Genomic DNA, 144,179 nt, shown 5'->3' on the forward strand with positions numbered 1-144,179 from the left:
CCGATGAGTGTACAGTCACTAAATGTGCACATAAATGAATTTATTTTATACCCCCCCCAAGGATGAAATTCTACGAAACTTAGCAGAGGATACCCCCAGAGGATGTCAAGTTAATCATACACATGAAATATGGTGCAGTTCTGAACATCTCAACTGAAGATAGGGGCGATTAAAGCAGAATAATATTGCATTTTCATTTTTTATGGGAAGGGGCGCAAATCACAAATGAGTGATTATGGGCTAGGTTGATGTGGGCCCTTAAGACCAACATACCATAAACATTTCTTCATCCTCGGTGCCACGGTTCAGGTAGTTATTTATGAAAAACGCTATGCTAGCGGCGGTCATAATAAGCGGTAGGCTATCGGTATTGTTAAAATTGTACCAAAAAATATCGATATCGTATCGAATTTAAAAAGTCTGGTATCGCCCATCCCTCTATGGTCTAGACTCCACAGTGGCAAAACTCCGCCCAGTGCCGCTGGCAACGCTGTAACGCCTCCGCTTTTGGGTGTGTGTGTTTAATCTATGTTTTTTTCAACACACACACAGTATTATCATCAGAGATGCACACGATTACATTCAGAAATAGACAAGCTTCGTTTCCAAATGCCCCAAGCAAAGATATCCTGTCAATTTTACAAAGTATAAGCCAGTATAATCCCAATGAACACATCAAAAACAAAATATTTAACAGAACAACTGCAAAGCGTCTAATTTGTAAACAGAATGATTTACGCACTAAATCCAGCATAAACTCCGGCATAATTTGCATAAATTGAAACTGCAGTGAACCAAAGACAGTCTCAAACTACCTTGTAACCAATCAGGGGTGCGTTTCCCGAAAGCATCGTTGGCCAACTATGGTCGCAAGTTCATCGCAATGTCCATTGAACTCTATTGGTAACGACGGAACTTGCGACCATAGTTGGCCAACGATGCTTTCAGGAAACGCACCCCAGATTAACGTGTGATTGTCAACCAGTGGATCTCTGAGCTGAGTGAGTGAGTGAGTGGAGGCGGGGCTCATTTGCATATTCATAGAACCGCGCATACTAAATGAGGCAAGGGTGTCGAGTTACATTCAAGATATTTTAAGGCATGAAGAATTTTTATTATGACCGCCGCTAGCATAGCTAGCGAAAGCGGTCATATAGGGATTGTCAAAGTGTTTTTTTTTTTTTTTGTCATCTACTGAATTTTTCGTCAACGATACCAGGGACACCGAAACACCGGGGAACATGAAATTTGGTGGGCATGTAGCCCCACTAGACTTTTACACAAACACACACGCGCACACACATGTACGCACGCATACATACACGCACAGACACACACACAGACACACAAACACACACACATACACACACACACACACACACACACACACACACAGACAGACATGCACATACTACTACCTTTTTTAGGTATCAGCCATATATCCGATTTACCAATACCCAATGTGTTATGCTTGGGCAGTATACTAATGAGGTGGGTGGGACATGTTTCATGCCATGTTAGATCACATCCTGAGAGTCTACGCTATCAGAAAATATATAGTTTATATAGTTGAATCAGTTTTCTCTTCATGGTACAGACCAAAATGTATTATGTGTACACTTTCTTCACCTAAATCCATAAAATCACATTAATTTCAATGGGACATTTACTTAAGTGTTCTACTAGGTACAGTGAGAATGAGTTTAATTTTGTTAACATTGTTTTTTTTAAAACTCTGGGACCAGGGCTACAAGATAAAACCACTTTTTTGGGGAATTTTTTTTTTATTTCAGTAAAACACAACAAAGCCATGCCAAAGTCAGATGACATTTTCACATTATGGATGTTAAGTGTCTAAACTTATGACTTTTGATATAAAACTTAAATAGTAATGGCAAATAATTACAAAACTCTAAATTATCCATGATCCACAGGAATACTCCAGACAGTCTTTTAAAATATACAACTTATATACATAAACACGCAATACAGCCAAATTGCTCCACGTCATTTATTTTTGTGGAAAGCCAGTGCAGGCCTGAGCGGCGGTCATATTTTGTACCGCCATGTGGTACATCTAGTTTTTTAAACGTTTAAATATGCAATTTTGGTGATTATTGATACAAATTATTGATACAAGGGAACTTTAATAGAGTCAGACCCTTTGCTATGATGTTTGAAATATATCTCAGTTGTATCCCATTTCTCTTGATCATCTTTCAAATGTTTCTACGATTCTCAGGAACAGGACTGGACACCTGTAAAACACACCTGAACCAGCTAGTCAAGGTCTTCAGAGGCCTGTTCCATACAGTGCACGTCACAAAGAAAATTGGGGATTACAGTCCAAAACCTGACTTGAATTAAGCTAACACATCAGTTGGGGCTAAAGCGGCTCCATAAAGGACCGTTCAAGTTCACGCAATCCCTCTAATCTGACCAGCGGGTTCAGTGAGTCAAGACAATGGCTGCGTCCGAAATCACACACTCTCTTGAGTAGGCACTTATTTTGATTAAGTAATTACCTCACGACCACTACAAAAGTAAGTTCTATATACAGTAGTCAACATTTGAAGTGGATCAAAACCTTTCATCACAGTTATACATGAATTCTGAAAAATACCCGTTCTTGTCTTGTGACAACTTTGATGAAGGTTTTTGATCCACTTCTAATGTTGACTACTGTAGTATGAGTGTAATCTGGACGTTTTACATTCGCCATGTTGTCATTATCATGTGATCTACCAGTGTCAGTCATTCGTAAATCCTGTGGCCTCATGGGATATTAAATGTACTCACGGGTACATTCAGCCTACAGTTTTATGAGTACTGTGAACTCAGACATACTTCTTTTGTCACATACTGTTTTTCACCTACTAGATAGTAGGGAAGTGTGTGATTTCAGACGCAGCCCAAGTCCCTTTCAGGCAAACTTCACTTGACGGCCATCTTTGAAATGCCTCTCCATGTTTCAGCCATGCAAGCTCGTATCTCTTTGAATGGGGAAACTCCAAAGCTGTTCACCAAGCTTACGATTAAATTTCATATTTGAAATCCACAATGACATCTGACAACAACTGTATCATAAATGTGAGCTTCTCAACCAGAACTTATAAGGGCAGCTGCAGTGACGCAGTGACTTCACAAATCTGCGATTGGCTCTTTTATTTATCTTATTCCGGCATTTTGCGCATTGCACTTTCTCCCATTGATATAGTAATATAAGTGCACTGTACAGCCTATAAAGTCTTTGGTCAAGTCTTTTGGTCATTTCCCTGCTGACAAAACCAGCTAAAACCAGCATGCGTGCCAAATGGAGCACAATAATTGACTAATATATACATTTTGCTAAAATATTTGTTGTTGGACATTAAATGTGCCTTATGTAGAATTTTAAACCTTTTTTTTTTGGATAGCAGTACCTGTAAAGGGACTATTGTAAGTGGGGTAAATCAAATCTAGTAGGCCATAGACATTATGCACCAGGGAAACAAGCATGCAGCCGTCTCTAGAATTTTGTCTTTGAACATTTTGTTTTAGCTCTGTATATTTCTATGGTATCGCATCGAAGAGTAATTTGATGGGGAAGTGGATTAACTTACTGTGGAGTTTACGAAAGTTATCATGAGCATTGTAATGTTTGAAGTGGATGTCATAAATGTAAGAAGATTCTAAAACAAGTGGTTCATTAATAAATCTGTAAGATCTTGCCTTCATGCAGATGGGAATACAATCAGATTACTGCAGCACTGAAAAGGGGCGGAGCTACAGATCATATATAGACCTTATTACTAATCCCAGGTTAGTTAATGTGTGTTCCTCTTACTAGTTAACATATAGTCTGTGCTTTCGTTATTTATTTTCTTTTTTTATTTGAGTGATTTTAACTTTAAACTTTAAAAAATGTTACGGTCCCTGGTCTAGGTAAGGGTGTAACATAAATGACAAAACAGTACCTCTTAATTACCCCTTTTCTTTTTCTTGTTTGTTTTCATAGTGTGATTCTTTTTGTTTTTAACAAAATAATTTCTTTAATAAAAAAAAAAAAAGTTTGGAATATCTTCAGAGGTGAGCTAATGTCAAAACAATGAACACACGAAACTAACTTCCCACGTTGAACTACCTTCCATACGAATCAAACAAAAGAAACCAAACATACAGTGACATATAGCCTACCCTATCTCCTTATCTAGCCAATAAACAGGAGAAAAGTGATGGCCTTTTGGCCTTAAAAACAACAACAACATATAGTAGGAGTAGGAGATCAAGACATTTAAACGACTGTATTTAGAAATAAATATACATATACAAAATATAGTGAAACATTTATTAATTTAAACTATGGCTGGGACGATACACACATCTTCCGATTCGATATTATCACGATACTTGGGTGCCGATACGATATGTATTGCAAATTTTTTTAAGAATTGTGATTCTACAAGTATTGCGATATATTGCAATTTTTTTGTAACACTAGACGATCGGGAAAAGCTAAATCATACACTTATACAGACTGTGCATGATGTACAAGATGAGTCATATTTACAAAATCAATTGATCATCTTTCTGAGTTTTATTCAGAAGCATTATACAATATTACATACTCTTTAATAAATGATTCAGTAACAAATAAATTTTTTAACAGTCACTTGTCGCCACCAAGTTTCTATCAAAAGCTGATTTTGATCGTTATCGTAGACATCAGTGTTCATATTTGAACTTTAAACTTGTATCCCAGTACATCTAGGATAATTTTAACTATTGCGTCACACTAATAATGATGCTATGAGGTTGAATAGGCTGTTTGTGAAGCTCAGGGGCGTAGCAAGCTTTTCAAAGGTGCGGGGGATGGATGTGGTTTATTAACAATAAAAACGATGAATACAATGACAGAAGGGTACAAAAGGTTTAACATACAAGATGTAAAAAGCTTCCCATTTAAATGAGTGATACTAGAAAAGTATTAAAAAAAACACAGAAAATAAGTCAAAACTCTGTTGTGAAAATGCACAACAGTAGACTTGCTAAAGAATCAGAATCAGAAATACTTTAATAATCCCAGGGGGGAATTATTTTTGTTACAAACTCCAGATATACAAACAGCATATATTAAGAACAAAATATATATATATATATATAAATAAATAAATAAATGCAACCAACAACAAAGTGACCAATGAACATATGACCAACCTCTCATTTAAAAGAACCAAAAAGTGCTCTTTCTGCCCTCCTTATAGAGGCCCTGTCCCAAATGGCACACTCCGGACTTGTGGACTTCCTCAGAGTCCACACTTTGGTGACGTCATGTAGTGCAGACCTATAGGGCCCTTGGCGCGAGTCCACGAGGGCGCATTGAGAGGTATTTTTGGGACAGACTCGATCGTCACGCCGGAAATAACGGCCTGGCTGTTGTTGGACAGGAGAAATCACATTTTTGTGCTCCGACGTCTCCATATCTCCATGTCCACTACACAGCCTAATTTTACAGTTCTATATTCTGATATTGTGCATATCACCTGGGCATTAGACAATAGATACGTCATGCTTATTTAAATGATGTATACAGTTGTACATAATAATACATAATGTTCCATTTGAACTAAGATTACAATTTTAACACATAATGAAAATGTGCATGAGTTTCAGATGAATTTACAGGTTTCAATATTCATACTATGTTTACATATGACTCAGTAAAGCCCTGACATTCGGTTTTATTTATTTAATGAATCATAATGCGATCGTATTATTCAACGCGCTATTATTATGTTTGAGACATCAACCACTGGTCGATGACCATAATGTTTGTAAACTGTAGGTTACAACTGGTAAAATGTACATCTAGGTCATAAAAACCGTAATATTTTCTTGAGCGAAATCTCCTCCCATCCGTTGTCTGATTGGCCTTTCGCAAGGATTCCTGGGTAGTTAAAGTGCAGATGAAGCCTGCTTCTATGCGGGCTTCGCGGAAGACCGCTTCAAGGGCACAAAGGGGGCGCTGCTGAGCACACTTCAGAGCTGTAAAATGCTGAATGGGACAGCCTACGGACTCGTAGACTCGGCGAGCACGCGCAATTCAAGTCCACGAGACCGAAAGTCCGCATGAAGTGAGCTATTTGGGACAGGGCCAGAGACAAACTGTTCAGCAATCTTGTTTCCGCCTCAGCACGAGCTGACCGATAAATCCATAGATATTATATAGAGACTATGGATAAATCTAACACACCAGGGTCTTTTCATTGCATTCAGTCTCACATCTCTTCCACACGTCCACTTAATAGGGATATTACGTCACTCAACACTCATAGATGACGACACATTTCATCCTCTGTTGGAACAAAAGTGGCTAACTTCTGTCAACCTCGTCTATAAGCAAGGACAAAAATTAAGCAATTGAATCTGAATTAATATCGATTCTGGAATAATAATAATAAAAAACGATTTTATAATCGTGAAAAAAATACTTTAAAAAATACTGTTTGTAAACAAATGATTATGACATTTTGAAAAATGTAGCATTGGTCCATGTTGATTCAGAGTTGAATCATCTGAAGTCTTCATCATAGACAGAATAAGAAAGGTCTTCACAGGAGTTGGCGTTCTCTCTTCATTGGTGTTGGGCAAAGGAGAGATGCAACTATTTCTGCGAGTGGGGGAATAGTCTGCATTTGTTCGTAAGTATGTGCAATGGCATGGCACCGGTCCTGATGTGGAGACAGTTCTGATTAGTCTGGAAACCGTAGCTTTACGGGTTGTTCCAATCCGAACTGATCAGTATTTTTCCGGTCATGAACAGCTGAAAACACAGTGAATGAAAGCATTATTTTCCAACTTGCACAGGCACAAATAATATTCTGCATTGCTTTCTCACAGTCAAACCACAGAAGACCAACATATTGTTAAATAAATCACAATTAAAATCTAATATTATGTTTCTGAAGTTTCTCATCATGTACATGAGCTGATTAACTGTGTTGTATGTCAATATGAATTACTACTCTTACCCATTCTGGCTTTTTCATTGAGATTTCCCATTTCCTTTTAACAGAAAACAGATAAACATACATTTTGTTATTCAAAACAAATTAAAAGTAATTTGTTTTCTTTTTTTTCTCTTTAATGTGAAAAAAGAAATAAACTTTAAATACCTGTATTCCAGTATGAACAGAAGGGAGACAAAATTATAATTTAATCAATTATTTTACTCACTGCGTCACCCTCTTTTCTAATTGTAGCAAATATAGTGTATATGGATGATTGTCAAAAAGTATTCCAGCTCCATGAGTGTATTTATTTATTTATTTAATTTGGCTGAATTTGCATAGAAATTATATGAAAAACAACTCTATATTTCAAAGCATTCTACAAAAATGTTCTGAACAAATTTGATTAAAGCTTACCTGACTGATGAGATTGTCTCTTCTTTCGCATGTGTTTGATTGTAAGAACACTTATTACTGTAATTATTATTATTATTACAGTAACTGTAACACTAACAGCAATGGCTGTAACATCAGGGAGATTCCCACATTCACTGTCAGACGACTGTGTTCCTGGATTTATTTCAGTACGTCCCAATGCTTCACACCTGTGAATAATATCCAGAATCAGATGTATAATGATGAGCAACAGCACACACCAACAGTGTATAAGAGAACACTTACTTTGTGTGTGGTTTACAGGATGAAAAAGTGCCATCTGAATATGTGTCAGCTTTACAGTCGGCACACACTGTATCTGTGGAGCCAGTGCCTGGAAAGACGATGGACATTTCATAAAGATGTTGTTTAAAATAAAATAAATAAATGCTCTTGTTTCCTTAACTGCCACTAATGCAGCACAGATAACAATAAACAGCATTTCATGTCCATGCATCTTTATATAATGTGATCATTTACCTGCTTGTTTGATGTATTGTCCAGGTCTGCATTCAGAGTGTTGCACAGCGAGTCTACAGGTGTGTTTATATGGATCAATGCAGAAGAATCTTTCCAGTGGCTCACACACAGTATCTGACGACCGAGTGCAGGCTTTACTCACTCTTAACCCTCGCTCTAAGATAGAGATGTGTCAGCAGAAACCATATTACATTAGTTACTGTAGGAACCCATGAACCCAAATAGCTTGCATCTCTTTAGATGCTAGATCACCTCCATTAAATTCTAACAACTTTTTAATTTACAGATGAACAAATTTAAAGGGGTAAACACTCACTTAAATCACACTCTGTACATTTAAGGCAATCTGAGAAGTCGTTGGGTTCATCAGTGAATTTAGGGCATGGAGCACAGGTTGTGCTGATATCATCTGTGCAAAGCCAAAAAACACTCCTCCCTTAAAAGCACATAACATTTGTTATTCAATTTCAACAGAAATCACTTAATAATGTGATGGTAAATGCATTGCCATGGTATACTGACTTTCTAATTTAGTTTTAGTTAACCAAACAAATGCTTTTATGCAGAAGAATATATATTCATTAATGCAGAATAAAGCAGATTATGATCACTGAAGTAATAAGTTCACAAACTTGTAGTAAAAAAACATTGATAAAGAATAAAAATTAAAAAAAAACATCAAAAGTTAAAAACTTTGAAATTATACAAATTGTGTAAAATATGTAAACTATATGGTATAACTTTTTATTATCAGTCTTACCAGGAGCACACTTTGGACAGCATCGCTCATCTATCTCAAATTCAGCATGAGAACATCGACAAAAGCACAGTTCATAGTAGAGTGGAAGAATAACAGTAATGAGAAGAGTAATCCTTAAAGTGGTCATGCCACATGAACGTCCTCAGCCTTCACAGTAGCGGTGTCGTTTGCTGCATGGTCAGATGCCTTAAGAGTAGCTGATGGTATAGGATTCAAGACAGCAGTTCAAAACTCAGATCTTGTGCAGGTTGTGTTTCCCACAAGCATCTTGCAGACATATCCATTCTTTGTCAACAAACTAAAAAATGAAAGAAAAACAAGAACAAGAAATTACAGTTTTTCTCGATTGCTTAAACACATTTCTTGAAACTATGCCTCGTATTCTCAAAACTATAAACACAAATCCATAACGTCTCACCCAATTCCCCAAACATCCTATTTTCAGGTCAAAATGAAGCTCTACACTCAAAACCATTCACTCTCGCTGAAAAACCAAACTTTGCCCTCAGACAGGACACACAAGCCATCAAAATCACACACACTACAACATAGTCTAACACACTGAAGCAATAAATTCAAAACAACATTTCCAAAACTGCTAAGTTATGTTGCTTGTGGTTCCCCCCTCACAAACCTTTTCACATGATGAACACAAAAGACACAACCAGTGGATACATTGGCACCTTTTTATTCATACACAGAAAACACACACACAAAAATATTTTTTTTTTTCTGTTTTGCTCTTTTTTTTTTACTCTCTCCTCAAAAAATGTTTTTTTTTTATATATTTACTTACAGTAAGATGTGTGTGACCAACATATGACAGTAAAAGAGCACACACAAACCATATTCTAATATGGAATTCGAATTGTATTGGAATGGTAAAGAGTGTTGGGACGTGACAGGAGGGTCTCCACTCAAGGATACAATATGATGGACACGTCTAAGAATGTTCCACATATGGTTGAAATACCATCATTTGCCTAGAAAGATAACATTCTGGGAGTCCAGACTATAAAGGAGAAAGGATACCCTCCCTTCACTGTCACACTCTGTGTTACTCTGTGTGACTGTACGACTGCTGGCCTTTTCTTGCAAGAAAATAAACCTCATCAAAGACTATTGGAAATGTTTGTCTCTTATTCAGTGATAGAATTTTGTTTGCCACCACTCCTCCCTGAAGGCTCTCAAGGCGACGGTAAAGCGACTCAAATTTGGCCTTACTCGTAGCCTAGCCTTCCTCATAATCACACCATTGACTAACACATGGGCAACTAGAGTGGCTTGAATTTCATCTGAGACTGCTTGTCTTCTTATCCTTGCCCTTCCTCCTCCTCATTCTTATCCCTCCTCGATCTCTTCCTTCATGTCTTTCTGGATCCATTGTTCCAAAACGCAATAAACTGATTTGGGCCCTTTTATATATCTATTGAAGGTTCTGATTGATGTGTGTTAAATTTTGACTCTTAGTGTTTCCACCTGGATAATTGTGTGCTAACTGAGCTGAAGCTGCGCTGATTGAGTGAACAATTTTGAATGCTAGTGCTTTCTAAATGACAACATGGTCTAAGCAATGAGAAATGAAGGGATTTGTGTGTAGAGTTTTGCAGTGACAGTTCAACCAATCTGACTCATGTGTCAAAACAGGGAATAGAGTTTATAGTTTAGTGAAATGGGTGTGCTTTTTGATAAATGGCATTATGGTTTTGAAATTTTAGTTCAAAAGCCTGGTTATAGTGTTTAAGCAATTGAGAAAAACTGTAATAAGATCACTGTGAACTTTATTGCCTATATACTTGGATATGGATATGCCCTATATGGATTAGTTATAAAGAAAGATAGATTAGTTAGAAAGAAAGAAAGATGGATTAGTTAGAAAGAAAGAAAGATGAATTAGTTAGAAAGAAAGATGGATTAGTTAGAAAGAAAGAAAGATGGATCAGTTAGAAAGAAAGAAAGATGGATTAGTTAGAAAGAAAGAAAGAGATTAGTTAGACAGAATGAAAGATAGAAAGAAAGAAAGATGGATTAATTATAAATAAATAAATATAGATTAGTTAAAAAGAAAGAAAGATGGATTAGTTAGAAAGACAGATTAGTTAGAAAGAAATAAAGATTAGTTAGAAAGAAAGATGGATTAGTTAGAAAGAAAGAAAGAAATATGGATTTGTTAGAAAGAAAGAAAAGATTAGTTAGAAAGAAAGATTGATCAGTTAGAAAAAGAAAGAAAGATGGATTAGTTAGAAAGAAAGATGGATTAGTTAGAAATAAAGAGATTAGTTAGAAAGAAAGATTAGTTAGAAAGAAAGATGGATTAGTTAGAAAGAAAGATAGATTCGTTAGAAAGAAAGATGGATTAATTAGAAAGAAAGAAAGATGGATTAGTTAGAAAGAAAGATTCGTTAGAAAGAAAGAAAGATGGATTAGTTAGAAAGAAAGATCAGTTAGAAAGAAAGAACGATGGATTAGTTAGAAAGAGATTAGTTAGAAAGAAAGATGGATTAGTTAGAAAGAAAGAAAGATGGATTAGTTAGAAAGATAGATTCGTTAGAAAGAAAGATGGATTAATTAGAAAGAAAGAAAGATGGATTAGTTAGAAAGAAAGATTCGTTAGAAAGAAAGAAAGATGGATTAGTTAGAAAGAAAGATCAGTTAGAAAGAAAGAACGATGGATTAGTTAGAAAGAAAGAGATTAGTTAGAAAGAAAGATGGATTAGTTAGAAAGAAAGAAAGATATATTCGTTAAAAAGAAAAAGATGGATTAGTTAGATAGAAAGAAAGATGGATTAGTTAGAAAGAAAGAAAGATGGATTAGTTAGAAAGAAAGAAAGATGGATTAGTTAGAAAGAAAGATAGATTAGTTTGAAAGAAAGATTGATCAGTTAGAAAGAAAGATAGAAAGATTGATTAGTTAGAAAGAAAGAAAGATTAGTTAGAAAGAAATAAAGATGGATTAGTTAGAAAGAAAGAAAGAAAGAAAGAAGGAAAGAAAGATGGATTAGTTAGAAAGAAAGAAAGAAAGATGGATTAGTTAGAAAGAAAGATTAGTTAGACAGAAAGATTGATCAGTTAGAAAGAAAGAAAGATTAGTTAGAAAGAAAGAAAGATGGATTAGTTAGATAGAAAGAAAGATGGATTAGTTAGATAGAAAGAAAGATGAATTAGTTAGAAAGAAAGAAAGATGGATTAGTTAGAAAGAAAGAAAGATTAGTTAGAAAGAAAAAAGATGGATTAGTTAGAAAGAAAGAAAGATTAGTTAGAAAGAAATAAAGATGGATTAGTTAGAAAGAAAGTAAGAAAGAAAGATGGATTAGTTAGATAGAAAGAAAGATGGATTAGTTAGAAAGAAAGATAGATTCGTTAGAAAGAAAGAAAGAAAGATGGATTAGTTAGAAAGAAAGAAAGATTAGTTAGAAAGAAAGAAAGATGGATTAGTTAGAAAGAAAGATGGATTAGTTAGATAGAGAGAAAGATGGATTAGTTAGAAAGAAAGATAGATTAGTTAGAAAGAAAGAAAGAAAGATGGATTAGTTAAAAAGAAAGAAAGATTAGTTAGAAAGAAAGAAAGATGGATTAGTTAGAAAGAAAGAAAGATTAGTTAGAAAGAAAGAAAGATGGATTAGTTAGAAAGAAAGAGATTAGTTAGAAAGAAATATTGATCAGTTAGAAAGAAAGAAAGAAAAATGGATTAGTTAGAACGATTGATAGATTAGTTCGAAATAAAGATGGATTAGTTAGAAAGAAAGATGGATTAGTTAGAAAGAAAGAAAGATGGATTAGTTAAAAGAAAGATAGATTAGTTAGAAAGAAAGAAAGAAAGATGGATTAGTTAGAAAGAAAGAAAGATGGATTAGTTAAAAGAAAGATAGATTAGTTAGAAAAAGAAAGAAAGATGGATTAGTTAGAAAGAAAGATTAGTTAGAAAGAAAGAAAGATGGATTAGTTAGAAAGAAAGAAAGATTAGTTAGAAAGAAATAAAGATGGATTAGTTAGAAAGAAGGTAAGAAAGAAAGATGGATTAGTTAGATAGAAAGAAAGATAGATTAGTTAGATAGAAAGAAAGATGGACTAGTTAGATAGAAAGAAAGATGGATTAGTTAGAAAGAAAGAAAGATGGATTAGTTAGATAGAAAGAAAGATGGATTAGTTAGAAAGAAAGATGGATTAGTTAGAAAGAAAGATAGATTAGTTAGATAGAAAGAAAGATGGATTAGTTAGAAAGAAAGAAAGATGGATTAGTTAGAAAGAAAGATAGATTAGTTAGAAAGAAAGAAAGAAAGATGGATTAGTTAGAAAGAAAGAAAGATTAGTTAGAAAGAAAGAAAGATGGATTAGTTAGATAGAAAGAAAGATGGATTAGTTAGAAAGAAAGATAGATTAGTTAGAAAGAAAGAAAGAAAGATGGATTAGTTAGAAAGAAAGAAAGATGGATTAGTTAGAAAGAAAGAAAGAAAGAAAGATGGATTAGTTAGAAAGAAAGAGATTAGTTATAAAGAAAGAAAGATGGATTAGTTAGAAAGAAAGAAATATGGATTAGTTAGAAAGAAAGAGATTAGTTAGAAAGAAATATTGATCAGTTAGAAAGAAAGAAAGAAAAATGGATTAGTTAGAAAGATTGATAGATTAGTTAGAAATAAAGATGGATTAGTTAGAAAGAAGGTAAGAAAGAAAGATGGATTAGTTAGATAGAAAGAAAGATAGATTAGTTAGATAGAAAGAAAGATGGATTAGTTAGATAGAAAGAAAGATGGATTAGTTAGAAAGAAAGAAAGATGGATTAGTTAGATAGAAAGAAAGATGGATTAGTTAGAAAGAAAGATGGATTAGTTAGAAAGAAAGATAGATTAGTTAGAAAGAAAGATAGATTAGTTAGATAGAAAGAAAGATGGATTAGTTAGATAGAAAGAAAGATGGATTAGTTAGAAAGAAAGATAGATTAGTTAGAAAGAAAGATAGATTAGTTAGAAAGAAAGAAAGAAAGAAAGATGGATTAGTTAGAAAGAAAGAAAGATTAGTTAGAAAGAAAGAAAGATGGATTAGTTAGAAAGATTGATAGATTAGTTAGAAATAAAGATGGATTAGTTAGAAAGAAAGAAAGATGGATTAGTTAGACAGAAAGAAAGAAAGAAATAATGAATGGTGGATTAGTTAGAAAGAAAGAAAGATGGATTAGTTAAAAGAAAGAAAGATGGATTAGTTAGAAAGAAAGAAAGAAAGATGGATTAGTTAGAAAGAAAGAAAGATTAGTTAGAAAGAAAGAAAGATGGATTAGTTAGAAAGAAAGTAAGAAAGAAAGATGGATTAGTTAGATAGAAAGAAAGATGGATTAGTTAGAAAGAAAGATAGATTAGTTAGTTAGAAAGAAAGATGGATTAGTTAGATAGAAAGATGGATTAGTTAGATAGAAAGAAAGATGGATTAGTTAGAAAGAAAGATAGATTAGTTAGTTAGAAAGAAAGATGGATTAGTTAGATAGAAAGAAAGATGGATTAGTTAGATAGAAAGAAAGATGGATTAGTTAGAAAGAAAGATTAGTTAGAAAGAAAGAAAGAAAGATGGATTAGTTAGAAAGAAAGAAAGATTAGTTAGAAAGAAAGAAAGAAAGAAAGAAAGAAAGAAAGATGGATTAGTTAGAAAGAAAGATAGATTAGTTAGAAATAAAAGAAAGATGGATTAGTTAGAAAGAAAGATAGATTAAGAAAAAAGAAAGAAAAATGGATTAGTTAGAAAGAAAGAAAGATAGATTAGTAAGAAAAAAGAAAGAAAGATGGATTAGTTAGAAAGAAAGATGGATTAGTTAGAAAGAAAGAAAGAAAGAAAGAAAGAAAGAAAGAAAGAAAGAAAGAAAGAAAGAAAGAAAGAAAGAAAGAAAGAAAGAAAGAAAGATTAGTTAGAAAGAAAGAAAGATAGATAAGAAAGAAAGAAAGATAGATTGATTAGTTATAAAGGTATAGATTAGTAAAAAAGAAAGATTGATAGATTAGTAAAAAAGAAAAAAGATGGATTAGTAAGAAAAAAGAAAGAAAAATGGATTAGTTAGAAAGAAAGAAAGATAGATTAGTAAGAAAAAAGAAAGAAAGATGGATTAGTTAGAAAGAAAGATGGATTAGTAAGAAAGAAAGAAAGAAAGAAAGAAAGAAAGAAAGAAAGAAAGAAAGAAAGAAAGAAAGAAAGAAAGAAAGAAAGAAAGAAGGATTAGTTAGAAAGAAAGAAAGATAGATAAGAAAGAAAGATAGATTGATTAGTTATAAAGATATAGATTAGTAAAAAAGAAAGATTGATAGATTAGTAAAAAAGAAAAAAGATGGATTAGTAAGAAAAAAGAAAGATAGAATAGTTAGAAAGAAAGAAAGATAGATTAGTTAGAAAGAAAGAAAGAAAGATAGATAGATTAGTAGAAAGAAAGAAAGATAGATTAGTTAGAAATAAAGAAAGATAGATAGATTAGTTAGAAAGAAAGATGGATTAGTTAGAAAAAAGAAAGAAAGATGGATTAGTTAGAAAGAAAGATAGATTAGTAAGAAATAAAGATAGATTAGTTAGATAGAAAGAAAGATGGATTAGTTAGAAAAAAGAAAGAAAGATGGATTAGTTAGAAAGAAAGATAGATTAGTAAGAAAAAAGAAAGAAAGATGGATTAGTTAGAAAGAAAGAAGGATTAGTTAGAAAGAAAGATAGATTAGTAAGAAAGAAAGAAAGATAGATAGATTGATTAGTTAGAAAGATAGATAGATTAGTAAAAAAGAAAGAAAGATAGATTAGTAAAATAGAAAGAAAGGATTAGTAAGAAAAAAGAAAAATAGAATAGTTAGAAAGAAAGAAAGATAGATTAGTTAGAAAGAAAGAAAGATAGATAGATTAGTAAAAAAGAATGGAAGATGGATTAGTTAGAAAGAAAGAAAGAAAGAAAGAAAGAAAGAAAGAAAGAAAGAAAGAGATAGATTAGTTAGAAAGAAAGAAAGAAAGAAAGAAAGAAAGAAAGAAAGAAAGAAAGAAAGAAAGAAAGAAAGAAAGAAAGAAAGAAAGAAAGAAAGATGGATTAGTAGAAAGAAAGAAAGATAGATTAGTTAGAAAGACAGATAGATTAGTTAGAAAGATGAATTAGTTAAAAAGAAAGAAAGAAAGATGGATTAGTTAGAAAGAAAGAAAGAAAGAAAGAAAGAAAGAAAGAAAGAAAGAAAGAAAGAAAGAAAGAAAGAAAGAAAGAAAGAAAGAAAGAAAGAGATGGATTAGTAGAATGAAAGAAAGATAGATTAGTAAGAAATAAAGAAATATGGATTAGTTAGAAAGAAAGAAAGAAAGAAAGAAAGAAAGAAAGAAAGAAAGAAAGAAAGAAAGAAAGAAAGAAAGAAAGAGAAAGGATTAGTTAGAAAGAAAAATTGATTAGTTAGAAAGAAAGAAAGAAAGATGGATTAGTTAGAAAGAAAGATAGATTAGTTAAAAAAGAAAGATTAGTTAGAAAGAAAGACAGATTAGTTAGAAAGAGATAGATAGATAGATAGATAGATAGATAGATAGATAGATAGATAGATAGATAGATAGATAGATAGATAGATAGATAGATAGATAGATAGATAGATAGATAGATAGATAGATAGATAGATAGATAGGTTTATTAGGTCATAGAATGGTAGTTTAATTGAGTATAGGGCTTCAGGGAGTTTAGATTTGAGTTTTTGGCTTGTGCACTCATGGGCCACCGTAGTCTTGGCTCAATTTGAGCAATGTAAGCCTATGGGATTTTTATGTTTTTTAATATTAATTTTTAAGAAAACTGAAAGTCAAATCAGTCTGAAAAGATATAGCAACTCGAGTCAGAACGGTCTGAAGGTCTGAGCCGAGTTTGGATTATGTAGAGTTAAAGCTCTAGGAGGAGTTAGAGTCAGAAAATTTTAGGTCAGAAGAATAATAATAAGTTTAAGTACAATATCAGTAAGTTGGCTTTACCAAGAAACCCTGGAATTCAATTCAATTCAAGCTTTATTTGTCATTGCATAAATACAGTGTATTAACACAACGAAATTTCAGGTGCTACTCCAGATCAGTGCTTTTAAAAAATAAATAATTGATAAAATATGTACTAATCAATAAATATGTATCAAAAACACCCCCCATCCCTTACATACATTTCACTCTCTCTTTTTCTCCCTCCCTCCCACACCCACTCATCCATCCACCCACACATACGGCTGAGCTCATTGTATGGGATACAGACCCAAAAACAAGAAAACAAGTGGGAGGAGCAAAAGGCAAAAATACTTCCACTTATAAGTTAGAACTTTAGTCAAATGTAGAAATAACACGTACAGGACTGTAGGATCAAAGCGACTCATAAAAGATAAAGGCACACATTTATATAATTTGGTCAGTTTTCGACTGCCTTTAAAATACGGACAACAAAGGCATGCCTATTGTGCCGTGATTATTTAGGCTCCAGGTCAGCTGCAGGTTTTCCTTTTTAATAAAAATAAAACTAGGCCACTTACCTTCTGATAGGCTATATATATATATTCTCGTCTGTTTCTTTCACAAAACACTGGTCAGAGAGGGTTTGTCGAAAAATCGGCCGCTGGAAGTTGTTGCCACTTGCCAGTACCTGACAGGTGTGGTCATCTATGCTGTTGTTGACAAACCGGATTTCGTCGGCTGTGTTTTACAACCGGAAGTAGGTCGTAAGAATAATACTTATAACTGTGATTTTAAATGATAAATTCACATTATAATATGCCTATATATACTTTTATATACTAAATATATGTGTATTGTTTTTTTATTCATAACCAGGTTTAGAAGATAGAAATAATATAAAGCAAGTCATAAAAAACATCTATGTAGCCTATCAAGAGCAAAACCTGAAATAACAGTTAAAGTAGAGATAAAAACAAACGACATTCTCTTGACATTAGAATCACCTCTTTATTATTTATCTTTCTCAATTAGTGGACAGAAATTGATAGTATTAGTAGTATTAGTAGTTAATTTGTATTTTTTATTATACTCTGAGATACTCTGTTGTACAATTCCCTAATACTCCCATATTTTGGATACTGCACAGAAGTCTGGGGTAATACATACCCTAGTAACACAAGATCTCTGTTTTTGTTACAGAAAAAAGCATTAAGGATTATCAACAAGACAGGCTACAGAGAACCCACTAATAGTTTATTTGTAAAGTCTCGACTTCTAAAATTCAAAGATTTGGTTGACTTGAAGATTTTGATTTTTATGTGGAAAGCTAAGCAGAGAGTTTTGCCTATGGTCTTACAAAATTTATTTACTTTTGTATCAGAGGAAGATGGCCATAGAAGGCAATATCATTTTAAAACTCTTTTTGCACGTACTACACAAAAACAGATGTGTGTGTCTATTTATGGAGTTAAACTATGGAACACCTTGGACAATGAACTGAAGTGCTGCAAAAGTGTTTGTAAATTTGTATAAGAAAAAAATACAGGAATGTTACAAGAAAAATGATGACTAAACACGCTTAAAATGATGATAATTAAGTGTAAAGATAGGTATTACTGAAAATACTTGGTGTTTGGGGTGAGGATTGGGGTTGATTCATTTATAAAGTAGCTGTTTTTTATTTTATTTTTGATGTGCACAAATAAGCGACAGGTACCATAAGATTTTCTTCTTCCTGTTCCTTTTCTTTTTTTCTTTTATTCGTTCATGCATGTAATGAATGAATGAATGAATGAATGAAGTTATGTATGACTTGTGCAATAAATAAATAAATAAAGATATCGATGCACTTAAACAATCAGCAAACTTGTACATAATGCAATACTTATTTAGACTATAAATATAATTTAAGATCTGTCCGAATGATAAAAGAATACATTTTGTGTACTATTAAGACAGAATATAATAAAATCACTTCTCCAGCAACAAAGACGTCCTAGCGTGTGTTTACATTGAAAATCAATAGAAAAGCAGCACGGTGGAATGGAAAAACGTAAAAAACATGGATATTTTCACGAATATTTTCAGAATACACTGTATTTTTTAATTGTACATTTCATGATGTAGCTATTCCGTTATTTCATGCATGATATGTTAAATTATTTTATGTTGTCTGCTGCATTTTATTTCAAAGTGTATTTCTTGAGATTTATTTTAAGGCGTGTTTCATATGGTTTTTCATTTTTCATGAAGAAATTAAGTATTTCGCGACTTATTCTTACATTTTATTGTACTTTTGTTTATTGCAACGAATCATGACGTATTTAATCATGTAAATTGTATATGAATGAATTTATTGAGTTTATTCTTTGCTTGTAAGTTGTCAGTGATTGTCTTTCTTTTACTGTCTATGGTGATTGTTCGTTCTAGGCCGCGCGTGTATCTGACGTCATCAATAAGCGCGAGGCAGGAGCAGCATGAGCTGATGTGTGGGATCACGTCTTTGGATCATCAGTGTTGCTCAAATAAATCTTATAATCATGCCGATGAAGGGAAGATTCCCCATACGGAGGACGCTGGAGTATCTGCAGAAAGGAGAAGTTGTGTTTAAGAAATCGGTGAAGATTATGACTGTTAATTATAACACGCATGGAGATCTGAGTGAAGGAGCAAGGTCAGAATAACAACACCAACAACAGCTGACTTTATTAGGCAGAAAGGTCTTACTGGAAGAGTGTTAATCGCTGTCACTGTCAATATATCGGATAAAATACTGTTTGTGTTGTGTGATGTCAGAAGAAGATTAAATATATGAGAATTGAAGATTAAAAACATGAGAGATGTTTCAAAGTCACTCATGTATGTTAAGTATAATGTTAATGTATTTGACAGGAAGTTTGTGTTCTTCAACATTCCTCAAATCCAGTACAAAAACCCCTGGGTTCAGATAATGATGTTCAAAAACACGACTCCATCCCCGTTCCTGCGGTTTTACCTCGGTGAGTGTCTGACTCTCAGGGCTGTGTTCTGATGGGCTTTATCCTCTAACCTCTGACCCTGTGTTCTGATGGGCTCTATCCTCTAACCTCTGACCCTGTGTTCTGATGGGCTTTATCCTCTAACCTCTGACCCTGTGTTCTGATGGGCTCTATCCTCTAACCTCTGACCCTGTGTTCTGATGGGCTCTATCCTCTAACCTCTGACCCTGTGTTCTGATGGGCTCTATCCTCTAACCTCTGACCCTGTGTTCTGATCATGGGCTTTATCCTCTAACCTCTGACCCTGTGTTCTGATGGGCTCTATCCTCTAACCTCTGACCCTGTGTTCTGATCATGGGCTCTATCCTCTAACCTCTGACCCTGTGTTCTGATGGGCTCTATCCTCTAACCTCTGACCCTGTGTTCTGATGGGCTCTATCCTCTAACCTCTGACCCTGTGTTCTGATGGGCTCTATCCTCTAACCTCTGACCCTGTGTTCTGATGGGCTCTATCCTCTAACCTCTGACCCTGTGTTCTGATGGGCTCTATCCTCTAACCTCTGACCCTGTGTTCTGATCATGGGCTTTATCCTCTAACCTCTGACCCTGTGTTCTGATGGGCTCTATCCTCTAACCTCTGACCCTGTGTTCTGATGGGCTTTATCCTCTAACCTCTGACCCTGTGTTCTGATGGGCTCTATCCTCTAACCTCTGACCCTGTGTTCTGATCATGGGCTTTATCCTCTAACCTCTGACCCTGTGTTCTGATGGGCTCTATCCTCTAACCTCTGACCCTGTGTTCTGATCATGGGCTTTATCCTCTAACCTCTGACCCTGTGTTCTGATGGGCTCTATCCTCTAACCTCTGACCCTGTGTTCTGATGGGCTCTATCCTCTAACCTCTGACCCTGTGTTCTGATCATGGGCTTTATCCTCTAACCTCTGACCCTGTGTTCTGATCATGGGCTTTATCCTCTAACCTCTGACCCTGTGTTCTGATGGGCTCTATCCTCTAACCTCTGACCCTGTGTTCTGATGGGCTTTATCCTCTAACCTCTGACCCTGTGTTCTGATGGGCTCTATCCTCTAACCTCTGACCCTGTGTTCTGATGGGCTTTATCCTCTAACCTCTGACCCTGTGTTCTGATGGGCTTTATCCTCTAACCTCTGACCCTGTGTTCTGATGGGCTTTATCCTCTAACCTCTGACCCTGTGTTCTGATGGGCTCTATCCTCTAACCTCTGACCCTGTGTTCTGATGGGCTCTATCCTCTAACCTCTGACCCTGTGTTCTGATGGGCTTTATCCTCTAACCTCTGACCCTGTGTTCTGATCATGGGCTTTATCCTCTAACCTCTGACCCTGTGTTCAGATGATGGGCTCTATCCTCTAACCTCTGACCCTGTGTTCAGATGATGGGCTCTATCCTCTAACCTCTGACCCTGTGTTCTGATGGGCTCTATCCTCTAACCTCTGACCCTGTGTTCTGATGGGCTTTATCCTCTAACCTCTGACCCTGTGTTCTGATCATGGGCTCTATCCTCTAACCTCTGACCCTGTGTTCTGATGGGCTCTATCCTCTAACCTCTGACCCTGTGTTCTGATGGGCTTTATCCTCTAACCTCTGACCCTGTGTTCTGATGGGCTTTATCCTCTAACCTCTGACCCTGTGTTCTGATGGGCTCTATCCTCTAACCTCTGACCCTGTGTTCTGATGGGCTTTATCCTCTAACCTCTGACCCTGTGTTCTGATGGGCTTTATCCTCTAACCTCTGACCCTGTGTTCTGATGGGCTTTATCCTCTAACCTCTGACCCTGTGTTCTGATCATGGGCTCTATCCTCTAACCTCTGACCCTGTGTTCTGATGGGCTCTATCCTCTAACCTCTGACCCTGTGTTCTGATGGGCTTTATCCTCTAACCTCTGACCCTGTGTTCTGATGGGCTTTATCCTCTAACCTCTGACCCTGTGTTCTGATGGGCTTTATCCTCTAACCTCTGACCCTGTGTTCTGATCATGGGCTCTATCCTCTAACCTCTGACCCTGTGTTCTGATGGGCTTTATCCTCTAACCTCTGACCCTGTGTTCTGATCATGGGCTTTATCCTCTAACCTCTGACCCTGTGTTCAGATGATGGGCTCTATCCTCTAACCTCTGACCCTGTGTTCTGATGGGCTCTATCCTCTAACCTCTGACCCTGTGTTCTGATCATGGGCTCTATCCTCTAACCTCTGACCCTGTGTTCAGATGATGGGCTTTATCCTCTAACCTCTGACCCTGTGTTCAGATGATGGGCTTTATCCTCTAACCTCTGACCCTGTGTTCTGATCATGGGCTTTATCCTCTAACCTCTGACCCTGTGTTCTGATGGGCTTTATCCTCTAACCTCTGACCCTGTGTTCTGATCATGGGCTTTATCCTCTAACCTCTGACCCTGTGTTCTGATGGGCTTTATCCTCTAACCTCTGACCCTGTGTTCTGATGGGCTTTATCCTCTAACCTCTGACCCTGTGTTCTGATGGGCTCTATCCTCTAACCTCTGACCCTGTGTTCTGATGGGCTTTATCCTCTAACCTCTGACCCTGTGTTCTGATGGGCTTTATCCTCTAACCTCTGACCCTGTGTTCTGATGGGCTTTATCCTCTAACCTCTGACCCTGTGTTCTGATGGGCTCTATCCTCTAACCTCTGACCCTGTGTTCTGATGGGCTCTATCCTCTAACCTCTGACCCTGTGTTCTGATGGGCTTTATCCTCTAACCTCTGACCCTGTGTTCTGATGGGCTCTATCCTCTAACCTCTGACCCTGTGTTCTGATGGGCTTTATCCTCTAACCTCTGACCCTGTGTTCTGATGGGCTTTATCCTCTAACCTCTGACCCTGTGTTCTGATGGGCTCTATCCTCTAACCTCTGACCCTGTGTTCTGATGGGCTTTATCCTCTAACCTCTGACCCTGTGTTCTGATCATGGGCTTTATCCTCTAACCTCTGACCCTGTGTTCAGATGATGGGCTCTATCCTCTAACCTCTGACCCTGTGTTCAGATGATGGGCTCTATCCTCTAACCTCTGACCCTGTGTTCTGATGGGCTCTATCCTCTAACCTCTGACCCTGTGTTCTGATGGGCTTTATCCTCTAACCTCTGACCCTGTGTTCTGATCATGGGCTCTATCCTCTAACCTCTGACCCTGTGTTCTGATGGGCTCTATCCTCTAACCTCTGACCCTGTGTTCTGATGGGCTTTATCCTCTAACCTCTGACCCTGTGTTCTGATGGGCTTTATCCTCTAACCTCTGACCCTGTGTTCTGATGGGCTCTATCCTCTAACCTCTGACCCTGTGTTCTGATGGGCTTTATCCTCTAACCTCTGACCCTGTGTTCTGATGGGCTTTATCCTCTAACCTCTGACCCTGTGTTCTGATGGGCTTTATCCTCTAACCTCTGACCCTGTGTTCTGATGGGCTCTATCCTCTAACCTCTGACCCTGTGTTCTGATGGGCTTTATCCTCTAACCTCTGACCCTGTGTTCTGATGGGCTTTATCCTCTAACCTCTGACCCTGTGTTCTGATGGGCTCTATCCTCTAACCTCTGACCCTGTGTTCTGATGGGCTTTATCCTCTAACCTCTGACCCTGTGTTCTGATCATGGGCTTTATCCTCTAACCTCTGACCCTGTGTTCAGATGATGGGCTCTATCCTCTAACCTCTGACCCTGTGTTCAGATGATGGGCTCTATCCTCTAACCTCTGACCCTGTGTTCTGATGGGCTCTATCCTCTAACCTCTGACCCTGTGTTCTGATGGGCTTTATCCTCTAACCTCTGACCCTGTGTTCTGATCATGGGCTCTATCCTCTAACCTCTGACCCTGTGTTCTGATGGGCTCTATCCTCTAACCTCTGACCCTGTGTTCTGATCATGGGCTCTATCCTCTAACCTCTGACCCTGTGTTCTGATGGGCTCTATCCTCTAACCTCTGACCCTGTGTTCTGATGGGCTTTATCCTCTAACCTCTGACCCTGTGTTCTGATGGGCTTTATCCTCTAACCTCTGACCCTGTGTTCTGATGGGCTCTATCCTCTAACCTCTGACCCTGTGTTCTGATGGGCTTTATCCTCTAACCTCTGACCCTGTGTTCTGATGGGCTTTATCCTCTAACCTCTGACCCTGTGTTCTGATGGGCTTTATCCTCTAACCTCTGACCCTGTGTTCTGATCATGGGCTCTATCCTCTAACCTCTGACCCTGTGTTCTGATGGGCTCTATCCTCTAACCTCTGACCCTGTGTTCTGATGGGCTTTATCCTCTAACCTCTGACCCTGTGTTCTGATGGGCTTTATCCTCTAACCTCTGACCCTGTGTTCTGATGGGCTTTATCCTCTAACCTCTGACCCTGTGTTCTGATCATGGGCTTTATCCTCTAACCTCTGACCCTGTGTTCAGATGATGGGCTCTATCCTCTAACCTCTGACCCTGTGTTCTGATGGGCTCTATCCTCTAACCTCTGACCCTGTGTTCTGATCATGGGCTCTATCCTCTAACCTCTGACCCTGTGTTCAGATGATGGGCTTTATCCTCTAACCTCTGACCCTGTGTTCAGATGATGGGCTTTATCCTCTAACCTCTGACCCTGTGTTCTGATCATGGGCTTTATCCTCTAACCTCTGACCCTGTGTTCTGATGGGCTTTATCCTCTAACCTCTGACCCTGTGTTCTGATCATGGGCTTTATCCTCTAACCTCTGACCCTGTGTTCTGATGGGCTTTATCCTCTAACCTCTGACCCTGTGTTCTGATGGGCTTTATCCTCTAACCTCTGACCCTGTGTTCTGATGGGCTCTATCCTCTAACCTCTGACCCTGTGTTCTGATGGGCTTTATCCTCTAACCTCTGACCCTGTGTTTTGATGGGCTTTATCCTCTAACCTCTGACCCTGTGTTCTGATGGGCTTTATCCTCTAACCTCTGACCCTGTGTTCTGATGGGCTCTATCCTCTAACCTCTGACCCTGTGTTCTGATGGGCTCTATCCTCTAACCTCTGACCCTGTGTTCTGATGGGCTTTATCCTCTAACCTCTGACCCTGTGTTCTGATGGGCTCTATCCTCTAACCTCTGACCCTGTGTTCTGATGGGCTTTATCCTCTAACCTCTGACCCTGTGTTCTGATGGGCTTTATCCTCTAACCTCTGACCCTGTGTTCTGATGGGCTTCATCCTCTAACCTCTGACCCTGTGTTCTGATGGGCTCTATCCTCTAACCTCTGACCCTGTGTTCTGATGGGCTTTATCCTCTAACCTCTGACCCTGTGTTCTGATGGGCTTTATCCTCTAACCTCTGACCCTGTGTTCTGATGGGCTTTATCCTCTAACCTCTGACCCTGTGTTCTGATGGGCTCTATCCTCTAACCTCTGACCCTGTGTTCTGATGGGCTTTATCCTCTAACCTCTGACCCTGTGTTCTGATGGGCTTTATCCTCTAACCTCTGACCCTGTGTTCTGATGGGCTCTATCCTCTAACCTCTGGCTCTGTGTTCTGATGGGCTCTATCCTCTAACCTCTGACCCTGTGTTCTGATGGGCTTTATCCTCTAACCTCTGACCCTGTGTTCTGATCATGGGCTTTATCCTCTAACCTCTGACCCTGTGTTCTGATGGGCTCTATCCTCTAACCTCTGGCTCTGTGTTCTGATCATGGGCTCTATCCTCTAACCTCTGACCCTGTGTTCTGATGGGCTCTATCCTCTAACCTCTGACCCTGTGTTCTGATCATGGGCTCTATCCTCTAACCTCTGACCCTGTGTTCTGATGGGCTCTATCCTCTAACCTCTGACCCTGTGTTCTGATGGGCTTTATCCTCTAACCTCTGACCCTGTGTTCTGATGGGCTCTATCCTCTAACCTCTGACCCTGTGTTCTGATGGGCTTTATCCTCTAACCTCTGACCCTGTGTTCTGATGGGCTTTATCCTCTAACCTCTGACCCTGTGTTCTGATGGGCTTTATCCTCTAACCTCTGGCTCTGTGTTCTGATCATGGGCTTTATCCTCTAACCTCTGACCCTGTGTTCTGATGGGCTTTATCCTCTAACCTCTGACCCTGTGTTCTGATGGGCTTTATCCTCTAACCTCTGACCCTGTGTTCTGATGGGCTCTATCCTCTAACCTCTGACCCTGTGTTCTGATGGGCTTTATCCTCTAACCTCTGACCCTGTGTTCTGATGGGCTCTATCCTCTAACCTCTGACCCTGTGTTCTGATGGGCTTTATCCTCTAACCTCTGACCCTGTGTTCTGATGGGCTTTATCCTCTAACCTCTGACCCTGTGTTCTGATGGGCTTTATCCTCTAACCTCTGGCTCTGTGTTCTGATCATGGGCTTTATCCTCTAACCTCTGACCCTGTGTTCTGATGGGCTTTATCCTCTAACCTCTGACCCTGTGTTCTGATGGGCTTTATCCTCTAACCTCTGACCCTGTGTTCTGATGGGCTCTATCCTCTAACCTCTGACCCTGTGTTCTGATGGGCTTTATCCTCTAACCTCTGACCCTGTGTTCTGATGGGCTCTATCCTCTAACCTCTGACCCTGTGTTCTGATGGGCTTTATCCTCTAACCTCTGACCCTGTGTTCTGATGGGCTTTATCCTCTAACCTCTGACCCTGTGTTCTGATGGGCTCTATCCTCTAACCTCTGGCTCTGTGTTCTGATGGGCTCTATCCTCTAACCTCTGACCCTGTGTTCTGATGGGCTCTATCCTCTAACCTCTGGCTCTGTGTTCTGATGGGCTTTATCCTCTAACCTCTGGCTCTGTGTTCAGATGATGGAGAGCAGGTGCTGGTGGATGTAGAAGGAAAGCATCATAAAGAAATCACACACCATGTGAAGAAGATCCTTGGCAAGCCGGAGTAAGTAGCGGAGCATGATTGTTCCTTTCAGACTGGGGTGGAATGGGAGGGAATTATTTCAAAATAATAATTCGTTACACCGAACTTTATTATATTAAATATTAATCAAAATTACTTCACACCTTCACAAAATCCACACACCCAACCCAAAATACATGCATTTAACACCCTAAAAATGACATAACATTATTTATAAGTTTATTTGATTCATAGCTTATATAGTGTTTTGACCTCGACAACCCAACTGCATTTTACCGCACACTTGCGACTAACGTTAGTTAACTTACTAAAGAAGGCGCAATCGATTGTTTGCTAAGGGTCGGGACTCCAGAGAGAGAGAGAGAGAGAGAGACAGAGAGACACGCGTGAGAGACAGAGAGACGGAGGGAGAGCAGGGAAAGGAAATGCAGCTGAACGCATACGCTGCGTGTTTTAAATGGTGTAAAAAAAAAAGAATACATAATGTAACGCAATATGTGGCGCACGGTGCGCCACATATTGCGTTACATTATGTATTCTTTTTTTAAAAAAAAAAGATTTTTTTTTTTTAAAAAAAATACATTATGTATTATGTATTCTTTTTTTTTCTATTAGTCTATGTGTGGGAAACACTGGAGTGTCTATTTACACTTGGGGTGTAATTGTTCTTGGTAAAAACTAACCGTACCGTTCTCCATCCACGGTTTGGCATGCATTTGCACCGCGGTTCCTCTTAAATCTGACGACGCATCTATAATATGGTTTATTGAAAAGAACACAGACAGACAGAGTTCGGCTACTGCATGTTTCTGTCGATGGTCACATTTTGGGTTCCCAATACATTACAACAGCGATGATGATCCCCCAAAAAAACGTGGACAAAACAGTCACTCTTTGTAAACTTTGTTCGATGTGAGTGCCGTATGCTCGAACACGACCATCATTCACTGTCTTCACCCAGGTGTTGATAGTGCACAAACGCAGGAGACTGAACTGCACACGCTGCTATCTGCGTTTGAACTAAACTCATTTAAACCTTGCTAAGATATAGGGTTAGTTCAGCCAAAAATGAAAGTTCTGTCAGTAATTACTCTCCCTCATGTTGTTCAACCCCGTCAGACTTTTGTTCGTCTTCGGAACACAAATGAAGATATTTCTGATGAAATCTGAGAGCTGTCTCACTCCTCCATAGGCTTCTCTGTATTTGAAACTTGCCGGCCCAGAAAGTGAGTAAAGACATCGTTAAAATAGTCCAAGTGACTACAGTGGCTCAACCGTAAGTTTATCAAGCGACGAGAATACTTTCTGTGCGCAAAAACAAACAAAAATACCGACTTTATTCAACTCTTCATTTTCTTCTGTGTGTCTCTGAGTGAGTTCATGTAATGTAACAGCGCAGCGCTTCTGGGTTGTACTTCAGAACGGAGGCTCACTATTGGCCGACGCTGGTCATGTATGTGATGCGTGTGATGCTGGCCAATAGTGAGCCTCCGTTCTGACGTACAACCCAGAAGCGCTGCGCTGTTACATTACGTGAACTCACTCAGAGAACATGAGGGAGAGTAATTACTGACAGAACTTTCATTTTTGGGTAAACTAACCCTTTAAACATTCAAGAGCAAATCAGAAGGCACAAATGAGAACTGGCGTGCGCTGTGAGATTTCTCATCTGAAGTGTGTGAATATTGAGTTCTCTTTCAAGTCCTGTACTTCAACAGACTAATTCACACACAAATGATGTCAACACGCCAGTCTTGCTGAGTATCCTAGCAGAGTCGGTTACGTCTTAAGGCGAGGCACGGCAGGCAAAAACATAGTTTATTTTTTTTTTTTTACTGGTCAATTTGGAGATTTTGGGCTATTTGTCTTCAATAACATGTCTCCTTTCAGACTTGTGGTGAAAAAAAGTCAGAAATACACATTTAGGTCTTTATTTTACTACACTGTGTCTGTTTGCGTCGGTAGATTTCTCATAAATTCAACAAAAGTTGACGTTCTTAATCAACATGCTGCGATCGCTGTCTGCTCCCTGTCATCACACACACCGTTAGAAAGCGCTCTCTCTCCTGTACAATGCTGTCAGATCCAAATATGGTAATTTCCTTTTTATCAGCAACCAATCGTGAAAGTAAAAGGGCTGAATGCGCAATCTCATTGGCTGATGATAAATCTTTAAAGCCTGTTTTCTCAAAATGATTTTTCTCTCATTCTCCAAGTCCGACATCTCCACTTCAGTAGCACCGATATACACCAAACCTTCCAGTGTTGTACCTAGTTATATTATGAAGACATTTACAGAGGGATTTGTAAATATATTATTCCTAGCCTGATTTATATAACATTTTACTCCAAAAAACATGGCAAAAATCATTTTTCTAAGGCTATTGACAGTATATTCTGATTTACAGAATAACAAAAGTAGCTATCCATAAATCCCTCTGTAATTTTTTTCCTGTCTAATATGTGAACACCATGAAAAAATAATTTTTAACTTGGCTTTATCCAATACTCAGATTTCGTTTTTTAAAATATATGCAAATTAGTGCATATTTAATTAGATATTGCCTAATTTGCATATTTAAACATTACAGAAAACTTGTAATACATTTTTTTCTCATCTTAATGTAGGTAATCAACTGTGAAAGTTTCATGGTGATATCCGCTAGTTAAAAAATTTACTCTATTCACCTGTAGTGTCTCGCCTTAAGTGAACGAAACAGTTGAGGCGTGTGTCAGTATCAATACGTTGGATCCGTGCATTATATCTTAAAGAGACAGCAGCCTAATTTTCCTGCTACTGTCTGTATTTTTAATGTAAATCAAACAACAAAAGACAAGAAAATCACTCACTGCTCTTGATTTAATAGCTTCTGTAACTTTAATAAGGATTAATCTTTAATTTATACAGTCAAATATGCAGTGTTATTTTACATTTGATTACTTTATTCAATTTCTGTACCTGAAAATATTAGACCTTATTTTTTTTGGATCTTTGCTCTATTGTATGTATTTTGTGCTGTTGCTTGTATTTAGATTATTTGTTCTTATTTTCTTTATATTTATTTGACAGTAGTTATTTTTTCCCTGAACATAGCACATACCGAACAGTACCGTGACCCTAAAACTATCTGAACCCCTAATTTACACTAAGTGCAAGTAGCCCACCTTGTTAGCAGAGGCTGTTTACTCTAACTCCGCCCACTGACGCCTGGTTGGGCCAAACAGACTTACGGAAAACGCTGGATTGTCAACAGTAGCAAATTTGAGTTCAAATCCATCTTTGCCTTTTTCTCATTTTTCTCAGTTATTTTGCTTTATTTCCAGATTCAATCGTACACTCGCTCTTTTGCACTAGATCACGTTCGCACCAAGCGGCAACATTCTGATCTGAAAAATGAAGCCTACCCAGAAGTGCAAAAAACTGCAATACATCGAAAATCCGCTAGGGACAGGTCCCAAAAGGGAGCAAATGTCCATAAGACCCCATGTTAAAATATCCGTTTTCACAGCATAAATTCATGTTTTTACAGGTTGGTCCCATGGACTTTTATTGTATTTTTCGATAGGTTCTGAGTGCCTGACAACTGTGAGGGGGGTGAATTTTTTTTTAACTCGTTAGTTTAGATCGTATTTAGATATAAAATGTATGACAAATAAGGGCGTGGTTAACTTAGATTGACAGCTGATAACGAGCATAGGCTGCGCCGAGTGGAATTCCTGAAATTTGACGCCTCGGCCATGATCTGACACAACACATCATACCACCTCTGTATCCTTTCTGAACACAAGATGGCGCCGCCCATACCCCCCATAAACGGCCTCAAAACCGTTCTTCAGAAAGTCTATGGGTGACGTCACAGATGCTTTGTCCATATTTTTTACAGTCTATGGTTCACACATGCGCACTCTTCAAAAACGACGCTTTAAATCTCTCGACAAACTAAAATACTTAAATGACATTTGTATATATTCTTAATTAAAGATACATATTGTATTGAATGTCAGCTTGCTTATTTTGCTCAGGATAAGGATGTATTTAGTCCACATGTCATGCAAACAAGAAACTCTGCTTCTAAACACAGCTCGAGATCTGTCGCTCCAAACACACACTCTGCGATGCTGTTTTTGAATGTTCGTTAGAATTATAGTTTCGGGAAACACACCCCGATCACACTGACCACAATATAACATGATATATAATGAGATGTAATGTGCCTGTGCTTCTGTCTCTCTGCCCACAGTCACGTTCTTGAAGCTGAAGCTCTGGCTAAAATGGAGTTGTCAAACCCCGCTAACTTCGGGCACAAGAAGTATTTCCTGCGGGAGTGTATGAGTGAAGTGGAGGGTCAAGTTCCTCATCCCGGCCTCGTCCCGCTTCCCAAAGAGATGACGGGCAAATACAGGGCCAAACTGGCTGCGACATCTGACGATTAAAAATGTAACAGTCAATGTGACAAACGCTTTGGAGAAAATCTTAATTAAACTAATGTTTTATCGGTGAGTGGACGTGATTTTGTAAGTTTGACCCATTAGCTAAACTGTGATGGACTATGGAGAGCAGACTTCATTTATAAACGTGCAAATAATGTGTTAAAATAAATACTTTCTGACCACATTTTCTGGCCATAGTTTGTTTACACTCTTGTTTCCGGAAGTCAGTCGCTAGTTCTGGCTTTAAGGACATCATCACACACATTGTTAACGACGGCAAGTGATCATTGGATGATTTTAGAAGTTAAAATCGCATAGAAATATCATGTAGTCTAAAAATATACATATTACACACAAAGTGTTTGTTACAACTGCATCTGTCTTAGAAAAAAATCAGCAGTGATTGATTTGATGTAAGAGTTACACTTTACTTTAATGTTTTATTGGTGAGTGGATGTGATTTTGTAAGTTTAACTCGTTAGGTAAACTGTGAACTTGCAAAAAAAATACTTTCTGAGCACATTTTCATTGTCAGTTTTATTAATTATTAGTGTTACATTTATGATACCTGATATTGCTTGGTGTAAACGCACAACATTATCCAAAAGCTAATGGACAGGTTGTTAATATTAATATTGACAAAAAAACATGAGTAATCAAAAAGCATTTCATTCAGCAACTATACGCTAGTGTGTTCTCGTACTGTCTTCTAATGGGAAATAAATGTGTTAACTTCAGCTCTTCAAATACAGTGTGTATTCTGTACAGGAAAGCCTTGACGAGTTCGTGTAAGTTAATACACGACTGTGTTTGATGTGTGTGTGATGGGTACAGTGAACAGTTCAATGGAGGATTAATAAAACATGCAAAGCAAAACAGGAGATTTAAGCATATCAGTGGAGGAGCAGGAGTTTCTGACTTTAAACAAGTGTTGAGACTTGCACTGGGTGTTTTTGTAGAAGCGGGAAATCAGTATATAAATAGAAAAAAAAGTTGTATATACAGATCTAAATTACATACATCCAGGATATCTGACATTGATTAGACGAATCAAATTTTGTGCTCCAAACAACAAGAAAAACAAAGGTTTGGTAAACTGAATTATCCTCGATCACTGATGTTTCCGAGATAAAACACAGGATTTCTATTTAGTGCTTATCCATTAGATCAATAACATAAGAAAATGATTCAAAGCTGCAGGTGTTCAAGAAAAACTGAAATAACTCAGTAAAAGTTGCTTTGTGCACGAAATACTGACTTTGTTGAACAGAAAAAGCTTTACTTTAGACACTTCAAGCAACTCTGCATAAAAACCTACTCATTTATATGAATGGAAACTATTAAATGGAAAATAACACTAAGGTTTTGTTCGCATAAAACATTTGAATATTTACCGATGCTTTTTTTTAGAATTGATTAAATTGCAAATTTAAGTTGATGCAATTTGTTTACAATTCTACGCTTTTGTTTCTCTTGCACAGAAAATTCTCATTTGTTTTACATTTTTGTCTAGTGCATCAGTGGCATGTTTGTATGGAAGCTTGTTTCCGCCACAGGATAAAACATTTTAAAAGATAAATGCAAGTTTACATCTCACAATTCTGAATTTTTTTCTCGCAATTGCGAGTTTATATCACACAATTCAGACTTTTTAACACGCAAATGTGCCTATGATCACACAATTCTGACTTTATAACACAATTGCGAGGTTATATCTCGCAATTCTGATTTTATATCACGAAATTGCGATGTTAAAGTCAGAATTGTGTGATATAAAGTCAGAATTGCGAGATATAAACTCAAAATTCTGACTTTTTTTTCACAACTGCGAGTTTATATCATGCAATTCTGACTTTATAACACAAATGTGCTTATATCACACAATTCGGACTTTTTAACACACAATTGCGAGTTTATATCTTGCAATTCTGACTATAACACGCAAATGTGCCTATAATCACACAATTCTGACTTTATAACACACAATTGCGAGTTTATATCTCGCAATTCTGACTTTATATCACGAAATTGCGATGTTATAAAGTCAGAATTGTGTGATATAGTCTCAATTGTGTAATATAAAGTCAGAATTGCATGTTATAAAGTCAGAATTGTGAGATTAAAAGGTTGCAATTACCTTTGTTATTTGTTATTCTGTGTGGGAAACAAGCTTCCATATGTTTGTAACTGAAAACAAAAACGTTCCTTTTTGTCCAGTTATTTCCCAACGAGTTTGCGTCGTCCGCTATTTTTTCCTCTTCTGCTCTTGTAGTGTGCGTTGCAGCTCCTTCAGGTTCTCCGACAGAAGCTCCACCTCATCAGAACGTCCGCTCAGCTTGGCGTCGAAGATATACGCTCGGATATTGTCAATCTGTTGCAGCAGCAGCTCCTCCTCGATCGTGTCATCTTCATCATCATCATCTTCATCAAACGGGTTGTTTGACGCGGCAGGAATCTCGCCGGAAACCTCTTTAAAAGGGTTCCCGTCTTCACAATCTTCATCTTCAAAGGGATTTCTAGGCGACTTTGCTTTCCCAGGATCCTCCTCTTCGTCATCCTCATCCTCAAACGGGTTGTACTGTTTCTTCCCATTGGCCGTCTGAGAGTTTGCAGGTTTCTCCTCGACCTCTTCGAACGGGTTTCTGGCTGGTGGAGTCGGTGTGTGTTTTTCTGTGTGTGTGTCCAGCGGAGGAGAGTCTCCTAGCAGATTTGGGCTTCCAATGGAGCGCTGGTCTTCCTCGTCCTCTCTCCTCTGATTGGCCTCTCTGACGTCCGAGGAGGGTTTAGTGTGTGTCCTGTGCTCCAGCTCTCTCTGCTGTAGATGCTGGATCTGGCTCTGCTGAAGGTCGGTCTCCTCGGCCAGTCTCTGTGAGAGTCTGATGGCTCGACTGGTCTGCTGAGCGTCGAACTCGTCCTGAAGTTGCCTGAGGTTCTCCTCCAGCATGGCCACCTCATCGCTGCGGTTCGCGGAGCGAGCCTGGCGTAAGAACGACTCGATGTTGTTGATCTGCTGCAGAAGCGGGTCGTCCAGCTCCGAGCGGGTGTGAAGCGTGTCCGACTGCGGGAGCCAGCCGGCAGCTTTGGTCATGCGTGGAGCGGGAACATCACCGTTTGTGTCGGTTCGGGCCGGTCGGTTCTTCTCGTTATCCAAACGACGCTTCTGTGCCTCCAGGCCGGCCTATGTTACGCAAGACAAGAACAGAGTTACAATGCGCTTTATGCCAAACGTCACATGAACAGAAGAGCATTCAATTTTAACATCCGAATGTTAGTGTGAAGAAAAATTAAACATTTTTAGATGTCAATCTAGAGAAGATATTTTGGGGAATGTGGGTAACCAGACAGTTGGTGCTAGCCTGGGAAAACCCAGACTACTTCCGGCGAATTTTAATTTTCTCTCCAGGATAGTCTGGAGAAGAGCCCATTCAAACTTATTTCTATGCCGCTGAAATCGCGGCACCAATCAGAAACGTTGGGGGAGGGATTTACATGATGACGACAGCGCAGCGACGCTGAAGGAGTTCTCACGCAGTGAAAAATACATTGCGGAGCAGAGAGGAGACTGACAACACGCTGGCAGACAGGACAGAGCAGGCTACTTTTCGGTTACGTTTGATATTAAACATATTAAACAAAGTTTCAGCTTTCAAATTTGAAAATTTTTTAAAAGAAATTTAAACAATAAATACCGTTTTGTTGCTCTTTAATGTGCCGTGACAGATCGCTGTAGAGCATCAGTTAAAGCTGTTCTTGTGAACCGATCATCTCTTCCTTCTAGTTAATTTATAGCCTCAAATAAACATGAACAAACATAAGAAGGAATGTTGTTTTAACCACGGAAAGGCGTCGGTACACTCCGTTTTTCAAGTTCAAATCCTCATATGTTAATCTACTCTCCTGACTGCTTTGTCGGACAAAATGGCGGATGGTGAAGTATGATTGGTCAGATCACCTGTCAATCAAGCTGTGTTGCATAGTTAATTAGTCTAATAATCTGATGTTTAGTTAAAATAATATGTTTGTTACATTAATAAGATAGAATGAGCGCGGTTACTTTAAGGGTTGGGGGAACAGGAAGTGATGAAATTGTTATGAAGGTTTTTTGGAACTGTTCGGGAGATGTGAGACGTTCGAGAGCTCAATAAAAGATAATTAAAGAAAACTCCAGTACGAGTCGTATTTACAGACGTAACAAGCTGAGCTACGTCGGTTGGTGACGCCCCTTTGGAAATGATTTGTCTACATAGCTTCTCCAGACCCTACACTCAGTTTCAACTGAGAAGGGTCTGGTTTTAACCAGACAGTTGGTGCACCCATTCACTTCCATACTAGGAAAAAAAATACTATGGAAATCAATGGGGTCCAACAACTGTTTGGTTGCCGACGTTCTCCAAAATATCTTCTTTTGTGTTCAAAGAAACTCATACAGGTTTGAAACAACTTGAGGATGAGTAAATGATGACAGAATTTTCATTTTGAAGTGAACTATTTCTCTGGTTCTCTTCTGTCATTTTTGACTTTAGAATTTTTTTGCACTGTTTGTTTTGTTTTGGCTCTTGCAGTGTGAAGACAAAAAAAGAAATCATGGACATGACTAAAAAATAGTCTCACTTGTGCATTCTATCGAAATGGAAATTTCTTGTTTTTATGGAATATTACAGTATTTATTAGAAATTATTTATCCATTTACATCCTTTTATTTTATTTTATTAATGTTCCTGGTAATGTTGAATCAGAATATCTTCCTCTCGCAGCATCTCTTCTCTTCACGAGGGCGGGGCAATAACCTGTCACTCACATGAGATCAGCCAATAGCAAACCACAACCATCCAATCAAAATCAAGCCCCGCCCACATTTGTCCTTGTTCCAGAAGCGTTTCACTCGAATATACAGCACAATAGAGAAGCTCAAACAATTTTTAAGTTACATAAAGAAAACCTGATCGGCAAACATTATGATTATGATTATGCGATTATGATGCTGTTGCTGTTGTCTCACCTGTCTCTCCTGCTGAGCTCTTCTCTCCAGCTCCTCTCTTCTCTTCTCTTTAAGCTCCTCGTGTTTCTCCTTGGTGGGGAGGGACGTCAGACCCAACAGTTTCTCCTATTGGGATGCAAGAAAGCAAGTGTTGAATGTGAGCTTCTACCTTTACCTACGGTTGCACCCATTCGTTCCTAAACCTGCAAGATGTTTAACTTTAAAAAATATAGGAGGGACCATGAAAATTTATTTAGGTTTTTTTCAGTACTGCCATAGCTAAGCTATTTACAGAAGCTAAGCTAAGTGTTTACAGAAGACAAAATAATTGAATTTATACACATTAGCCATTTCACAAGTTTGCACCCGATGAAGCCTTGATTCCTGCATTATAACATTCATAGTGTTTGTGTGTCTCGACACTGATGACCTCTAGACAGGGAGATCCAGAGAGAGCGTGTTTGAATTTGCTGCAGTATTACTGTAATATGAATGTAGTATATAATTTAACAGCGGGAATGACGGCTACATTCGTATAGTGTTTGCATGTGTCTCAACAGTTAAAAATAAAGCCACAATAATGGAGTGAACCTGTCAGTCATCTTGATGGATGACCTAGAGGAAACTCTGACCAATAAGAGGACAGTATATCAAAGGGTTTCCACACCCTGGTTAACCTCAAATTCAAGGACCTTTCCAGGACTTTCCAGGTCCAATACCCTCAAATTCCTTCCCTCTTCATTTAGGGGTCACACTTGGCTCCGTCGCAGTCAAAAGTGATCGAAGCCTTGAAATGTAACTTTTTTTTTTTTCAGGAAAACCAATGTAATATGTTTGTGTTTGATAATATTTTATTATTATTTAGAATTTGAAGGGATTTTAGAATACTATGCAATATTTTTACAATTTTTATTAGCTATTTTTTTCCATTAGAACTAATATATATTTTATAATTTTTTTCAATAAATGCAATATTTCACATTAAAATAGAGTAGAGGCCTTTAAAATCCATCTTTTGAAGTGAGAAAAGTGCCATCTGGAGGCGTAAAAAAAATAATAATAAGTAATATCCTGTAAGCAACTGTAGAGCTCCCTGTATAAAGGCTAGGACGGTGTGAGGGGGAATAAACATGGGCTAATGTTCATTTTAAAATGAACTACTCCTTTAATGTAATGCGTAAATGCATTGTTTTACACTGTTAATAATGGATGAACTTCACAAGTGTAAAATCTACTGACAAATGCGCACAAGAAACTCAAAGGTCTTCCCAACAAAACGCCAAAATAAAAGTTTGGTTTAACTTGAAGAAATGAAGACAGAAATATATTGGCCAACTTAAACTTGTCAATCATCTTGATGGATGATGCAGAGGAAACCGACCAATAAGAGGACAGTTCCTGAACACATTTTGGTACGTTTTGAAGGGTTGCCTTGTGAAAGCGAACCGAACCAAGAAGAAAATGCAACGTTGTAACAAATTAAGTCCCTGTTTCTGAACAAAACAAACGATCTATAGTGTTAAAACACTAGGATCAACATTTAAACAGGATGATAGTGTAAACTCTTATTATTTTGTCTTCTGGGAAATAAGCCACTCCCCTTCGGATGTTGTCTGCCTCACCTGAATGAAGAGCGTGGCTGTGTACCGCACCATCCTCTGCAGCTGCAGGGCTTTCGGGTGAGGCTGGACCTCGTCTTTCAGGCCCAGCGTGAGAATCTTCTTACTAAAGCCAACAGAAACCCACAGAAATGAGAACCCTGATCTAGATACAGCCATCACAGCGTACAGTGTGTGTCTTCAGTCTACCTCAGAACGTCAATGAGCTCGTAGTATTTCTGAATCTCCATCCTCAGACCGGCAGCGTTCTCGAGGCTAAAGGCCGTCTCGCCAGCGCTGCACAGGAACAGAAAATATACATAAATATACACTGTATATGTAGGGGAGAGCGGGGCACAACCTAACACTTTATGACTTTCTCAGTTTGTGTAAATTCACTTGGGGTTCAGAGTATCTATTTATTCCCACATTAATTTCCCGCGTCTAGTACAATTATGTGGTTTTGTTTTACCCTGAACGAATGGAAGTGAAGTGTGACAACATGCCCCATAGGTGGGGTTCATTATAACATGACCATATGACAGAATAATATGTTATCTGATCTAATCAAACAAAAAAAATATACAGTGAGGAAAAAGTATTTGAACACCCTGCTATTTTGCAAGTTCATCGTAGGTGCATGTCCACTGTGAGAGACATAATCTAAAAAAAAAAAAAATCCAGAAATCACAATATATGATTTTTTAACTATTTTTTTGTATGATACAGCTGCAAATAAGTATTTGAACACCTGTCTATCAGCTAGAATTCTGACCCTCAAAGACCTGTTAATCTGCCTTTAAAATGTCCACCTCCACTCCCTTTATTATCCTAAATTAGATGCACCTGCTTGAGGTTGTTAGCTGCATAAAGACACCTGTCCACCCCATACAATCAGTAAGAATCCAACTACTAACATGGCCAAGACCAAAGAGCTGTCCAAAGACACTAGAGACAAAATTGTACACCTCCACAAGGCTGGAAAGGGCTACGAGGAAATTGCCAAGCAGCTTGGTGAAAAAAGGTCCACTGTTGGAGCAATCATTAGAAAATGGAAGAAGCTAAACATGACTGTCAATCTCCCTCGGACTGGGGCTCCATGCAAGATCTCACCTCGTGGGGTCTCAATGATCCTAAGAAAGGTGAGAAATCAGCCCAGAACTACACGGGAGGAGCTGGTCAATGACATGAAAAGAGCTGGGACCACCGTTTCCAAGGTTACTGTTGGTAATACACTGAGACGTCATGGTTTGAAATCATGCATGGCACGGAAGGTTCCCCTGCTTAAACCAGCACATGTCAAGGCCCGTCTTAAGTTTGCCAGTGACCATTTGGTCATGGGAGAAAGTCATGTGGTCAGATGAGACCAAAATATAACTTTTTGGTCATAATTCCACTAAACGTGTTTGGAGGAAGAAGAATGATGAGTACCATCCCAAGAACACCATCCCTACTGTGAAGCATGGGGGTGGTAGCATCATGCTTTGGGGGTGTTTTTCTGCACATGGGACAGGGCGACTGCACTGTATTAAGGAGAGGATGACCGGGGCCATGTATTGCGAGATTTTGGGGAACAACCTCCTTCCCTCAGTTAGAGCATTGAAGATGGGTCGAGGCTGGGTCTTCCAGCATGACAATGACCCGAAGCACACAGCCAGGATAACCAAGGAGTGGCTCTGTAAGAAGCATATCAAGGTTCTGGCGTGGCCTAGCCAGTCTCCAGACCTAAACCCAATAGAGAATCTTTGGAGGGAGCTCAAGCTCCGTGTTTCTCAGTGACAGCCCAGAAACCTGACTGATCTAGAGAAGATCTGTGTGGAGGAGTGGGCCAAAATCCCTCCTGCAGTGTGTGCAAACCTGGTGAAAAACTACAGGAAACGTTTGACCTCTGTAATTGCAAACAAAGGCTACTGTACCAAATATTAACATTGATTTTCTCAGGTGTTCAAATACATATTTGCAGCTGTATCATACAAATAAATAGTTAAAAAATCATACATTGTGATTTCTGGATTTTTTTTTTGGATTATGTCTCTCACAGAGGACATGCACCTACGATGACAATTTCAGACCCCTCCATGATTTCTAAGTGGGAGAACTTGCAAAATAGCAGGGTGTTCAAATACTTATTTTCCTCACTGTATATATATATATATATATATATATACACACAAGACAAACTCAAATATTTTGTCAATAAAATACAATTAGTAACTTTTTCATATGAAATAATGGCATTTTTTAATAATGAAAATAAAATAATTTTTGAGTTTGACAACGAACGCACAGCAAAACACAGCTATACAGCATAGTTCAAAACATATAATAATTAATAATTCCTGAACATTGACTCCCAGTCTTTATTCACCTTTTTCTCATGTTTTCTCAATAGAATTGATAAAAGTATAGAATAGAATATCATAGTTCTAATAGGGGCTCATTGTAACGCAGTGTGACAACATGCCCCGCCTGTGCAACTGGGGTTTAAACCCCGTGAGTGTCTTCTGCTGTTAGATCAGCATTAAACAACTATCTCAACTGTTAAATAACAGATATAAGATTAAAATAATATCAGATTTGACTAATGTTAAATAAACACAAAAAAACAGATGAACAGAGATGGTTAAATAAATATTCAGTAATATCTTCCAAAGATTTATGAATTTTGGCAGTTTTTTCCCTTTATAGTTTTGATATGACAACTAGTAAATACACTAAGTTTCGTCATGCTAGCATGTGTGGAAGTATTTAAAACAAGTGTGTTACAACTAGCCCTGCGTTAGTTTGTGCCCCGCTCACTCCTACATTCTCTGTAAGATTATAAGATTATTAGATAAGTGAACTAATGCACAAGTAGTGCTTTGCTCGTAGCTGAAGTTGAGGGCTTACTTGAGCGACTCGGCCATGCGTGTGTACTCTGGAGCCTTAGCTTCAACTTTCTCCATGCACGTCCTTAACCTCTGCACAGCAAACACACACAGTACTGAGGGAAAGTCTACGCTGTATATTAACATATACAATCACAACAATACACATATAACTGCATGCGGAAATCATCAGAGTCCAAACACCCATGTGGATGATTAGATTAATTATATATATATATAAATAATATAAACCTAAGAAGGACTTAAAGCAAGGATTCAGAAGAAACTAGAAATCTGATTCTATCATGCACAGTTGCAGTTATTAGCAAAAAATGTAAAGTTACATATTACAGCGCCATCTTACTGGACGATTTTCATCAAATTTGGTACACAAACTCATTTTTACACAATGTATGAATATGTGCATTTTCATAAAATTATTAGCTGATTAAATTTGATTGGCTGCTGACAGTCATGATATGATATGACATCCACCAAAGAAGATTTATACAAAAGAAAAGAAATTCAGTTTTTGACGCTGCTTTGTGTCCTTTGTGGATGTATGTTTTGTTAAGTTTGGACATTGCTTTCAGAAGTTACAGCCTAATAAGTGAAAAACGAGTGCCAGGCCATTTAATACACTTATGTCTTCATAACACTTTGATATAAACAACCCTCTACATACACACTGGCAAAAGAATCATAATTAGCTGTATAGTCAATGTCAATTCTATTACCAGTGTGTGTGTAGACTGAGGGTTGTTTGAGCGATAGATGCTATACACTGAATGACCTTGCACTACTGGTATATTCAATGTTTATATGTGAATAAATGTCTAAATTAAATCTGTTCATCATAAAGCGATCATGTCTCTTCAGAAATTTTGGACAAAACCACTCAATTCATGTGGATTAGTTTCACGATCTCTTTATGAACATTTTTGAGCTTCAAAGTGGTAGTTGCGTAGGCTGTCAATGGAAATTACAGAACTGGCTCAGATTTTCTTAAAAATATCTTCATTTTGTTTCAAAGATGAACAAAAGTCTCTCGTGTTTGGAACAACATTAGACTGAGTAAATGATGACAGAATTTGCATTTTTGGGTGAATTAACCCTTTAAACCTGCAACATTTGAGTGCATGAAGCGTCAACCATTTTACACTTCATTTTTTTCAGTTAGTCAAGTGCATCATCAGGGTATTTAAAGTGCACTTTTTCTATAAGTAGGCGAATTGGGACACACCTAAGGATCATTCAGATGAAAAAAGAAGAACATGATGTTTTCAAAGTCTCATGGATAGTTGAGCTGAAAACGCCATGATTTGTTTTTTTTTCCATGGAGAACATCAAGAAGATGCGTCTCCAAAACCATATTAACTTCTAATTAACACAATTGTTACATTTTACAAATTTAAGTTTACTCTGCGTTTAATGTAATTCAATTATATTTACTTGATCCAATGTTCAACAAAAAAAAGTTTAAAGGGGTGTTTGATTATGATTTCACTTTTCTAACTTTAGTTAGTGTGTAATGTTGCTGTTTGAGCATAAACAACATCTGCAAAGTTACAACGCTCAAAGTTCAAAGCAAAGGGAGATATTTTGCTTTTACAGAAATTAGTTTTTAAGGACTACAACAAATGACTGATAGGGACTACACAAGCTTCTTCACGGTTTACTGACATCACAAACGCTAAAATTTACATAAACCCCGCCCCCGGGAACGCAATTTATAGATTATCATGACAGAATATGCTAATCAATGACTAGAAGATAACTACACATAAGATACATAAATTCATCAACTAACCATTCAGAAATGTCCTGTTGCTTCTACATGTTGTCACTTCTTGAGTCTTTCCATCTTTCTGACTCCGCTTTGAACATAAAAGGCTAAATGTTTTTGAAATTTTCAGTGCATGTCTGTGTGAGGTAATCGGAGCTGCTAACACACAAGCTTTTGAAGCTCCGCCCTCTGCACCGGGAGCAGCAGCTCATTTGCATTTAAAGGGACACACACAAAAACGGCTTGTTTTTGCTCATTCTCAAAAAGTGACAATTTTAACATGTTATGGGGAAACTAGATTTTCATTGATTTTAGTACACGTTGCAAAGCAAAATGCCATATGTTTTTCTGTTTACCTATAGTCTGTCTGGGAAAAGGGAACTTTTGTCTTCTGTATGTTTTTACATCTGGAGGGGGTGAGCAAGGAAATGGAGAAGCAGCTGGACAGAGGACTGATCAGTTTAAAATCTGATCCTTAAGGTCACGGTCTGAGGATTCTAGAAGCTCCATGGCATAGATAAGATTTATAGCCAAGGGGTATTCCTGTCTGTGAAATTGCCCGAAGGCAGGAGACCTTGAAGTAGGGTATGATAAAACAGTATAAAACCACTCTGCTCCCTTGTCGCACTTGCTCCACAGATTGTACTTTGTAACTTCTGTACGGCAACTGGGCCTTCTTGCAAGAATAAATACTTTTGAATGATCATTTGATTCAGAGTGTCTCTTACGCAGTGATTCTGTTTAATGAGAATATTTTTGCCACAACACATGCTATTTAAAAATATCTGTGGGGTATTTTGAGCTAAAACTTCACATACACACTCTGGGGACATCAGAGACTTATTATACATCTTGTGAAAAGGACATTATTGGACCCCATTAACTCTGAAGTTTGTACCTCGTAGAGTTTGACGATATCAGGCACGTGGTCTTTTTCCTCCAGTTTCCGCTGGTACCGGAGCAGCGCGTCCATGCAGTGATGGCAGCAGCGCACGCGGTCCTCATCTTTCTCCTCCAACACAGAGGTGACGGACGAGATGCTGTTGATGGACCCGCGGCGAAGGGTTTGCTGGGTCACCGGGCCTGGAGAGCCAGTCTGGCCAGGAGCCCACAGCGCCTCCCTGGATCCACTGGTTAATTTATCTGAAAACACATTACAGTACGTTCTGAAAATCTGATCTACTAGCAGTTAAAACATACTAAATCACACTGAATCACTTCACGTCCCGAATCATTCAATTAAAGGATTAGTTTACTTCAGAATAAAAATGTCCTGATAATTTACTCCCCCACGTCACCCAAGATGTTCATGTCTTTCTTTCTTAAGTCGAAAACAAATGAAGGTTTTTGAGAAAACGTTCCAGGATGTTTCTCCATATAGTGTCTTCAATGGGGTCCAACGGGTTGAAGGTCCAGATGTGAGTTTCAGTGTAAGTCTCGACACGATCCAGCCGAGGAATAAGAGTCTTATCTAGACAAACCAGCGGACATTTTATAACAAAAATAAACATTTATATACTTTTTAAACACAAATGCTCATCTTGCACTAGCTGTGATGCGACACACATTATGTAATCATGTTGAAAGGTCACACGTGACATAGGCGAAAGTAACGACCTAATGTTTACAAAGAGAAACGCCATTTACATAAATAAATAAATAAATAAATAAAAGGCTTAAAAAAAAAAAAAAAAAAAAAGTTTTTCGCCCTACCCTACCTTTTCCGCCTACGTCAGGTTATCGCCTGACCTTCCAACGTGATTACGTAACTGTGCGGTAGAAAGATTTGTGGACGCTCTGACGTAGATCGAATGCTTGGTCTTTTTTTAAACTATTTAAAGGGGCTGCAAAGCAAACAAAGATGCTGATCATTATTTGTTCAGACAGACCACAAGTAAGACCACAAATAAGTGAACCTCATGAAATCTTTTAAATGTGAAAGTAAGAAATTGATCGATGGAAAGAACTTAATTATAGTGACAAGTTTGCTAACTAAATAATCCAATTAAAAGCCATTTGTGTGGTGTGGCTTTTGTATTCATGGTTAAGTGCTAGGCTAATTTGCATTCCCGCTGAAAAACAAGCGTTCTAGCGTGAACATGTTGCCTACAGATAGTGTTGTGCGCCTTCTTTTCAAATTCACATGATCAACCTCTCCTCCATTTTGCTTGAGAACTAATGTTGTCGGAACCAAAGTTTACAGGACTGCGTTCGGATCGCGTCATACCTCATTACCATAAAGCTGACCTGACTTCAACTCTCCTCGCCGCCGGCTCACACTGAAAATGAATGACTTCGCGTGCAAGATGAGCATTTGTGGTTAAAAAGTAAATAAATGTTTATTTTTGTTATAAAATGTCCACTGGTTTGTCTAGATAAGACTCTTATTCCTCGGCAGGGATCATGTCGAGACTTTGAAGCTGCACTGAAACTGACATTTAATTCTGGTCTCTAAAATGTGTCCGACACATTAGAGTAATTTCTTCTAAAGACTAGTAATGTCTGCTTTTGCCAACTTCCAGCCAGTCTGTCAATTGGATATAGGCAATTCAATAGTCAAAAAACACTGCAGCAGTTTCACAATAAATCAAAAATAATTTTACGCACAATAACATATTTATTATATATATTATAATAAAGATCTTGTTGTGTTTTGTGCATTGCTTTGGCAAAGCATCTGTCAATTGAAATATAGCTTAGTGCGCCAACGGTTGCAAATTAAAGTATATAGTCTATTGTAATTCACTGGGTTCACAACACTCATTATAAATGTGGTTTAATCCAGAGTTTATGAGTAACTCTGCAAAAGACGGACAATTTGGTCTCTAAAATGCTTTCACGATGAACTGCTTAAAGTTGGAGCGAGAGATACAGGGCCAGTGACTTTATTGCGTCAGATGTGTCACTTTACTTACATGCGAAACAATGTATATAATTTCCTTTTAACTCTCTGGTGCTCTTTGGTCACTTTGGAACGAAAAAAATGTACGTTTTGATTTTTAAAAATGTTTTACTTCATCGGAATGGTGTGGCATGTAGTGACTTTTGTGGCACTTGCTATGTGAACGGGAAAAACTAAATCGTGGGCAAGATTCAAAAGGTTACATGGTCCTAAAAATAGTCACACTTGCACTCTCCTCGCGGTCAAAAATGAGCAGCAAAGAATTAATAAAAAAAAAAAATGAATACAGAGAATGTTTGTGGGTACAATCTACAAATCACCCACAATGCAGCAATGAAGGGGTTAATTGATTTTTTTTTATTATTATTGTGACGCAAAACTGTGGAAACAAATGGATCATAATTATTGCATACATTTACTCAGTAAAATAAAATTTCCTCATAATGTTTTAGCATTTGTTAAACAATATTGCATTGAATTTAATGGGGAAAACACTCATACTCCTCCTTTGACCAGGAGGAGTATGAGTGTGACCCCTAAATGAGGAGCACCGGAGGGTTAAATCTAACATTTCTAAACGCGTGTAACTCACATGCCATGGGCAGAGGCAGAAACTCTGTGCACTTTCTGCACATGATGGACCCACAGAGCCGGCAATGGTGGCGGCGGTTGCGGATGTTGAATTTGCCTCCACAATCAGGACAAAACGGCACATCCTGGTCATTCACCCACGACACCACCGATTTCTCAAGTGCTGGAAAAACAAAGAAGCACAGTAGTCACCTTTTAAGTTATTACTAAAATGGTACACAGCATATTTTTTGTTCACATACATCTTATTTGCGCTCCATCCATGCTGGTTCTGTCAAAGGAGGTTAGCTGGAAAAGAAAAGCAAAAGTAGTCATGTGAAACTATTTAATTAAATGCAGTTCTGTTAAAGATTTCATAAAAATCTGCTTATGAATGTGAATCCAGACACTTCTAGCATTGCAAGTTGCATGTTCCAAAACGTGAGCACAAGTTTCTTTTGCTTTGCCTGCTGAAGTTGCATTAAAGTGCCCATATTATGCTTTTTCGAATATCACCGGTCATGCAGTCTAATAAAGCGGCTTGTGAATGTAAAAGATCAAAGTGAACGACGAATAAAGTTATTGTTTACTAAAAGACAGAATACAATCTGAACTGCTGAAACGAGTCGTCAGCAATTTCAGTCTCACTTCCTGTTACATACATGTAATAATGTTGCATACAGTGGGGAGAACAAGTATTTGATACACTACTGATTTTGCAGGTTTTCCTACTTACAAAGCATGTAGAAGTAATTTTTATCATAGGTACTCTTCAACTGTGAGAACCGGAATCAAAAAAAAAATCCAGAAAATCACACTGTATGATTTTTAAATAATTAATTTGCATTTTATTGCAACCGTCTCTCACAGTTGAGGAGTACCTATGATACAAATTACAGACCTCTACATGCTTTGTAAGTGGGAAAACCTGCAAAATCGGCAGTGTATCAAATACTTGTTCTCCCCACTGTAATTCCAGCCTCTGGTGTTGATTGGCTGAACAGCGTCTCTTTGCTCCGCCCTCAAACACTGTAGTTTGAGACTGGAAGAGTTTGGTTCGTGTTGTTCATGTTGAGAAGACACTGTTTTCTTCCTGCGAATACACTTGATGCAAGTCAAAAAGATGAGGACTCGCGCTGGGATTAATACAGTTAAACCGACGCCATCGTTACTGTCCGTATCACTGAGTGTCAAGAGCTGAGATTCAGATTTGCTAATGGTTGTTTGGTTTCTGACATACGCTGAAAGCAGTCGACCAATCACAACAAACTGAGCCATCTGACCAATCAGAGCAGAGCAGCTCTCAGAGAGGCGGGGGTTTAGAGAGACTGACGCTGCGTCTCAATTCGCCTACTTATACTACGGCCTAAAAGTATGTACTCTTTTTGTGAAGAAAAAGTAGATGCTTTGAGAGTGTAGCAGAAGAGTAGACAAGCTTCGGGAAAAACTATCACGTCATACACTTGCGTCTTTAACGCTTGCTCTCTGTCGCAGTAAACTGGCCTGTCAATCATCTTGTTACTGTTAAAATCCTCCACGTTTAATGTCATCCTTCTGTATCGGAGAGAAATGCAGAAGCACGTTGATCTGCAGTCGCGGGTCTTTCACTCTCCTCATATTAATACATGATGCATTTAAAAGTTAATGGCCAAACGGATCTTTATGTAAGTCCACATTGTTATTGTTGCAGATGTAATATAACAAGGATAACATTAAATAAATATTTTTCTATCAGGTTAAACTTTGATTAGTCACTCAAACCTCTTACCGTCGGTCACACACATCCGCCATGTTTTGTAGTTTTTTAACACTTTTTACTGGTGTTTGTAGTTCCTCCTCCAAAGCGCAGTGGGTTGTGGGTAATATTAGCCGTTACAGTGAGCACGGATCCACACTTCGAAAATCCACTGGAAATAGTAGACCATCCAGAGACTTCTGACACACTCTTTTAAACATACTGTGCTTTGGGACACACTTACTCTAATCTCACACACTGTTTAGGATGGATATTATGGGATGCAGGGTGAATCTTCGAATAAACCGTTTCCAGACTCTTTGAGAAATGAGGTGATGTGCAATATATGTTATGAAAAAAAAAACAATTTGACCTTGGATGCATGTAAACGTATTGTAGGAGACTCTAAAACAAAATTAGGAACTTTTAAAATAACAAAACAAGGGCACTTTAAGCATGTCCAACAGAGCCATGCATATGCAATGTGTTTGTGTCTAATACTTGCCTAGAGTGAATCAACAATCACGCAAGCTGAAATAGGAGCGTAATGCTCAAACATTCACCTTTTCCAGTCGTATGATGCATTTATTGACTTCAATAACGTAATGGTCGATTCTTGCAGCTCTCTGCTTCTTGAAGGAATCCAAGTGACTGCGAGTGGCTCCTATTTCAACAGAAGACACATTACAGTCTGACAATGACAACGGACTGTAGTCAACACCCACTGATCCAGGAACAGCTTGAATGCATGTACAATAACAACCAGCCTTTAACTGCACAGCACTGAAAGCAATGTGAATGAGTTCTTGCTGAAGAATGTGTGTGTAAGAGTCTCACCGAGCTCCTGCGGCTCCCACATGTACGGGTCCACTCCTCCGTAATAAAACGACTCATAGCCGCTGTCGGTCCGCTCATCTCCGTCCCGCTTTAACAGCTTGTCTTTGGCTTTCTTTGCCTTTTGCACCAGGCCTGAGAAACAATGAACAATACAACTGATTACAGGAAGGAATCAGTTCCTTCACTTGCTAGGAAACTAGGATGTGAACTAACATGGTGTGTTAGAAGTATCAGCGTAGGAGAGAGCGGGGCACAAACTAACGCACGGCTAGTTGTAACACACTTGTTTTAAATACTTCCACACATGCAAGGATGACTAAACTTATTGTATTACTATTTACCAGTTGCCATATTAACAATAGGCCTATATAAAGAAAAAAATACGCCAAAATTCTGAAATCTTTGAAAGATATCACTGAACATATCACAAAACTTTCTGTTTTTTGTGATTTTATTTAACATTAGTCAAATCTGATATTACTTTAATCGTATATCTGTTATTTAACAGTTGAGATAGTTCTTTAATGCTGATCTAACAGCAGAAGACACTCGCCGGGTTTAAACCCCAGTTGCACAGGCGGGGCATGTTGTCACACTGCGTTACAATGAGCCCCTATTAGAACTATGATATTCTATTTATACTTTTATCAATTCTATTGAGAGACCATGAGAAAAAGGTGAATAAAGACTGAGAGTCAATGTTCAGCTCAATATTTTTTTTAATATTTTTTATTATTAAAAAATGCCATTATTTTATATGAAAAAGTAACATTGTTTTTTATTGAGAAAATATTTTAATTTGTCTTGTACATATTTTTTGATTATTGATCAGCTTTGTTTGATGCGTTGACGTAATCTCCACTGAAACAAGAAGTGAAGGCGGGACATATTGAATGGCTCCTCCCTCTTTTCAAATAGCCAATTGCGTTTAGTTTACAGACTGTGAGTCGTACTTGAGAGCACCAGTTCTATAGTGGATTCAATAGTAGAAGTGTGAATAAATTCTAGCCATTTCATTCCTAACCAACGTATAGTTGGAAAACTTAATAAAACTGGAGCGTTTGAGCAACTGAACACACACTCAAACCCATATCGCTCCGAGATGAGTCAGCGGTCGCTTTGGTCAGGTGGTGTTTATAGCAGAGGGGGCGGAGCTTTAGATTCTAGAGAGCATGTGATTGGACAGAAGATGTGATGAGAAGCGGTGATGTCATAAAAATCCCGGATCCATTTTACTGAAAGTGAGAGACTGAGTTTTGAATGCTTATATCTCCTATTTGCAAATTTTGTCATTGTTTTGGAACACACCAGCTTTTATTTATAACCTTAAGGCTAACATATTCACACTAAAAGCTAAAAAACTTCAATTTTAATTTCAGGGAGCCTTTAACTCAGACTTACTCTTCAGCTGACCACTGACGTGCCGGTTGTCTCCGGAGTGTTCCTCTTCATAATGGCCTTGCAGCTGGTAGAAGGACTGAAGGTCTTTCAGACAGAGCGGGCACAAGAAGCCCTCCTTCACCTCAGCCGAGTCCTCTAATGACGGCGCATAGATGGAGGCCATGAGGTGGAGGTGGAGGTGGGTGTGAGAGTCTGTGTCAGATCCAACACTTCTGAGATCACGCTGCTCCTGTCTGACAGCGCCGGCCACCCCACACCCTTTCCATCACTCAAACAATAAAAACATATATATTAATATTGCATAACCAATTATGTGACATCTCAAGATAAAACACCTGTTTAAATACAATATTGTCTGCACAATAAATGCTTTAGTACCTGTAGGCGGTGTGATGGCATAATAAACTTCCATTAAAAAATATAATATAAATTACCATACTTTTATTTGATATACACGTACATAATGCATTCACGTGTTTCTATATATGTTTTCATTAATTTAATTTATATAAATAGTCATATTTAGAACAGCTAAACTGAGTGATAAATGTCTGTTGTGATGTTTAATATGAAAATAAACATAATTTGTTTTTATTATATGAATATTAATTTTTGAAGATCTGGTGTCATTCCTATTATCGTTAACGTTACATGTTAACTATAAGAGACTTCGCTCATTAGGAGAGCCATTGTGTATTTGACAGCTTTCACTTAGCTTAGCATCTCTCTTTTATGGATTTTTACACTAAACCTTTTTTTTCGTTATTGTGTTTTAACTTAATAAATGTGGGATTTGTCCTCTATTGTAAGCCTCCTTGCCTGTTTGTAAACAGGCCTAACATAAACACACTGACAGATGAGAAAAGAACTCGTTCATCTACCTTATTCCTTAGAGACAAGCTTTCGGTGTTTTTAACATCCTCTTAAGAGTGAATGTTTAAAGATATCAAGAGTAAAAGCGCTTTAAATGGAGAGTAAAGCGGTGATCATACAGATGATCGTGTGACTCTCGGTTCACTAGGCGTGATCACAGGATCTCTGAGCTGCGCATGCGCATCACATCGGCGTGTCAAAATAAAAGTCCCCTCTGAAATCCCCTCTGAAAGTCCCCCTTGTGATGAAAATCACGTTTTTAACGTTGTTTGTATATCTATGTGTTTTTTGTACAAACCATATGCAAATTCATAAGTCAACATCATTGCCGAGCTGCTGCGAGTGAGTGGAGGCGGAGGCTGCATATTCATAGAACCAAATTAATAATAAATTAGTTATTTTAAAGCATGAAGACATTTTTTTTAAAGGAAAAAACGTTTAAATGTGTAATTTTGGTGATCAAAGATGAGTTTTAAGGAATATTATTGACTACAGGGGGACTTTAAACAGCAGAACATGCAGGCACTCAGGCCTACTGACCCTAACATCCAACTGAATATTCTGTTAATCTGCTTGTTACACTTTTATATGCAAGTATGTTCTGCTATTGAAGTATTAATTATAAAAAACAGCCACAAACAAACATTCTTGACAAATAAGTTTTTTTATTTTTTTTTATTGAACCAAATGTCATATAGCCTAACCGGTTTCAGCATACAGCCAAGAAAGGATGCTTAGATATTATAGCTGCAAAAGATTATGAAGGATAAAACAAACAAACAAATAAACAAATATTTATTCCTTTTTCATAGGGACACATTCAATATAGCACTTTTAACAATATAAATTGTCAAAGCAGCTTTACAGTGATAATAGGAACTTAATGTAACAGAGATTGTAAAGAATTCCCCTATAAAGTTTGACAAAATGTAATTTTTTTTTTATTAATTAAGGACTTTCAACAAATCCATCTCTATTAATAATAAAATACATTTAAGTATGAATTTTGCAAATTTTTGTTTATGCGTAATATTTACCATCCAAAATATAGAAGTTCACAACATATACAAACATTTAGCTTCTATGTGTGTAAGAACATATAACATCTTTTAGAGATAACGTTTCTTGGGCAAATATAAAGAACTAACATCAGACCAAAAGTTTTAAGATAAATCACAGTTGTAAAACAAATGATCGAGTCTTCCGTCCATGAATTTTGATGAGGAAACTTTACATGGGTAGATTTTGTGAAATATTTTAAAGCGTATCTCTTTAACATTATTTAACATACAAACTGTATATGGATTTAACCATGCCTCTTTCCAATGAATTCTATTCTCTCTGTGCATAAAAAAACAAAAACAACAAAAAAAAAAACCTAGGAGCTTTTACAAAATGAGACAGATTTAATAAACAGGGCAAATTATGCGAATGATCTACGCACACATTAAAGAACACATGGATCATTTCCATAATGACATGAGTTAATTATAATTCATAAATTCATGTATTTTCAGATTCCTTCTTCTTAAAAATATTTAATCACATTATTCAGTGACCTACATTCAGTCCTTAATGCCTAGTATTAGCTATTATTCCAAAGACATCTAAAAATTATATTTTTGGAATATTTAAAATGGAACACTGCACTTCATAGCCTAATCTGATCTCATCTCATTTGTAGTGATCAGCCTTAATAATAGTCTCAATATGTTCACTGGCTTTTGTAATGGAAATTTTACATTTAGACCCAGCCAACATTTGTATGTGGGGCCCATATGGGTATGAAATGGGCTGAAAAATGGGCCCCATGTAGGATTGTCCGCGGGTTCCATAATGGCCCCATGTTAATTGCCCAGATGGATTTCATGTAGGATTGCACTTGGTACTAGGCGGGACCAAAGTGGGCAACATGCACAAGACCCATCTCGGTCCCATCTTTAACCCAGTAGACATTTGTATATGGGGCCCATGTGGGTTTGAAATGGGCTGAAAAATGGGCTCTGTATGGGATTGTCCGCGGGTTCCATACTGCCCCCATGTGAATTGCCCAGATGGATTTCATGTGGGATTGCACTTGGTACTAGGCGGGACCCAAGTGGGCAAAATGCACAAGACCCACCTCGGTCCCAGCTTAACCCCGCCGACATTTGTATGTGGGGCCCATGTGGGTTCGAAATGGGCTGAAAAATGGGCTCTGTATGGGATTGTCCGCGGGTTCCATAATGGCCCCATATGAATTGCCCAGATGGATTTCATGTAGGATTGCACTTGGTACTAGGTGGGAACCAAGTGGGCAAAATGCACAAGACCCACCTCGGTCCCAGCTTTATCGATGTTCTTTTACTTTTAGATGTGTCTTTACTTCTAGGTGTGTACAACTTGTATTAACGTTGAACATTTATTTTTACTCATAAGCATTTAAAGAAATATAATCATATAAGCTAAAGCACATTATTAAAGATATGTAACCAAGGGAATTTTGCAGGAACAAAATGTTCTGGGTTATAGAAGACTAAGTAGCAAAGAGACTACCGGTATGTGTACTCCAAGTGACCTTTTGTGTACTTCAAGTGTGAAAAATATGTGCGCAGCTTTGATCGAACGAGAGATAGGCAAAATGTGTGAATTCGAGCAGCTGCTAAGAACAGGAAACTTTTGCAGACATGGTATTGTTCTGTCTAGATAGAATTTATGTTAGACAAGAGATCTTGAACAAAGACGTTTCCTTTTAAGGTAACCAAGGCGATCTTTTGAGACAGATGCAGACCTTGGCAAAGGGAACTAACCCCTTGCCTTCTCATATCAGATGCTCTCTGTATGTGAATGCCAATTTCTTGCAATTTCTTGATACTTTGACTTTACAAAGGTTCTACTTGTCTCCTTCCTCCTCACTTTTCGAATAGAATTATTTCCACAACACTTTGCATTTCCAGAGTGTTTTGACCTGTAAAAAAAATGCTTGAATTACCTCTCGAGCAACAGCCTCTTCAGAGACATCATCTTCTTGGTTTGAACCGGTGGTGTGGTTTTTGTAGTTTGTGATCTGTATGTTTGAATGTGACATGATTCAGGAGGAGGGACCTAACTGGGTCATTAAAGAACATTTTTATACTTAATCTTTTCCCACTAGTATTACAGCAGCAACACAATGGTAGATGATGTCTGGAGCAATTTTGGTGTTGGGATTTTAAGTGGTTCACTGTAAAAGTGTGATCTTTGGCTTCTCTCTTATAGTTCAACGCTCCTCTGCAATCACATCATTGCTTGATGGCTTCCGAGGTTAAAAGACGTTAATCCCTTTAGAGATGTGTACATTATGATTGATTTCTGCTTGCCTGAGATTTTTTTTTTTATAAGTATATGGATGATCATTTTTCTACATGACAGACCTTTGTGATGCTGTTTGGAGATGAAATACATCCCTCTGCCTTGTCACTAGAATATCTTTTTAGATTTCTGTTGTGGCAAACAAAATGATATCACTGAATAAGAGACAAACATGTCCAATTGTCTTTAAAGATTATTTATTTCCTTGCAAGAAAATATCAGCGGTCATACAGAGTGACAGTGAAGGAAGGGCATCCTTTCTCTTTTATAGTCTTGAAAAATGTAGTTTGAAAATGACACCTTCTGGTAAAAAAGAAAAATTGTAAAAAAAAAAAAAATTAATTAAAAATGAAAAATTTTAAGCCTTGCCAACAGAATGAAAGCCTATTAACAAAGATTGCATCATTTTATAGTTAAATGGCCCTGGGATTAAAAATTGCAGTTTCAATGGGGACATTTTTGTCCAAAAGATCCTATTTTGAGGAACTATTTTGTGTTACTAGTCTAAAATAGATTTTTAAAGGAAATGGGTGTGAAATAGTAAAATTCCAATAAAAATACACACCTGTGCCAAAATGTATGCACTTGGCATTAACACAGGCAAAATGATAAAAAAAATGTAAGTAAAAACTGACAAAAATATCCATAATGTCACACAAGGGTTACAAAAGGCCCTAACTCAGTTCATGACTGATGTGAAGCCTGTGGTGGCAAACAATTTTCTATTACTGAATAAGAGACAAACATGCAACAATTGTCTTTAAAGATTATTTATTCCCTTGCAAGAAAGGCCAGCGGTCATACAGTCATACAGAGTGTGACCACTAGAGGAGGGCATCCGTCCTTCTTCACAGTCCTGACTCCCCCAAGGGTATTCCTCAAGGCTAAATGAAGATATGTCTCAGCCATAACTAACACTTGTTTATGATATACTACCTACTACTCTGTCTCTGTCATATATAGTCACACATTTCTTTTTATCAAGTCATACAAGGTCATACACATACAGTACATACATTCATAAGGGTTAATAACAGTTTTTTGTTCTATCAATGTAGCAGAGAATCATGGGACATGCAATCCTCGTGCATTTTATTACCTTATTCTAATAACCATCATGTTTCTAAGATTATGAATACAAGAAAATGCAAACATATAGAACATATTAAATTTCTTCCACAATTCCCCTCGTTTTATCATTCATTGATTACTAAAATAATAATACAGCAAATTGAAGTCATTACATCACACTTATACTCTTCATCTCTGATTTTCATAAAAATGATCACTCTCTTAAACTTGTGAAATAAGGTTTTAAAGGAAAAAGCTTAGGCTGTTTTTATGGGGATAGTCCCTTAAGTGTATAGCAAGCAAGTAAAGACTTTATCTGAAGCCGGGTTAAATGAATAAACACAGTTATCGCACAGTCACTTCAATATAAACAAGAAATACATATGTTCAGAATAGGAAAAACATATCTTAACTCAATTAATACATTTCACTCTAACTTCTGCTGGTTGTGTCATCATCAGATTTCACTGGTTTTGGACATACATCATTAAATTGGTCCTCATCATTAGCTAAAGATAAATGCGGTTTGGATCCAGCCACCAGATATAAACAACACTGATGCTTTGTCAAGCTTACAGACAGAGAAAACATGTGATCATTCCAACACATATAGTTAAAACACTAGGTATCACTGGTTGGTTTTGCCACCCATTCATCTTCATAGACTTTTGCCTCTGTCATCCACGACATGTGATGTGCGGTGTAAAGCTCTGTGGTTTAACCCTGTCCTTCGCTCTTTGACACATAAATGAAGCCCATTTTATGTCTTTAACACGCCATTCATAAGCCCATTGTGGAGTTTCTAACAAGCAACAGGGCTGGCTATCAATGTCAGGCCCAAAGTACACATTAAATCTCGGCCCATTAAGGGAGTAGGACATGCTGGGACGTAATGAGTTCATGAGTTAAAGTGTGCCCTGACTGTGTCGCACAATTTAGAGGTTCAGTAACCGATAAGTAATTTGATGTCCTGAAGCAGAAATGGACAGGTAGATATTACAGTATTAGACAGTAAACAGTAAACACTGCAAATCACATGGTCGTATATCACTATACCACTCTCTACGGTAAACGATACCCATGAACCCTCCAGTAAAAGAACCCTTCTGTAATTTAAGTTATACAATAGCCAGATATAAGAGAAACATAGCAAGCATTTTCTTCATTGCAGTGTAATCAGTGTATGTGTGTGTGTGTGTGTGTGTGTATAGCTATGGTGTTTTCACTTCCCTTATCTGCGCGCCCAGACCTCCTCCCTCCTGCTTTCCGTCTCTCGCTCTCGGTTTGCTTATGCACTGTAAGGACAGTCAGCCGCCCAGTGCCCGTCTTCTTTGCACAGTCGACACTTGGTGCAGTCTCTGAGGTTATGGTCTTGTGCTTTGCAAATAAAGCATCCTTTGCTGGTAAAGTTTCCCCCTCGTCTTCCTCTGCCCCTTCTTCTTCCAGATAGTTGCATCGAGGCTAGATACAGGACTTTGTCTCGTTTCATCTTGCTTTTCTCCTCTTCTTCCAGCTGTTGTTCTTCAGCGTGCAATGCATGAGCTAGAACAGAACCAATTGGTCCGTTCCTCCAGTCAATGTACTTTGCTTTTACTGCTTGTGTGATCTCTTGTCTCAGTCCATCCATGAAATATTTTAGCAGAAAATATTCCCAGAGGCCTCTGTTTCGAGTCTCTTCAATCCCGCTATGTTTGTTGAAAACATCACACAGTCGGGCGTAATAGTCCTGGACAGATTCCTCTCTGCCCTGGCAGCAGTTGCTTATCTTTGACAGGTCTACTCTGGTTGGGAACGCAGCTTTAAAAGCATCCGCCAAGTCACTGATAGCTACTCGATAGCCATCATTCGCTGGATTCTCCCACTCCGGGTGTTTTCGCCGGATGTCCGCGATGGACACTTTACCACTCACTTTAAGCCAGACAGCCGCTCCCAGTTTCACAAGCAACAGTCTCCTCAGGTCCGGCAAGCTGGGGCTGAATACTTGACAGAAAGTAGTCAGCCACTCAGAAAATCTTTTCCCGGAGTCACTGGGCCTGGGCAGATCGGCCATTGCTTCTTTCATATCAGTTATAGTCCATAGTCGAAAGTCCATTATTGAGTCCTCTTGTTCAGCCACGTCAATCTTTGCCGGTTCAAGGGCTTTCAGGTTTGGAGGAGAGCAGTCGAGGTCTGGGTTCATTTTCCACGCTTGCAGCTTCGCTACAGGATAAACATAGGGTAGTGGTAATGAAACAGATAAAGTTCCTTCTCTAGGGAAATCATGGTGCTTAATTAACCCTCGATTCATCTTGCTTTTCTCTTTTTCCAGCTGTTGTTCTTCAGCGTGCAATGCATGAGCTAGCACAGAACCAATTGGTCCGTTCCTCCAATCAATGTACTTTGCTTTTACTGCTTGTGTGATCTCTTGTCTCAGTCCATCCATGAAATAGCTTCGCAGGTAACTTTCCCAGAGGTCTCTGTTTTGAGCCTCTTCAATCCCGCTATGTTTATCGAAAACATCACATAGTCGGTCGTAATAGTCCTGGACAGATTCCTCTCTGCCCTGGTAGCAACTGTTTATCTTTGACATGTCTACTCTGGTTGGGAACGCCACTTTAAAAGCATTCAACAAGTCACTGACAGCTACTCGATAGCCATCGTTCGCTGGATTCTTCCACTCCGGGTGTTTTCGCCGGATGTCCGCGATGGACACTTTACCACTCACTTCATGCCAGACAGCCACTCCCAGTTTCACAGGCAACAGTCTCCTCAGTTCCGGCAAGCTGGGGCTGAATTCTTGACAGAAAATAGTCAGCCACTCAGAAAATCTTTTCCCGGAGTCACTGGGCCTGGGCATATCGGCCATTGCTTCTTTCATATCAGTTATAGTCCATGGTTGAAAGTACATTATTGAGTCCTCTTGTCCAGCCACGTCAATCTTTGCCGGTTCAAGGGCTTTCAGGTTTGGAGAGCAGTCGAGGTCTGGGTTAATTTTCCACGCTTGCAGCTTCGCTACAGGATAAACATAGGGTAGTGGTAATGAAAGTGAAACAGATAAAGTTCCTTCTCTAGGGAAATCATGGTGCTTAATTAACCCTCGTTTCATCTTGCTTTTCTCCTCTTCCAGCTGTTGTTCTTCAGCGTGCAATGCATGAGCTAGAACAGAACCAATTGGCCCGTTCCTCCAATCAATGTACTTTGCTTTTACTGCTTGTGTGATCTCTTGTCTCAGTCCATTCAGGAAATAGCTTCGCAGGTAACATTCCCAGAGGCCTCTGTTTTGAGCCTCTTCAATCCCGCTATGTTTGTTGAAAACATCACATAGTCGGTCGTAATAGTCCTGGACAGATTCCTCTCTGTCCTGGCAGCAGTTGCTTATCTTTGACATGTCTACTCTGGTTGGGAACGCAGCTTTAAAAGCATCTGCCAAGTCACTGATAGCTACTCGATAGCCATCGTTCGCTGGATTCTCCCAATCCGGGTGTTTTCTCCGGATGTCCGCGATGGACACTTTACCACTCACTTTAAGCCAGACAGCCACTCCCAGTTTCACAAACAACAGTCTCCTCAGGTCCGGCAAGCTGGGGCTGAATACTTGACAGAAAGTAGTCAGCCACTCAGAAAATCTTTTCCCGGAGTCACTGGGCCTGGGCATATCGGCCATTGCTTCTTTCATATCAGTTATAGTCCATAGTCGAAAGTCCATTATTGAGTCCTCTTGTCCAACCACGTCAATCTTTGCCGGTTCAAGGGCTTTCAGGTTTGGAGAGCAGTCGAGGTCTGGGTTAATTTTCCACGCTTGCAGCTTCACCACAGGATTAGGATAGGGTAGTGGTAATGAAACAGACAGAACAGGAGAAGGGTTATTAGGTTTTGCCTCATTTTTATTTATTTCCCCTACTTTCCTACATTGGAGTTTCTTCTGCTTCGACTTTCTTTCTCTGCGTTCTGCCTCTTCTAACCAGCACAATATTGTTGGCTTACAATCCACACACACATGTTTAGCATAACAACCGCCCTTCTGTTTTCCACTCCCCTCTACAACAGAGTCTTTTACTACTGTCAGTCTAGTGACGCTTAAAGTTCCTTCTCTAGGGAAATCATGGTATTTAACTAGATGTACCGCATCGCGGTACAAAATATGACCGCCGCTCAGGCCTGCACTGGCTTTCCACAAAAATAAATGACGTGGAGTAATTTGGCTGTATTGCGTGTTTATGTATATACCTAAAAAAAGTAATAGTATGTGCATGTCTGTCTGTGTGTGTGTGTGTGTGTGTGTGTATGTGTGTGTCTGTGTGTGTGTGTGTGTGTGTGTCTGTGCGTGTATGTATGTGTGCGTACATGTGTGCGCGTGTGTATTTGTGTGTCTGTGCATGTGGATTTGTATGTGTGTGTGTGTGTATGGGTGTGTGTCTGTGCGTGTGGATGTCAGTGTGTGTGCATGCTTGCGTTTGTTTGTATTCCTGCATGTGTGTGTGTGACAGTATCATCCTAAACCAGCAACCCTTCGCTCAACAGCACCATCTACAGGCCGATGAGTGTACAGTCACTAAATGTGCACATAAATGAATTTATTTTATACCCCCCCATGGATGAAATTCTACAAAACTTAGCAGAGGATACCCCCAGAGGATGTCAAGTTAATCATACACATGAAATATGGTGCAGTTCTGAACATCTCCACTGAAGATAGGGGCGATTAAAGCAGAATAATATTGCATTTTCATTTTTTATGGGAGGGGCGCAAATCACAAATGAGTGATTATGGGCTAGGTTGATGTGGGCCCTTAAGAGCAACATACCATAACAATTACAAATGTTTACAATTACAAATTACAAAGCAATAACAAATGCATTTTTTTGGGTTTGGGGGGGCCCAGCGCGGGGGGGGGGGGGGGGGGGATGGGTAGTGGCCCCCGGGGACCAAACGAAATTTTTCCGTAGAAGTCTAGTGGGGCTACATGCTCACCAAATTTCATGTTCCCCGGTGTTTCGGTGTCCCTGGTATCGTTGACGAAAAATTTACGGGGGCCCCAGCGCAGGGGGGGGGGGAAGTGGTCCCCGGGGACCAAACGAAATTTTTCCATAAAAGTGTAGTAGACCAACATACCATAAAAATTTCTTCATCCTCGGTGCCACGGTTCAGGTAGTTATTTAGGAAAAACTGCATTTTTTGGGGTTTGGGGGGGCGCGGGGGGGGAGTGGCCCCCGGGGACCAAACGAAATTTTTCCGTAGAAGTGTAGTGGGGCTACATGCCCACCAAATTTCATATTCCCCGGTGCTTCGGTGTCCCTGGTATCGTTGACGAAAAATTTACGGGGGCCCCAGCGCGGGGGGGGAAGTGGCCCCCGGGGACCAAACAAAAATTTTCCGTAAAAGTCTAGTAGACCAACATACCATAAAAATTTCTTCATCCTCGGTGCCACGGTTCAGGTAGTTATTTAGGAAAAACTGCATTTTTTTGGTTTTGGGGGGGCCCAGCGCGGGGGGGGAGTGGCCCCCGGGGACCAAACGAAATTTTTCCGTAGAAGTCTAGTGGGGCTACATGCCCACCAAATTTCATGTTCCCCGGTGCTTCGGTGTCCCTGGTATCGTTGACGAAAAATTTACGGGGGCCCCAGCGTGGGGGGGGGAGTGGCCCCCGGGGACCAAACGAAATTTTTCCGTAAAAGTCTAGTAGACGAACATACCATAAAAATTTCTTCATCCTCGGTGCCACGGTTCAGGTAGTTATTTAGGAAAAACTGCATTTTTTTGGGTTAAGGGGGGCCCAGCGTGGGGGGGGGAGTGGCCCCCGGGGACCAAACGAAATTTTTCCGTAGAAGTCTAGTGGGGCTACATGCCCACCAAATTTCATGTTCCCCGGTGTTTCGGTGTCCCTGGTATCGTTGACGAAAAATTTACGGGGGCCCCAGCGCGGGGGGGGAAGTGGCCTCCGGGGACCAAACGAAATTTTTCCGTAAAAGTCTAGTAGACCAACATACCATAAAAATTTCTTCATCCTCGGTGCCACGGTTCAGGTAGTTATTTAGGAAAAACTGCATTTTTTTGGTTTTGGGGGGGGGCAGCGCGGGGGGGGAGTGGCCCCCGGGGACCAAACGAAATTTTTCCGTAGAAGTCTAGTGGGGCTACATGCCCACCAAATTTCATGTTCCCCGGTGCTTCGGTGTCCCTGGTATCGTTGACGAAAAATTTACGGGGGCCCCAGCGCGGGGGGGGGGAGTGGCCCCCGGGGACCAAACGAAATTTTTCTGTAAAAGTCTAGTAGACAAACATACCATAAAAATTTCTTCATCCTCGGTGCCACGGTTCAGGTAGTTATTTAGGAAAAACTGCATTTTTTTTGGGTTAAGGGGGGCCCAGCGCGGGGGGGGGAGTGGCCCCCGGGGACCAAACGAAATAAATCCGTAGAAGTCTAGTGGGGCTACATGCCCACCAAATTTCATGTTCCCCGGTGTTTCGGTGTCCCTGGTATCGTTGACGAAAAATTTACGGGGGCCCCAGCGCGGGGGGGGGAAGTGGCCCCCGGGGACCAAACGAAATTTTTCCGTAAAAGTCTAGTAGACCAACATACCATAAAAATTTCTTCATCCTCGGTGCCACGGTTCAGGTAGTTATTTATGAAAAACTGAATTTTTGGGGGTTTGGGGGGGCCCAGCGCTGGGGGGGAGTGGCCCCCGGGGACCAAACGAAATTTTTCCGTAGAAGTCTAGTGGGGCTACATGCCCACCAAATTTCATGTTCCCCGGTGCTTCGGTGTCCCTGGTATCGTTGACGAAAAATTTACGGGGGCCCCAGCGCGGGGGGGGGAAGTGGCCCCCGGGGACCAAACGAAATTTTTCCGTAAAAGTCTAGTAGACCAACATACCATAAAAATTTCTTCATCCTCGGTGCCACGGTTCAGGTAGTTATTTAGGAAAAACTGAATTTTTGGGGGTTTGGGGGGGCCCAGCACTGGGGGGGAGTGGCCCCCGGGGACCAAACGAAATTTTTCCGTAGAAGTCTAGTGGGGCTACATGCCCACCAAATTTCATGTTCCCCGGTGTTTCGGTGTCCCTGGTATCGTTGACGAAAAATTTACGGGGGCCCCAGCGCGGGGGGGGAAGTGGCCTCCGGGGACCAAACGAAATTTTTCCGTAAAAGTCTAGTAGACCAACATACCATAAAAATTTCTTCATCCTCGGTGCCACGGTTCAGGTAGTTATTTAGGAAAAACTGCATTTTTTGGGGTTTGGGGGGGCCCAGCGCGGGGGGGGAGTGGCCCCCGGGGACCAAACGAAATTTTTCCGTAGAAGTCTAGTGGGGCTACATGCCCACCAAATTTCATGTTCCCCGGTGCTTCGGTGTCCCTGGTATCGTTGACGAAAAATTCAGTAAGGTGACGAAAAAAAAAAAAAAAAAAACTTTGACAATCCCTATATCAGCGGTTCCCAAACTTTTTTTCCTGCGCACCCCCTTCTATGTCCTAACCGGGTTGGCGCACCCCCAATCCCCACTTAAAAAAAATAACGCAACAAAACTTTGTTTTATCGCCATATAAAGACTCATGTTTAATCATGCGCAAATAACCAGAACACGCATGACAATAGCAACATCAACATCAACAAAGTTTCAATATAATGCAACAAAGCTACGCACAAGCTTCCACTTTTAAGAGGACGAGTGACAGACACAGGCTCAGTAGAAAGCACGGTTATTTTCAGCCGCGTAAAAGAAACATTGCAGCAATATTAAATGACCGTGGAGCTAGCATCATCATCATAACACAACGGTTATGGAAATTAGAATGACAGTACATTGAATTAAATTGCAATGAAGTTACAAACGATCCACAACATTAAAGAGAATAGGCTCCGAAATAGATAAAATAAATAAAAACGAGGATCAATCTGATACTTTTCAAGTGCGACAATAAAATTAGCCTTCACACGATCCACAACATAAGTAACAAAGAGCATAGGCTCAAACATAAAATAAACATCAATATTTTGAAAAATATTTTATATATATATATATATATATATATATATATATATATATATATATATATATATATATATATATATATATAAAGAGCTCACCAAAGCTGAATTTGTTTGATCAAAAATACTGTAAAACTTGTAATATTGTGAAATAGTATTACAATTTTAAATCTTATTTGAATATGTTTCAAAATGTAATTTATTCATGTGATGTCAAAGATGCATTTTCAAAATCATTACTTCAGTGTCACATGACCCTTCAGAAATATGAAAACAGCTTAATATTTTGGAAACTATAATTTTTTTCATGATTCTTTGATGTATAAAATTTTCAAAAGAACTTCATTTACCAGTCGAAGACGGAGCCACTTTCTGCTCTTATGTTTACTCCGTGCACTGTCAAGGGCTTCATCATATTTGTCGTGGCAAATAATTCGTATTCGTCGTGGTCTTTGCAGCAATTATTTTACCGCAAATACTGCATCGCGCGCTGTTGGCATCGAGCCTGGAGAAATGTAGCCATACTTTTGATCGACTTTTCCACATCTTTATGATATTGTGTGTGTGTGTGTGTGTGTGTGTGTGTGTGTGTGTGTGTGTGCTCGCGTCTCATATGAGTAAGTGCGCGGAGAGTTTGTGTGTGTGTGCTCGGGACACATTGAGTATGTGTATGTGCGCGAGTTTGTGTGTTGTGCTCGCGTTTTATAAGTATGTGCGTGGAGAGTTTGTGTGTGCGCGCGCTCGTCTCATATGAGTATGTGCGCGGGGAGTTCCGCGGGTCTCGTGTGTGTAGAGTTTGCTTGTAGGCCTATGTGCGTGAGCGACTTTAGGTGTGTCGTTGTGCATTTCATATGTATTTGTTTTATCAAAAACTAATAAATTATAGTTTTTTTATTTAAAATAAAAGGAAAAGGAATTTACAAAGGAAATGTTTACTGTTCATGTTTTTTATTGTATGGAAAAATCCCACTTAAAAAAACAGACCGCCATTACATTTTTCCTCTCGCGCACCCCCTGGTGGTAGCTCGCGTACCCCTGGGGGTGCGCGTACCACACTTTGGGAATCCCTGCCCTATATGACCGCTTTCCCTTCAATGCCCCTCATAGATTTGACCCCGTATTTCCTCATCAGACAAAACACCGGTGTGTCATACTGATAATTTTTACTCTGGGACATCCCCATGATGGTTGGTTATTCTCTGTAGTTATTATGACCGCCGCTAGCGTAGCTAGCGAAAGCGGTCATATAGGGATTGTCAAAGTTTTTTTTTTTTTTTTTTCCGTCACCTTACTGAATTTTTCGTCAACGATACCAGGGACACCGAAGCACCGGGGAACATGAAATTTGGTGGGCATGTAGCCCCACTAGACTTCTAAGGAAAAATTTCGTTTGGTCCCCGGGGGCCACTCCCCCCCCGCGCTGGGCCCCCCCAAACCCCAAAAAATGCAGTTTTTCCTAAATAACTACCTGAACCGTGGCACCGAGGATGAAGAAATTTTTATGGTATGTTGGTCTACTAGACTTTTACGGAAAAATTTCGTTTGGTCCCCAGGGGCCACTTCCCCCCCCGCGCTGGGGCCCCCTTAAATTTTTCGTCAACGATACCAGGGACATCGAAACACCGGGGAACATGAAATTTGATGGGCATGTAGCCCCACTAGACTTCTAAGGAAAAATTTCGTTTGGTCCCCGGGGGCCACTCCCCCCCCGCGCTGGGCCCCCCCAAACCCCAAAAAATGCAGTTTTTCCTAAATAACTACCTGAACCGTGGCACCGAGGATGAAGAAATTTTTATGGTATGTTGGTCTACTAGACTTTTACGGAAAAATTTCGTTTGGTCCCCGGGGGCCACTTCCCCCCCCGCGCTGGGGCCCCCGTAAATTTTTCGTCAACGATACCAGGGACACCGAAGCACCGGGGAACATGAAATTTGGTGGGCATGTAGCCCCACTAGACTTCTAAGGAAAAATTTCGTTTGGTCCCCGGGGGCCACTCCCCCCCCGCGCTGGGCCCCCCCAAACCCCAAAAAATGCAGTTTTTCCTAAATAACTACCTGAACCGTGGCACCGAGGATGAAGAAATTTTTATGGTATGTTGGTCTACTAGACTTTTACGGAAAAATTTCGTTTGGTCCCCGGGGGCCACTTCCCCCCCCGCGCTGGGGCCCCCGTAAATTTTTCGTCAACGATACCAGGGACACCGAAACACCGGGGAACATGAAATTTGGTGGGCATGTAGCCCCACTAGACTTCTAAGGAAAAATTTCGTTTGGTCCCCGGGGGCCACTCCCCCCGGCGCTGGGCCCCCCCAAACCCCAAAAAATGCAGTTTTTCCTAAATAACTACCTGAACCGTGGCACCGAGGATGAAGAAATTTTTATGGTATGTTGGTCTACTAGACTTTTACGGAAAAATTTCGTTTGGTCCCCGGGGGCCACTTCCCCCCCCCCCGCGCTGGGGCCCCCTTAAATTTTTCGTCAACGATACCAGGGACACCGAAACACCGGGGAACATGAAATTTGATGGGCATGTAGCCCCACTAGACTTCTAAGGAAAAATTTCGTTTGGTCCCCGGGGGCCACTCCCCCCCCCGCGCTGGGCCCCCCCAAACCCCAAAAAATGCAGTTTTTCCTAAATAACTACCTGAACCGTGGCACCGAGGATGAAGAAATTTTTATGGTATGTTGGTCTACTAGACTTTTACGGAAAAATTTCGTTTGGTCCCCGGGGGCCACTTCCCCCCCCCGCGCTGGGGCCCCCGTAAATTTTTCGTCAACGATACCAGGGACACCGAAGCACCGGGGAACATGAAATTTGGTGGGCATGTAGCCCCACTAGACTTCTACGGAAAAATTTCGTTTGGTCCCCGGGGGCCACTCCCCCCCAGCGCTGGGCCCCCCCAAACCCCCAAAAATTCAGTTTTTCCTAAATAACTACCTGAACCGTGGCACCGAGGATGAAGAAATTTTTATGGTATGTTGGGGAACATGAAATTTGGTGGGCATGTAGCCCCACTAGACTTCTACGGAAAAATTTCATTTGGTCCCCGGGGGCCACTCCCCCCCCCCCGCGCTGGGCCCCCCTTAACCCCAAAAAAATGCAGTTTTTCCTAAATAACTACCTGAACCGTGGCACCGAGGATGAAGAAATTTTTATGGTATGTTTGTCTACTAGACTTTTACGGAAAAATTTCGTTTGGTCCCCGGGGGCCACTCCCCCCCCCCCGCGCTGGGGCCCCCGTAAATTTTTCGTCAACGATACCAGGGACACCAAAGCACCGGGGAACATGAAATTTGGTGGGCATGTAGCCCCACTAGACTTCTACGGAAAAATTTCGTTTGGTCCCCGGGGGCCACTCCCCCCCCGCGCTGGCCCCCCCCAAAACCAAAAAATGCAGTTTTTCCTAAATAACTACCTGAACCGTGGCACCGAGGATGAAGAAATTTTTATGGTATGTTGGTCTACTAGACTTTTACGGAAAAATTTCGTTTGGTCCCCGGAGGCCACTTCCCCCCCCGCGCTGGGGCCCCCGTAAATTTTTCGTCAACGATACCAGGGACATCGAAACACCGGGGAACATGAAATTTGGTGGGCATGTAGCCCCACTAGACTTCTAAGGAAAAATTTCGTTTGGTCCCCGGGGGCCACTCACCCCCCCCCCCCCCCCCCCGCGCTGGGCCCCCCTTAACCCAAAAAAATGCAGTTTTTCCTAAATAACTACCTGAACCGTGGCACCGAGGATGAAGAAATTTTTATGGTATGTTCGTCTACTAGACTTTTACAGAAAAATTTCGTTTGGTCCCCGGGGGCCACTCCCCCCCCCGCGCTGGGGCCCCCGTAAATTTTTCGTCAACGATACCAGGGACACCGAAGCACCGGGGAACATGAAATTTGGTGGGCATGTAGCCCCACTAGACTTCTACGGAAAAATTTCGTTTGGTCCCCGGGGGCCACTCCCCCCCCGCGCTGGGCCCCCCCAAAACCAAAAAAATGCAGTTTTTCCTAAATAACTACCTGAACCGTGGCACCGAGGATGAAGAAATTTTTATGGTATGTTGGTCTACTAGACTTTTATGGAAAAATTTCGTTTGGTCCCCGGGGGCCACTTCCCCCCCCCTGCGCTGGGGCCCCCGTAAATTTTTCGTCAACGATACCAGGGACACCGAAGCACCGGGGAACATGAAATTTGGTGAGCATGTAGCCCCACTAGACTTCTACGGAAAAATTTCGTTTGGTCCCCGGGGGCCACTCACCCCCCCCCCCCCCCAAACCCCAAAAAATGCAGTTTTTCCTAAATAACTACCTGAACCGTGGCACCGAGGATGAAGAAATTTTTATGGTATGTTGGTCTACTAGACTTTTATGGAAAAATTTCGTTTGGTCCCCGGGGGCCACTTCCCCCCCCCTGCGCTGGGGCCCCCGTAAATTTTTCGTCAACGATACCAGGGACACCGAAACACCGGGGAACATGAAATTTGGTGAGCATGTAGCCCCACTAGACTTCTACGGAAAAATTTCGTTTGGTCCCCGGGGGCCACTCACCCCACCCCCCCCCCCCCCCGCGCTGGGCCCCCCCAAACCCAAAAAAATGCATTTGTTATTGCTTTGTAATTTGTAATTGTAAACATTTGTAATTGTTATGGTATGTTGCTCTTAAGGGCCCACATCAACCTAGCCCATAATCACTCATTTGTGATTTGCGCCCCTCCCATAAAAAATGAAAATGCAATATTATTCTGCTTTGATCGCCCCTATCTTCAGTGGAGATGTTCAGAACTGCACCATATTTCATGTGTATGATTAACTTGACATCCTCTGGGGGTATCCTCTGCTAAGTTTTGTAGAATTTCATCCATGGGGGGGTATAAAATAAATTCATTTATGTGCACATTTAGTGACTGTACACTCATCGGCCTGTAGATGGTGCTGTTGAGCGAAGGGTTGCTGGTTTAGGATGATACTGTCACACACACACATGCAGGAATACAAACAAACGCAAGCATGCACACACACTGACATCCACACGCACAGACACACACCCATACACACACACATACAAATCCACATGCACAGACACACAAATACACACGCGCACACATGTACGCACACATACATACACGCACAGACACACACACACACACACACACACACAGACACACACATACACACACACACACACACACACACACACAGACAGACATGCACATACTATTACTTTTTTTAGGTATATACATAAACACGCAATACAGCCAAATTACTCCACGTCATTTATTTTTGTGGAAAGCCAGTGCAGGCCTGAGCGGCGGTCATATTTTGTACCGCGATGCGGTACATCTAGTTTAGTATAGTCTCTAGAGAGATACAATTTTCACCTCTCAGGTACCTCTTTATAAGTTTAGTTTGTCTTTCACCAGTCTTACTTTGTGCCACTTCAGTTCTTCTGATGATTCCAGTGGTGTTTCTCCCGGACTCTGGCGGTCGGCCCGTCGTCTCTTAAGTGTGCGAGGAAGGGCTGGAACTGCTCAGTCCAGGATCGTCAGTCACCGTCCTGTTGTGGCAAAAATTTCTTGAATATCACTGCGTAAGAGACACTGAGTCAGATTGTCTTTTAAAGTAATTTATTCTCTTGCAAGAGAAGGTCAGACAGTCATACAGACATTCAGAGCCTGCAGAGTGTAAGACGAGGAGGAGGTGCTGTGCGACACCTTATATATTCTTTACCAAGGTCTCCTTCAGCTGTTGCTTTTCCTAGCAGTTTTGCACTACCTTTGGCACACTTTTGCACATGCTGCTATTCATCACTACTTCTGACACTGGGACCAACAAATTTAGATGCATCCTGACCTCTGAGGTCAAAAGGTCCCTCTTCAGCTAACTCCCCCATCCTGCCTCACTCTGCACGGATACACATGTGCAAACATATGGCAAGCCATTTTAGCTTAAATTGTACCCAGCATTACTCGTCGTAATTGCATTTTTACTAGTAAGAATTGAATTAGAGAGCTCTACAATTCAATTCTTACTAGTAGCAATTACAATTAGAGAGCTCTACAAATGAATTTTTACTAGTCATATGTCTCCATTGACTTCCATTCATTTTTAATTATGGAGCTCTACAATTGAATTGTTACTAGGAAGAATGCAATTGCAGAGCTCTCTAATCCAGTTATTACAACAATTCCAATTGAAGAGCTCTTTAATTCAATTACAGAGCTCTGCAATTATACATATCTTTAATTCGTTTTTTTACTAGTAAAAATTCAATTAGAGAGCTCTGTAATTGTAATTGTTACTAGTAATAATTGAAATGTAGAGCTCTCTAATTGTAATTCTTACTAGTAACAATTCAATTGTAGAGCTCCATAATAAAAAATAAATGGAAGACATATGACTAGTAAAAATTCATTTGTAGAGCTCTCTAATTGGAATTGTTACTAGTAAGAACTGAATTAGAGAGCTCTGTAATTGTAATTGCTACTAGTAAAAATGCAATTACGACGAGTAACGCTGTGTACAATTTAAGCTAAAACGGCTTGCCATAGTCTCACTCTGCACGGATACAGATGTGCAAACATGGCAAGCTGTTTTAGCTTAAATTGTACACAGCGTTACTCGTCGTAATTGCATTTTTACTAGTAAGAATTCAATTAGAGAGCTCTACAATTCAATTCTTACTAGTAGCAATTACAATTAGAGAGCTCTACAAATGAATTTTTACTAGTCATATGTCTCCATTGACTTCCATTCATTTTTAATTATGGAGCTCTACAATTGAATTGTTACTAGGAAGAATGCAATTGCAGAGCTCTCTAATCCAGTTATTACAACAATTCCAATTGAAGAGCTCTTTAATTCAATTACAGAGCTCTGCAATTATACATATCTTTAATTCGTTTTTTTACTAGTAAAAATTCAATTAGAGAGCTCTGTAATTGTAATTGTTACTAGTAATAATTGAAATGTAGAGCTCTCTAATTGTAATTCTTACTAGTAACAATTCAATTGTAGAGCTCCATAATAAAAAATAAATGGAAGACATATGACTAGTAAAAATTCATTTGTAGAGCTCTCTAATTGGAATTGTTACTAGTAAGAACTGAATTAGAGAGCTCTGTAATTGTAATTGCTACTAGTAAAAATGCAATTACGACGAGTAACGCTGTGTACAATTTAAGCTAAAACGGCTTGCCATAGTCTCACTCTGCACGGATACAGATGTGCAAACATGGCAAGCTGTTTTAGCTTAAATTGTACACAGCGTTACTCGTCGTAATTGCATTTTTACTAGTAAGAATTCAATTAGAGAGCTCTACAATTCAATTCTTACTATTAGCAATTACAATTAGAGAGCTCTCTAATTCAATTATTACTAGTAAAAAAACAAATTAAAGATATGTATAATTGCAGAGCTCTGTAATTGAATTAAAGAACTCTGCAATTGCATTCTTACTAGTAACAACTGAATTAGAGAGCTCTCCAATTGGAATTGTTACTAGTAATAATTGGATTAGAGAGCTCTCCAATTGGAATTGTTACTAGTAATAATTGGATTAGAGAGCTCTCTATTTAAATTGTTACTAAGAATTGAATAAAAAGAGCTCTGCAATTGCATTCTTACTAGTAACAATTCAATTGTAGAGCTCTCTAATTTAATTCTTACTAGTAAAAATGCAATTACGACGAGTAACGCTGGTACAATTTAAGCTAAAACGGCTTGCCATACAAACATTTATAAATTTCCTGTTCACATACCACAATACAAACAATACAAACAATATAAACATGCGACTCACATTCCTTTGTAATCTCAACTGAAGATAAATGTTTTCGGGTCCAAGAGGCACATCCAAGTAACCCCGCCGACTACGCAAAATTGTTGTGGCAAACTAAATTATATCACTGAATAAGATGTTATTTTTTATGTATTTTCTTGCAAGAAAAGGTCAGCATTCATACTGAGTGCCTACAGAGTGTGACGGTGAAGGGAGGGCATTCTTCCTCTTTTATGACTCTCAGACAGGGGTGTCGAACTGGGGGTAAAACCAGCACTGAATACCAGGGCCCCAAGGGGAGAGAGGGCCCTTGAAAAGTCTGGAATATATTTTATTTTACCTGGATATTTTAATTTCCTAATTAAATTTCATAATGAATGTCAGATGAAATGTAAAGTTAGTGTATTGGCTGAATAACTTGGTTGATCTACTGACTACATTTTGTATGCAAAAAAGTAAAGACTATCTAAGGTGTGAGACCCACCCCTTGCTAATGCGCCAAATGGTTTAGTCCATCTGCACACATTTTGTTTATGTTAGTTAGCGCAAACTTCTGCTGTAGAAATGTCTTTCTCAAAGAAAGCCAAATCAGGCCACCAAAAAAGAAAGGAAAGACAGGAGAAGTAATGAAAACAAAATGAGGGGAAACAATTGGTAACTGACTTATTTTCAATGAAAGGTGAACACAAACTAGAACACGAAATATATAGTGCTAAACTGCTTGAATATCTCCGCGATCATTAGTGCTAAAAATGAACTGAGAGAGCTACCATACATTTTAAATTAATAGGTTATAATATCTAAAATTAGCAATAATAAGCTAATCAGTGTCATATGTATTTTAGGGGTGGCCAGGCAAGGGCCAGCAACCAGTCTGGGGTGGCACAGAAATCTTAATTATTTTATCATAAAAAATAATTTGACTAATGTATTGGACTGTTTTAGTGCCTACACAACTGAATAAAGTTAATTTGTACCTAATTGTAATTGAGATAGTAGAATCATGGAATACTGAGTGAATTTTATATTTTTTATTATTACCCACCACCTCATATTAAAATTAATTAAATAGTAATAAAAGGGCACACACTATAGCTAAAGTTCGACTTGCTCTGTTAGCTTGGTTCTGGTTCTCAAAATCTCCAATAGCTTGTTCTACATTGTTGCATCTTCACGAGATAACCTGCAGATAAATACTGTAGTCCAAAGATTATTCAACCTTCAATGCGTTTTATATAATCAATTAACTCTGAGTATCTCAACTAATTCTGAGTGTGTCAAAAAAAAAAAATAATAATAATACCTTTCTATATTAGTTGTCAAAATAAATAATTGCAACAGTTCTATCATACCTAAATTAAAAAGGAAAACAAAAGATTTCTTTTGAATCCCCATGTGCAAGAATGTGAACAAGGCGGAAGTCAACAGCACACAATGTAAAATGTTATGGTTTTCATAATGTAATGTTGCCAGAATGTAAAATTAGTTATTTTATGGATTTAGAAATTATTCATTTTTGTTTGTCCTTTACAAATGAACGCAAAATGAATGCCTATCTTCTTCTAGTACAAATGCACAATGCTCACATTTAGGCCTATTTGGCCATTAAAACATTACATATCAGTTTGTGCCTTATATTGTGATCTCACATAGCAGAATATTTTAATCCAGACACATGTGACGCATATATAACAAATACATGCATGCAGTTTTGACAGCTTTAATGGCCTTTTTGATTCTTACATGAGTTAACTGACGACAGAACTACGGCTACAGCACGCCGCATTTGCAGTACAACAGTACAACAGCTGTCAGCCGTATAACAGAAAAGATAGTTAGTTTTTACTGACATTTGGCCTGACAACATCTCATCTTACCAAAGATAGCCAACTGAATAAGGACAACGCCCTTTTCTCAGCATCTGACAGAAGTGTCACAAGCTTTCACACACATTTTCTAAAATAAAAGTAGCATCAGGAAAAGAAAAGAGAATTACGTTTGTTGTTGTGTGCACACTATTCGACTTACTCAAAACAGTCTTGCAACCCACCAGTTGAGAAAGATGACTCTATATTTACAATGTGCATATCACTGTCTGATGTTCTGCTGAAGCTCATTCGGCACTTGCTCATTTCCACACTCGTTTGACTTGCGCTGAGGGGAAGTTCGAGTGCGTCCAGGCGGGAAGGAAATCGACCGGAAGTTGAAGCCGGCCGCGTGCCACCATCTTGTAGCAGAACTTCACCTGCAGTTAGCATCCCATTGACTCCCATTCATTTTGGCGTCACTTTGACAGCGAATAGCTTTACATCTGAGGCGTTTGGAGACTCCATTTGTCCATTATTTATTTCTAAAGAAACACGACAATGTATAAAATGCTCCATTACCTTGTAGCTTATGTTATGGCCCCGTAGAAGCAAGTAGGTGTGGCGAGCAGGACGAGGTCGAGGGCCGTGGGAGGACGGCACGAGGCCGGTGGCGCGATTGCAAATGAGCGACACCTGCGCGACGCACCGGTCTCGCATCTCTCACGGAGGAGCGGAAGCATAAAGGAGGAGCGACGACAGTGAAGAGCGAGAGAGGACAGGCCTGTGTTTTAGTTGATGTTTTGTTTTTGGTTTGTGTTGCCAGCAGTCGTCCGTGAGGGGCTGCTGGCTTTTACTTTCATTTTTGTATTTGTGTATTTATTTATTAAATATGTTTGAATGTCCGCCGGTTCCCGCCTCCTTCTTCCCGTAACATCTGAACCTCGTTACATTGGTGCCGAAACCCGGGAGGAAGGAGGGACACGCTGTCGGAGAGCCCTCGCTGCTGGGAGGTATCGCGGTGCTGAGGAGGTCGGGCAGCACGAGGGAGCGTCTGCCGCCGATTGCTGCCCGAGGCGATGGTGCTGGATCGAAAGAAGATCTGGTGGGACGGAGAGCTCGCTGCCATCCTCCTGGGTCGAGGAGGGATGGCTGCCATCCGCGAGGGAGCGGAGGAGTTGCTCCCGTTCGCCGTGGGCCGGAGCCTGTTGCCGTCGGCCATGATGGGGGCGGAGCAGGGGACGGGAGGCTCGCTGCCAGCTGCCCTCGATCGGAGGAGCCATCGCCGTCCGCCAGGAGGTGGAGGAGCGTCGAGCCGTCCCCCAACGGATGTCCAGTGCCATCGCATGGCACCGCGAGTGACTCTCAGCTGGTTGAGGACCGAGCGGCAGTGTGTCCGGGAACCGGATCAAGAATTTTTTTTTGTTTGTTTGTTTGTTTCTCCTCTCTCCCCTCTCTCGTCTCTGTCTCTCCTCATGCTTCCGTCTCCTTTTCTCTCGCCTCGTCTGTCCATACCCCCAGGTACCGCAGCCGCCGTGATCGGTCCCCCCACGGGAGGGGGGGGGGAGTAGGCGCAGCCTCGGTGGTACCCCCCGGCCTGCGAGGGGCGATGGGGGTATGTGGCGAGCAGGACGAGGTCGAGGGCCGTGGGAGGACGGCACGAGGCCAGTGGCGCGATTGCAAATGAGCGACACCTGCGCGACGCACCGGTCTCGCATCTCTCACGGAGGAGCGGAAGCATAAAGGAGGAGCGACGACAGTGAAGAGCGAGAGAGGACAGGCCTGTGTTTTAGTTGATGTTTTGTTTTTGGTTTGTGTTGCCAGCAGTCGTCCGTGAGGGGCTGCTGGCTTTTACTTTCATTTTTGTATTTGTGTATTTATTTATTAAATATGTTTGAATGTCCGCCGGTTCCCGCCTCCTTCTTCCCGTAACATCTGAACCTCGCTACAGTAGGCTAACGATTGCGTCATAACCACGCGACTCTCCGTCGCACAGTAGAGAGATTACCGTACGGACAGGAGGAGAAGCTCGCGGGCAATCGGGGGGACGTGGAGGCAAAATGACAAAATAATTAATCAGAATACTTAGCAAAAGTTGCTCCTGCTCCTAGCTCATGGACAGCTCCTACTCACACTCTCCGTATCTGCAAGATTCGGAAGGGAATGATTCAGATTTCTCTTGGCACAGCTACTTGAAGACAGACGGGTTGCTCACGTGGTCCGTGTAACGCTTTGCTCGGTTTGAGTCTGCGCGTCAGGAAAGGAAATGCTAAGAAATCGCTAAAAATGTGCTTCACTTGTCTCAATTGAGTTCAATTGGGGTCGCTGTGTCCATTTCTTTTACAGTCTATGAGTGCGTCTGAAAAGTCTCACGTTTTTTTTTTTTTTTTTGGTCTTAAAGAGACGGTTGCGTAAAAAACGCAATTTTTGTCAATAAAAAAAGAGACAGAAACAGCAGTTGTGAGAGGGGTGGCCAAAGGGGTGACCAAGCTTAGACCAAGGGTGGCCATGGACATGATGGACACCACCATAGATATCATATAAAGGCTAGATGTCTTAAGGCGGAGTCACTTCCGGCATCACCGGCGGCCATCTTAGGACAGGGCTCTGTGAATTAAGGTGAGTGAGCAGCACGCACATAAATCCTCTTATCTCGCTGAAATCTGGACGGATTTACAAACGGTTTGGTTTCTTACAAACGTTATTAACGTGGCTATAATTCTGAATGCTTAAACATTTTGAACATAATTATTCATATGTATGCAGTATAATAGCTACATAGCTACATCTCTGACGTTTATAACAAACCAAACCGTTTGAAAATCGGTAGAAAATTGAGCAAGTTATGGTTATTTAAAAGTACATGCACCATGTTATGAGTGAGCGAGCACCCTGTCGTAAGATGGCCGCCGTGTGCGGATGTCGAGCTCCATTGGCCAGCAGCGCGGACGAGACATCTAGCCTTTATATGATATCAGAGAATGTCTAATATGGCGAGAAGTTTCACTCTCAGTACACTTCCGGCTTCTGAACTGGTTGCAGTTCCTCTCTGATTCCATATGAGGGCGCTCACAGGACGAGTGCAGAATGAATGGAGGTCTATGGCGCTATACCAATAAAAATCCACTTTTCTCAGGATATAATTTTTTGTCTATTAATTTGAATGTTGTATTCGAAAGGAGATGCAAATAAATTACACATTGCTGGGTGTTAGATTTTTTAGAGTCACTTATTTGCTTTAAAGAATAATAAAAAAAATGTTTCTGTTGCTGTCAGTATTGTTTTTGGAAATTAGGCTACATTAAAATGCAATGGTCTCGTTTCAAAAGCATTGGTCAATATGCTTGCGTCAACTTCACTGTAGCCTATATGTGCCCTGCTTCCTTTCCGTGAGTTCTGACCGAAAAATGGAAAATATCAAGCGCTTCCGTTTCAGAGTCCCTGTTTCATGTTTGTTAGCCCAGGACATTTTACAAATCCAGACCAAACATTTACATTTACATTTATTCATTTAGCTGACGCTTTTATCCAAAGCGACTTACAATTGCTATATATGTCAGAGGTCGCACGCCTCTGGAGCAACTAGGGGTTAAGTGTCTTGCTCAGGGACACATTGGTGTCTCACAGTGGATTCGAACCCGGGTCTCTCACACCAAAGGCATGTGTCTTATCCATTGCGCCACACCACCCAAACGATGTTCTACGGCCATGTCCGGAATAATGAGTAGGCTAGCCTATCCATGTCACACAGTAATATTTAGGATTTTGACCATATACCTCGCAGTCACAGACCGTATCAACGTCAGTGAGCTATACTTATTGTATTTCGCCACAGGGTGTCACTGTGGCCTAAACCCTTCGCCTTCGCTTACTCTGAGCTCGATTGCTATGTCTGAGGTAAACCACGCCCTCCTCATTACCCTGCGCAGGAAGAAATGTAGGAAGAAATAAATGAATAAATAAATAAATGTAGAAATACATAAATGTAGAAATAAATAAATGTAAAAATAAATAAATGTAGAAATAAATAAATGAATAAATGTATAAATAAATAAAAGAAGAAATAAATAAATATGGAAAAAAATAAATATATACATAAATAAGGAAATAAATGTATAAATAATTATTTATTTTCGTTTTTTTGCTTTTCTATGTATATTTATTTATATATTTATTTTTTATTTTTTACATTTATTTGTATATTTATTTATGTATTAATTTATTTTTAATATTGGCAGCTTTGGCATTCCATAGTCGTCATCCTTTGCTTAGCTAGCATAGCTAACCTGTCATACCTCTGATAGAACAGGTAGAAACTGAATCTTTGTAACCTAAACTAGATTGCAGCCCTTTCTGTCGTGCCCTGGAGGATATGTCTTCTGCATTACTCCAAAACCAATCACTTATACAAATAGGTATGGAGCTCAACCCAGCCATGGCTATATGTCTGGTTCTCAATTGTTTGACGGGCGTAGTAACAATAACTAGGGGGCGTGGCTTTTGCGAACGGTCAATTAAGGACTTTCACCGAATCCATCTCTATTAATAATAAATTACATTTAAGTATGCATTTTGCAAATTTTTGTTTATGCATGTAATATTTACCATCCAAAATATAGAAGTTCACAATATATACAAACATTTTGCTTCTAAGTGTGTAAGAACATATAACATCTTTTAGAGATAGTTTATAATTAACGTTTCTTGAGGCAAATATAAAGAACTAACATCAGACCAAATTTTTTAAGATAAATCACAGTTGTAAAACAAATGATCGAGTCTTCCATCCATGAATTTTGATGAGGAAACTTTACATGGGTAGATTTTGTGAAATATTTTAAAGTGTATCTCTTTAACATTATTTAACATACAAACTGTATATGGATTTAACCATGCCTCTTTCCAATGAATTCTATTCTCTCTGTGCATTAAAAAAAAAAAAAAAAAAAAAAACTATAGGAGCTTTGACAAAATGAGACAGATTTAATAAACAGGGCAAATTATGCTAATGATTTACGCACACATTAAAGAACACATGGATCATTTCCATAATGACATGCAATTCATAAATTCATGTATTTTCAGATTCCTTCTTCTTAAAATTATTTAATCACATTATTCAGTGACCTAAATTCAGTCCTTAATGCGTAGTATTATCTATTATTCCAAAGACATCTAAAATTATATTTTTGGAATATTTAAAATGGAACACTGCACTTCATAGCCTAATCTGATCTCATCTCATTTGTAGTGATCAGCCTTAATAATAGTCTCAATATGTTCACTGGCTTTGCATTACCAGAGTGTTTCGACCTGTGTTGTGGAAATAATTCTATTCGAAAAGTGAGGAGGAAGGAGACAAGTGGAACCTTTGAAAAGTCAAAGTATCAAAATGTTTATTTCTTGCAAGAAATTGGCATTCACATACAGAGAGCATCTGATATGAGAAGGCAAGGGGTTAGTTCCCTTCGCCAAGGTTATATACCCTTAACACATCCTGGGTAGACTTCATCTGTCTCAAAAGATCGCCTTGCTTACCTTAAACGGAAACGTCTTTGTTCAAGATCTCTTGTCTAACATAAATTCTATCTAGACAGAACAATACCATGTCTGCTAAAGTTTCCTGTTCTTAGCAGCTGCTCGAATTCTCTTGTTCGATCAAAGCTGCGCACATATTTTTCACACTTGAAGTACACAAAAGGTCACTTGGAGTACACATAGTCTCTTTGCTACTTAGTCTTCTATAACCCAGAACATTTTGTTCCTGCAAGCTTGTCTTAACTTATGCATTTCTAAAAGCTTGGTTACATATCTTTAATAATGTGCTTTAGCTTATATGATTATTAGTGCTGGGAAAAATTAATCGCATCCAAAATAAAAGTTTGTGTTTGCATAATATATGTGTGTGTACTGTGTATAATTATTTTGTATATATAAATACACACATATGCATGTATATATTTAAGAAATATTTGCATGTATATACTGTATATACATTTATACATAATTTATATTATATATAAATATAAATAAATATATAAATAAATAAAAATCTTAAATATATACATGCATATGTGTGTATTTATATATACAAAATAATTATACACAGTACACACACATATATTATGCAAACACAAACTTTTATTTTGGATGCGATTAATCGCGATTATTTTTTTCCCAGCACTAATGATTATATTTCTTTAAATGCTTATGAGTAAAAATTAATGTTCAACGTTAATACAAGTTGTACACACCTAGAAGTAAAGACACATCTAAAAGTAAAAGAACACATCTAAAAGTAAAAAAAAAAACACATCTAAAAGTAAAATTTCTATTACACCTGTAAAAAATGATGTTATTAAGCTTAAGTAGGCTACTAAAAGATTGTTTTAAATGTAGATTTTTACCACTTCAACAACACATTTTACTGAAACTCAGTAGTTGTTCTTTAGGGAATGTCACTTTGCAGAGGTGTTGTGATCTGTAGAAAATGATGTGTTAGATGCACAGTAATTATAGAAACAATGTAAAATCTCACACTTGAATTACCTCTCGAGCAACAGCCTCTTCAGAGACATCATCTTCTTGGTTTGAACCGGTGGTGTGGTTTTTGTAGTTTGTGATTTGTATATTTGAATGTGACATGATTTAGGAGGAGGGACCTAACTGGGTCATTAAAGAACATTTTATACTTAATCTTTTCCCACTAGTATTACAGCAGCAACACAATGGTAGATGATGTCTGGAGCAATTTTGGTGTTGGGATTTTAAGTGGTTCACTTTAAAAGTGTGATCTTTGGCTTCTCTCTTACAGTCCAACGCTCCTCTGCAAAGATCACATTGCTTGATGGCTTCCAAGGTTAAAAAATGTTAATCCCTTTAAAGATGTGTACATTATGATTAAATTCTGCTTGCCTGAGAATTTTATTATTTTTTTAATTCTTTTAAATATATGGATGATTTTATCATTTTTCTACATGACAGACCTTTGTGATGCTGTTCGGAGATGAAGTACATCCCTCTAGCCTTGCCACTAGAATATCTTTTTAGATTTCTGTTGTGGCAAACAAAAAATTATATCACTGAATAAGAGACAAACATGTCTAATTGTCTTTAAAGATTATTTATTTCCTTGCAAGAAAAGGTCAGGGGTCTTACAGAGTGACAGTGAAGGAAGGGCATCCTTTCTCTTTTATAGTCTGGAAAATTGTAGTTTAAAAATGGTAAAAAAATAAAATAAAATAACAACAAAGATTGCATCCATCATGTTATAGTTAAATGGCCCTGGGATTAAAAATTGCCGTTTCAATGGGGACATTTTTGTCCAAAGGGTCCTATTTTGAGAAACTATTTTGTGTTACCAATCTAAAATTCCAACAAAAATACACACCTGTGCTAAATTGTATTCACTTGGCATTAACACAGGCAAAAAAAATAAAATAAAAAACTGACAAAAATGTCCATAATGTCGCACAAGGGTTACAAAAGGCCCTAACTCAGTCCATGATTGATGTGAAGCCTGTGGTGGCAAACAATTTTCTATTACTGAATAAGTTATAGATTAAGATTATTTATTCCCTTGCAAGGAAAGGCCAGCGGTCATACAGTCATACTGAGTGTGACCACTAGAGGAGGGCATCCGTCCTTCTTCACAGTCCTGACTCGGATACAGATATGTCTCAGCCATAACTAACACTTGTTTATGATATGTTACCCTTGAGTGGAGGCCCTCGATCCCGGTCATATACAGTCACATATTTCTTTTTGTCAAGTCACGTATAAGGCCATACACATACATACATTCATAAGGTTTAATAACAGTTTTTGGTAACACTTTATAATAACTGCACGCTATTAATCATTAGTTAAGCATTAGTAAACAGTTAATTCATCATTTGTAAAGCATTAATAGACATTAACAAGCAGTTTATAAATACAGTTATAAATGCTGCATTCTTGATTGATAAGCATATCTATAATGTGTTTAATAATTGTGTTTTCATACTTTATTAATGATCAATTTATCATTTCTAAATGAAATATAGCATTATTTACAAACCGGTTCTTTAGGAGTTGTCAGTGGTTCATAAGATCACTTAGAAAGTGTAAGTAAATTATTAATAAACTGTTTAAATACATATTATTATTCAGACATATAGTAATAGTTACTTAGTGTGTTAATAAATGGTTTATTAATATGTATTTACTGTAATTCATGGTTAATTCAGGGAGTTATAGATCTTTTTCTGTTTTAAAGAAAACTGAGTCTTTAAATCTCCTTTATAAACGCTTTACAAAGCATAACTAGAGCTCACAAACATAATGAACTGACCACTACTAAATACTTTATAACTTCCTGAATCTACTTCATTTACTTACACTTTCTAAGTAATCTTATTAGCCAGTGACAACTCATAAATAACCGGTTTGTAAATAATGCAATACTTCATTTAAAAATGATAAAGTGATCATTAATAAATTAATACAATTATTAAACACATTATAGATATGCTTTTAAATCAAGAACAAAGCATTTATAACTGTATTTATAAACTGCTTATTAACGTCTATTAATGCTTTATAAATGATGAATTAACTGTTTACTAATGCTTAACTAATGATTAATAGCGTGCAGTTATTATAAAGTGTTACCAAGTTTTTTTGTTCTATCAATGTAGCAGAGGATCATGGGACTTGCAATCCTCGTGCATTTTACTACCTTAATCTAATTACCATCATGTTTCTAAGATTCAATGAATACAAGAAAATGCAAACGTATAGAACATATTACATTTCTTTCACAATTCCCCTCGTTTTATCATTCATTGATAACTAAACTAATAATACAGCAAATTTAAGTCATTACATCACACTTATACTCTTCATCTCTGATTTTCATAAAAATGATCACTCTCTTAAACTTGTGAAATAAGGTTTTAAAGGCAGAAAGCTTAGGCTGTTTTTATGGGGATAGTCCCTTAAGTGTTTATAAAGCAAGTAAAGACTTTATCTTCGACACTTGGTGCAGTCTCTGAGGTTATGGTCTTGTGCTTTGCAAATAAAGCATCCTTTCCTGGTAAAGTTTCCCCCTCCTCTTCCTCTGCCCCTTCTTCTTCCAGATGGTTGACCCCTCTGATGACTGTTGTTGCCCCATTGTGATACCATGTGATCTCGTTTCATCTTGCTTTTCTCCTCTTCCAGCTGTTGTTCTTCAGCGTGCAATGCATGAGCTAGAACAGAACGAATTGGTCCGTTCCTCCACTCAATGTACTTTGCTTTTACTGCTTGTGTGATCTCTTGTCTCAGTCCATTCAGGAAATAGCTTCGCAGGAAACATTCCCAGAGGCCTCTGTTTTGAGCCTCTTCAATCCCGCTATTTTTGTTGAAAACATCACATAGTCGGTCGTAATAGTCCTGGACAGATTCTTCTCTGCCCTGGCAGCAGTTGTATATATTTGATATGTCTATTCTGGTTGGGAACGCCATTTTAAAAGCATCCGCCAAGTCACTGATAGCTACTCGATAGCTATCGTTCGCTGAATTCTCCCACTCTCTGTGTTTTCGCCGGATGTCCGCGATGGACACTTTACCACTCACTTCATGCCAGACAGCCGCTCCCAGTTTCACAGGCAACAGTCTCCTCAGTTCCGGGAAGCTGGGGCTGAATACTTGACAGAAAGTAGTCAGCCACTCAGAAAAATATTTCCCGGAGTCGCTGGGCCTGGGCATATCGGCCATTGCTTCTCTTATATCAGTTATAATCCATGCTCGAAAGTCCATTATTGAGTCCTCTGGTCCAGCCACGTCAATCTTTGCCGGTTCAAGGGCTTTCAGGTTTGGAGAGCAGTCGAGGTCTGGGTTCATTTTCCACGCTTGCCGCTTCACAACAGGATTAGGATAGTGTAGTGGTAATGAAACAGATAAATTTCCTTCTCTAGGGAAATCATGGTATTTAATTAACCCTCGTTTCATCTTGCTTTTCTCCTCTTCCAGCTGTTGTTCTTCAGCGTGCAATGCATGAGCTAGAACAGAACCAATTTGTCCATTCCTCCACTCAATGTACTTTGCTTTTACTGCTTGTGTGATCTCTTGTCTCAGTCCATTCAGGAAACAGTTTCCCAGGTAACATTCCCAGAGGCCTCTGTTTTGAGCCTCTTCAATCCCGCTATGTTTGTTGAAAACATCGCATAGTCGGTCGTAATAGTCCTGGACAGATTCCTCTCTGCCCTGGCGGCAGTAGTTTATCTTTGACATGTCTATTTTGGTTGGGAACGCCACTTTAAAAGCATCCGCCAAGTCACTGATTGCTACTCGATAGCCATCGTTCGCTGGATTCTCCCAATCCGGGTGTTTTCGCCGGATGTCCGCGATGGACACTTTACCACTCACTTCATGCCAGACAGCCACTCCCAGTTTCACAAACAACAGTCTCCTCAGTTCCGGCAAGCTGGGGCTGAATACTTGACAGAAAGTAGTCAGCCACTCAGAAAATCTTTTCCCGGAGTCGCTGGGCCTGGGCATATCGGCCATTGCTTCTTTCATATCAGTTATAGTCCATAGTCGAAAGTCCATTATTGAGTCCTCTTGTTCAGCCACGTCAATCTTTGCCGGTTCAAGGGCTTTCAGGTTTGGAGAGCAGTCGAGGTCTGGGTTCATTTTCCACGCTTGCCGCTGCACAACAGGATTAGGATAGTGTAGTGGTAATGAAACAGATAAAGTTCCTTCTCTAGGGAAATCATGGTATTTAATTAACCCTTGTTTCATCTTGCTTTTCTCCTCTTCCAGCTGTTGTTCTTCAGCGTGCAATGCATGAGCTAGCACAGAACCAATTGGCCCGTTCCTCCAATCAATGTACTTTGCTTTTACTGCTTGTGTGATCTCTTGTCTCAGTCCATTCAGGAAATAGCTTCGCAGGTAACATTCCCAGAGGCCTCTGTTTTGAGCCTCTTCAATCCCACTATGTTTGTTGAAAACATCACATAGTCGGTCGTAATAGTCCTGGACAGATTCCTCTCTTCCCTGGCAGCAGTCGTATATCTTTGATATGTCTATTCTGGTTGGGAACGCCTCTTTAAAAGCATTCAACAAGTCACTGATAGCTACTCGATAGCCATTGTTCGCTGGATTCTCCCAATCCGGGTGTTTTCGCCGGATATCCGCGATGGACACTTTACCACTCACTTTATTCCAGACAGCCACTCCCAGTTTCACAGGCAACAGTCTCCTCAGTTCCGGCAAGCTGGGGCTGAATTCTTGACAGAAAGTAGTCAGCCACTCAGAAAAATATTTCCCGGAGTCGCTGGGCCTGGGCATATCGGCCATTGCTTCTCTTATATCAGTTATAGTCCATGCTCGAAAGTCCATTATTGAGTCCTCTGGTCCAGCCACGTCAATCTTTGCCGGTTCAAGGGCTTTCAGGTTTGGAGGAGAGCAGTCGAGGTCTGGGTTAATTTTCCACGCTTGCAGCTTCACCACAGGATTAGGATAGGGTAGTGGTAATGAAACAGACAGAACAGGAGAAGGGTTAATAGGTTTTGCCTCATTTTTATTTATTTCCCCTACTTTCCTAAATGGCAGCTCCTTCTGCATCGACTTTCTTTCTATGCGTTCTGCCTCTTCTAACCAGCACAATATTGTTGGCTTACAATCCACACACACATGTTTAGCATAACAACCGCCCTTCTGTTTTCCACTCCCCTCTACAACAGAGTCTTTTACTACTGTCAGTCTAGTGACATTTAAAGTTCCTCTTCTAGGGAAATCATGGTATTTAATTAACCCTTCAATGCCCCTCATTGATTTGAACCCGTACGCTTTCCTCATCAGACAAAACACCGGTGTATCATACTGATAATTTTTACTCTGGGACATCCCCATGATGGTTGGTTATTCTCTGTAGTTATTTAGTATAGTCTCAAGAGAGATACAATTTTCACCTCTCAGGTACCTCTTTATAATTTTAGTTTGTCTTTCACCAGTCTTAGTTTGTGCCACTTCAGTTCTTCTGATGATTCCAGTGGTGTTTCTCCTGGACCCTGGCGGTCGGCCCGTCGTCTCTTAAGTGTGCGAGGAAGGGCTGGAACTGCTCAGTCCAGGATCGTCAGTCACCGTCCTGTTGTGGCAAAAATATCTTGAATATCACTGCGTAAGAGACACTGAGTCAGATTGTCTTTTAAAGTCATTTATTCTCTTACAAGAGAAGGTCAGACAGTCAAGTCAAGTTTATTTATATAGCGCTTTTCACAACATAGATTGTATCAAAGCAGCTTCACAGTATTAAATTAAATCAATACATCAATGTTTGTTTCTAGTGGAACGTCCACGTTTGGTAATGCTGATCAATAGTATTGTTGATTGATTAATTAAATTAAATATTCCCTAATATCCCCAACTGAGCAAGCCAAAGGCAACAGTGGCAAGGAACCGAAAAACTCCATCAGGTGACCTAATGGAGAAAAAAAACCTTGGGAGAACCCAGGCTCAGTCGGGGGCCAGTTCTCCTCTGGCGTTTATGAACTAGAGGTCGGATTTAACTGTAAGATTAAAAGTATTATATGAATGCCTGGCTGAAGAGATGCGTCTTTAATCTAGTTTTAAACTGGGAGAGCGAGTCTGAGCAAAGAACAGTATCAGGAAGACTATTCCAGAGTTTTGGAGCTAAATGTGAAAATGCTCTCCCTCCTTTGGTGGATCTGGATATCCTAGGTATGACTAAAAGCCTCGAATTTAGTGATCTTAAAGAGCGCGATGGATTATAGGGCGATAGAAGATTGGTTAAATAGACTGGAGCGAAGCCGTTTAGGGCTTTATAAGTCAGTAGCAATACCTTGTAATTAATACGGAACTTTATAGGTAACCAATGCAGTGATGATAAAATTGGTGTTATATGATCATATTTTCTTGATCTGGTTAGAACTCTAGCGGCGGCATTTTGGACTAACTGTAGCTTGTTCATTGAGGTTGCAGGACAACCAGCTAATAAAGCATTACAGTAATCTAGTCTCGAGGTCATGAATGCATAAACTAACTTTTCTGCGTCAGAAACTGATAGCATGTTACGTAGCTGAGCAATGTTTCTAAGGTGGAAAAAGGCTGTTCTTGTAACATATGAAATATGATTTTCAAAAGACAGGTTGCAGTCTAATATAACACCCAGGTCTTTTACTGTAGAGGATAAAGTAACAGGACATCCTACTATGTTAAAGTTGTATTGTGAGAGGTTTTGTGGGTGTTTTTTTTTAACCGATGATTAGTACCTCTGTCTTGTCTGGATTTAATAAAAGAAAATTGCGCGTCATCCAATCTTTTATATCTTTAACACACTCTGTCAATTTGGATAATTTAGCGTTTTCATCTGGCCGTGATGAAATATAGATTTGAGTGTCATCAGCATAACAATGGAAACTAATTCCTTGTTTCCAATTCCATATATATTGAAAATAACAGAGGGCCTAACACAGATCCCTGCGGCACTCCATAGTTTACTGGAGTTATGATCGATTTTTCTACATTTAAATAGACAAAATGGTAGCGGTCAGATAAATACGATCTAAACCAGCTTAATGCTTGTCCTTGAACACCAGTATAATTTTGTAGTCGATCTAAGAGTATTGTGTGATCTATAGTATCGAACGCAGCACTAAGATCAAGTAAAACTAATATTGAGATACAGCCTTGGTCAGAAGCTAAAAGTAAATCATTTGTGATTTTAACGAGCGCAGTTTCAGTGCTATGATGCGGCCTGAATCCTGACTGAAACTTTTCATAGATGTCATTTTCATGCAAGAAAGAGCCCAGTTGGGCGGACACAACTTTTTCTAGTATTTTAGACATAAAGGTAGATTTGAAATGGGTCTATAATTTGCTAGATTATGTGGGTCTAATTGTGGTTTCTTAATGAGAGGTTTTATAACTGCCAGTTTAAATGTTCTTGGAACATGACCTAAAGATAAAGATGAGTTAATAATATTGAGGAGAGGCTCTTCCACTACAGGTAACACTTCTTTCAGTAGTTTAGTTGGTATAGGATCTAATAAACATGTTGTTGTTTTAGATGAAGTGATACGTTTATTTAACTCTTTTTGTTCTATAGTTGTAAAGCACTGTAATTGTTCTTGCGGGGTGATAATTGAGGCTGAATTATAAGGCGTGATTGAGGATTGAACGTTTACAATTGTGGTTCTGATGTTTTCTATTTTCTCAGTGAAGAACTTCATGAAATCATTACTACTAAACTGTAACGGAATATTTTGTTCAGGTGACATCTTTTTATTTGTTAGTCTAGCCACGGTGTTAAATAAGAACCTAGGATTGTTTTGGTTGTTTTCTATTAGTTTGCGGAGGTGCTCAGCCCTGGCCGCTTTTAGGGCCTTTTTATAACGTGACATACTGTCTTTCCATGCGATTCTAAAGACCTCTAAGTTAGTTTTTTTCCATTTACGCTCTAAATTACGGGTTTCTCTCTTTAGAACATGCGTAGGATTGTTGTACCATGGTGCTTTACTTTTCTCTCTGACCTTTTTTAATCTAATGGGTGCAACAATATCCAATTTTCCAGAGAGAATGGTGCTCATAGTGCTAGTTAATTCCTCAAGTTCATCTGTTTGTTTGGGTTCACTGAGCAGCTGAGACAGATCAGATAAGCAATTTGAAAAATTATCTATGGTGGATGGAAGGATTGTTCTGCCTAATCGATAACGTGGCGCAGCATGATATATTGCAGGAGTACGTAATATGCAAGTTACCATGTAATGGTCAGTGACAGTCACTTTGTGGAATGATATCTATATCGGTTGGATCGGTTCCATGTGATATAATTAAATCGAGTGTATGATTAAAACGATGAGTTGGTCCGGTAACGTTTTGCTTGACCCCAAAGGAGTTTAATAAATCTGTAAACGCAGCCCCTAACGCATCATTTGAATTATCCACGTGGATATTAAAGTCTCCAACAATTAATGCTTTATCGACATTAACTAATAGGTCTGAGAGAAAATCTGCAAACTCTTTTAGGAAATCAGCGTAAGGCCCAGGCGGTCTATATACGGTAGCCAAGGCTAGAGATAATAGGGATGTTTTTCGAACATCTAAGAGCGTAACATTTAGTACAAGTACTTCAAACGAAATAAACTTATAGCCCGTTTTCTGAGTAACATTGAGAATATCTCTATAGATTGTTGCAACACCGCCACCATGACCAATCAGACGGGGCTCATGCTTATAACAGTATCCCGATGGAGTAGACTCATTTAGACCGAAATAATCATTTGGTTTAAGCCAGGTTTCAGTAAGGCAAAGTACATCGAAGCTATTATTTGTGACTATTTCATTTACAATAACAGCCTTATGTGTGAGTGATCTAATGTTTAGAAGACCTAGCTTTAGAAATTGTTTTTGATTACTAATAGCAACATTTTCTGGTTTAATAACAATTAGATTTTTTCTAGATCCTGCAGTAGATTTATTATTTGATCTCACTAAACGAGGAATAGACACAGTTTCTATGCAATGTTCAACACTAGTATTTATATCAGTTAAATTGGTGCAGCAGAGACTATGATTTGGACTTTTGGTTACTAGTCAAAAGGTATTTAACATTTTGGAGATGTTATCCGACAGAAGATCCGATCCGAATCTGCTTGGGTGTAAGCCATCGGCACGGAAAAGCCTAGGACGCTCCCAAAACAGATTCCAGTTATTTACAAAGAGCAGTTTCTGCTCATTGCACCATGACATTAACCATTCATTTAGCGCAAATAATCTACTAAACTTTTCATGACCTAGTCGGTACGTGGGAAGCGGTCCTGACACAATGATCGTTATTTCAGGCGATGTGCTGCGTACCGTATCGATCAGATTCCTGAAGTCTTTCTTCAGAACCTCCGTCTGGCGCAGCCTGATGTCGTTCACTCCCACGTGCAACACGACGGTTCCGACACGCTCGTTCAGAATCTCGGGAACGCGAGCAGCGATTTCAGAAACACGAGCACCAGGAAAGCAGTGACTATGCACCTTACTTTTACTTAACGTAGCGTGTACGTGATGCGATGTGCGATGTGAATCCATGCAAGTAATTATGAATGAAAACAATGTTTCCAGCCACTGTAGTGAATATAGGGGAATACACAGCCATGGTTATATCATAATCAATTTAATATTGGATGGTTTCATATGGATTGCATAATCAGATAATATTTGTTCACTCAAGCTTTCTATAGACATATTTCTTATTGTGACCGAGGCAAGTAGCCTATAGAGTTTTGGTTCATTTCTGTGACGGAGACCGAGACGGCAGAAAGTGCACCCTGTTTGTTTTCTTTATTTTACAAAAGCACAACATTTAATTGTTATTGTGAGTGTACATAAATAAAAGTTTGTTCGCGTTTGTCGAACGCTAATTTAACATGCCCGAAAATAAAATCAGATTTTAGAAGAATTTGTAGCACCACACGGACAGGTGTGCCAAAACACTTATTTATTAACTAACGACGTCTTTACCTACACAAAAACCTGCTCACTTCAGGCTTGAAAAGAGATGTGGGTTGCCCAATTTTCCGTTTTAGAGAAAAAAGCAGCTCGTACAAAGCTCCTGGATGTCACAATTCCTGTCGCAAACAGACAAAGTGACAAGGAGCCACGTAGTCGGCAGGGTTCGAACCTGCGCGGGGAGACCCCAACGGATTTCGAGTCCATCGCCTTAACCTCTCGGCCACGACTACTTCCGCCAGTGTGTCACATGCTATTTTCATTTCTGGATTGTTTGAAAATATTGTGTTGGCAAAAAGGAGTTCAGCGACGTCTTCACCTACACGAAAAGACTGCCATGATCCGGATTTGGACTGGGGATGCTGCGGGCACAACGCAGAGTACTAAATGCTATACAGAGAAAGCAATCTTCCCACTTGCCCCGGGCCTGCACATACAGAGTCAATGGCAAGCTTCAGCTCAGTTCTCTCAAAGTCCCCCACCACCGCTTGCTTAGACAGTAGGGACTTTAAGCAACAGCCTCTGGTGGAACGGCAACGGTATTCTGTCGTTCTATTGCGCACGCGCGACGTTCTACTGTAACCGTTTCTGTATATCATTAAATGCCAAAAGCAACCCTTCTCTTGCTTTTTAAAATCACTTCATTTTTTTGTATTTTGTCTGATGATTAAATTACCCCTACGCCGTCCTCTTTACTGTTGCTTAGTGATTTTTGCGCTCTTTAGCTACGGCAGTTAACGCTTACTTCCGGCTGCCGTTGCCGTTCCATCAGCAGTTGTTGCTTAAAGTCCCTAGTAACCAAGCATTACAGCAGGCAAAACACCACCAAATGCTGGGAAATAACCCCGCCACATCTTATCTTGAAGAGGAAGACCACCTCCCTCAAAGGCTGGGAAGAGCACAGCAAGAGATTAGGGGAGGTCTGCAACAAACCTTCGCCCGAACAGGGACTTGAACCCTGGACCCTCAGATTAAAAGTCTGATGCATCCTCCACCACCGCTTGCTTAGACAGAAACCAAGCATTACAGCAGGTAAAACAACACCAAATGCTGGGAACTAACTCCACCACGTCTTTTCTTGAAGAGGAAGACCACCTCTCTCAAAGGCTGGGAAGTGCACAGCACGAGATTAGGAGAGGTCTGCAACAAACTTTTGCCCGAACAGGGACTTGAACCCTGGACCCTCAGATTAAAAGTCTGATGCTCTACCGACTGAGCTATCCGGGCTTTTGCCAGGGAACAGTAACCCTGGGGATATAACAGCACTTTCTCCTTAAAGTGTTCATGCTTTGCCAGCTTAAAGTTTGTGGCATTAAAGGATGAAGACCACAATTTATAAAGGGACGAGAGAGATAGGCTGCTCCTGCCAAAGCTAGGAACACTGACATTGAAAGAGTGGAGTTTTTTTTTCTGTTCATGGCATGTTGCCAACTCTAAGGTGGTTTAGACAAACGAGCAATTGGGACATAATGAGTAGGTTTCTGTTTCACTTTTCTAAGAGAGAACGAATGAAACATTTCAAAACACTAATATGCAAGATTCTCCATGAAATATAATGCAGCGACTCTTGAGCTGCCCAACGTGAAGGCCGTGAAGTTGTCGGGGGATGCCAAAGCCATTGCTCCGACTGCCTGAAAAGAATGGCCAAAATGACAGATGATCTGGGCCTTTTGAAACGATGCTTATTTCCGTGTTAGAAAAAAAAATAGCTCGTACAAAGATCCTGCATGTCACAATTCCTGTCGCAAACAGACAAAGTGACAAGGAGCCACGTAGTCGGCAGGGTTCGAACCTGCGCGGGGGGACCCCAATGGATTTCAAGTCCATCGCCTTAACCTCTCGGCCACGACTACTCTTGATAGTAAGTCACATGCTATTTTCCTTTCTGGAAGTGAGCAGCAGAGGACACCGGGGCCAACCATCAATGTGGATGTGAGCAGCAGAGGATGCACTCGGCTAACATATTGTGTTGGCAAAAAGGAGTTCAACGACGTCTTCACCTACACAAAAACCTGCTCACTTCAGGCTTGAAAAGAGATGTGGGTTGCCCAGTTTACCGTGTTAGACAAAAAAAAATGCAGCTCGTACAAAGCTCCTGAATGTCACAATTCCTGTCGCAAACAGACAATGAGCCACGTAGTCGGCAGGGCTCGAAACCGCACGGGGAGACCTCAATGGATTTCAAGTCCATCACCTTAACCTCCCGTGTGGGTTTGGTTGTGAAACGCAGTTTGCAGACCAGACAGTTGTCAGCTCTTCTTTCTTTTGTCAAGTCATGCAGTGTGAAACCCCCTGTCGTCGGTGCATCGTGCAGTGTGCACACAGCAGCAACTGAACGTTACCCCAGATACTCGTTTAGTGTGAAAAGAACAGTGAACCGACTACTTTGAAAATTGTGCAGTGTGAACTAGGGGAATAGACAAAGTACAAAGCTCCTGAATGTCACAATTCCTGTCACAAACAGACAATGAGCCACGTAGTCGGCAGGGTTCGAACCTGCGCGGGGAGACCCCAACGGATTTCGAGTCCATCGCCTTAACCTCTCGGCCACGACTACTTCCGCCAGTGAGTCACATGCTATTTTCATTTCTGGATTTGAGCATCAGAGAACACCGGGGCCAACTATCAATGTGGATGGCGAAAATATTGTGTTGGCAAAAAGGAGTTCAGCGACGTCTTCACCTACACGAAAAGACTGCCATGATCCGGATTTGGACTGGGGATGCTGCGGGCACAACGCAGAGTACTAAATGCTATACAGAGAAAGCAATCTTCCCACTTGCCCCGGGCCTGCACATACAGAGTCAATGGCAAGCTTCAGCTCAGTTCTCTCAAAGTCCCCCACCACCACTTGCTTAGACAGTAGGGACTTTAAGCAACAGCCTCTGGTGGAACGGCAACGGTATTCTGTCGTTCTATTGCGCACGCGCGACGTTCTACTGTAACCGTCTACTACGGGAGAACAGCTGATTTGCCGTAGTCGTTACCACGTGACAGATTAAGAAAGTTAATGTTATGTTTTAAGTTATGTGGCATTGTAATCGTTTCTGTATATCATTAAATGCCAAAAGCAACCCTTCTCTTGCTTTTTAAAATCACTTCATTTTTTTGTATTTTGTCTGATGATTAAATTACCCCTACGCCGTCCTCTTTACTGTTGCTTAGTGATTTTTGCGCTCTTTAGCTACGGCAGTTAACGCTTACTTCCGGCTGCCGTTGCCGTTCCATCAGCAGTTGTTGCTTAAAGTCCCTAGTAACCAAGCATTACAGCAGGCAAAACACCACCAAATGCTGGGAAATAACCCCACCACATCTTATCTTGAAGAGGAAGACCACCTCCCTCAAAGGCTGGGAAGAGCACAGCAAGAGATTAGGGGAGGTCTGCAACAAACCTTCGCCCGAACAGGGACTTGAACCCTGGACCCTCAGATTAAAAGTCTGATGCATCCTCCACCACCGCTTGCTTAGACAGAAACCAAGCATTACAGCAGGTAAAACAACACCAAATGCTGGGAACTAACTCCACCACGTCTTTTCTTGAAGAGGAAGACCACCTCTCTCAAAGGCTGGGAAGTGCACAGCACGAGATTAGGAGAGGTCTGCAACAAACTTTTGCCCGAACAGGGACTTGAACCCTGGACCCTCAGATTAAAAGTCTGATGCTCTACCGACTGAGCTATCCGGGCTTTTGCCAGGGAACAGCAACCCTGGGGATATAACAGCACTTTCTCCTTAAAGTGTTCATGCTTTGTCAGCTTAAAGTTTGTGGCATTAAAGGATGAAGACCACAATTTATAAAGGGACGAGAGAGATAGGCTGCTCCTGCCAAAGCTAGGAACACTGACATTGAAAGAGTGGAGTTTTTTTTTCTGTTCATGGCATGTTGCCAACTCTAAGGTGGTTTAGACAAACGAGCAATTGGGACATAATGAGTAGGTTTCTGTTTCACTTTTCTAAGAGAGAACGAATGAAACATTTCAAAACACTAATATGCAAGATTCTCCATGAAATATAATGCAGCGACTCTTGAGCTGCCCAACGTGAAGGCCGTGAAGTTGTCGGGGGATGCCAAAGCCATTGCTCCGACTGCCTGAAAAGAATGGCCAAAATGACAGATGATCTGGGCCTTTTGAAACGATGCTTATTTCCGTGTTAGAAAAAAAAATAGCTCGTACAAAGATCCTGCATGTCACAATTCCTGTCGCAAACAGACAAAGTGACAAGGAGCCACGTAGTCGGCAGGGTTCGAACCTGCGCGGGGGGACCCCAATGGATTTCAAGTCCATCGCCTTAACCTCTCGGCCACGACTACTCTTGATAGTAAGTCACATGCTATTTTCCTTTCTGGAAGTGAGCAGCAGAGGACACCGGGGCCAACCATCAATGTGGATGTGAGCAGCAGAGGATGCACTCGGCTAACATATTGTGTTGGCAAAAAGGAGTTCAACGACGTCTTCACCTACACAAAAACCTGCTCACTTCAGGCTTGAAAAGAGATGTGGGTTGCCCAGTTTACCGTGTTAGACAAAAAAAATGCAGCTCGTACAAAGCTCCTGAATGTCACAATTCCTGTCGCAAACAGACAATGAGCCACGTAGTCGGCAGGGCTCGAAACCGCACGGGGAGACCTCAATGGATTTCAAGTCCATTACCTTAACCTCCCGTGTGGGTTTGGTTGTGAAACGCAGTTTGCAGACCAGACAGTTGTCAGCTCTTCTTTCTTTTGTCAAGTCATGCAGTGTGAAACCCCCTGTCGTCGGTGCATCGTGCAGTGTGCACACAGCAGCAACTGAACGTTACCCCAGATACTCGTTTAGTGTGAAAAGAACAGTGAACCGACTACTTTGAAAATTGTGCAGTGTGAACTAGGGGAATAGACAAAGTACAAAGCTCCTGAATGTCACAATTCCTGTCACAAACAGACAATGAGCCACGTAGTCGGCAGGGTTCGAACCTGCGCGGGGAGACCCCAACGGATTTCGAGTCCATCGCCTTAACCTCTCGGCCACGACTACTTCCGCTAGTGAGTCACATGCTATTTTCATTTCTGGATTTGAGCATCAGAGAACACCGGGGCCAACTATCAATGTGGATGGCGAAAATATTGTGTTGGCAAAAAGGAGTTCAGCGACGTCTTCACCTACACGAAAAGACTGCCATGATCCGGATTTGGACTGGGGATGCTGCGGGCACAACGCAGAGTACTAAATGCTATACAGAGAAAGCAATCTTCCCACTTGCCCCGGGCCTGCACATACAGAGTCAATGGCAAGCTTCAGCTCAGTTCTCTCAAAGTCCCCCACCACCGCTTGCTTAGACAGTAGGGACTTTAAGCAACAGCCTCTGGTGGAACGGCAACGGTATTCTGTCGTTCTATTGCGCACGCGCGACGTTCTACTGTAACCGTCTACTACGGGAGAACAGCTGATTTGCCGTAGTCGTTACCACGTGACAGATTAAGAAAGTTAATGTTATGTTTTAAGTTATGTGGCATTGTAATCGTTTCTGTATATCATTAAATGCCAAAAGCAACCCTTCTCTTGCTTTTTAAAATCACTTCATTTTTTTGTATTTTGTCTGATGATTAAATTACCCCTACGCCGTCCTCTTTACTGTTGCTTAGTGATTTTTGCGCTCTTTAGCTACGGCAGTTAACGCTTACTTCCGGCTGCCGTTGCCGTTCCATCAGCAGTTGTTGCTTAAAGTCCCTAGTAACCAAGCATTACAGCAGGCAAAACACCACCAAATGCTGGGAAATAACCCCGCCACATCTTATCTTGAAGAGGAAGACCACCTCCCTCAAAGGCTGGGAAGAGCACAGCAAGAGATTAGGGGAGGTCTGCAACAAACCTTCGCCCGAACAGGGACTTGAACCCTGGACCCTCAGATTAAAAGTCTGATGCATCCTCCACCACAGCTTGCTTAGACAGAAACCAAGCATTACAGCAGGTAAAACAACACCAAATGCTGGGAACTAACTCCACCACGTCTTTTCTTGAAGAGGAAGACCACCTCTCTCAAAGGCTGGGAAGTGCACAGCACGAGATTAGGAGAGGTCTGCAACAAACTTTTGCCCCAACAGGGACTTGAACCCTGGACCCTCAGATTAAAAGTCTGATGCTCTACCGACTCCGCTAAAGCTGGGGAACAATAGTCTGTTTGAGGAGGGGGAGAAGGAAAAAGAAGGGGAAGAAGGGGAAGAAGGAAAAAGAGGGAAAAGAGAAGGAAAAATGAGAAAAATTGAAGAAAAAAATTAAAGGAAAGGGAAAAGGTAAACCGACCCTTCACACTGCTGTGTGATTCTTGGTAGATTGGTATTCATATTTTATAGAAAATTGCCTTTTTATATATTTCATGGGTAAAATCACTGACGTGAACGACGTCGGTTCGAGTCCCACCTCGGACAAGGTTGAAATCACCCAATATCTTTTCTAATCTTTTCTTAATGAATGAACACATATGAATAAATTTCATGTGCTTTTATGCCTTAACACTTATTTTATAAAAAACGTATTTCTCATTGTATGGATACATGTTAAAATGTATTTATTATATGAATATGTGGTTTATTGAAATGTATTATTTATTTTATCATTTCACCATTGAATATAATAAATCTTTTTTAAATTACTCTCTTTTCTAACTGAACTATATTTATTTTTTGAGTAAATTAATAAACGGAGCATTGACATCACGCTGACATTATGGATAAATCAGAGGTCAAGATAAATCAAGTAAATTGTAAATTAATAAGCACTTATATATATAAAGATTTTTATTTTAACCAAAAAAACAAACAGTGAACCACACACAAAACATTAAATTATAATGAACAATTATATCAATGAACCACACACAAAACATTAAATTATAATGAACAATTATATCAATGAACCACACACAAAACATTAAATTATAATGAACAATTATATCAATCTATAGAACTATATATCTATCATGCTCAAGATCACTTTTTTTTTTTTATCTGGTCAAGCCACTGTTCCTTGCTTAAAGTCTCAGTGTTTGGGCAGTAAATGGTGCCTTTGTATTGGCTATGACCAGTTGCTGCTATTCTGAACTGGCCACATTTCTTGCAGGTGTTTGCCTCAACTCTCCTATTGTACGCACGTGGCTGATGTTTATGGAGAGTTGCAGAGGGTGGAGGAGCACTGCTGGCCTGGGGAGTTAAAAAAGGGTTTGCTGTGGGCGTAGGGACAACATACACAGTGAAAGCAGGGTTTGATTGAGACACACAGGTAGCAGAAGAGCTGAGCCCAGTTGTAGGAACCTGGACTGGTCCCATAAGGCCTTGAGGCATAGGAAGCAGCAGCCTCTGGGATGGTAATTTTGTTCTAACCACCTCAGCTGTTTTTTCAGGCTGCATGGAGGTGATAGGCTTCTTTAGTGAAGCAGGCCGAACGCTGGCAGGTGGGAGAGGCTCAGCGGCAACAGGTAGAGGAGCAGGAAGATTGATGCCCTGCAACAAAACACTCAGGTCTTGCCTTCTTATTTTTTCATTGTGCCACTGGACCAGAGTGGCCTGATTAACCTCCACCAGCTGGAGATTTGTGTTCTGCATAATAGGCCCATTATTGAGGAGCAGTTGCCTGATCGTGCCATAGTCACGTAAGATCAGAGTCCACCTAGTAGATGAGCTCTTCCCCTTCCTCCTGGGACTTCTGTGGATTCTGCACAGTCTGATAAAAATGGCCTCAACAAGCCGGCAACAGTCTGGCCACAGAGCGGGTGAAGCCGTGGAGCCTAGAACACAGTGCTTTAGACTGTCCACCCCAGGAGTAAAAACTGCCTTCTTTTTAAATCTTCCTGTGGTTAACCTGGTGTCCTGCTGTCTAGAAGCAAACACCACCTGCTCTTTGTCATAATCAAGCAGTTTATGCCAAAGTGCCACAATTTCATTGACCTGAAAATGACACAAGACAAACATAGAGTTACATGCAATATTGTTCAACAGACCAAACACACTATTGTAAATAAAAGAAAATAATGAATTGAATAAAGATATTTTAGTATAACTTTACAATAAGGTTTCATTAGTTAACATTAGTTAACTACTTTACTTAACACGAACTAAGAATGATCAATATCCTGTTATAGCATTACAGCAATGCTCCATACAGTATTTATTATTCTTAACATTAATTTCAACATTTACTAATACATTATTAAAATCAAAAGTTATGTTTGTTAACATTAGTTTATGCACTGTGAACTAACACGAACAAACAATGAGATTGATAAATACTGTAACAAATGTATTGCTCTTTGTTAGTTCATGTTAATACATTAGCTTATGCTAACAAATGAGACTTATTGTAAATTGTTACTGATATTTTTTCTTTTATTCCATTATTTCTGTAAAAATGACACACCTGCTGATTGCAGATAGTTAGTCCAGTCTTATCCCGTAGCTGCACTAGATAATCTGCCAGGCTATCCACCCGATCCATCCCTGGCACATTTTTGTCATCCACAGCCTGAGACAATGGCATAAAGAAAAATAATATGGTATGATTTCAAATATAATTTCAATTTCAAAAAAATACAAGATGGCTGCCGTGTAGTGAGTGAGTGCTGTGAGCTCTCTTCTGCTGGCTCTACTATTTGTCTACTAAGGATGTTGTGATTTATATTTTCACTTCAAAAAGTATTTTGTGCTAACGATCTACATGTGGTGAAACAAGAAAGAAATACTAAAACAGCCTCTAGCTTCAACCATATGAGCTTTGTGAATTCACCTTTCTTTCTGTGCGAGTGGAAACGCAACTGGCCTCACAATGGGTGAATCAATTACTCTCCAAAGCATTTTTGATATGATGCAGCAAATGAAGCTCGACATGATTTCACATATTGACTCTAAAATAGATTCACTTCGACCCAGTCTGGAGAAAATAGATGACTCACTTCATATGCTTGGAGATCAGGTCAATGAGATTCAGCTGAGAGTTAGCGCAAACGAAGATAACATAGCTGATCTGGTCAAACGCGTAAAGTTGCTCGAAAAGGAAAATACTGACCTTAAAGCATGGACTGAAGACGCCGAGAACCGAAGCAGACGCTCTAATTTAAGATTCATCGGCATTCCTGAGAAGGCTGAGGCCAAAGATATTCTCGGCTTCATGAATCATCTGATTCCACAGCTCCTAGGTGAAACAAATTTCTCCGTTCCTCCTATGATTGAGCGTTGTCATCGCATCGGTATCATGGACAATGTTAAAGCCAAGGGTCCCAGGCCTATCTTGGTAAAGTTTCAACATTTCCAAGACAAGCTGAAGATAATGAAACTAGCCAGGGACAAGAAGGACCTCCTTCAGTACAAAGTGAGGGCTGTGAATCGAGAGGGCTCCTCAAAAGAAGTTCGAGTCTATATTTACCCGGACTTCTCCGCTGGTGTAGTCCAGAGACGCAGAGAATTTGATACTGTGAAGAAAAAGTTCCGTGATCGGGACATTGAATATGGCCTGATCTTTCCCTCCACGCTGAGAGTTACCCACGCTGGTAAGAAACATTTCTTTCATACTCCTGGTGAAGCTGAGAAATTCCTCGGTGCAATTTCCTCCAATAACTCCTCCATTGACTTTGATATGGCAACAGACTAATGACTGGTGATCAGTGGATAGTACCAGCGCTAGCATAATACATTGCCTGCTGATGAACTTTTTTTATTTAGAACTCTTCTGTTATTTATATCTGTGAATTTATTTAATCATCGGACTGGCATTGAGTTTATGTTTCATATATTTAGTCTTGTCGCTGATAGAATAACTGTGTTGGCAACTGCTGCTTTACTTTTGCTTTCTTTTTGGCAAACTTGTTTATGTGCAATGCTAGTGGCGGCTGCTTTATTACTGTTTGCCGTAGGCTATAGCATAACACAAGTGTTGTAAAATAGCTTATCACTAAAAGATGGGTTAGTCTAAATGATGTAAACTGGGTATGATAGATGCCCATAAATAATTTGTTTAGTAAAATTATAGAATTGTTTTGGGTTTGTGAAGCTAATAAATTATGAAGCTGTCGAAGCATATTATTATTATTGTTATTATTATTATTATTATTATCTTATCTTATTTTTGTTTGCTGGTCTTCTGACGACTTCATAAAAGCCCTTTATCTTACTGTTAGTAGATCTGGATTTTTCATTTGATATGTTCGCATTATGCTGAGCCATGTAGATTGAGCTGCGTATTATTTTTTATTTTTTATTATTACTTATTTGGAAAGAGCTGTATGTGTTTACTCCAATGCCATATGCGCTTTCCTGTTTGGTCTATGTGTGAGTGCGTGTGCCTGTGTTTTTGTTTGTTGCTCTCCTTCTGCCTCTCTCTCCACTTATTCTGCCTGCTATATACCTCAATCTGCGATGATGCTCTGTGTGCATTCTTATTGCCAGATTATACACATATTTATTCAGTTACTTTGGAACAATGAATTGTGCTAAAGGGCTGTATGTTATTCATTTGAACATTAGGAGTTTGCCATCGAAAATGGATTTATTGAGAGCCTGGCTTACCTATAATAAACCCCATGTAATTACTTTGTCTGAAACTTGGCTAAACAGCAATATTTCTGATGATGATGTCAAACTTGACAATTATGCTCTATTTAGGAATGATAGAGGTTCAAGAGGTGGGGGCCTCTTAATATATGTATCTTTAAATTTGACTGCAGAACTTGTTCTTCCAAATGAGTATCCCCGGCATTTTGAAAGCCTTTTTGTCAAAATCATTTTTCATGAAAACAAACGATTAATCATTGGAAATATTTATAAACCTCCATCTGCGCCAGCAGAAACTACTGATTTTATTTTGTCTACCATTAATTCTTTAGACTGCAAATGTGAAAAGATTATATTAGGTGACTTCAATTCTAATTGGCTAGATCGCTCATCTCAAAAAGATCGCAATCTCTTTAACAGTATAAATCTAACTCAACTTATAACTGAACCTACTAGAGTCGGTCCCAGTTCCTCTTCTTTGCTTGACTGGATTCTAGTCTCCCACCCTGACAGGATTTTACAATCTGGGGTATTACCGGATTCTTTTAGTGACCATTCTATGTTTTTTTGTATTTGGAAAATTAAAGTGCCTCGTCTTCCTTCTAAATTGATTAAAGTAAGACAATTTAATAAAATTAATCCTGAACTCTTTATACAGGATATATTAAATATAAACTGGGAGAGATTTCAATTAATTCCATCTGTGGAAGATGCTTGGAATTTTTTTTATACCGAGTTTTTTGAGATTATTAACAAGCATGCTCCTTGGATATCAATTAGGGTCAAGGGTCGACATCTACCTTGGATCAAGGGAGATCTCATATACTTATTCAAACAAAGAGACAAGGCCTGGAAAAAATACCGTAACTCAAAGGACTCTACTGACTGGAATGTATATAAGGAGTTAAGGAATAAATGTAAAACCAATACAAGAAATGCTAAAGCAAATTACTATAAGGATTGCCTATTAACTGATTTTAAGAACCCGAAGAAATTTTGGAAGAGAATCAATGGTATAACCAATAAATCTATTAAAAGCTCTACAACACATATTAGATTAAACAATCAAACTGTGAGTGAACCTTTATTAATTGCAGAGGCATTCAGCCAGCACTTTTCTACAATTGGCAGCTCTCTGTCCGGTTACACTTACTCTGGTCTTACATCGACTCAGAATAGGTGTGGCAGCTCCTTTTGCTTTAAAACTATTTTTCCAATTGATGTTCAGCGGGTTATTGATAGTCTAAGTTCTGGATGTAATGCTGGTCCAGATGGTCTGGAAATTAAGTTCTTTAAACTTGCCTCTCATGTTTTGTCCTTTCCACTGGCTGACTTATTTAATTTATCTTTAGCATCTTGTGAAACACCCATTTCATGGAAAAGTGCTAGACTAATCCCTCTTCATAAAGGAGGTGACACTTCAGACACTAATAATTATAGACCAATTTCTATTATCAATAGTATAGCAAAAATATTTGAAAAACTAATATTTAATCAATTATCTACATATCTTACAGACTATAATATATTATCTCCATATCAATCAGGTTTTCGACCTAGCCATTCAACCACCACTGCTCTTTTAAAATTTACAAATGATATACTGTCAGCAGCTGACAGTAATATGCTTAAGGTTGGTTTTCCTCAAACAAGCTTCTGTTGAATAAGAAAAAAACATATAATATGTTGTTTTGCACTCGACCTAATCCTTCGCTGTTAACTGTTAACTGGTCTATTAGCCTTCTTGATGGAACAGCAATAGATAAAATGGAAGAACTTAAATATCTAGGCATTTGGCTTGATTCTCAGCTATCTTTTAAATTTCATATTAATTCAATCACTAAGAAAATATTTGGGTGTCTGAAATCACTATATCGTTCTGCTGACTGCTTCTCACAAGAAGTCAGGAAAAGAATTATTACACAACTTATATTCCCAATACTGGACTATGCTGATGTGATTTATGGTAACACCTTTGAAACAAATCTGTATCCTCTTAATGTGGTATATAATAGTCTTTGCAGATTTGTGCTCCGGTGTCCTTATAGAACCCATCACTGTCTAATGTACGAGTCCTTGAACTGGCCAGCCCCGAAGTCCAGAAGGCAACTCCATTGGTTAACACTTATTTTCAAATGTATTCATTTTAATTTTCCTTCATATCTGAAAGATCTTTTAATCCCTTTCAGTTCTCAATATAGCCTAAGGCACTTGGATCAACTGTTTCTAGTTACACCTAGAATCAGTAAAGAAATTGGTCGTCGTGCATTCAAATATAAAGCTCCATCAGATTGGAATAACCTTCCTTCCTCACTTAGGTCGATCACTTCTTTTCATATTTTCAAATCTTCTCTAATCACATATTTTCAAACATCCTGCCTTTGTTTCTAAACTGGTTTTGGACTCACATTACTCACTGTTCAGTTTATCGTATATATATTGTGTACATGTATTGTATTCTTTATTTGTGCATGCAAGCAGATGTATTTATAAAGGGGTGTATAGTATGCTTATGTGTACAAATGTCTACTATTTTTCGCAGAGGGATCTTATTTTTTTGTAATTTTTATTTTTTTTATTTTTATTTACTTATTTATTCATGGGGGCTAGTTTCAGGGAGCATTGTTGGAGAGTGTGTGGGTATGTGAGTGTGTGTATGTCTTTGTGCTTATGTGTTTGAAATTATCTTTAATATTTACTCTTTATTATCTTGTATTGTTTGTTATGATTGTAAGGACCCCCTTGAAAATGAGATGGTACATCTCAAGGGGCTATCCTTGAAATAAAGAAAGAAAGAAATAACCAAAAGCTAAAATGATAACTTTACATAAAACTAATTTTTAAATAATTAAATTTTACATACCAAATCAGACACTTGAGTAGGGGAATCTGGAGCACTGACATCAGGCTGACACGTGGATACATCAGAGGTTGAAGAGGCAGTCAGGACGGAGGATGCAGCAGCGGCTGGCGGGACGGAGAATGCAGCGGCTGGCGGGGCGGAGGATGCAGCAGCGGCTGGCGGGACGGAGAATGCAGCGGCTGGCGGGGCGGAGAATGCAGCGGCTGGCGGGGCGGAGAATGCAGCGGCTGGCGGGACGGAGGATGCAGCGGCTGGCGGGACGGAGGATGCAGCAGCGGCTGGCGGGACGGAGAATGCAGCGGCTGGCGGGGCGGAGGATGCAGCAGCGGCTGGCGGGGCGGAGAATGCAGCGGCTGGCGGGGCGGAGAATGCAGCGGCTGGCGGGACGGAGGATGCAGCGGCTGGCGGGACGGAGGATGCAGCAGCGACTGGCGGGGCGGAGAATGCAGCGGCTGGCGGGGCGGAGGATGCAGCAGCGGCTGGCGGGGCGGAGAATGCAGCGGCTGGCGGGGCGGAGGATGCAGCGGCTGGCGGGGCGGAGGATGCAGCAGCGGCTGGCGGGACGGAGGATGCAGCAGCGACTGGCGGGACGGAGAATGCAGCAGCGACTGGCGGGACGGAGGATGCAGCAGCGACTGGCGGGACGGAGGATGCAGCAGCGACTGGCGGGACGGAGCATGCAGCAGTGACTGGCGGGGCGGAGGATGCAGCAGCGACTGGCGGGAAGGAGAATGCAGCAGTGACTGGCGGGACGGAGGATGCAGCGGCTGGCGGGGCGGAGGATGCAGCAGCGACTGGCGGGACGAAGGATGCAGCGGCTGGCGGGGCGGAGGATGCAGCAGCGGCTGGTGGGGCGGAGGAAGAAGAAGCTGCATCCCTGTCACCAGTGGTAGTGAGGTCTTCATAAAATAATGTCATGGTAGGGTCATCAGGTAAGTCCTCTTCAAATCCTTCATCTTCCAACTCTTCCACATTAACATCTTCCAGCAGCTGGTCTGTCTCCTCTGCATCTGGGTTCACTCTTTGAAGTGGTTGTCCTGTCTGACTGAGCAGGTAGTCCACTCCAATAAGCTCTCCTAAAGAAAGCAGAATGCAGAACTTATTATGATAAGTGGTCATTAAAGGCGTGTGCTCTACAATGAGACTTACCTGTGTACTTAGCAGGGGGTTGGAAGGTAGGAACATATTTCCTACCAATCACCTTCAAACTATTGGTGTTCAAACAGTGCACTACATCGCCTGCATAGGTGAGGAGAGAGGAGGGCTTGGTGACCACAGATGCTGCTGCTCGGTCCTGGTTCCATCTGTTCAGGCCTTCCAGGAGATACAGCTGAAAATTCAAGGTGTTTGCACTGGATCCTATGGAAAATGAGGCCATTAAAAATGAGATTTTACAAGGAAACATATCATTAAGTGCAGACTGAATACTTGCAAATAGCATAGTCTCGTTTTAAAGTTTTCTTTTCAGAATGTGTAATGTTATGGAAAAAATTATAACATTCTAAAATATCTAAATGCTGATTAGAGTAAAATGCTAATATGCCACAAACCTGGAATGAACCTGTTCAGGTGGAGGTGGAAAGATTCAAGGGAGGTCGAGCCCCTAGCACATCTGTATTTGGTGAGCACTATGCCTCCCTTGGTAGTGGTGGTGCCCATCTCTGTGTAGAGCAACACACCTGGCACATCCTGGATGCACTTCACATGTGTCTTTTGAACACGCCAGATGTGCTCAATCCGCACAATGTCCAGCAGAGGGACACCTCGAAGATCTTTCCCTTTTTCCCCTTTTAATTCATTCAGAAGGTGCTCAATTAGGCGGATAGTAGTCTCTACTCCACGAGTCCTTCGGCGGCAGTAGAGGGACAACTCTTTCTTTGTTATCCGCCTGTTCAATAAGTGCCCGCTGATGAAAAGCAGCCCTTCATCTTCCAGTTGCTCTCTCTTCGCCTGACGTAAAAGAGCAATGTCATGTGGGTCCCACTCAAATATGCATTGAGATAGCCTTGCCATGAATGTTGGGTAGAGGGGATGGGCATCCGTAGTGCACCCTGTTGCCAGCCGTCTCATAAAGTGCCATATGTCCAGCCTGATGTTAAGTGTAGGCCATTCTCCAAATCGGGTCTGAAGCTTGCTCTGTCCTTCCTCAATACAGCATCCCGTGTCCACATACAGGAGCACTGGAGGATCCACACCTGCCTGCTGGTACCTGCTGATAAGGCCTGAGACCATTGAGTCCAGACCAGGTCCATCCTGGGCAGTCAGAACACTGATGAGGATCTGGCCTGTCTCATTGCCAACAGAGGATAGCCATTGTGCTGTTGTCATGGGAAGTCAAAAAGGTGAAGCGAGGAATCAAGTGCAAAAGGAAATTTTTAATGAATATAAACAAAACAGACTGAAAACCAAAACTCCCTCGTGGGGGAAAAACAAGGCAGACAAAACCTCAAGACATAACACAGGGGGAAACAGAGACAACGATCCACACAGACTGCAAACAAGAGGGAACTAATAAAGGGCAACTAATCAGGGGGAACAGGTGGGAGAACTCAAACAATAATCAGATAACAAGTAGGGCGGGGCTAACAATGACACAAACACATGGCACAACAAAACAGACACCCAAGTGCAGAACAAGACGGGACAGACATGTGACATAACCCCCTCCTAAAGGAGTGGCTTCCAGACACTCCACTAGAACGGGGGGGACACACCAGGGCTGGACGGAGGGACAGGCCAGGGCGGGACGGGAGGGACAGAACAGGGCGGGGCTGGAGAAAACGACCAGGGCGGGACGGGAGGAACAGACCAGGGCGGGACGGGAGGGACAGAACAGGGCGGAACGGAAGACACAAACAGTCCATCAGGCGGCCAGGGCGGAGACTTCCCCTCGGGTGGCCAGTGCGGAGACTTTCCCTCGGGCGACCAGGGTGGAGAAGACCCCTCGGGCGGCCACGGTGGTGAAGAGCCCTCGGGCGGCCACGGCGGTGAAGACCCCTCGGGCGGCCAGGGCGGTGAAGACCCCTCGGGCGGCCAGGGCGGTGAAGACCCCTCGGGTGGCCACGGCGGTGAAGACCCCTCGGGCGGCCACGGCGGTGAAGACCCCTCGGGTGGCCACGGCGGTGAAGACCCCTCGGGCGGCCACGGCGGTGAAGACCCCTCGGGCGGCCAGGGCGGTGAAAACCCCTCGGGCGGCCAGGGCGCAGGAACTGGAACCAACACCACCGGCTCAGGCACTGGAACAAACACCACCGGCTCAGGCACTGGGACTGGCACCACCGGCTCAGGCCCTGGAACTGGCAACACCGGCTCAGGCACTGGAATAGGCACCACCGGCTCAGGCACTGGAACAGACACTGGAACAGACACTGGAACAGACACTGGAACAGACACTGGAACAGACACTGGAACAGACACTGGCTCCTGTTCAGGAACAGACACTGGCCCCGGCTCAGGGACCGACACGGCCTCCGGCTCAGGGACCGACACGGCCTCCGGCTCAGGGACCGACACGGGCTCCGGCTCAGGGACCGACACGGGCTCCGGCTCAGGGACCGACACGGGCTCCGGCTCAGGGACAGACACGGGCTCCGGCTCAGGGACAGACACGGGCTCCGGCTCAGGGACAGACACGGGCTCCGGCTCAAGGACAGACACGGGCTCCGACTCAAGGACAGACACGGGCTCCGGGACATACACTGGCTCCGACTCAGGAACAGGAACGGACATCACCGGCTCAGGAACAGACACCACCGTCTCAGGAACAGACACCACCGGCTCAAGTGTGTGTGTAGCCCACACACACCACATGGCTGTGGCCATAATGGCCATTGTCGCGGTCACTGAGGGCTCAGGCTCAGGAACAGACACGGGCTCCGACTCAGGGACAGACACGGGATCCGGGACATACACTGGCTCTGGCTCAGGAACAGACACTGGCTCCGACTCAGGAACAGGAACAGACATTACCGGCTCAGGAACAGACACCACCGGCTCAGACACAGGCTCGACGGCAGCCATCTTGTCCGAAGACCCAGTCTTGGTAGTGACCTTCTTGTCCGAAGACACAGGCTCGACAGGCGTAACGTGAACAGGTTCAGTGGTGGCCATCTTGTCCGAAGACATAGGCTTGGCAGACGTGACGGGAACACTCTCGGCGGCGGCCATCTTGTCCGAAGACACAGACTCGACAGGCGTAACGTGAACAGGTTCAGTGGTGGCCATCTTGTCCGAAGACATAGGCTTGGCAGACGTGACGGGAACACTCTCGGCGGCGGCCATCTTGTCCGAAGACACAGGCTCGACAGGCGTAACGTGAACAGGTTCAACGGTGACCATCTTGTCCGAAGACACAGGCTCAGCAGATGTGACGGGAACACCCTCGGCGGCGGCCATCCTGTCCGAAGACACCGGCTCGGCAGACTTGACATGAATAGTCTCTGACTGGGCAGACGTGACTGGAACAGTCTCTGACTGGGCAGACGTGACGTGAACAGTCTCTGACTGGGCAGACGTGACGTGAACAGTCTCTGGCTGCTCCGCAACGGAATCCTCCGGGACATTGGGGAGGCCGGAGTTCCTCCTCCTCCTCCGCCGTCTTCGATGGTGAGGTGCCGGTTCAGGTCTGGACGGAGTTAATGGTGGATGGAACTCTGGGCTGGGCAGCAGCGATGCATTCTCTGGGCTGGGCAGCGGCGATGCATTCTCTGGGCTGGGCAGCGGCGATGCATTCTCTGGGCTGGGCAGCGGCGATGCATTCTCTGGGCTGGGCAGCGGCGAGGCATTCTCTGGGCTGGGCAGCGGCGAGGCATTCTCTGGGCTGGGCAGCGGCGATGCATTCTCTGGGCTGGGCAGCGGCGATGCATTCTCTGGGCTGGGCAGCGGCGATGCATTCTCTGGGCTGGGCAGCGGCGATGCATTCTCTGGGCTGGGCAGCGGCGATGCATTCTCTGGGCTGGGCAGCGGCGATGCATTCTCTGGGCTGGGCAGCGGCGATGCATTCTCTGGGCTGGGCAGCGGCGATGCCTTCTCTGGGCTGGGCAGCGGGGATGCAGGCGGGTCCCATGTATCCCACCGAGCACGATGGTGGAGATACTTAGCGAAACCCGGGAAATCTAAAATCTCCAGCCCCTTCATCTCCCACTGAGGCAAGGGAACATCCAAACAAAGATTTAATATGTCTTTAAGGACTACATCCCCAAGCCCGAGTCCCTCTGCTGCCGCGCTGAATCTCTGGGCGAATTCCTTCACCCTGGTCCCCTGCTGCCGGAGGGAAACCAGACTGCTGAGTCCCATGATTCGCTCCAGGTGAGGGCAGGAATCCCTTTGCTGACTCCTCATCTTGGTGGATCGTTCTGTCATGGGAAGTCAAAAAGGTGAAGCGAGGAATCAAGTGCAAAAGGAAATTTTTAATGAATATAAACAAAACAGACTGAAAACCAAAACTCCCTCGTGGGGGAAAAACAAGGCAGACAAAACCTCAAGACATAACACAGGGGGAAACAGAGACAACGATCCACACAGACTGCAAACAAGAGGGAACTAATAAAGGGCAACTAATCAGGGGGAACAGGTGGGAGAACTCAAACAATAATCAGATAACAAGTAGGGCGGGGCTAACAATGACACAAACACATGGCACAACAAAACAGACACCCAAGTGCAGAACAAGACGGGACAGACATGTGACAGCTGTCCCCTTGGCTGTTCCTGCCAGCTTCTTTGTGATCTGAAATCAAAAACAATATGTAGATACAGAACATTAATAACACATTGTGTGGCACATACAATATCAATGCAATACAAAAGCATAAAGTCTATTAAATTCTACCTTTTTTGTTGAGTCCATTTTTAAAAAGGACCCAAAAGTTGAAGTGATGCTGGACTTAATGTGATCCAGTCGGCTGACAATGTCCTTCCCATAAACAGTCAGTAGCCATTTGCTGGTAGGGACTTCAAAAGGTTCTGGTGGCTCCTGGAAAACAACTGGCAAGGAGCTGGGGCAGTCAACAAAGGCTGCACATTCCCCCATGTAGTGTGCCAATCTGTCGAGCCACTCCTCCCCATGGTTCTCCTTTAGTTGTTTAGCCAGTCGGGCAGGGCTATTGCCAAGTGTCCTCTCCCTCAGCAGACGTATGACACGAATGTCACACGCATATCTTTAAATACAAAAAGAATTATCTATCTATATAAAACCACATCAGTATATATGTTTTACATGGAACATTGTTTTCTATCATTAGCTGTTCTTTATAAAGAACAATTAGTATGGATGGAGTAAAATATGATTTTGTGTGATGTATTTAAATTCTTACTTGTATGTCAAGATGAGGCGAAAGAGTCTTCTGTGTGGCAAGTCCAGTTGGTCCAGGACAGTCTGGCTGGTTGATAAGTAATTGGTTCGACAGACAGTACACCTGAGAGTCTCTGTCACCATGAGGTAATATCGGTCAATGTCGAGGACCTTGCGAGCTCTTTTGTGGATGCCGTAACCAGTTAATTGCTTCCCACAGACAGGACATAGCAGCCTAACCTTCCATTGGTGGTAGGGCATCCACACCAGCAGCCTGTGTGTGAAGAAACGGTCTGGAGATGGAGCCTGGTGGTAGATAAGGGAGGGGACTGGAGGCTCATACCAGAGCTTCAAGTCTGGTCTAAGTCTGCCAGCTTGAAAAAGTGTAGATACTATCCACCTCTGATCTTGTGAGGGGATTGTCTTCCTCATCTCAGCTGGCAGTGCAGGAATGGAAGAATCAGCAGGAGATGAAGATGGTGCAGGAACAGCCATAAAAGTATGACTACCAGAAGCAACAGGATCACCCTAAAGACACTTCAGGTTTAACTTTTTTTTTGTGATTTATGTTTGTTTCTGTTAATATGCCATAAAACATTCATTATGAAACGGGTAGTTCCAGTCCTTGATTCTGATTGGTTGAGCCGCGTTCGAAGCCATTGTAAATTACTCAACATACAGCTGTGACCGCATTACATTAGTGTTACTGCGCAACTGCCGTTTCTGATGTTTTGTTGCTGCATGTGTTGCTCTTTGGAACTACATTGCTTGGCGGAGGAATAAATGTGTTATAACGTTATATATATATTTTTTGTTGCTGGTGTTTATTTTATGAATAAAATAAATATTAATATGAATATTTTTATGGAGTAACCGTTTTATAAAAGCAATAAGCCCCTTGAAGCCGTATTTTACAATGGATTTAGAACAGCTAAGGGGGTTTTAGGCACTCGGCTCCGCGACCCTTAGCTGTTCTAAATCCACTGTAAAACACGGCTTCAAGGGGCTTATTGCTTTAATATGCAACTTCCACACATATATATGCCATCTATAAGAAAGAAGTGATTTACAGATGCATAAGGGGTGCTTATCAAGGATGGAGATGGAGATGCACTGGCTCTGACAGAAGATGGAGACGGACTGGTTCTCATAGGAGACAAAGAAGGACTTGTTCTCACAGAAGTGGAAGGAGAAGTGCTGGTTGTCACAGTGGTTATAGCAGCAGGGCTGTCACTGTGTGATAATGGAACTGATGAAGCAGATGAGGTCTGTAAGGACACATAATGCATATTAACATAGTATACCCAATCAGACATAAAAAAAAATATATATATATATAATAATTTTGTAAATAAATGAATCCTTCTTGGAATGTTTAGGTTAGGTTTGGCTCTTGTGCTAAGACCCTCCAAACCGTAGTTTTCAAACTAAAATTGGGAGTTACAAATATAATAAATTAATTAGGTTAAATGTAACTTTATTGTTATTGTGTGGTATAAGCATAATAAATACTACATACATCTATAAATAAATCATGTGTAAGTCTGATTCACTTCTTACCTGCCTCACTCCATCAAACATTAAACATGCAATACACAGACAATCCACCCACACAAGGGGTTTGGTATTACCACTGATATGTTAAACGGAGGTCGTCTGGGAGACTTTACAGAGGTTGAGGTAGGGACAGGGCCAGATGTGGGAGCAGGTTGATTGCTTGTCACCTAATAAGATCAAAAGAAAAGACAGATCATTATTGAAGAAATAATAGCCTACCTTTTTATATGTTTGAAAGCCTTTTGTACACACCTTTGGAGGATGGAAACCACAAAGACAACTCTGAGGTCCACCAAAAAGAGATGCTTGCCCACGGACCTGCCTTGGGCATTTATCTATCTGTTACAGCAAAAACATTGTCAGCTGATAAGCAGTATTGTATGTACATTGCACTGATTTTATGCATGTTGTCCCATTAACATTTGCCAATACGTACCCTCTGAAATAGCTCATACCACTTCTTTTGGCGAGGAGCAGGTCTGTTGCCAGCTTCAGAGGGCCATACCCCTGTGTTGGCAAACCGCCGCAGGCGAGACATCCACTCCTCATCCCCCAAGCCCTTGTGTGATTTTGGCTTTGACATGTCTGCAATGTAAAAAACTATAAAAACCTCCTGAAAATAAACACTTCATGAACAAATCATACTCAAACAGACATTTTGTATATTTTTAAATAAATCTATAATTAACATATATTATTTTATTGCTATCTTTTTCTTTAAAAAAGCTAATTTGCAAAGCTTATAGGCTACTTGACGTTTTATATTTTTTTAATACTTTATAATTCTACAGGTTTTTTTTTTTCCTTTAATTTTCCATCTTTAACTTATGAGGAAAAAACATGAATAAAAGGTATTAAAAAAGAGACAATAAAATTGACAATAACTACATAATAATTACACTCTATAATTTCACACTGCTCTGAATATATTTAATTTTGTTCTACAAATTTAATCTCTAGAAATGCTGCTAAAAATCACAAATTGACAAATCAATTTGTACTAACCACTATAATTTATCTTCTTATATTTTTTCTCTTTAACATGTAATTATTTTTTCTTCCATTTTCCAGATTGAAGAATATGGCCTTGTAGGGATGGCTTCATTTTAGTTGAAACTGATGTTTTATTCATTTTAACGATTACACAAACAAAAAACAGGCCAACTAACCTGAATGAAGATATTTTGAAATTAAAATAAAAAGACAATAGTTACTACAAATCCGTTGTCTGGTTCGACCGGTTCGACACTGCATTCACTTCACATGCTGATGCTTACTGCGCGCCAAAGTATGAATGCTGATTCGCGATTGGTCTTTCTTTACATTATTGTGGTATCGTCATTGGCCAAGAATGATCTGTCAATCTGATTCGTTCTACGATGATTGTGAATCCAAGGTCAATGCCTTTGTGATATAATATTATGATAGCGAGTGATATTTCACTGGAATTTAAAATGTTTCATATGTTAATTTTATTAATGTTTTTCTCATTGTATGGATACATGTTTATATTTATTACCTATATGAATATGGAGTTCCTTGAAACGTACTATACATATTATATATATAGGTCTATAATAATAATAATAATAATTATTATTATTATAATAATGTTTTGACTTAGGCTCACAGAATGATTTATAAAAGACGACAAAATGTCTGATGATAAATTATGATTGCAGTAAACACACAAAGATAGAAATATCTCTAACCAAAAACCCTAACTGAAATATTACCATATGTTTCAACTTAAATGTATAAAAAGTTATTACTATATTCATATGTGTTGTTTGTATGTATGTATGTATGTTACATATTTGCTTCAGAAAAAAAACACCCAATTCATTAATACAATCTAATTTAAACATGAAAGAAATGAGAATTGAAAGTACTGCCACAATGTAATTGTCTTCTCTGAGTGAATGTTGGCAATAAATAAAGGCCTTGCTGTTTAAATATATTAACAATTTATTACAAAATATACACACAGTAAGCATGGCACAGATACAAATGAATTGAATAATTAAATATTAAATATAAAACACAAATATAAAATAAATAAATAAATAAACCAAATAAAAAAGTACTAAAGGTAGAAGATTCTGGTCAACTGGTAAAAAATATACAAAAGACAAAATCAACACTCCTTACATGGCTCACAAAACTGTAATATACAGTATGTTATTTCTGTTATGTTAATTATTTTTGAAATGCCAGACCTGTTATGTGGGATTAATATTGAACAGTTTATTTCTTATCTGCCCTCTTCCTCCGCATCTCCTCCATCCACTGGTCAAGTGTAATACCAGCATTTTGGGGACAGTATATGTACCCATAATACTGGCTGTGGCCACTTTCTTTGTTGCGGGGCTGTTGGCACTGACTGCATTTATTTTTATCAACTTTACGATTGTAAGTCCTCCGGGCAGGTGGTGGTGAGGAAAGGGGGCCAGCAGGAGTAATCCGTTTAGATGCATAGGCTTGTGGGGTTGAAAACACATACACAAGAGGGTCACTGGCAGGGCTGGGGCCGGAGACAGTAGTCAAAGGGGCAGGGGTAGGTGGAGATGTCTGCTGAGGGAACAATTGCCTCTGAGCTGGCAACCTTGGGCAGACAGACTGCAGAGAATCTGTGCGTTGGGCCGGAGCTGCAGACTTCCTCTTGACCACTGCTTGTCCTGCTGTACTTTGAGGCAAGTGGTACTGATGTTGAGGGCCAGGCTGTGGTGGTGCAGCAGTGGGGCGTACCTGCACTGGTGGGAGAGGTACGGGAGCAACAGGAATGTAGGCAGGCAAGTTGACCCCTTGCAGCAGAATATTACATTCCTGCCTCTTCAGTCGCTTGTTGTGCCACTGAATGAGAGTTGTTTGATTAACATCAAACAACTGCAGAGTAGAGCTCTGCATGACTGCACCATTACCCAGGACCAGCTGTCTGATCTTGCTGTAGTCTCTGAGAATTAGAGTCCATCTAGTCAGTGCATATTTACCCTGTTTTTTTGGACTTTTATGGATGTCACAGAGTTTTACAAAAATGCACTCTACCAGACGACAGCAGTCTGGCCACTGGGCAGGGGAACCTGTCGATCCTAGGACGCAACGTGTCATGCTCTCCACACCTGGCGTAAATTCAGGTTTCTTTTTAGAGCACCTGAAGCGTCCGGTTGCCAGGCGCGGCTGGTAGCGTGCAGAGTACGTCACACGCTGCTGGTCATATGGTAGAAGGTTCTGCCACAGAGCTATGATGGTACTGGCCTGCTGGGAGTTAAGTGTTTGTCCAGTTTCATTCCTCAGTCCCACCAAGTACTCTGCCAGGCTGTCCACTCTGTCCATCCCTGGGATACTGCGCTCATCAACAGCCTGGTAAATATATGAATATATACAAATAAAATAACAACATCACAGGCAGAAAAATAACACATCTTACACACTTTTTACATGTCACAAAATACCTACCAGCTCTTGCTGTGGTGCTGCTGGAGTCATGGCAGGTGTCCCAGAGGGACTTGTAGTTGTAGTAGTGGGAAGAGAGGCTGGGACGATGGGAAGGTACGGAGGAGCAGAGGCTAAGCTGGTGGGGACAGCTGTTGGGCCAAAGGGTGCAGTGGTGTCCTCATTTGAAACCTGTTAAATGTAATAATAAAAATAAATAATAATAATCAAATAAGTATCAAAATAATACAATTACAAGCAAGACAATAACGCCACTGATACAACATGTCTCAAAACACTTGCCAGTTGTTGTGGGGCTGCAGGGGTGATGGGTGATGGCAGTGAAGAGGAGGGACTAGCAGCAGCAGAGCCGGTACAAACATGCACAATCTGCAAAATGTAATACTCTTTTAAAAACACATTATTATAAAATGGATTTTAATTAGAGCATTATGCTTTTATTCATTTATGTATTCTTCAGATTTCTATTCATTGTCTTACATCTCTGTCTATTTCATGATTGCATTGTGTATTTTTTTGTGATTTGAAAAAGTTTTGTGAAAGTGATATACAAATACATTTTCTAATTATTATTATACAATAATGATTATTATTATTATTACACATCAATAATAATAAATATCACAATACAATAAAAGTCTAAATTATCAGTACACGGTATGATAAAAACAAAATGTGACAGGCATAATTACCACTCGTTGCTCAAGTGCAACAGATGCAGGCCCTGAAGGTCCAGTAGGTCCAGAAGTAGCCTGGAGAGAGGTGGCAGTTGGAATGACAGCTGAGCTGGTGGTGGCAGGTGATGGACCAGAGGATGGGTCCAGTAGCCCAACGGTTGGGTCCAAACCAGCATCTTCAAAGCCCTCATCTTCCAACTCTTCCTCTGTGCCTACATCTTCCAGCATCTGCTCAGTCTCCTCTGAGTCAGGTTGGACATCCTGCAAGGCCCTCCCTGTCTGGCGGTATAGGTAATCTATACCTATTAGCTCCCCTGAGACAGACAAGAAGGAAAATTTACTTTTCATAAAATTCATAAAAAGGTAATTCTATTTTATAGAAAATAGCCTCATGATGGAAAGCTTAAACTAACCAGTGTAAACCGCAGGTGGCTGAAAAGAGGGGACAAGTTTCCTTCCAAGCACCTTGACACTGTAGTTGTTAACACATTGAACAAGGTCGCCTGAGTAGCTGAGCAGTGATGGAGGCTTGACTGCCAGGGATGCAGCTTCACGGTCCTGATTCCATCTGTTAAGGTCTTCCAGGAGGTACAGCTGGAAATTCAGGCTGTTGGCACTGGTTCCTTAAGACAGTACAAATATGAGCAATATTGTTAGGTTAACTTGTTGTATTTGGTTCATTGACAGACATTAACTGTGTCAGTGTTCCCAGGATAATAACAATAATTATAACAATAACAATACTACTGCTCCTACTACTACTACTAATAATAAAATGTTTAACTCCAAATATGTACTCATCTTGCTGATGAATAAAAAATGATTCCTACTGACCTGGAATGAACCTGTTCAGATGTAAGTGGAAGGATTCAAGTGATGTGGACCCTCTCGCACATCTGTAGTTTGGCAAGACAATGCCCCCCTTTGTAGTGGTGCCAGTTACAGTGTACAGAAGGACACCTGGTTCATCTTGAATGCACTTCACGTGCTTCTTCTGGGTTTGCCAGATGTGCTGCATCCTCTCGTGGTCCAAGAGAGGGACACCAAGAAGGTCTCTGCCCTTTACCCCCATGAGCTCATTGAGAAGCAGTTCAATCATTATGATAGTCTGCGGCTTCCCTCTTGTCCGCCTCCTGCAGTGCAACCCCAGTTCCTCCTTGGTTATCTGCTGGTCCACTAATTTTTCAGTGATCCCAGGAACACCTTCTCCTTTCAGCTGTTCCCTCTTAGCTTGACACAGCAAGGCAACATCTCCACTGTCCCACTCAAAAATGCAGCTTGACAGTCTGGACATGAAGATGGGGTACAGAGGATGTGCATCCTTTGTACACCCAGATGCCAGTCGGCGCATGTAGTGGTATATGTCAAGCTTTACAACCAGGTCTGGCCACCCACCAAATCTTTGTTTGAGTTTTGTCTGTCCAGTGCCCTCCCGACAACATTCACAATCCACATAGAGAAGCCGAGGAGGAGCCACACCAGCATTGCTGTACCTGCGGATGAGATCAGCAGCCATGGTGTCAAGAGCAGGACCCTCCTGAGCAGTCAGGACACTGATGAGGATTTGGCCCACCTCATTGCTCACAGATGTAAGCCACAAGGCGGTCCCCTTGGCAAAGCCTGATAGCTTCTTGGTGATCTGTGATAACACAAAAGACAATGAGTGCCTAAAGCCCAAATAAACTTTTTATTTTATATGTAAAACACTGAAATAATACTGTTTTTTACACAAAGCAATAATTAAAATTTTCACAGGTCTTTAATGCTAATGTTGTATTTTAGACTTTTGTTTGTAAGGTGTGATTCTACAGTAGTAAGAGTAAAAAATATTGACCTTTTTTGTGGAATCCATTTTTAATATATTGCCAAAGGTTGAAGTTATGCTGGCTTTGATGTGATCCAGTCTGCTTAAGATGTCTCGGCCATAAACAGCCAGCATCCACCTGTGAGAAGGAATAGCCACTGGCTTCGGAGGGTCGTGGACAGGGAGCAGGCTTGGCTGGGCAACAAAGTCTGAGCATGTGCCAAGTGTGATAAGGAAGAGATAGGATCCAAATGCAATTGAAAGATTAGAGTTTATTGAGAGAGCAGTGAAAAGGTCTCTTCAAACAGGAACACAGGTTGCTGCAGGTTATGCAGAAATAACTGTCTCTTCAAACAGGAACACAGGTAGCTGCAGGTTATGCAAAGTAAAGTAGTCTCTTCAAACAGGAACACAGGTGGACAGCAAAAGTCTTTAGAAAAGATAACAGGACGGTCTCTGAAGAAGGTCCCCTATAAACGGGTCAGCAGCTCTCTAATAACTCTCTCGTTCGTGGCAGGAATGCAGCAGATTTCAGGGAGACCGGCTCGTAGACTTTAGACCTCTCGTCTCCACGTGCTGGGCGGCAGCAACGCACAGAACACAGCTCAGGGCGTTCGTCGACAGCGGGAGGACTGGACACAGTGTAGAAGAGAGGATTAATAGACAGTGAAATGGCTTAGCTGACCTGAACCAGTAAGTAGACAGGACTGGGACACGACAAGACAAGACAGGAACAGCAGGGTTCGTAGATAGACCACCAGCATACTACTCAAACGTAATAATCCGGCAAAAGGCAAGAAAACAGGGAACATTAAATACCAAGCGGACTAGGGGAGAGAACAGGTGAAATGAATCAGCGAGATAACAGCTAATGAGAGTCAGCTGAGGAGGAAAAAGGGAAAAAGGGAAACAGAGAGGTAGTGACCAGCAGAGGGGGGAAAAGGACAGGAAAAGTCAGAGAAAAGAACTAGACTCATGACAGTGCCCCCCCCTCAGCGAGCGCCCCCTGGCGCTCCCGAGGGAGGGACCTGGCGGCCCCGGAGGAAATCATCAACGAGAGAGCGGTCCAAGATGTCCCGGGAGGGAACCCAGCTTCTCTCCCCAGGACCGTAGCCCTCCCAATCCACTAGGAATTGATGGCCACGACCGCGACGACGCATATCAAGAATCCTACGTACAGTATAAACTGACGTGCCCGCGGCATGAATAGGAGGAACGAAACTACGAGAAGGAACGCGTACGACTGACTTTATGCAGGATACGTGAAATACCGGGTGAACGCGCCGGAGCTTAGGAGGAAGCCTCAACTTTACCGTGACAGGATTGATGACCTTGGAAATCTGAAAAGGACCGATAAAACGGGGAGCTAATTTACGAGACGGTGCCTGAAGAGGCAAATTGACAGTGGAAAGCCACACTCTTTGACCACACACATACCTAGGACTCTTGACACGACGTTTATTAGCATTTCTCAGAACACGAACCCTTAAACGACACAGAGATGCTCTCACCCGTCTCCAAGTACGTTTACAGCGTCTAATAAAAGCCTGAACGGAGGGCACGTTGGACTCTGTCTCTTGGGAGGAGAAAAGGGGAGGCTGGTATCCCAGACAACAGTGAAACGGCGATAGCCCGGTGGCGGAGGACGGGAGAGAATTGTGAGCATATTCTGCCCAGGGTAATTGCTCGACCCACGAAGAGGGGTTCCGAAACGCCAGGCTGCGCAAAAGTCGACCGACAATCTGGTTAGTGCGTTCAGCCTGCCCGTTGGTTTGAGGGTGGAAACCAGACGAGAGGCTGACTGATGCACCAATTAGACGACAGAACTCTTTCCAGAACTGGGACGCGAATTGAGGTCCCCTGTCAGAAACGACGTCAGAGGGAAGCCCGTGATTCTTGAAAACGTGAGATACCAGTACTTGGGCTGTTTCCTTGGCAGAGGGGAGTTTAGGAAGCGGTATAAAGTGAGCGGACTTGGAAAAACGGTCTACCACGGTAAGAATTACTGTATTACCAGCCGAAGATGGGAGGCCGGTAATAAAGTCTAGACCAATGTGGGACCAAGGACGCGACGGAATGGGAAGTGGTCTAAGAAGACCGGCTGGCGGAGAATGACCAGACTTGGTTTGAGCGCAGACAACGCAAGAGGCAACGAAGCGACGTACATCACGTTCTAAAGTGGGCCACCAAAATCGTTGACGGACCGAAGCTAGCGTGCCCCTAACGCCGGGATGAGCAGTTAACTTGGAAGAGTGAGCCCACTGAAAGACTGCCGAGCGAGCGGAAACAGGGACAAAAAGAAGGTTCTTAGGTACGTTTCGCGGAGCGCTCGTATGAGACAGAGCGCGCTTAACGAGCCTCTCAATACCCCAGACGGCGGTACCAACTACACGCCCCGGCGGAATTATCTCCCGGGGCGAGGAGATGGCGTCAGTGGAGTCGAAAAGACGAGACAAGGCGTCTGGCTTGACGTTTTTTGAGCCAGGTCGATAAGAGATCGTAAAATCGAAACGAGCGAAAAACAATGACCAGCGAGCCTGACGCGCATTAAGTCTTTTGGCTGAACGAATGTACTCCAGATTTCTATGATCCGTCCAGACTACAAACGGAACGGTAGAGCCCTCTAACCATTGTCTCCACTGGCCCAATGCCAAACGGATGGCAAGAAGTTCCCGATCCCCCACATCATAATTACGCTCCGCAGACGAGAGGCGGTGAGAAAAATAAGCGCACGGATGAACTCTATTATCTGAGTCTGAGCGCTGGGATAGAACGCCCCCAACGCCCACCTCAGACGCATCAACCTCGACAATGAACTGCTTGGATACATCAGGAGTCACGAGAATGGGCGCGGTAGTAAATAAATGCTTTAACTGATCAAAAGCCCTTTGAGCAGACTCTGACCACTTAAAACTCGACTTGACCGAAGTGAGAGCAGAAAGAGGCGCGGCGACTTGACTGAAATTGCGTATAAAGCGTCGATAGAAATTGGCAAATCCAAGAAAACGCTGTAACGCGACTCGAGACTCGGGAATGGGCCACTCGGTAACGGCTTGTACCTTAACAGGATCCATGCTTATCCCCTCCGCCGAGATAACAGAACCAAGAAAGGTGACTGAGTGGGCATGAAACGTACACTTCTCAGCTTTTACGAACAGACGGTTCTCCAGGAGGCGCTGGAGGACACGGCGAACATGCTGGACATGAACTTGGAGAGATGGTGAGAAAATCAGAATATCGTCTAAATAAACGAAGACGAAGACGTTAAGCATGTCTCTCAGTACATCGTTGATTAATGCCTGAAAGACGGCAGGAGCGTTGACGAGGCCGAACGGAAGAACCCGATATTCAAAGTGCCCTAGTGGAGTATTGAAAGCAGTCTTCCATTCGTCCCCCTCCTTAATGCGGATTAAATGATACGCATTTCGCAGATCTAATTTAGTGAAGACCCTCGCCCCCTGTAAAAGCTCGAACGCGGAAGCCATAAGCGGCAAGGGGTAACGATTCTTAACGGTAATTTCGTTAAGCCCCCGGTAATCGATACAAGGTCGAAGCGAGCCGTCTTTCCTTTTGACAAAGAAAAATCCCGCACCTGCTGGCGAAGAAGAGGCGACAATAGTACCGGCGGCTAACGAATCAGACAGATAACTTTCAAGCGCCTTGCGTTCAGGACCCGTTAAAGAATACAATCTACCGCGAGGAGGCGAAGAGCCGGGTAACAGATCAATGCTGCAATCATAGGGACGGTGAGGAGGAAGAGAAGTGGCCCGGGACCGACTAAAGACCGCCCTCAGATCATGATACTCCTCCGGAACCCCAGTCAAATCGGCCGGCTCCTCCTGAAAAACAGAGACAGGGGAAACAGAAGGATTAGCGGATAACAGACAATTGACATGACAAGACAGGCTCCATGAAAGTATACTATTACAGGACCAATCGAAGTGAGGATTGTGTCTGACTAACCAGGGGTGACCAAGAACTACCGGGGAATAGGGAGAGGGAAAAACTAAAAAAGAAAGAGTCTCATGATGGTTTCCTGAAACAGTTAGAGTTAAGGGAAAAGACTGAAGATCGATACTGGGCAGGGGGCTACCATCTAAGGCAAAAAGGGGTGTGGTCTGTTTACGGCTCCTCAAAGGAATACCTTGTCTTCGAGCCCAAGCTTCGTCGAGGAAATCTTCCTCAGCTCCAGAGTCTATTAAAGCCTTGCACGAAACAGTGGTACCAGCCCAGCTCAAGGTTATCGAAACGGTTGTGCAGGATGTGGACGAGGAGATCAAGGAAGTCGCGCTCACCAGTACCCCCTCTTCTACTGGCAAGCGTTGGCTTTTACAGGACAGCTCGACACAAAGTGGTTGGCAGCTCCGCAGTACATACAGAGGCGATTAACAAGACGTCGTTCTCTCTCCTTTGCTGAGATACGCAGACCGCCGAGCTGCATAGGCTCAGGAACAGGAATGGAGATAGGAGGAGAAGATGCTGCTACCGAAGAAGAGAAGGTGGAGTCAGCGCCCCTGACGCGGCGGCGAAGATCAAATCGTTTCTCTACCCGGATAGCGAGATCAATGAGTGGGTCGAGACCTGTAGGCAGCTCACGGGCAATTACCTCATCTTTGACATGAGCGCTAAGTCCCTCTAGAAAGCGCGCCGCGAGAGCTGTCTCGTTCCAACCGCAGGTGGTCGAGAGAGTACGGAACTCTATGGAGTAATCCACCACGGATCGTCTTCCCTGGCGGAGTGAAGAGAGCAAGCGGGAAGCCTCCTCACCATGGGCCGAACGGTCGAATACCCGCAACATCTCATCCTTGAAGGTGTCGAAGCGCATGGTATATTCTGCCTCTGCTTCCCACGCGGCTGCTCCCCAATCACGGGCTCGCCCAGTCAGGAGTGAAATGACATAAGCTACCCGGGCTCGCTCGTGGGCATAGGTGACAGGTTGGAGGGAAAAAACTACCTCACATTGCGTGAGGAACGAGCGACATTGAGTGGGCTCACCACTATAGCACGGGGGATTATTGACACGCGGCTCCGGTGCGTCAGGCGACCTTGGAGGCGGCGGTGGATCTCTCCTGAGCAACAGAACTTGGGTGGATAAATCAGATAGCTGCGCAACCAGCGTCTCGACCACGCGACGAGTTGCGGTAAGTTCCTCATCATGTCTTCCTAACATTGCACCTTGCAGTTCCACAGCCGTGTGAATGGTTCTCTCGTTCGCTGGATCCATCAGCTGGCCGGATTATTCTGTGATAAGGAAGAGATAGGATCCAAATGCAATTGAAAGATTAGAGTTTATTGAGAGAGCAGTGAAAAGGTCTCTTCAAACAGGAACACAGGTTGCTGCAGGTTATGCAGAAATAACTGTCTCTTCAAACAGGAACACAGGTAGCTGCAGGTTATGCAAAGTAAAGTAGTCTCTTCAAACAGGAACACAGGTGGACAGCAAAAGTCTTTAGAAAAGATAACAGGACGGTCTCTGAAGAAGGTCCCCTATAAACGGGTCAGCAGCTCTCTAATAACTCTCTCGTTCGTGGCAGGAATGCAGCAGATTTCAGGGAGACCGGCTCGTAGACTTTAGACCTCTCGTCTCCACGTGCTGGGCGGCAGCAACGCACAGAACACAGCTCAGGGCGTTCGTCGACAGCGGGAGGACTGGACACAGTGTAGAAGAGAGGATTAATAGACAGTGAAATGGCTTAGCTGACCTGAACCAGTAAGTAGACAGGACTGGGACACAACAAGACAAGACAGGAACAGCAGGGTTCGTAGATAGACCACCAGCATACTACTCAAACGTAATAATCCGGCAAAAGGCAAGAAAACAGGGAACATTAAATACCAAGCGGACTAGGGGAGAGAACAGGTGAAATGAATCAGCGAGATAACAGCTAATGAGAGTCAGCTGAGGAGGAAAAAGGGAAAAAGGGAAACAGAGAGGTAGTGACCAGCAGAGGGGGGAAAAGGACAGGAAAAGTCAGAGAAAAGAACTAGACTCATGACACCAAGGTAGCGACAAACACGCTTCAGCCACTCCTCGCTGTGATTTTCCCTCACCTGCCTGACCAAGCGGCTGGGGCTATTACCCAAGGTCCTCTCCCTCAGAAAACGGATCACACGCATGTCACAAGCGTATCTGTATTAAGAAACAAAGTGAAAAAATGGCAAACATTAAAACAAGCTAATTTCTAATGTGTTTGAATGACAAACATTTGTGACACAGGCTAAATAATTTCAGTATACTCACCTTCGTGTCAGGATCAGTCGGAACTCCATTCTGTGTGCCAAATCCAGCTGGTCCAAGATGGTCTTGCTACTGGAAATGTAACTCGTCTTACAACCAGTGGCACTGCACCAGAGGGTCTCCGTGATCATCAGGTAGTACCTATCGACATCCAAAACCTGGCGGGCTCTCTTGTGGGCTCCATAACCTGTGAGCTGTTTTCCACACACAGGACAGCACAGCCTGACCTTCCAAAGGTGGTATGGCATCCACAAGAGAAGCCGGTGTGTAAAAAAATGCTCTGGAGTGGGGGCCTGATGATAAATAAGCGCTGGCTCTGGTGGATCATACCACAGCTTAAGGTCAGTGCGCAGCCGGTGGTTCCTCCACAGAGCAGATGAAATCCACTTCTGATCCTGAGGTGGTATGGTCCCTATCAGCTTTGCAGGCAGCCAGCCAGGCTCTGAACCAGGAGCAGTCTCCATGTCAGCAGTGGGGTGAGCTGAGCGACCAACCACAGATGGAGCAGCAGAGTTGACAAAAAAAGGGGTGGCAGTGGCAGATCCAGAGGGTGCAGTGGCAAGAGGAGCAGAGGAGGTACCAGTGAAGGAGGCGGCAGCTGACACTTCCTTTAAAAATAAAAAAGGCAAATAATGAAGGATGATTATTTGAAGTGAAGTGTCATTGTGAAGAAAACCACTTAAATTAAGAGTTTCTCACAGCTCTAGCAGCTACCGATGTTATCGAAGATGTGGTTGTGGACACAGGAGAGGGAGGAATAGACAGAGGAGAGACAGTCTGAATGAACATCCTGGAACTGCAGGCAGGCGATGGTGTCCTCCTTGTCATGGCACTTGTGACAGTGATGGACATGGCAGAAGAGTCGGAAGTGCAACTGATGGGCTGAGAGAATATAACCACGATTTTATTGTATGATTGTAAAATCAAATTCAAACTGTCATTCTCTTTACAATACCTTGGTTGCATGCTTCCTGCCCAAATCTAAGTTTGGCTTTAAAGCGGCACCGTGGGACCCACCGAACCGTGGCTTTATAAACTGAAAAAATGTTTTTTAAGAAGTCATCTTAAGTGGAGCCTTGTAAATTAAAATGCATATATTTGAATATGCTAAAAATTTAAATATCAGTATCAGTAAATACTCATTACTTACTGATGCCATAGTCAAAGTTGGCTTGCGGGTTGTGAGAGCAGGTGTTGCCATCTGCCCAGATGTTGCCGTGAGAGCAGGTGTTGCCGTGAGAGCAGGTGTTGCCATCTGCCCAGATGTTGCCGTGAGAGCAGGTGTTGCCGTGAGAGCAGGTGTTGCCATCTGCCCAGATGTTGCCGTGAGAGCAGGTGTTGCCGTGAGAGCAGGTGTTGCCATCTGCCCAGATGTTGCCGTTAGACCAGGTGTTGCCGTGAGAGCAGGTGTTGCCATCTGCCCAGGTGTTGCCGTGAGAGCAGGTGTTGCCGTCTGACCCGCTGTAGCGACAGATGATGCAGATGAGGGACCTGGTGTCAGCTACAGGTTAAGAGAAAAGAAAATTAAATTTAATAATAGAGACAACAACACCAACATTTCATAATTTTAGGAAAAGATTGTGGATACCTTTGCTATATGAAATCCACAACTACATATCTGTGTCCCTCCAAACAAAGGCATTTGTCCCCTAAACTGCACTGGACATTTTCCAATCTGTAATATTGTTTGGCAGTGAATCATAAGAATGTAAAGAATGTGACATAGCTTTATGTTTTATTATTGTACACATAACACTTTATCTAAATTTACCTTCAGATACAGGTCATGCCACTTTTTCTGGCGGGGTGCCGGCCTGTTTCCTGCCTCAGAAGGCCAGACCCCTACAGCAGCAAACCTTTGCAGGCGTGACATCCACTCCTCTTCGCTCATAGCCCTGTGCTTTTTGTGTTTGGATGCCATCTTCTATTACTAGAGTAAATAAAATTGTAACTATTCACTTTAAATTTGTAACTATTCAGTAAATGGTTTAACCATATCAACATGGGTAGTTTAGTTTTAACTAACTACTATAAAACTCCTGTATGTAGATAGCATTAGATGGTACCTCAGTGTATAATTTATTAATACATAGTACCTCAGTGTATAATATATTAATACATAGTACCTCAGTGTATTATATATTTCTGTAATACATATAATATATTAATACATAGTACCTCAGTGTATAATATATTAATACATAGTACCTCAGTGTATTATATATTAATACATAGTACCTCAGTGTATTATATATTAATACATAGTAGTAGCAGATATAGAAGTAATTTAATACAATCATTTTAAGATTATTATCAGTTGGTAAACACAAAATTATCAGTTGGTAAACACAAAGTCTCCTGTTATAACAGGTGCAACACCTGAATACAATACAAAACTCATTAATTCATATTAAAATCATTGTCTCTGTGTTAAAAGTGAACACAATATCAGGTGTTGTACCAACGTTGTACCAATGTAAACCATTCGTTTCTCTCTGTCGAAAATACGTTTCAGCTAATGCTAACGTTACTCCATTCATTCATTCATTCATTCATTCTTAGCTAACGTTAAGTTAGTTAGCAGACTAAACAAAGCAACAACGTCGACGTCTTACCTAACACAATGTACAAGTTTATTTAAGAAAAAACTATTAATTAAATATTAATAGAGAAATCTTACCTCGGTGTAAACGTCTTAACGTTACCTAAAACAATGTAAGTTAACGTAGTTAAAAGTTTATTAAAAAACAACAACAACAATAACTATGAATTAAAGCTAGTTAATTAAATAGAGAAATCTTACTTCGGTGACACCGTCAACGTCTTACCCATAGGTCGTCTTACCTAGTTTATTTTTATTTTTTTAAACTATAAAGCTGGTTAATTAGAGAAATCTTACCTCGGTGTCACCTTCAACGTCTTACCTAAACAATGTAACGTTAAGTTAAAAGTTTATTTAAAAAAAAAATATATATATATATATATATATATATTTCCAAAAATAACTCTATAAATAAAAATAGTATTTATTGATTCGCTGTGAGCGATAAGAGGTGGACTTATGCGCATGCTCCGGCAATGATGGAAAGGGCCACGGTGATTGGCTGTCTTAAAATGTAAAAGATGGAAATGCTGAGATCTGATTGGCTGTCGTAAAATGTAAAAGATGGAAATGCTGAGATCTGATGGGCTTTCATAAAATGCAAAAGATGGACATGCAGAGACCTGATTGGCTGTCGTAAAATGTAAAAGATGGAAATGCTGAGATCTGATGGGCTGCAAAAGATGGACATGCAGAGACGTGATTTGTCGAAATAGACAGACGAACGGTCCCCGCGCACCGCTATCCGGGCTTTTGCCAGGGAACAGCAACCCTGGGGATATAACAGCACTTTCTCCTTAAAGTGTTCATGCTTTGTCAGCTTAAAGTTTGTGGCATTAAAGGATGAAGACCACAATTTATAAAGGGACGAGAGAGATAGGCTGCTCCTGCCAAAGCTAGGAACACTGACATTGAAAGAGTGGAGTTTTTTTTTCTGTTCATGGCATGTTGCCAACTCTAAGGTGGTTTAGACAAACGAGCAATTGGGACATAATGAGTAGGTTTCTGTTTCACTTTTCTAAGAGAGAACGAATGAAACATTTCAAAACACTAATATGCAAGATTCTCCATGAAATATAATGCAGCGACTCTTGAGCTGCCCAACGTGAAGGCCGTGAAGTTGTCGGGGGATGCCAAAGCCATTGCTCCGACTGCCTGAAAAGAATGGCCAAAATGACAGATGATCTGGGCCTTTTGAAACGATGCTTATTTCCGTGTTAGAAAAAAAAATAGCTCGTACAAAGATCCTGCATGTCACAATTCCTGTCGCAAACAGACAAAGTGACAAGGAGCCACGTAGTCGGCAGGGTTCGAACCTGCGCGGGGGGACCCCAATGGATTTCAAGTCCATCGCCTTAACCTCTCGGCCACGACTACTCTTGATAGTGAGTCACATGCTATTTTCCTTTCTGGAAGTGAGCAGCAGAGGACACCGGGGCCAACCATCAATGTGGATGTGAGCAGCAGAGGATGCACTCGGCTAACATATTGTGTTGGCAAAAAGGAGTTCAACGACGTCTTCACCTACACAAAAACCTGCTCACTTCAGGCTTGAAAAGAGATGTGGGTTGCCCAGTTTACCGTGTTAGAGAAAAAAAAATGCAGCTCGTACAAAGCTCCTGAATGTCACAATTCCTGTCGCAAACAGACAATGAGCCACGTAGTCGGCAGGGCTCGAAACCGCACGGGGAGACCTCAATGGATTTCAAGTCCATCACCTTAACCTCCCGTGTGGGTTTGGTTGTGAAACGCAGTTTGCAGACCAGACAGTTGTCAGCTCTTCTTTCTTTTGTCAAGTCATGCAGTGTGAAACCCCCTGTCGTCGGTGCATCGTGCAGTGTGCACACAGCAGCAACTGAACGTTACCCCAGATACTCGTTTAGTGTGAAAAGAACAGTGAACCGACTACTTTGAAAATTGTGCAGTGTGAACTAGGGGAATAGACAAAGTACAAAGCTCCTGAATGTCACAATTCCTGTCACAAACAGACAATGAGCCACGTAGTCGGCAGGGTTCGAACCTGCGCGGGGAGACCCCAACGGATTTCGAGTCCATCGCCTTAACCTCTCGGCCACGACTACTTCCGCCAGTGAGTCACATGCTATTTTCATTTCTGGATTTGAGCATCAGAGAACACCGGGGCCAACTATCAATGTGGATGGCGAAAATATTGTGTTGGCAAAAAGGAGTTCAGCGACGTCTTCACCTACACGAAAAGACTGCCATGATCCGGATTTGGACTGGGGATGCTGCGGGCACAACGCAGAGTACTAAATGCTATACAGAGAAAGCAATCTTCCCACTTGCCCCGGGCCTGCACATACAGAGTCAATGGCAAGCTTCAGCTCAGTTCTCTCAAAGTCCCCCACCACTGCTTGCTTAGACAGTAGGGACTTTAAGCAACAGCCTCTGGTGGAACGGCAACGGTATTCTGTCGTTCTATTGCGCACGCGCGACGTTCTACTGTAACCGTCTACTACGGGAGAACAGCTGATTTGCCATAGTCGTTACCACGTGACAGATTAAGAAAGTTAATGTTATGTTTTAAGTTATGTGGCATTGTAATCGTTTCTGTATATCATTAAATGCCAAAAGCAACCCTTCTCTTGCTTTTTAAAATCACTTCATTTTTTTGTATTTTGTCTGATGATTAAATTACCCCTACGCCGTCCTCTTTACTGTTGCTTAGTGATTTTTGCGCTCTTTAGCTACGGCAGTTAACGCTTACTTCAGGCTGCCGTTGCCGTCCAATCAGCAGTTGTTGCTTAAAGTCCCTAGTAACCAAGCATTACAGCAGGCAAAACACCACCAAATGCTGGGAAATAACCCCGCCACATCTTATCTTGAAGAGGAAGACCACCTCCCTCAAAGGCTGGGAAGAGCACAGCAAGAGATTAGGGGAGGTCTGCAACAAACCTTCGCCCGAACAGGGACTTGAACCCTGGACCCTCAGATTAAAAGTCTGATGCATCCTCCACCAACGCTTGCTTAGACAGAAACCAAGCATTACAGCAGGTAAAACAACACCAAATGCTGGGAACTAACTCCACCACGTCTTTTCTTGAAGAGGAAGACCACCTCTCTCGAAGGCTGGGAAGTGCACAGCACGAGATTAGGAGAGGTCTGCAACAAACTTTTGCCCGAACAGGGACTTGAACCCTGGACCCTCAGATTAAAAGTCTGATGCTCTACCGACTGAGCTATCCGGGCTTTTGCCAGGGAACAGCAACCCTGGGGATATAACAGCACTTTCTCCTTAAAGTGTTCATGCTTTGTCAGCTTAAAGTTTGTGGCATTAAAGGATGAAGACCACAATTTATAAAGGGACGAGAGAGATAGGCTGCTCCTGCCAAAGCTAGGAACACTGACATTGAAAGAGTGAACAGACAAAGTGACACGTAGTCGGCAGGGTTCGAACCTGCACGGGGGGACCCCAATGGATTTCAAGTCCATCGCCTTAACCTCTCGGCCACGACTACTCTTGATAGTAAGTCACATGCTATTTTCCTTTCTGGAAGTGAGCAGCAGAGGACACCGGGGCCAACCATCAATGTGGATGTGAGCAGCAGAGGATGCACTCAGCTAACATATTGTGTTGGCAAAAAGGAGTTCAACGACGTCTTCACCTACACAAAAACCTGCTCACTTCAGGCTTGAAAAGAGATGTGGGTTGCCCAGTTTACCGTGTTAGAGAAAAAAAAAATGCAGCTCGTACAAAGCTCCTGAATGTCACAATTCCTGTCGCAAACAGACAATGAGCCACGTAGTCGGCAGGGTTCGAAACCGCACGGGGAGACCTCAATGAATTTCAAGTCCATCACCTTAACCTCTCGTGTGGGTTTGGTTGTGAAACGCAGTTTGCAGACCAGACAGTTGTCAGCTCTTCTTTCTTTTGTCAAGTCATGCAGTGTGAAACCCCCTGTCGTCGGTGCATCGTGCAGTGTGCACACAGCAGCAACTGAACGTTACCCCAGATACTCGTTTAGTGTGAAAAGAACAGTGACCCGACTACTTTGAAAATTGTGCAGTGTGAACTCAGCATTACAGGCATTCAGAACTCATTTGGTAACAGGTAACTAAAGGGATCATCTGTTAATAGGCTTGAAGTTGCAACTTCCTAAAATAAAATGACCACCAGAAGACACAATTTCACTAAAATGCTTCAGAATGCAGAAGACTATTGGTCAATAGTTGACTGGTTGAAACTTCACATCCTATAGCAATCAAAAATAGTTTGTCCAATCATTGCATTTGGATTCAGACGTTTCCATGTCAACACTATCAACGCTGAAATGAATCTGCATCAGTCAGGTGGTACAACTAGAGCACTGCAAGTTGTTTACGTTTGTTAATCACTGTAATGTTATGCATTTTAGACATGAGGCAATTTAGTGCAGTCTTTCATCTCGTGACACTTTACAGACTCTGCTGTGTGTGTTCAAGCGTTTTGAAGGAGGCGCGGCTTTGGAGGGTGGGATCTCACACATTGATTCCAATGAGCCATTATGTGAGAGAAAAGCCAAACTAACACTGGCATACAAAAATCTAATTCCTTGTTTTCCCCCAAAAAAAAAAAAAAAATGAGGAAATGGTCTTACAAGTGTGAGATTTATTTGGTGATAAACAGGGAAAACACACCATACATCCAATGGTTAAAACAGCACAGTTACAATAACTGCATGCATAGCCACATTACTTATGGCCAGGACATTGGCCATAAGGGTAAGCTGGCTTGGGCGGTTCGGCTGCAGGCTTCTTTGGAGGCTTGGGCGGTTTGGCTGCAGGCTTCACAGGAGGCTTCGGGGGTTCGGCCGCAGGCTTCACTGGAGGCTTCGGGGGTTCGGCCGCAGGCTTCACCGGAGGCTTCGTGGGTTCGGCCGCAGGCTTCACCGGAGGCTTCGCGGGTTCGGCCGCAGGCTTCACAGGAGGCTTCGGGGGTTCCACTGCAGGCGTCACAGGCAGTTCGTCTGAAGGCTCCGGAGGTTCGGTGGAAGGCTCAGGCAGATTAACAGAAGGCTCCGGCAGTTCTGTAGAAGGCTCCGGCTCTTCGGTAGAAGGCTCCGGCTCTTCGGTAGAAGGCTCCGGCTGAGGTAGTTCAACGGAAGGCTTCACTGGAGACTTCGGAAGTTCGGCTGCAGGCTTTCCTGGAGGCTTTGGAGGTTCGGCTGCAGGCTTTCCTGGAGGCTTTGGAGGTTCGGCTGCAGGCTTTCCTGGAAGCTTTGGGGGTTCGGCTGCAGGCTTTCCTGGAGGCTTTGGAGGTTCGGCTGCAGGCTTTCCTGGAGGCTTTGGAGGTTCGGCTGCAGGCTTTCCTGGAAGCTTTGGGGGTTCGGCTGCAGGCTTTCCTGGAGGCTTTGGAGGTTCGGCTGCAGGCTTTCCTGGAAGCTTTGGGGGTTCGGCTGCAGGCTTTCCTGGAGGCTTTGGAGGTTCGGCTGCAGGCTTTCCTGGAGACTTCGGAGGTTCGGCTGCAGGCTTTCCTGGAAGCTTTGGGGGTTCGGCTGCAGGCTTCACTGGAGGCTTTGGAGGTTCGGCTGCGGGCTTCACTGGAGGCTTTGGAGGTTCAGCTGCAGGCTTTCCTGGAGGCTTTGGAGGTTCGGCTGCAGGCTTTCCTGGAGGCTTTGGAGGTTCGGCTGCAGGCTTTCCTGGAAGCTTTAGGGGTTCGGCTGCAGGCTTCACTGGAGGCTTTGGAGGTTCGGCTGCAGGCTTCACTGGAGGCTTTGGAGGTTCAGCTGCAGGCTTTCCTGGAGGCTTTGGAGGTTCGGCTGCAGGCTTTCCTGGAGGCTTTGGAGGTTCGGCTGCAGGCTTCACTGGATGGATACAGATAGTCAACTTCAGTCAGTCCGTTTAGAGGCATTCATTCTCAGATACATCACAAAACCCAAATGCCAAGTTTTACTCCTAATTATTAATCATGATCTTATTAATCATATGAATTAATTTGGTAAAGCCATCCTGTGCTTTAAACCGTGCTATTGGCTGAATACTTTTTGGTAACACTTTATTTTGATAGTCCGTTTGTTGAGACTTTACTTGTTATTAGTAGCCATTCAGTAGCTTGTCAACAGTGCATCAGTTGACATTCAACAACACTGTTTCAACTGACAAGAAACATACGTTCAACTGACTGCCTATAGACTATAAGGTACAATTCAAGTGTTAATCTACAGATTTTACGAAAAAGTGCCTGTTGACTGTCAATATTATTTTGCAACAGGTTATTAACCAATTGTCGACTAACTTTCAATTGTCAACTAACTTTCTGTAGATTGAGTACCAACAACTCAAGATCATTCTGTCAGTTAAATGTCAACAGTCATGTCAGCATATGAAGTATATGATACTGTATATCCTACTCAAGGGGTCTGATGTGCATCAAATTAATGATTATTTTAGATGATTTAAAGCTGTTTTTAAAAAATTGTTAACCATTTGTAGATAATCTGTTGATAGTCAACTAAAGATTAGATCTGTTGCTTGTCAACAAATAAATTGTTTATGATCAGTAGACTATTAATAGACATTCTCAACTAAGCGTTAGTAGATATATTTTAGGACTATCTAATTAAAGTGAAAAACAGTTTATATCAGTAGAAAGTCTATAACCTATCAACAGATTAATATATTGTTTATGATCAGTTGACTATTAATAGACATTATCCACTAAGTGTTAGTAGATATCTTTTAGGACTATCTAATTAAAGTGAAAAACATTTTATATCAGTAGAAAGTCTATAACCTATCAACAGATTGTAAACATACTTTTTTTGTACGTTTGGATAGATGCTGAAACGTATGATACAGACGTGTCTGCAACATAGAATTATTACGAATTCACAGCTACAAAACGTTTACGAATCATAAAGATATCTGTATCATTTCCCTTATACTGTTTCATAGATAAATGTAAGTTCCCTTAACCCTACTCCCAAACCTAAATATAAATTACTCATTTTATACAGAATATACAAAGAATAAAACACTTTATGGACAGAGATGTGTAGGGAAATGCCAGTTTTATTTATAGCATTAAAATATATTTTGAGCCACTAACATTAATCCTACTCCTGCCCCTAAACCTACCCATAACCATTTCTTAAAACTATGCAGGCTAAAATTATGAAGAAAAACAACAGATGTGTAATCATAATAATTTATTGCGAAAATGTAAATCGGTACCAAAAGTCGCTCAAATGACGATGTGTTGCAGTCCTCTCTGGCAGTATATAATAGTTTTGTATAAGGGACAGAGCAGAATTTAAGTTATTAATCCATGAAAATGTTAACCCAGCTTCCCTCTGCGTGAAGACGGCGCGCGCGCACACGCTTCTTCATTTCAATGTTGTTTCAACTGAAACACGGCATGCTGCAATCTGTGACGAAGCAGGCGAGAGCCAATGAGCGTTAGATATCACTGCCGTAAAACATGTCGTAACGCTTCTTGAGGGCGCAATTTTTTTATTTAAACTCATCACGAGCGCGGGATTTGACATACGGTCGCTGCTGAGAATGGAGATGGAGTTCGCTGGATGTGGATGAAGAGCTGAATTTGGATCTGTTTCTTGCTTGCGTATGGATTATAAAGATTTGGATTACATCTAACGTTACGTTAGCTAATAAAAATGATGTATTTTGTTAATTTATATTGTGTTTTGGTGTATTATGGTTCTATAGGAGAAAACACCTTTTGTGTCTCACCGTAACGTTAAATAAACTAAATGTTACAAAATGGTTAAACGATTAAAGAAGGTATTGTTAAGGGTTTAAACTATAGTCCTGTCTGTTAATCCTCCGAAGCGAGTTTGTAGCAGGAACAGAGATTATTTCTTAAATGAGTAACTGTTGTTAGGCCTATAACCAGTGTTGGGGAAGTTACTTTTAAAAAGTAGTGTTTGCTCGTTACTCGTTACTTTTAAAAAAAGTAATCCGTTACTTTACTTAGTTACCCCATTTGGAAAGTAACTTTTTACGTTACTCGTTACTATTACGTTACTTTTATGTTGCTTGACTTTGGGCAGAACCCAATATCTGTTCCTAAATATGTAGACATAAAGTTATACAATGGAGGACATAACAGGTAATTATTTTTTGCTCTTTATTATAAAAAATAGTATCAATTTCGAAAGAAAAAAAGTCCTTCTCATTGGCGCTGCTGTGTGCGGCAACTTTTATTCTCAGCCGGCTCTGCATCATGGGGTAGAGTGCGACACTCCGCGAATGAGCAGCGCGCCCGCGCCACTTCTCTCCGCTCCGCTCCCCCTATCCACCGAACTTTAAATTTCGGCAACAGCCAAAAAAGCGCTCCTGCTCTCTAACACCGGTGCGAATCGCGTCTTGATAGCATAGGACAAAATGATATAGAAGACATAAGCTTAGTTTTCAGACATACGACTCACTCTAAGGGAGTAGGAGAAAAAAAAAGAGATTTTGAGAGAAAAAAATATATTTTGTTTAAAAGTACACATATTCAAGCTTTCTATATATTTCTCAGGTCTTTGAGACAAGTATAGCTTATCTGAGTTTCGGTTCATTTACAGTATGGAGACGAGCTCCAGTTCGCGCTGGTGCCGTCATGATTATTTTGCATGCCATATTTACTTATTAATTAAATTCAGGCAATTAATTGGTTGGTAAAACATTGATTAAAATTAAGATACAATTAATACACAACGAAATTCGTTTTAAAGAAAGTCTTTCTACAAAAACAAACTTAATAAAGTGGTCTAAATCATGTCTGCCCACTCCATTTGTCTCCCGATATATTGCACAAAATTATGATCTTACTCATGCTTTTCACTTTTCATATAATCAACATAGATTATATTATTTATTTATTTATTTTATTTAAACATAAATATGAAACTAAATAGTTTTCTTTAATTTACTTCTTATTAAATTCAGGCAATTGATTGATAAAACATTGATTAAAAATAAGATACAATTAATACAAAACGAAATTCACTTTAAATACAGGTTTTCTACAAAAACAAACTTAATAAATCATGTCTCCACACAAAATTGTTATTTAATTTAATTTAAACATAAATATGAAACTAAATCGTTCTCTTCAGATCTCAACCGTTCTCTTCTCTCAAGCGCGCAGCTGAGGCAGTGTCGCTGTCAAATATATCCATGGGAAAAGTAACGTTGCGCCGAATTGAAAAAGGAACTACGTTTCGTTACCAAATTTTTAGTAGTAACGCGTTACACTACTTTTTACCCGAAAAAGTAGTTACGTTACTGTAACGCGTTACTTTGTAAGTTACTTTGTAACGCGTTACACACAACACTGCCTATAACGTTAAACTGCATTTAATAAATGCGATTTTCTGTAAAACTTACTGTCATGAAAGGCTAAATGTATTAATTAATAATTATTGTTATTTGTTGTTTATAACTTTTGATCTTGGCCTCGGGCATTTGAAATGATGTAAGTTAGACTATTGAGAGTTTTCTCATTTGGAATGCTCAATATAATTTTTTTCACATAATCAGATGGTTCAGATGTGATCGTGATATCCTAGTAAATAATGGGTTGTACTGTTTTTTTATTCTTTTTTTTATTTAAAAAAAGTGATTTTTTTTCTCTGATGTGCTGGCCATAGTGTTTGTTCTACTTCAGTCAGGTTAGGTAACGTATGCAATCTGTTGATAGGTTATAGACTTTCTACTGATATAAACTGTTTTTCACTTTAATTAGATAGTCCTAAAAGATATCTACTAACACTTAGTGGATAATGTCTATTAATAGTCAACTGATCATAAACAATATATTAATCTGTTGATAGGTTATAGACTTTCTACTGATATAAACTGTTTTTCACTTTAATTAGATAGTCCTAAAATATATCTACTACCGCTTAGTTGAGAATGTCTATTAATAGTCTACTGATCATAAACAATTTATTTGTTGACAAGCAACAGATCTAATCTTTAGTTGACTATCAACAGAATATCTACAAATGGTTAACAATTTTTTTTAAACAGCTTTAAATCAGCTAAAATAATAATTAATTTGATGCACATCAGACCCCTTGATTAGGATATACAGTATCATATACTTCATATGCTGACATGACTGTTGACATTTAACTGACAGAATGATCTTGAGTTGTTGGTACTCAATCTACAGAAAGTTAGTTGACAATTGAAAGTTAGTCGACAATTGGTTAATAACCTGTTGCAAAATAACATTGACAGTCAACAGGCACTTTTTCGTAAAATCTGTAGATTAACACTTGAATTGTACCTTATAGTCTATAGGCAGTCAGTTGAACGTATGTTTCTTGTCAGTTGAAACAGTGTTGTTGAATGTCAACTGATGCACTGTTGACAAGCTACTGAATGGCTACTAATAACTAGTAAAGTCTCAACGAACGGACTATCAAAATAAAGTGTTACCATATTTGGAGCTGCCATGTGATTTTAGCTAAGTTACATTTATAGAAAGTAACGTTAAATGAATATGATTTACTGTGACCTAGCTGCATTCACCTAGGTCCTAGGGGTTCATCATGTTGTATTCATATTCTAGTCTTCCTGTTCTAGGCTTTCCTGTATCATCAACAAGTACGTTAAGTTACAGTATTTCGATTTCTTAACGGTCTTAATAAAGTTAGTCATGTTAACTATTACGAAATAAACAAAAGAAACACGGTAGGACTATTTTTAGTAAAACTGTGGCTATTACAATGGTAAAAAATCAGCTAAAAACGGGTTTACTACAATTTTATTATAATAAAATAAAGTATGTTTTTTAAGAGAAAAGTTTTCAGCTTCCAGACAGTGTTTCAAAATATCCCGCCATTTATTGGTTTAATGTTACTGACTATCATAACGAAGATTTTATACACAATTATGGACTTTAATATGAATAACAAGATTGTTTTAGGTCTTTAAGTTAACAAGTAGAGATGTGGGTTGGGTTCAACTGATCTTTCTTAACACAGATCAATAATTAAAAAACGCATGCTGCATTTTCAGTGTTTTGCCCTGACCCAGTTATAACTGAACATCATTTAAGAATGCTAATGTTAGCATGGAAACTGTCTAACCACTTAACACAAATGTAATATAAAATATCGTACACACATGTAGTATGAGACTCTTACCTCAGCCGTTGATCGGTCGGGATGAGGTCCGCTGTGACGACGAACCAGGCTCACTGAAAAAGGGCGCGTTATTTCTGGACTGACTGACACCCAGACTACAAACAACTAATATGTGTTCAGCGCTCCTGCTCACAGCTGGCTGCTTCTGTCGAATACGATTATAGCTTTGAACCACTGTGATCACAATCCACGACTACTTCACGAGCGTAGACTGAAACTTCAAATCTCCCGCTTGCCCTTGACACAGATCGACGACAGAAACAGATCTGTAGCTAACTGTTGTGGGCGGGACTAGCAGCAACGAAACGTAATGGCGGATAATTTGAATCTGCGCGCACGCGGGCACACACACACACACACACACACACACATACATACAAACGCACACAAAGCCACGCAGATTTGGAAAAACGATTCATAAAAGACATACAATATAGGCCTAAATGAAATTTACGGGCAAATACAAATGATGATCAAAATGAACATCTATTTGCAAGACAAAATTAAAAGACTATAAATAATTAAATAGGCTTGCCTAATGTGTGTACAAATCTTAAAACTCACTTTAACCCCCACATGCTTAATAATCTTTAAGGAAAACATGTTACTGCTGATTTCTGCAGTTATACCTTATTTTCTTTGTTTTCTAATTCCACAGAAATAATCTGTAAAATATTACTTAATTTGTTATGTAAAATTACACATAACCCTATAAAATTACAGAGAATTTCCTTTAAAAAACGTAAAATTAATGTAAAACCAAAATAAAAGCAATTACCTGTAAATTTAATAGTGGACCTTTAAATTACTAGCCTGGCAAGCCAGACCTACATCAAGATGTTAGGTCTGGAAACTCACCATAGTCACGGCTCAATCCGAGGGGCGGGATAAGCGGCTGTCTTTCAAATTCCCTCTGCACGCAATAGGACAGCGCTTCAACCAACCAGAGCGTTTTCCCAACAGCGGAGCTTAGTTGATAGATTCAACTTTTGCCATATCTGGCCGGCAAAACGACGAACACATCTTCCTTTTTTTAAGAATGAAGAAAAACGATACTTGGTTACTCACGTAACCTCGGTTCTCTCTAGAGAGGGAACGAGTATTGTGTAAGCTCTGCTTACGCAGCGGGAAAAGCCTTCTTTTCTCGAGATACTGAAACCAAAAATTATCCTTAATTTCATATATTGTCAACGCAGTGCAGCTGCAGGCAGCTGAGCTAGAGCGGCATACTGCGCGCTCATTGGCTGCCGCGCGGCAACTGCTTAAGCCTACCAGTGAGCCTGGCGTGACGTCACGCCCAATGAGGGCGCACGCGACCTCACGCATCACAGCCCGCCAGAATGGGCGGCGTCAGAGCGTATATAAAGAAGGCTCGTAGGCTATATTCTCTGTTTTCTGTCGACTGAAGCGACACGAGCGATAGGCTCAGCACGGTCAGGGAACGCAATACTCGTTCCCTCTCTAGAGAGAACCGAGGTTACGTGAGTAACCAAGTATCGTTCTCTTACGAGAGGTTCTCTCGTATTGCGTAAGCTCTGCTTACGCAGCGGGAACCCTTTGTCCACGCCGTGCGAGCCTAACAATCACATATGACTATAGAAAAACATAGAGGTGATAAAACAGGTGGCCAGCGGTGCGGGCCAACACATGCTCATAAGCACACATAGGGAAAAACACAGAACGGCACTGCCGGTTCATGTTAACTGATACCCTGAGCGTGCAGCTCAACAGACAAGCTAATCGGTAATACAGCCTGACCCTTGGGCAGGACACGAATCACGACTAGACTGACAGAAGTTTAGCCTGCATAGCGGGAACTTCCAGGTTATAAAACCTAACAAATGTGGAGGGGGACGCCCAGCCCGCCGCCCTACAAATGTCGTCAATGGAAATCCCACTGGACCATGCCCACGATGAGTCCATGCCTCTGGTGGAATGAGCCCGTATGCCTAACGGACATTGCAGGTCTTTTGACGCATAAGCTGCTGCAATTGCGTCTACTATCCATCTGGACAGAGTCTGTTTCGAAGCGGCGCAACCCTTGGTGCGCCCGCCAAACGAAACGAAAAGCTGCTCTGAGAACCTGAAGGCTGCAGAGCGCGTCACATAACACCTTAACGCCCTGACCGGGCAAAGGCAGTTAACCCCTTCCTCACTGCTAGCGGACGGCAGAGCCGATAGGGTGACGACCTGAGTCCTGAAGGGAGTACCCAACACTTTGGGGACATAGCCGTGCTTCGGTTTGAGAATAGCTAACGAGTCGTTAGGTCCAAACTCGAGGCACGACGCGCTGATGGACAGCGCGTGTAAATCTCCCACACGTTTAACTGAAGCCAGAGCTAGCAGAAAAACGGTCTTAAGCGTTAAGTATTTCAACTCCACGGAGTCCAAAGGCTCAAAGGGATGCGCTTTTAAGGACTCCAGGACCAGGGACAGGTCCCAAATAGGAACCGTCGGGGGCCGCGGAGGGTTCATTCTCCTGGCCCCGCGTAGAAAGCGGGTAATGAGTTCATTTCTGCCCAGTGCACGGCCGCGCGCCGACTCAGCGAACGCTGCTATGGCCGCGACATAAACCTTGAGCGTGGAGGGGGACCTGCCCGCGTCCAACATCTCTTGGAGAAATTTCAGTACCTGTGGAACTCCACAGGTTCGAGCATTAGAACCCGTATTCACACACCACTTGTTAAACACTGACCATTTAGACGCATAGAGCCGCCTCGTCGAGGGGGCTCTGGACTGCGTGATCGTGTTAATTACCCCTTCTGGCAGGCCAACGAGTAATCGTTGATTATCCACGCATGCAGAGACCAGTGCTCTGGATGGGGATGCAGAATCGAGCCTCGGGCTTGAGAGAGGAGATCTCTCCTCACCGGAATCGGCCATGGGGCTGTGTCTGCCAGACTCATTAGCTCGGGGAACCATGGTTGGTTTTCCCAGCGCGGAGCTATGAGGAGCACTGCGCGGTTCAAACTCCTGATCCTCGCTAGCACTTGAGGTAGCATCGAGATCGGTGGGAACGCATACAGCGGGGCGCTGGGCCAGGTCTGGGTCAGCGCATCCTCCCGTTTCGAGAAGAACCTCTGGCACTGAGCGTTCTCGCTCGTGGCGAAGAGGTCGAACTTCGCTTCGCCGAAATGACGCCAAAGCGTCTGTATCGTCTGGCGGTGTAGAGACCATTCCCCTGGGGGAACGTTGTCCCTGGACAGTCTGTCCGGGCCGTCGTTCAAACGACCGGGCACATGAGCTGCCCTTAGGGAGCGCAACGGGCCTTGAGCCCAGGATAGGAGGCGCTCTGTGAGCGCGCACAGGGTTCTGGATTTGATTCCGCCCTGGCGGTTCACGTACGACACCACTGACATGTTGTCCGAGCGAACCAGCACATGGTGTCCCCGTATAAGCGGTAGAAAGTGCTTCAACGCTTTCTCGACCGCCAGCATCTCTAGACAGTTTATGTGAAGGTCTTTCTCCGTATTCGACCACGGGCCGCAAATCGGACTGCCTTCGTGAGTCGCTCCCCAACCCATGTTGGACGCGTCTGTCGAGATCACTTTGCGGTGTGCGATGGTTCCCATCGACACTCCCTGCTGATACCATTCGGCCGCCAGCCAGGGCTGCAGGGCTGTAACACAGCGCTGAGTCACTCTGATTGGAGCACGGCCCGAAATCCATGCTTTGCGGGGCATTTCCGTTTTTAGCCAGCGTTGAAGCGGACGCATTCGGAGTAAACCCAGCTGCAGGACAGCTGCTGCTGATGCCATGTGGCCCAGCAACCTCTGAAAAGTTTTTAATGGAAAAACTTTTCCCTCCTGAAAGGAGGCGGCGAGGTGTTGAACACAGCGCGCGCGCTGTGCGGACAGTCTGGCCGTCATTGCCGCCGAGTCCAGATCTATACCCAGAAAAGGGATAGACTGGCTGGGGACTAAAGAGCTCTTTTCCCAGTTTACGGAAAGACCCAAGCTTTGCAGGTGACCGAGAAGCGCTTCTCTGTGGGAAAACTAGTTCCTCCGCCGAGTGCGCTATAATGAGCCAATCGTCCAGATAGTTCAGGATTCGCATTCCCCTCGATCTCAGGGGTGCGAGAGCCGCATCCATGCACTTCGTAAATGTACGGGGTGCCAGGGATAGGCCGAACGGCAGGACGGTGTACTGATATACCTGGCCGTCGAAGGCGAATCTCAAGAATGGCCTGTGACGGGGTATAATCTGAATCTGAAAGTACGCGTCTTTCAGGTCGAGAGATATGAACCAGTCCCCCGGGCGAATCTGCGCGAGGATTTGACTGGTTGTGAGCATTTTGAACGGCCGCTTCATAAGCGTTTTGTTCAAATATCTCAGATCCAATATAGGTCTGAGTGCTCCGCCCTTCTTGGGTACGAGGAAATAGCGGCTGTATACGCCTGCCTCGGAACCCGGAGGGAGAACCCGTTCTATCGCCCCTTTGCGCAGCAAATTCGCTATTTCTGTGTGAAGCAGATGCGCTGCATCCGCTTTCACTGTAGTCTCGGCCCGAGCGCGATAGCGAGGAGGGAGGCGAGCGAATTGAAGCGAATAGCCCTTTATCACTGTGTTCAGTACCCACTTCGACACACCCTGGATAGCTTTCCATGCATTCGCACTCATAGCTAGGGGTCGAATCGCCTCTGACTCTCGCCCGCCGCACAGCGCGGGACGGGGAATCTGTGGCGGTGTAAGCGCGAATCGCACAGTGGCAGTGAGGGGGAACGGGGGTTCGCAGATGGCGGCAGCCGGCTGAACAGCGCTGTGAGAGAGCGTTTTGTGAGACGGCTCGCGGCGCAGAAGCGGGGCGGGCTCGTGCATGTTTATCGGAGAGTGTGCGTGCTGTAAAGCGGGCACAGAGCTCTTTATTATCACACAGCCGGTGGCTGGCTTGTACGTGTTTACATGAGAGTGTGCGCGCTGTGTAGCGGGCACAGGGCTCTTTATTAACACACAGCCGGTGGCTGGCTCGTGCATGTTTATTTGAGAGTGTGCGTGCTGTGTAGCGGGCACAGGGCTCTTTATTAACACGCGGCCAGTGGCAGAATGTTCCGGTACCCAAGCGTGTGAGACAGAGCGAGCACTGTGTAGGTGTGAGCACTGAAGTGTGGGCACGTGACCTACAGTTATTACTCGAGTGGCCGTAGCGCGCTTTATGTGATTGCACTCTGTGGGGTACACAGGGGGATTTGTGCTTGTGTGTAGTGATGAGTACTGGGAAGTGGGCAAGCTTACTACACTCATAACACTGACGGCGTGAGCCGTCTGACCAGATATTACACTCTTTATTCGATTTATCTGGGTCGCCGTAAAAGCGGCGTTTGTGTGCAGGCGAGAGAGTTGAAAAACTGGCTCGTTGGCTGCTGTGGGCACTACTGCAGTAGCCTTTGACAAGGGGACTGGCAGAGGGATATATCTTAGTTTTGACGGCGGTCCGGCCGCGGCGGGACCCGCCCGTCTTTTCCTCCCGACGGGTGCTAGGAGGATTTAGCAGGCTCGGGCTTCAGCGTTACCTTAGGCCGAGGCCCACGCGGGGGCGCTGGCGCTGCTTAGAGTCTGGGGGTCGAGACGGCCGCTGTGTGGAGCTGCGTGCAGGAGGCTGGTTAGAGCGGCCTGCAGCGGAGCTTGAGCGGCGGGGCAGGAAGAGGTTCATGGCCTGTGACGCTTTCTGAACCTCAGAAAAACGGTCTACGAGGCCGCTCACTGCCGGGCCGAAGAGACCAGAAGGCGAGAGCAGGGCGTTCAGGAAGACGGATCGCTCTTGTTCCCCCATATCGGCGAGAGTTAACCAAAGGTGGCGCTCAATGACGGTCAGCGAAGCCATGGATCGTCCTATCGCTTGGGCCGCTGTCTTGGTCGTGCGAAGGGAAAGGTCCGTCGCACTGCGCAGGTTGGTTAAGGCCGATCTGTCCAGTTCTCCCTCGTCGAGCTGGCGGAGGAGGTCCGCCTGGAGAACTTGAAGGACCGCCATAGTGTGCAGGGCTGAGGCGGCTTGCCCAGCGGCGGAGAAAGCGCGGCTGGCGAACGCCGAAGTAGTCCTGCAGGCTTTGGACGGGAGGGCAGTCTTTGAGCGCCATCTCGCGGATGGGGGGCAAAGATGCGCTGCAACCGCCTGTTCGACCGGTGGAATCCGGTCATACCCCTTCTCCGTGGCTCCGTCCACGCGGGAGAGAGTCGATGAGGCTGGAGAACGGAGTCTGGCCGAAACTGGAGCGTTCCACGATTTAGAAAGCTCGTCGTGAAGCTCAGGCAGAAACGGCGCTGGTCTAGACGCTGGGGCCTGGCGATTGGTGGTCAGGAAGCATCCATCAAGCCTGTTAGGCGGGGGTACCTCCGGCGTAGACCACTCGAGGCCCAGACGCTCGACCGCCATAGTGAGGAGGCGGAGAAGCTCGGCCTCCACCCCAGCGGGAGCCCTGCTGGAAGCTCTGGTGGAGGAGGTGGATCGGGCGGAGCCGGACCAAACCTCGCTGTCCGACGCCAACAAGGAGCACGTGTCCAGCCGATCGTTGTCGTCCGCTTCATCCGCTATGTCGACGGCATCGAGGGCGAGAGCCGTCGGCTGCGCGTCGGGGAGCGGGGGCGGAGAGGGAGAGAGCGAGGCTCGCGGGAGAGGCTCCGGCGAGGCCCTGGCTCGTGTCTCAGGCTCCGGAGGGCGTTGTGAGCGGCGTTTTTTCTTACGCGGCCCAACAACGGCAGGAGCGGTGTCTGAAAAGAGGGCGAGTCGAGCCCGCAGGGTCGACATCTGCAGCTCTTCGCAGAATTCGCAGCCGCCCGAGGAAAACGCGACGGCTGCATGATCCCGTCCCAGGCAGAGAGCGCAGAGAAGATGGCGGTCTCCGTCGCTGAGCGGTGAGCGGCATGAGCCGCACGTGGTGCGAGGCATTTGCAACAACGCCTCGTGCTCTTTTAGAGTGCTGCGGAGAAAAGGCAATACACACAAAAAAGAGCTTATCAGGGAAGGATATGTATCGCCGGATAGCTGAGCTGGCACGGCAGGCTGAAGGCGGCGAAGAGATCGTCCGGCTTCCTCAGGCTGTCCTAAGCTGGCTCGTTAGCTTGATCCAAGAAGGCCACGGCGACGGTTTCCTCTCAGAGATCAGCGATGCGAGTGCTTCGCTGAAAAGACAGAAATCAGAGAATATAGCCTACGAGCCTTCTTTATATACGCTCTGACGCCGCCCATTCTGGCGGGCTGTGATGCGTGAGGTCGCGTGCGCCCTCATTGGGCGTGACGTCACGCCAGGCTCACTGGTAGGCTTAAGCAGTTGCCGCGCGACAGCCAATGAGCGCGCAGTATGCCGCTCTAGCTCAGCTGCCTGCAGCTGCACTGCGTTGACAATATATGAAATTAAGGATAATTTTTGGTTTCAGTATCTCGAGAAAAGAAGGCTTTTCCCGCTGCGTAAGCAGAGCTTACGCAATACGAGAGAACCTCTCGTAAGAGAACTTAACTCCAAGTCCTCCAGAGTCGCGGCCAAAGCCGATTCGAAAGACCGTTGTTCTCCATCAGCAGCCGCCATTCTTTGTTTTCAAGTAGCAGCAGCCAGGTAACCGTCGCAACTCTGTCGTGTATGTTAAGCCCGCCCCCGCCTACTCTATACACAACGTGATTGGCCTGACCCAATCTGGGTTTTTGCAGCGAGAAGGTTTATTGAGAGTTGCTAGACTACCCTGGCTGCGAAATACATTTTGCTGCCGCTAGGGTGCGTCTAGATTTCTAGGCTATTAAATTACAACAAATATCTGTAAAATAACAGGTATTCACTGTATAATGACAAAACGGCAAAATTCTGTAAAAAATACAGACCGTTTCCTGTAAATTTACAGGTTTTTTTTACAGTGTATGGTTATTTCGGGGAGGAGACGCATGTGCGCACAATCTTCCGCTGACTGGGATTTATAAAGTGAATTCTGCGCAGGTTCTGGCGTACGCACGGTTTTATAAGTCTGAATATTTTTTTGCGTACGCCATTTTTGGCTTTCTGGCTTTGACATCCTCCCCACCACCACCAGGATGGCCCCTTCCCATAACCTCCCGAGGGTCGGCTGTGCCCCTGCCTTCTTCTTTAGGCAGGAAATGCAGTTTCCACTACACCCGGATTGCGCGCTACGGACGGGGCCTACGCCAAAGAACTTTATAAATATTTACTTGCTGGACTGTTAATAAATATATGCTTTGTTATATCATTCTATCTCCCGAGTCTTTCTGGTAGAACTTCATATCAAGTCATATTTGTGAAAAGGTAGC

At 41.6% G+C, this 144,179-nt stretch overlaps 4 protein-coding genes across 4 annotated transcripts; 1 reads left to right on the plus strand and 3 right to left on the minus strand.

Moving 5' to 3' along the window:
• Positions 1 to 6,453: 6,453 nt before the first annotated feature.
• Positions 6,454 to 17,290, minus strand: LOC308680532 (tumor necrosis factor receptor superfamily member 14-like). Its single transcript, XM_081348704.1, has 8 exons — positions 17,151 to 17,290; positions 8,665 to 8,962; positions 8,221 to 8,340; positions 7,905 to 8,060; positions 7,671 to 7,758; positions 7,407 to 7,594; positions 7,011 to 7,044; positions 6,454 to 6,802 (listed from the first exon to the last, which is right to left on the minus strand). Exons 2-7 carry the CDS (start codon positions 8,789 to 8,791, stop codon positions 7,025 to 7,027), a joined length of 699 nt encoding a protein of 232 aa, XP_081204830.1. The 5' UTR covers positions 8,792 to 8,962; positions 17,151 to 17,290; the 3' UTR covers positions 6,454 to 6,802; positions 7,011 to 7,024.
• A 1,701-nt stretch (positions 17,291 to 18,991) lies between these two features.
• mrps25 (mitochondrial ribosomal protein S25) lies at positions 18,992 to 31,033 on the plus strand. The gene is made up of 4 exons (XM_081348706.1): positions 18,992 to 19,246; positions 19,465 to 19,571; positions 26,352 to 26,439; positions 30,660 to 31,033. Exons 1-4 carry the CDS (start codon positions 19,113 to 19,115, stop codon positions 30,850 to 30,852), a joined length of 522 nt encoding a protein of 173 aa, XP_081204832.1. The 5' UTR covers positions 18,992 to 19,112; the 3' UTR covers positions 30,853 to 31,033.
• Positions 31,034 to 31,367: 334 nt separating this feature from the next.
• Positions 31,368 to 50,612, minus strand: rbsn (rabenosyn, RAB effector). The gene is made up of 12 exons (XM_081348705.1): positions 50,405 to 50,612; positions 49,524 to 49,791; positions 48,123 to 48,254; positions 47,849 to 47,949; positions 45,814 to 45,859; positions 45,573 to 45,734; positions 42,977 to 43,221; positions 40,315 to 40,385; positions 37,636 to 37,722; positions 37,450 to 37,552; positions 35,849 to 35,953; positions 31,368 to 34,027 (listed from the first exon to the last, which is right to left on the minus strand). Exons 2-12 carry the CDS (start codon positions 49,684 to 49,686, stop codon positions 33,095 to 33,097), a joined length of 2,148 nt encoding a protein of 715 aa, XP_081204831.1. The 5' UTR covers positions 49,687 to 49,791; positions 50,405 to 50,612; the 3' UTR covers positions 31,368 to 33,094.
• A 3,308-nt stretch (positions 50,613 to 53,920) lies between these two features.
• LOC308680721 (uncharacterized protein) lies at positions 53,921 to 70,739 on the minus strand. Its single transcript, XM_081349001.1, has 3 exons — positions 70,556 to 70,739; positions 68,183 to 68,310; positions 53,921 to 58,581 (listed from the first exon to the last, which is right to left on the minus strand). Exon 3 carries the CDS (start codon positions 58,480 to 58,482, stop codon positions 56,086 to 56,088), a length of 2,397 nt encoding a protein of 798 aa, XP_081205127.1. The 5' UTR covers positions 58,483 to 58,581; positions 68,183 to 68,310; positions 70,556 to 70,739; the 3' UTR covers positions 53,921 to 56,085.
• Between the last annotated feature and the right edge of the window lie 73,440 nt (positions 70,740 to 144,179).

This window comes from Scardinius erythrophthalmus (genome assembly GCF_964197995.2).
Source record: "Scardinius erythrophthalmus genome assembly, chromosome: 20".
NCBI classification, from domain to species: Eukaryota; Metazoa; Chordata; class Actinopteri; order Cypriniformes; family Leuciscidae; genus Scardinius; species Scardinius erythrophthalmus.

What these genes read in the sequence shown, in the direction of transcription:
- LOC308680532 (XM_081348704.1), bottom strand. Translation starts at nt 8,791, where the DNA reads ATGACCACTTTAAGGATTACTCTTCTCATTACTGTTATTCTTCCACTC. An exon ending in ACAATACATCAAACAAGCAG is followed by an intron (nt 7,759 to 7,904) that starts GTAAATGATCAC and finishes TCGTCTTTCCAG; the next exon opens with GCACTGGCTCCACAGATACA. An exon ending in GAGACAATCTCATCAGTCAG is followed by an intron (nt 7,045 to 7,406) that starts GTAAGCTTTAAT and finishes TTCTGTTAAAAG; the next exon opens with GAAATGGGAAATCTCAATGA.
- mrps25 (XM_081348706.1), top strand. Translation starts at nt 19,113, where the DNA reads ATGCCGATGAAGGGAAGATTCCCCATACGGAGGACGCTGGAGTATCTG. An exon ending in GATCTGAGTGAAGGAGCAAG is followed by an intron (nt 19,247 to 19,464) that starts GTCAGAATAACA and finishes TGTATTTGACAG; the next exon opens with GAAGTTTGTGTTCTTCAACA. An exon ending in AAGATCCTTGGCAAGCCGGA is followed by an intron (nt 26,440 to 30,659) that starts GTAAGTAGCGGA and finishes CTCTGCCCACAG; the next exon opens with TCACGTTCTTGAAGCTGAAG.
- rbsn (XM_081348705.1), bottom strand. Translation starts at nt 49,686, where the DNA reads ATGGCCTCCATCTATGCGCCGTCATTAGAGGACTCGGCTGAGGTGAAG. An exon ending in CGTCAGTGGTCAGCTGAAGA is followed by an intron (nt 48,255 to 49,523) that starts GTAAGTCTGAGT and finishes ATTGTTTCTCAG; the next exon opens with GCCTGGTGCAAAAGGCAAAG. An exon ending in TCTGCCTCTGCCCATGGCAT is followed by an intron (nt 43,222 to 45,572) that starts GTGAGTTACACG and finishes ATGTGTTTTCAG; the next exon opens with ATAAATTAACCAGTGGATCC.
- LOC308680721 (XM_081349001.1), bottom strand. Translation starts at nt 58,482, where the DNA reads ATGGACTTTCGACTATGGACTATAACTGATATGAAAGAAGCAATGGCC.